The 144,179-nt window shown below is 38.9% G+C and overlaps 1 protein-coding gene across 3 annotated transcripts; it reads left to right on the forward strand.

Moving 5' to 3' along the window:
* The first annotated feature begins 233 nt into the window (after positions 1-233).
* On the forward strand, positions 234-85,875 carry ACOX3 (acyl-CoA oxidase 3, pristanoyl). Of its 3 annotated transcripts, none has more exons than XM_072620133.1 (18): positions 234-374; positions 7,264-7,438; positions 8,904-9,137; positions 10,461-10,535; positions 11,550-11,639; positions 12,256-12,399; positions 17,221-17,309; positions 36,877-36,973; positions 40,779-40,961; positions 42,049-42,171; positions 43,528-43,648; positions 52,623-52,745; positions 54,631-54,744; positions 63,303-63,418; positions 77,847-78,021; positions 79,299-79,366; positions 82,140-82,226; positions 84,623-85,875. In XM_072620133.1, the coding sequence occupies exons 2-18, from the start codon at positions 7,277-7,279 to the stop codon at positions 84,740-84,742; spliced, it is 2,121 nt and encodes a 706-aa protein (XP_072476234.1). In that variant the 5' UTR covers positions 234-374; positions 7,264-7,276; the 3' UTR covers positions 84,743-85,875. The 3 variants fall into 3 exon arrangements, with proteins under 3 accessions (XP_072476234.1, XP_072476233.1, XP_072476232.1); XM_072620132.1 differs by lacking the exon at positions 234-374 and adding an exon at positions 637-754 and having other exon boundaries at positions 42,052-42,171; XM_072620131.1 differs by lacking the exon at positions 234-374 and adding an exon at positions 639-754.
* The last annotated feature ends 58,304 nt before the right edge of the window (positions 85,876-144,179 follow it).

Genomic DNA, 144,179 nt, shown 5'->3' on the forward strand with positions numbered 1-144,179 from the left:
GGGAGGATGAGAAAGATTACATTGTATCTATGCTTTTCTCCCGAGTCAAGGTCAAAGCCGGAGGAGGTTTGCTAGGTACGCTTCCTGGGCAAGGAATTCTTGGGGCCTTTCCCAATTCAGGGGTCTGACGCCCAAGCGTTTCCTAGGTGATCGCTCGCGTCGCCTAGTGATGACGCATAAGAGCCCCCCCATGCTGGAGACAGTTCTGAGGGGAGGGAGGGGGTCCGTGGGGGCGGGGTATAACTGTTTTCTTTCCGCCCTGCCCCCACCTCCTCTGTAGCCCCGCCCACAGCCCCAGGCGCTACGCAGCCCGGAGTCTCCTCGGGACTGGCTGGACCAGGAGGTCCCGAGAGCCCGGACGGCAGCTGGAGCCGGTAAGGGGTGGGAGCTCCGGGGCCTTTGCCCTGGGGTGGAAGACTTTTAGCAGCCGTGTCAGCCTTGTCCCTCCACTTCCTCCTCCCTTGTGCCCCCGCTGCGTGGTCCCTCCGCGCCCTTTCCGTGTGTCCCGCGTCCCTCTGCCCCCCTGGGCGTGTTTCCGTGTCTCGCTGTCCTGCCGCCGTCCCTGCGCCCAGGTCCCCGTCTGTGTGTCCCCTGCTTTCTTTTCTCTGCCCGGATGCCCTTCCCCACGTTGTTTGCGTCCCTCCATAACCTTGAACTCTGCCCCATCGCTGTGGCTCCATCCCTCTCTCCTGTCTCACGGTCCGTGTGTCCCTTTGCCCTTCTCCATTCCCATGGCTCACTGTCTGCAGACCCGGTAAGTCTGTACTTCTGCATCCTGGCTTTCTGTACCTGAGTGTGCCTCCCTCTTTGCCTCCCTGCCCCTCCCATATCCATGTTGTCCCCATACCCTGCGTTCTTCTGGGGCCTCAGGTCCCTGCATTTCTCTGGGTTTCTGGCATTCTTTATCTTCCTTCCCTCTGTGTCTTCTTGTCCTTGCCCATTCCTAAATTCCACCCCTGTTTATTTCCCTTTGTATCTCCGTACCCTTTCTGAGCCTCAGTTTCCCCATTTCTAGAGTGGGGAGGTTGAACTAGGTGAGGGATTCTTATCCTTTTTCCCCCATGAACTTCTTTGACAGTCTGGTGAAGCCTATGGGCTCTAAAGAATAATGTTTTTAAACATTTGGAGGGAATGCTACATTTCGGGTAAAAATTAGTAACAATAAAAATGTATTTTTATTTTCATTTCATTCAAGTTCAAGGATCCCCTGAAATCTACCCAGGGTTAGTGGTCCCTATGTTAGGAACCCCTGGAACAGATAACTTCTTAGACACCTTTCAACTCTAAATTTGTTGGTTCTGCTGTGGTTCCTGTCCTATGTGTCCTTGTCCTCTAGTGTTCTGAACCCTTTGTGTCTCTCTGTCCCATTTCTCCCTGTGCCTCTCTGACTCTTTTCCTTATGTCCCTTTGTCTCTCTCTCTCTCTGTGCTCCAGATATCCGATGCCTCCTGGTTTTGTAATCTTCTGTCCTTTTCTGTTACTGTGGCCTTCTGGGCTCCCAATAACTGAGCCCCATCTCTCCCCCTTCTCATGAGTTCTGTCTATAGCTCTTTTCATGTGAAGAGGCAGCAGGAAGTAGTGAAATGACTATTAATCAGGAGACCTGTAACAAAATCTGAGCTTTAATTCTGTGGTCTTGGACAAGTCACTATACTTGCCTCTCAGTTTCCTCATTAGTAAAATGGAGCTAATGACACTTAAACTTCATGGGGCTGTGGGGGAAATGCTTTGTAACCCTTAAATCACTGTAGAAATTGGAGTGTCATCATCATTAATAACAATGGTAATTATTTATGAATTACTGCACCTTATATGGCTGATGTGTGGGCTAATTGCCATTACCATCCCCTGGGTTGCCTTATATTATTACTTGTTTTACCTGGATTCCCAGCTGGTAGAAAAGCATACAACTCTTGTCAAAAGAATTCAGGGTAGGTCTGTATGATTATAGAAGATTGAAAGAGACCTAACAACTGGTATATTCTTCTATTTGATAAGTAAGGCATGAAAGCTGATCATGATATAACAAAAGTTGATTAAATCATGAGAAGTATAGAAAACATGATAATAACCTAAAACCAGATAATAAGTTAAAATAATAAGCTAGAATCCTTTAAGGCTAATCTACGAGGGAGATAAAACTAAATAGTTCTTCGTTTAACTGTAGTTCCAATGACCTAGTGCTCCCTGGGGGACTTGAATGCTCAGGCAGCCAAAAACTCCATTAACTGGAGGTCATCTGTGGAAACTGGAGACGTTTAGAGTGAAAGACAAACCCTGAAGAAGTCATTTTGAAAGATTTGAGTAAAATTAGGATGTGGAACTTGTAGTAGCTGACTCACTTGGATTTGTAACTGATGTACTTATACAGTATTATGTATTAGAGTTATTTGTGTTAGTGTTGTATTCCCTTGCTAGACCACATACTTCATCAGTTTTAGGTCAGACCACATTATATCTAAATTTTGTATTTCTACTAGTTCTTGGACAGGGCTCTCTTCTCACAGCAGAACTTTTTTTAAAATAATATTTTATTTTTCCCCAATTACATGGAAAAACAACATTTAATATTCTTTTAAAAGAAAGTTTTGAGTGCCAAATTCTATCCTCTCCTTCCCTTTTCCTTGAGAAAGTAAGCAATCTGATAAAGGTTATACGTGTGCAATCATGTAAAACACTTCTATATTGGTCATTTTGTGCAAGAAAACTCGAATAAAAAAAGAGTAAAAATTCATATGCTATTTGGACAACATCAATTCTTTCTCTGGAGACAGATACCATTTTTCATCATGGGTCTTTTGGGATCATCTTGGATCACTGTATTGCTAAGAATAGCTAACTCATTCACAGTTCTTCATCTACAATATTATTGTAACTGTGTACAGTGTTGTTCTGGTTCTACTTACTCCACTCTGTATCAGTTCATGTAAGTCTCTCCAGGTTCTTTTTCTGACATCCACCTGCTCATCATTTCTTATAGCACAGTAATATTCCCTTACAATTATATTCCATAACTTGTTTAGCCATTCCCCAATTGATGGGCATCCCTCCTTTTCCAATTCTTATAAATATTTTTGTGCAAATTGGTTCTTTTCCTCAAAGTAGGTTTTTAATAAACAGATTTGTAGTTTGTAGTAGAACATGATGTCATTTGCAACACTTGTAGGCACTTTACAAATTTGGATTTACATTGTGCATGAATAACTAACCTCCATACAAATCATTCTGTAATGCCTCAGTGTGAAGAAAAGGTGACTTTGGGTTCTTGAAATCTGTACCATCAGAATGCAAATTAATAGGTTTTAAAGCAAATCTAATAGGTTTAACAAGCAGAAATGAAGGGAGGGCATTCTGCAAGAGGGAGATGACTGGAGAAAAAGCAAAGAGGGAGGAAAATGCAGGGTATGTTTAGGTAATGGTAAATTGTGCAGTATAACTGGAATATAGGATATGTTTAGTGGAGGGTTGTTATATAAAGTTAGAAAAATAGGAGAGTGCCATCTCATGGACTACCTTGAATGCCAGATGAGGGAGTTTATACATTATTCAATTGGCTTTGAGTAGTCAGTGAAAGTTTTTGGGAAATGAACTGAATGGAATATTGAAAAGCTTTTGAATGAGAAAAATATCAATGAAGTTAGAATAAGGTAAAATTTCAAATGAGGAAAAAATCTTTGCATTATAGATATCTGATAAAGATTTTACGATCAAAAGTTTATATTACATACACACATTTATATGTGATCAAAGAATAGAAATAATTCTCAAAAGAATTGCAAACTACTGATAACCACATGAAATTTTGTTCCAAATCACTAATGATAGGAGAAGTGCAAATTAAAATTATCCTTGAGTTTTACCACACTTGTCAGATTGGCAAAGATGACAAAAGAGAGAAATAGTCATCATGAAAGGGGCTTTGAAAAGATGGGCACAGGAAGAAACAATTGGTGGAGCTGTGAATTGATCCAAACATTTTGGAAAGCAATTTGGAATTATGTGATAAAAGTGACTAAAAGGTGCACACACTTTGACCTCGAGACCCCATTGTTAGGTATATGCCCTAAGAAAGTTAAAGACACAAAATAGACTCCCACATATTTTAGAATATTCATGTATAATTTTTTAATGAAAGAAGTCAAAGAAATAGAAGCAAAGTGGGTTGGGGAATGGCTAAACAAATTCTAAAAAAAAAAATGAATATAATAGAATATTATTGTATCTTGAGAAATGAAAAATATAGGGAATTGAGAAAAACAATGGAAATCTAATATGAGCTGATGAAGTGAACAGAAGCAGGAAAACAAGCTAAACAGTGCCTCCAATAATGTAAATGAATAACACCATAGACTGAAACTGAATGCTATGTAATTATAGTAATCAATATTGACCCTGGAAAAGAGGTGAGGGAATACACTGTAGTTCTTTTATTAGAGAGGCAGTAGGAGATGGGTGCCTTGTGGCATACACTGTCAGATCCTATCCATCTGCTTTAAGAAAAAGCTCATCAGATGGTAAGGTGTTTATCTGGAAATGAATAGGAATTAAAAATAAAAGGCATCAGTTACGGTTATTAAAGAAAGGAATGCCTTAGTAGAAGCAGTTCCTTATAAAGCACTTAGAAGGGGGTGCCTCAAGGCAGAGAGAGACTAGGTATACAGTTTCTGCCTATGGCTCTGTGGGAGACTTTCATTGGCAAAATGCATTTATTCTAAAGTTAAAATAATATGCCGTCATCTCTGCAAATGCGTTGAATGGCAGCTTTACGAATCTGAACCAGAGCAGAGAGCCATGAAGTAACAGAGTCTTTGAGAAGCTGGTGTAGATACAACAACAGTTTTCGAGGTTTCTTTCAAAAGAAAATCCAAAGGCAAGGTCAGCTACCCCTACTTGTAGTCGGTTTTGTGTTTTTGTACCAGACCTGTGATTTCAACTGGTGGAGGGAGCTCCATAATTCAGGTCAGCAACTGCTCCACCAACAAGTAATACTAAACAAAACCTGATCTTCCAGTTTTCATCTGTGCTCATTACATGACTGTGTGTTCTGGGAGCCAGGGAACATAATTTATCTGTTCACAATGTTTTTCTGCCTTCATGCTCATTCTGTGGGTTCCAGACAGAGGGGAGCTTTGTCTCCACCAATGTTCTCCTAAAACAAATTCCCTCCTGTGCCTCTCACTCTAATCATGACCTCTCTGGTTTGCCCTCTATTCCAAGACACATGCCAGCTCAGTGCCTAGTCCCTGACATTCCTTAAAAGTCCCCAGTCACTTTTTGCTCCCTCTTTCAGCCACCCCTCTAAGTATAACTTGTGATCAAATCAAGTTGGGGAACCACTGAAAGTCTGAGTAAACACTGACATTGTCATAACAACATTAGGAGGCTCTTTGGGCCAATGTGCAGGGGATGATGCAGAGGAGAGACAAATTAAAGGCAGGAAGGCTTTGGGGAATCATTACAATATTTCAAGGGAGAAGAGACAAGAGCCTGCATTGTGGTGGTGGCAGCAGGAGGTGGTAGAGGGGACTGCTATTGCAGCGGTCAAACTGATAGGACATGGCTGAGGGAGAAAGAGGTGCCCCCAGAGTCTGACCTGTGTAACTTGGAGGATGGTGTCACTGTTAACAGAAATGGAGCGGCTAAGGATCCTGGAGAACCATTATCTTGTCTCACTTGGACAGGTCTCCATGTTTCCGTGGTGTGTGTGTGTGTGTGTCTTCCCTTCCTATTGATGATAAATGACTCGAAGGTAGAGACTATTATGCTTACATTCACATCTTTTCCCCAGTGCTGAGCATGTAATGGTTGTTGTCCTTCATCTTCGAAAAAGACCAAAATGACATCACCATGATAAAGTGCAATTTCAGTGTGTCTGAATGTGGCTAATCAGACCAATAAGAGCTCAGAATGCTCTACCACAGGTTGGGCACAGATAGTCCGTGTGAATATTTGAATCCAAAATTTGTGCATCCTGCATTTACTTTGTGCTGTCTCAATTCTGCTTTGCTTAAGGAGCACAGAACCCTTTCTGATGTGGGCACACAATGCTGAGTGGTCCTGTGCCAGTGTCTCCCATGTTGCACAGTCAAAGCCAAAGTTCTTGAGAGAGACCTTGAGAGTGTCCTTGTGTCACTTCTTCTAACCACCATATGATCACCTGCCCCATGCAAGTTCTCCATAAAATAATCTAGATGCTCAATAAATGTTTATTCACTATTGCAGAACTTTTACAAAGCATATCATTGCTTTCTTCCCCACCCCCCACTTCTTGTATCTATCCAGATTCTTTTATACCATCAGCTATGTCTGTAGGAGCCTCAACAGAGGTGTGGGAAGGAATTCTTTCTTGGGCCAGCTATGGAAGGAAAGTCCACAGTTCTTTGCCTCCCCAGCTTCCCCAGCTAGTACATCTGATTTCCTAGCTTGAGCTTTTTTCTTTACATTCAGTGTAGTGGAGGCTACTGCTTGGCCCTTGCTGTTGCTGACTAAAGAATCAGAAAAAAAAAACAATCCACTAAAGAAACAGCCGGTTCTTAATTTAATTTTATTATTTTTTTGGAGACAATTGGGGTTAAGTGACTTGGCCAGGCTCACACAGCTTATACATATCTGAGACCAGATTTGAACTTAGATCCTCCTAATTACAGGGCCAGTGCTCCATCCACTGTACCACCCAGCTGCCTCTTATATTAGTTTTAGATATACGTAGTTATTGGAAATCCTGGTTTAATTTTTTTTAGGCCAACAAATCGTTTCTTGATGTTTATTGAAAATTCCACATCTGCCCAACTCATGCTACATTTGATGGCATCATAGTATCTCAGAGTTGGAAGCCATCTACTATGGCATCCCTGACAAGATGGTCATCCAGCCTTAGCTTGATGTCCTTTACTGAGGAGGAGGAACCTCCCTTCCAAGGGCAGCCCATTTCTCACTTGGATAACTTGGATTGAAAGGAAGTTTTTTGTTTTTTTTCTTACTTCTGAATTTGTCTGCCTCTCACTCCCATTTCTGCCAGCTGGGGCCAAACAGAACTAGTCTGGTTCCTAACAGTTGTTCACCTTTGTGACTTGCGTGTTGGCATACAGTTGAACAATAAGTGCTGACAACATGTACAATAGTACAGTGTTACCTACTGATGGGCCTTCGTGGGAGTGTTGTTTCAGGGAATGCTGGTTTTTACTGAAGTGTCTAATAAGCTTCCTTGTCAGTTATACACTATATAAATACAAACCTAACAATATTAACGGGTTTCTTTTGCAGAATAATTTCCAAAATGGCACCAAATTCTAAAGGAAATGATTACAATCAAAGTTCTCAGGATGCTTTGTTGCCAGATCTCCCTAAAGGACCATTATGTATATATAGAGCAAAATCATCCTTCAATTGGAAGGAACTGTTGTTGTTCTTAGATGGAGAAGATATGCTCATTTTAAAGGTGAGATGTTTATTTGACCTTGTGTATAATGTATTAATCACCTGATTGCCTTGTCACATTGGGGTTTATGCATTTAAGGAGTTAGACTTTTTAGAGAAAGTGAATTTATTATCCTACATTTATTTAATGCTTTTTTTCTTTACAAAAACTGTGAGGGATGAGTAGATCAAGTATTACCCCCATTTTACAGATGAGGAGACTAAGATTTAGGGAGATTAAGAAACTTGCCTAAGGTTGTCTAATGAATACGTAGTAGAACTGAGACTAAACTCAGGTCTTTTGATGTCAAACGAGAGTTGTTTCTACTGTCCCAAAGGAACATGACCTACTCCTTTACAGTGACGTACTTCAGTTTCAAGTCCCCTTCCTGATTTGCCACAATTTGTAAATGATGGAATTTGAATTACATCTTTGTGTAGCTCACTTAAAGTATGAGGAAGTATTAACTAGGCAGACTATTCAGAGATCACAAGTCTGACTTAATGACATTTAGAGATCATATGTTATGACATTTTTACAGCTTTGTTGTGACTATATTGAACAAAAGAACACTAGATTTTAAAAACTGAAGCCCTCCATTTTTATGTCATTAGAAACTATAGCAGTACATTCTGTATATCTCTCAGTGAACTAGCATAAAAATCCTGATAATTGAAAGAAGTGTCCTCAATAAATAAAGTGAAAGTCTCACTGTCCTCTGTCCTGACCAGGCCACATCTGGGGTGTCATGGAGGTTCTTGGCCTTGCATTTTTGGAAGGACATTGACAAACCTAAACGCAAACAAAGGGGACAACTCAGGACTGGAAATAGCATCAAGATTTTAGTATAAGAAGATTGAGTGAAGAAATTAAAATCATTTAGCCTAAAGGAGATAAGACATAGGGAGGACAAGACATAGTTGGCTCCTTTATTTAAAGGAGTGCTGTGTGGATGAAGGCTTAGACTTGTTCTGCTTGGCCTCCGAGAACAAAGCAAGGAGTGAGAATGGTAAAGCAGCAGATTTCAGTTCATTGTAGGGGATCCAAAAGGGGAATAGGTTGCCTTGGGAAGTAGCAGGTTTTCCTCTTGTTAATGATATTGTAGAAGAAATTCTTGATCCCGTGGATGGATGATTGCTTTTGATGTTCCTTTTGACTCTGAGATACTTTGGTTTTTATAATGCCTGGAAACCCTTCTATCAGAAAGCTCTTGTGATTCTTGCCCCCTGTCCTCATAGTGATATGCCTGAGCCCTCTAGGAATGTATCCCTTATTCAGGCTTAGCAGCACTGCCAGGACCCAGAAGCAGCCTTTATTTTCCCCACTCTAAACCAGCAGAACAAACCTAGAGAGCTAACAACCCTCCTACTATACCTGGACTTGTCAGAAACTCCAGACCTGAACAGACATGAAAGTCAGTAGTTAGACTCAGTTCCTTTGCCTGTGATTTTTTGGTCTTTAGTACTATTTCTTTTTTCTATTCAAGAAAAGAATCTTCTCAGCCTTTGAAAATGATCCGCTCTTTGCTCATTACCCTGGTGAAGAAGTGCCTATTGAGAAGTATCGAGAGCTAAACTTTCTGCGCTGTAAAAGACTTTTTGAATATGACTTTCTTAGTATACAAGAGATGATACAGAATCCACTGAAAATTTTTATGCTGATCAACTGCCTAGGGATGTATGATTGGTCCTTATCTGCCAAATACTTTTTAAATACATATGTAAGTATACTTTTTTTCTTTTTAAAGGGAAAAATAATGACATAAGCTTTTCCATTTCAAAGAATCATGAAGACCTACTGTGGTATAGGTTCTAAAATTAAATGTCTAAAAGAATTAAAAGACATTTTGACATATAAACTTTTTTCTTAAATAAAAAAGAAGCCTGTCTTGTAGAATCAAAAGCCCTACCTTTGCTTTTTTATGGCCACTTACTTAGGTTCTTATGGGAATATATTATGGAGACCTTTTGTTCAAAGGAAATTTTTTTTTAAATATGGGAAACTATAAAAGAGACTGGGAGGTAGAATTAGTAAGTATGAGCAGAGCTAGTGCTTTTGACAGGAAAGCCATTTATCCTACTCCTAATATATGCAATACTGCAATGTGCATTATTAAATTTGTATATGCAGATGCATCAGTTAATTATAGTGGGATGATGATGATGGTGATAATGGGTCTCCATGGCCACCTTCTAGTGAAAAATCTCTCTGACCTTTGTTAGAATAGTCCTTGAATGCACTAGAGCCTTTCTAGTTGGGTAGAGCCTGTCAGACTTGTCTTCCACTGACATGGCTTGTGAGAAACCAGGGCAAAAAGCAGGCTTCAGAATAGAACTTTAGCAGAGGAATTATAACAGCCATTTTACAGACAAGGAAAATTGAACTGAGAGCTTAAGGGACTTGTCCATGATCACGTAGTTAGTATACGTGGAGATTCTAACCCATGTTTCCTGATATATCCAGCGCTCTTTTCCTTCCACCTCTATGAAAGCTATGATCCTAAAATGATAGTTGTGTTTTCCACTCTTTAGGATTATTACCCGTGTTTGGCCTCTTTATATTCTAAAATTTTCACAAATGAAAGTAAGTCAAAAGTGTCTACATCTTCTTCCTGTTGTCTGATGGCATGAAAGATTTCATAGAAGTAGATGCAAGCTTTTACATTTCTGAAATAACACATTCTAGCTTTATATTGTTTTATTGGTTTTTTTCCCTTACCTACTCATGATCCTTTTCAAGTTTTAAAAATTCATTTTGGACTCTGTCTTACAAATCAGTTTCTTTGGGTCAGAGATAGTATTTTATCATTAATATGTACTCAGGTTCTTAGGTAAGTATTGTAGTTCCTAATGTAGGAATCATAGGAAAGGGATCATAGAATTTTAGAGATGGAAGAAATGCAACTCTAATCATCTGATCTAGTCTTGTCATTTACGTATGAGGAAGCTAAGGCCCAGAGAAGAGAAAGGACTTGGCAGAGGTCTGTGACAGAACTGGCATACAGTTCAACAATTGCATATTTAATTGTTAATTATATTTTCAGGTTTTTACTTCTGCTATTCAGAATTCTGGGTCTCAAAGACATATGCATTTTATTCAGAAAACCTTAAACATGGAGGTAAGTTTAAACTTAAGTTACAGCTTAAATTCATTTTCATTTGGTCTCTGTATCATTGAAAATTCTGAAAAGGGGAGGAAAATAGATGATAGTCTTCAGGCTACATGTTGCAGGAATGAATGGTTAGCACTTTCTACCATTTTGGTTCTGTCATTCTGGGTCTCAAGCTACTTAACCTATTCTCTAAAATAGTAAAATTCCAGTGTTCTCTGAGCAAGCACTTCCTCAATGACTACTCTCTGAATGTTATCATAAAGCATAGTGGAGGAGAAGCCTAAAACTATCCCTCCTTCTTCTGTTGTGCTCAGAAAGAATTGTGATATCCACATACCCACCTCCAAGGTGGATTCTAACCCATGGTCTTTCTGGCTTCAGGTGTGGTATTCTGGCCACTATGCAATGTTTTTGCTATATTCAGAACACTGCCTTTTATTTGCCAATTTATTCCAGAGAGATTGGGTATCTGTGTTTCATTAACAGCTTTAGACTGACCAACAAAGTGACTTGTAGCAATGCTCCTTAAAAGACAGTTTCATTCCCAGGAAAGAATTTAGATGGATTACAAGTTAGTTGTAATGGGATGGTTTTCTGGACTTGTGACAGATGTTCTTAGAGAAAGAAAAAGTGATGGATTTTCCTGCCAAGCTCCATCTGATCAGTTCCTGTTGTGTCCTTCAAGAACCCACTCAAATATCAATTTTGACTAATTATTGTCACCCCAAAAAACTATGAGTTTTTTCAACCCCTTTTTTGAACCGAGGAGGAGCATTCCGGATTTCTTTTGTACAGTGTTTGCGTTATATTTTATGTTGTAGTTACTTGTGTTCATGTCTTACTTCCCCTATTAGATTATAAGCTCCAGGAAGCAGAAACCCTGTCTTCCTCCTCTTTATATCTCCAGTATGGGACATAGAGACTTGAATGTAATAAGTGCTTACTACATATTTGTGGTTTTGAATTGAGATAAGAAGGAAATATGTTCATTCTTTGTTGACCTTGTGCTTGAATATTTAGATTTTTGGATGTTTTGCTCTGACTGAAGTAAGTCATGGGAGCAATACCAAGGCTATTAGGACAACTGCCCAATATGATCCCACCACTCAGGTTAGTATTACTACATGGATCTTTAGGTTCATAACGTAAAAATGTCTGGTTTGGTACTAACACTTTTAAGATCAAAATTATGTTAATAATTTACATTAACACATATGCATGCAAATAATGTATTATATGTTATATTATATTGTATATATTATAATGTATACATGTATTAGTACATCATGAAGACAAATAAGTAATTCGGAAATAGAATGTATTTGGGGATCAGAATCTGTTCACAAGTATGGATATTTTGGAGGAAATTTTTAGTAGTGGCCCATACGTGTTGGGAGAGCAAGAAAAAAGCATTATGTTGGCCAACTCAATTATCTTTTGAAGTAAACTTCCTTTAAGATTTTCCCAGTAGCCAACAGCAGTACAAAAGATTTCAGTGTTGAAGAAAGATGTTCTTTCAAGGCCAGGGCTTTATTAGCAACAAGGTAATGGCCCTAAATGTGTACTTTTATCGTAAATATGTAGTCATTTTTTAAAAAAATTGCAAAAAGTATTATTAGGTCATTTGACCTTATCAGCAAAACATTGTGAAATAGTGCATTTAAAAGGAGAAAAATCCTGGCAATATATGTTCAGTTTCCTTACTAGTCCTTTTTGTACTGTGTAGGAGTTCATCATCAATTCTCCTGATTTTGAAGCTGCCAAATTTTGGATTGGTAATATGGGAAAGAACGCCACTCATGCAGTGGTATATGCCCAGTTATATACCCCAGGAGGCCAGTGCCATGGATTGCATTCCTTTGTTGTACAGGTAAGATTGTATTATTTACATTTTTCTAATTTTTTTCAGTGAGCAAAAATCTCTCTCCCTCCTCCCTTTACCTTCTCCTCCATCTTAGGGGGAAAACCAAACAAACAGACAAACAACTTGTAACAACATGCAAAATTCAGCAGAATTATCTAGAGTTACATAACTGGTAAATGGCAAAATTATGCAAAATTAATTTCGCACACTGGCCATATCCAAAAAATACATGTCTCGGCACACACCCAGAGTCTATCATACCTCTCCCAGGAGGATGGACAGCAGGCTTCATCATCAGTCCTTTGGAATCACAGTTGATCATTACCTCAGAGTCCTTAAGTCTTTAAAAATTCATTGTGTTTATGTTGTTGTAGTTATTGTACAAATTGTTCTCCTAGTTCTCCTTGTTTCATTTTGCATCAGTTCATACAAGTCTTTCTAGGTTTCTCTGAAATTGTGCCATTCATCCCATTCCATTATGTTCATATGCATTGATTTATTTATCCATTTCCCATTTGACAGGTGCCCCTTAGTTTCCAGTTCTTTGCCACCACAGAAAGAACTGCTATAAATATTTTTATATAAATGTGTACTTTTACTCTTTCTTGATCTCTTTGGGATATAGATCTAGTAGGGGTGTCACTGGTTAAAGTGTATATGTGGAGTTTAGTAACTTTAATAAAAACAAATTTATTGCTTATTTTTAATATTCATTTAAAATTTTTTGAGTTCCAAATTCTCTTCCTCTTATCTCATATTGCTAAAAAAAAGAGCAAGAAAAATAAAGAAAGTGAAAAATTGTACTTCAATCTGCATTTAAGCTTCATCAGTTCTCTCTCTGGACATGGGGTAGATAGCATTTTTCATCATGGGTCCTTTGGAATTTTGTTAGATCATTGTATTGATCAGAGTAATTAAGTCTTTCACAGTTGATCATTGTACAGTATTGCTGTTACTATATAAAATGTTCTGGTTCTACTCACTTTACTTTGCATCAGTTCATATATGTCTTCCCAAGTTTTTCCTGAAATTGTCCTGCTCATCATTTCTTATAGCACAATAGTATTCTATCACTAGTTTAGTAACTTTTTGGGCATAGTTCAAAATTGTTTTCCACAATAGTCAGACCAATTCACAGATTCACCAGCAGTGAATCAATGTGCCTATTTCCCTACAGTCCCTCCGACATTTTTCATTTTCCATTTTTTGTCCACTTTGCCAATCTGACTGTGAGGTAGAACCTCAAAGTTGTTTAACTCGCACTTCTCTTAATTATTAATGATTGGGAACATTTTTATGTGATCTTTGAGAACTTGTATTTTTTTCTCTGAAAATTTCTTATTCATATCCTTTTACAATTTATTATTTGGGCACTTTTCTAATTTAGAAAAGCATAGACTTTCAGAACTAGAAAAAACTCTAATGCCTGAGGTGATATCTCACATTTACGTAGTCTTGTGGTTACAGAATACACATCTGTTTTCCATTTGATTTTAACTTTGAGACAGGTATGAAAGGTGTTATACTCTCCATTTTACATGTAATAAAGTTGAGGCTCAGAAAGGTCTCAAGATCATTACCTAGAGTTACATAATTGGTATGTGACAAATTCATAATTTGAACCCATTCCAACAAGAACTATCTTGTGGATTTAAGACAATATCACCCTATGATCCTGATGCCTCTCCTCTGGATACTTCAGTTAATCATTATCTTTCTGAAACTTTGGTGCTCAGAATGGAACAAAGCCCCTCAAATAAGGTCTGATGATGACCGGATATGGTGGCACTGTTACTTCCTTCTTCCTTCAAGCTAGGCCTCTCATTGCAGTTCAAGGTCTAACTAGCATTTTTGGCTGCCAGATCACCCTGCTGATTCATATTGAGCCCCCACCCCCAGATCTTTTTCAGAATAAGTACTACAAACTGTGCTTCCCTAATTTTTTTGTACTCAAGAGCAAGACTTTAAATTTGTTCCTATTGAATTTCATTATATCAGATTAAGCCCAGTGCTCAAGCCTGTCCAAAGCCTTTTGGATCCTGATTCTTTCATCTAGTGTATTAGGTATTTCTGTCAGCTTTGTGTCATCTGAAAATTTGAGCATACCATCTATGTTTCTTACTTAGTTCAATGATAGAAATGTTAAATAGCATACAATCAATCAGATACTCGGGGAAATCTGCTAGAGATCTCCCATCTTGACATTGTACCATTAACAGTTAACTATCCTTGAGTCTGGCTGTTCAACCAGTTCTGTATCCATTTGGTTGTAATATCATTTTCTTTATATCTTTTCATCTTCTCCACAAGAGTAGTATGAAATTCTTTATCGAAAGCTTTGCTAAATTTAAATAAACTACATCCACAGCATCCCCCTCCTTGCTACTCCAGTCAAAAAAGGAAATGAAGTTAATCTGATGTAACCTGTTCTTGATGAAACCATGTGGCTTCTTGGTAATCACCACTTCCTTATCTAGATGTTTACTAACCATCTCTTTGATAATCCACCCCAGACAGGCAGGAAAGAGATTCCAGGATAGAAAAGAGTATGAAGTTGGACTGTAGGGTTAAAGCTGAAGGGAGGAAAGTGAAACCGGGGGAGGTCTAGGGGATCAGGAGGAGGGACAGGTAGAAGGTCCAGAGGTTATGGTGAGGATAAAAGTGCTAGAAAGGGTGTGGTAGGGGCCACATGGAAAGGTAGGAAGCTATGATTAGAGAAAAAATTTTTAGAATTCTGGATCATGCAGGTAGTATAGCTACAGTGATTGTAATATCTAACACAGGACTGTTTCTGTGGGTGGCTGAAGTGGAGGGAGGGTATATATAGGTCAAGGGAGTTAAAGAGGTTAATGGACAGGGAGGTGAGGACTCAGATTTATGTCGATGTATGAGAGTAGGGGCAGTGGTGAAGAGGGCATGACAGAGAAGGCAGAACAATCTCATGGCCTGTAAGAAGAATCTGGACTGGGTCAATGAAGAGAAAAGCTTGTTAGTGATGATGATGAATGGTCTGGAAATGGCAGTTAGGAGCAGAGAGTAGGCCATTTTTGTCCCAGTGTGTTGGAAGCATGAGAGGAATACCCATTACCAGAGAGGGTGGCCTTCTGGAGGGGGAAAGGCTTTCATGACGGCAAGATTGAAATCAGATGGAAAGATGCTTGGAATGAAGGGAAGTTTATTCAGAATGTAGCAAGGGTATCAGAAGGCACAATAGAAGGGAGAAGATGGTGGGCTCTTTTAAGATTGAAGACTGTGATCAATGGGAATAAGAGAGCAGGAGAGTTAGTATAAAAGGGACTTTTGCCTAAGTAGATCAAGACTTAATTATAGGGATTGGTCAGACTTGTACTTCCTCACACACCAGGGAAGAAAGCACTGATCCAGCAAGGAGGTTAGGACTAGTGTCTGAGTTAGGCAAAGACTTAATGACCATAACCCCAGGGACCTAACTGAACTCATACTGTTGCTAGTTTTTTTGTCTTATCCCAACATGACTGGGGAAGCTGCTTACATAGGAGATATCCTGTATGTGGAATGTATAGTTGGCTCTGATTGGTCTTCATATCTAAGGCTTTGGTGCTCTCTGAGGTCCTTGTTGTACAAAATTTGTTGTCTAGATGTTCAGTAGTTATATCACATAAGTCAGTGAAGCAGAGAAAAGCAGGCAGGGAGTCCACATGTGGTGACTCATGTGGTGATAGGTTCCGGGTGAGGAGATCTTCAAATCTAGTTCCTAGGCACTTAGGTAGTAAAGTAAGGTTTAGATATTGTTTCTTGGTAATTGTAGTGACTTAAGGAATTTCTTCCACCAAAGGGCATTAGCTTCTTAAACAAGGAGTCCTCCAAATCCAGTCATTAAGAGAGATAATTCCCCACTTTCTCAAGCCTAGTGATGGAGAAGTGAGGATGGGAATCTTGGAGAAGAAGGCTCAGTGTTGGCAATGGACCCCACCTGTGCATGGCTCTTCAAGACTGATGGAACAGTGGTGGGAAAAGGGAGATCAATGGAGTGAATTAAAAACAGGAGAAGATGAGACTTCAGATTATCTGGTCTAACCTCTTCAATTTGCAGTAACTTGGCATTGAACTGACATTCTTCTTTCTATTGAAGCTTTTCAAGTTCCAATGAATTTTTTTCTGAGTTGCTCTCATGGTTGAAGTAAACCATCATATCTGAATTTTCTAGTTGTTAATTTGCCTCCTTACTAGAGGTATGTTTTCCCTAACTTGAGCTCCAAATAGCATTTCTTCTCTGCAATTATGTTTGAAGAGACTGATGATTTCAATATTTTTGCAGAGAGCATTAAATTCTAGCTAAACCTAAAGTTTTTATAACCAGAATTTTTAAATTCACTATATGGTAAGTTTAATTAAATCAATTACATTTTAATATTAATTTAACTAATTTTTAGTTAATTAACTAATATTAATTTTAGCTAATTAATAATTAATATTAATTAGTTGGTAGAGAGAACTGAATCTTCATACAAGCTTTTAAATGTCTTTATGTTTATCTTTTAGGTAAGTATACTTTTTGAAAGCCCATTTATCAAGAACTGTTTGTAAAATATTTGCAGAAAAAAACTGAAGACTTAAATATATACAATCCAAAATCCTTTATCCCCCCATACAAAAATAATAACCATATTTTCAAGTCATGGGAATGCTTTGTCTTTCCACTAACTACTACACCATCAGTCAACAAGTACTTCTTGCCATCCACTGGTCATACATTTGTTGTAGGCATTTATATATTTACTTTAGAATTGGGTTTTTGCATGAATATAACATTGTATTTTTCCCATTGCTTTTTATGGGCATAAATAGATACGAGATCCAAAGACACTCCTTCCAATGCCAGGAATCATGGCTGGTGACATAGGAAAGAAACTCGGACAAAATGGCTTAGACAATGGGTAAGTGAATACATCCCACTGGAGAAGTACAGTTTGGTCCTACTTGGAATCGTGTGTTTAAAATTATTTATAAACTAGATTCATACTAGAAACCTAAGGCGCTCCCACTCCCACCTCCTGGCAAACAGAACAAAACTTGAGACCCAAAGAGGAGAAGCCATTTATTCAAAGTTACCCTGAGACTTGTTTATAGAGTTAGGACTCGAACTCAGATCTTGTGATTCCTCATTTCAGCAATGTGGAAAGAGTACTGGACCTTTGGGACCTTGGATAAATCACTTTATCTTTTGTGAGACTTGATTTCCTTGTGTAATATGGATTCATTGCATTGTCTGCATTGTCATGTGGAAAGTGCTGTATAGAACTTAGTGTTCTTCTAAGTTCCATGTGAAACTAGTGGCCTGGGAGCTAATCTTTGAAGGAATCCCATGAGATTAAGACATTTGAGGTGCATTCCAGGGGTAGAGGACAGTTCATGCAAAAAACATGAAACCTGGTGATAGAATTTTGAGAAGGGGGATGCAGCTAAGAGGCTATTTCTTTTTTTTTTATTAATTAATTTACTTATTTAACTTTTAACATTCATCTTCACAGAATTTTGGGTTCCAAATTTTCTACCCCCTTGTCCCCTCCCCCCACCCCAAAACACCGAGCATTCCAATTGCCCCCATCACCAATCTGCTCTCTCCTCTATCATTCCTCTCTGCCCTTGTCTCCATCCTCTCCTCTGTCCTGTAGGGCCAAATAACTTTCCATACCCCTCTACCTGTATTTCCCATTTCCTAGCGGCAAGAACAGTACTCAACAGCCATTCCCAAAACCCTGAGTTCCAACTTCCCTTCCCCTCTTCCTTCCCACCCTCTCCCCCTTCCCACCCCCTCCTCCTGGAAGGCAAGCAATTCAATATAGGCCAAATCTGTGTAGTTTTGCAAATGACTTCCACAATAGTCGTGCTGTATAAGACTAACTATATTTCCCTCCATCCTATCCTGCCCCCAATTACTTCCATTCTCTCCTTTCATCCTGTCCCTCCCCATGAGTGTCGACCTCAAATTGCACCCTCCTCCCCATGCCCTCCCTTCCATCGTCCCCCCCACCCTGTTTATCCCCCACTTTCCCGCACTGTAAGATAGATTTTCATACCAAAATGAGTGTGCATTTTGTTCCTTCCTCCAGTGGAATGTGATGAGAGTAAACTTCATGTTTTTCTCTCACCTCCCCTCTTTTTCCCTAAACTAAAAAAGTCTTTTGCTTGCCTCCTCTATGAGAGATAATTTGCCCCATTCCATTTCTCCCTCTCTCCTCCCATATATTTCTCTCTCACTGCTTGATTTCATTTTTTTAAAGATATGATCCCATCCTCTTCAGTTCACTCTGCGCACTCTGTCTCTATGTGTGTGTGCGTGTGCATGTGTGTGTGTGTAATCCCACCCAGTACCCATATACTGAATAGTTTCAAGAGTTACAAATATTGTCTTTCCATGTAGGAATGTAAACAGTTCAACTTTTATAAGTCCCTTATGACTTCTCTTTGCTGTTTACCTTTTCATGCTTCTCTTCATTCTTGTGTTTGAAAGTCAAATTTTCTTTTTAGCTCTGGTCTTTTCATCAAGAATGCTTGAAAGTCCTCTATTTCATTGAAAGACCAATTTTTCCCTGAAGTATTATACTCAGTTTTGCTGAGTAGGTGATTCTTGGTTTTAGTCCTAGTTCCTTTGACTTCTGGAATATCCTATTCCATGCCCTTCGATCCCTTAATGTAGAAGCTGCTAGATCTTGTGTTATCCTGATTGTATTTCCACAGTACTTGAATTGTTTCTTTCTAGCTGCTTGCAATATTTTCTCCTTGATCTGGGAACTCTGGAATTTGGCCACAATGTTCCTAGGAGTTTCTCTTTTTGGATCTCTTTCAGGAGGTGATCAGTGGATTCTTTCAATATTTATTTTGCCCTCTGGTTCTAGAATATTAGGGCAGTTTTCCTTGATAATTTCATGAAAGATGATGTCTAGGCTCTTTTTTTGATCATGGCTTTCAGGTAGGCCCATAATTTTTAAATTGTCTCTCCTGGATCTATTTTCCAGGTCAGTTGTTTTTCCAGTGAGATATTTCACATTATCTTCCATTTTTTCATTCTTTTGGTTTTGTTTTGTGATTTCTTGGTTTCTCATAAAGTCATTAGCCTCCATCTGTTCCATTCTAATTTTGAAAGAACTACTTTCTTCAGTGAGCTTTTGAATCTCCTTTTGCATTTGGCTAATTCTGCTTTTGAAACCATTCTTCTCCTCATTGGCTTTTTGAACCTCTTTTGCCAACTGTTTTTCAGGGTGTTATTTTCTTCAGCATTTTTTTGGGTCTCCTTTAGCAGGGTGCTGACCTGCTGTTCATAATTTGCTTGCCTGTCTTTCATTGCTCTTCCCAGTTTTTCCTCCACCTCTCTAACATGATTTTCAAAATTTTTTGAGCTCTTTTTGAGCTCTTCCATGGTCTGAGCCCATTGAGTGGGCTGGGATACAGAAGCCTTGACTTCTGTGTCTCTCCCTGATGGTGAGCATTGTTCTTCCTCATTAGAAAGGAAGGGAGGAGAAACCTGTTCACCAAGAAAGTAACCTTCTAAGTAGTCTTGTTTTTTTTCCTTTTCTGGGCATTTTCCCAGCCAGTGACTTGACTTCTGAATATCCTCTTCACACCCACTTCGCCTCCAGATCTGCCCAGCCAGTGCTTGGGGTCTGAAATTCAAATGCTGCTCCCCAGCCTCAGGGCTTCCTCGGGGGCGGGGCTGCTATTCAGTGTGAGATCAAGTTCAGGTGCTCAGGTTGGGGCAGGGCCACCTCCCAGGCTCAGTTCCCTCAGGGGGTTTATGCAGAAACCTTCCACAATGGATCTGGGCTCCTGCCTGCTTGAGGAGCCCCGGTCTGCTCCCACCTCTGCTGCTGCCTCCCGAGGGGGCCTGAGTTATGGGGGCACCCCACTCCCCTCTCGACCCACCAAAGAGACCCTCTCACCAATCCTTGTCACCTGTGGGTGGAGGGACCCGCGGGCTGCTGGAGATTCTGTCCCTGAAGCCTGCTCTGATCTGCTCCTCTCGGCGCCGGACGGCCAACACAGGGCTGGGCTCTACTCCATGTCCGCAGCGCGAAGAACCTTTTGCTAGAGGTTTTCAGGCTCTCTGGAACAGAAATTTCGTCCGCTCCGCTGTTCTGTGGCTTCTGCTGCTCCAGAATTTATTGGCAGTTCTTTTTTACAGATATTTTATGGGCTGTGGGTTCGGAGCTAGTGTATTTGTGTGTTTCTACTCCACCATCTTGGCTCTGCCCCCTAAGAGGCTATTTCTCTACATCGTAGATAGCATAAATGGTGAGTAAGTGAAGTGAGTTTGCAAATAAAAGATGTGGGAGGTTTGACTAACAGAATACGCACAGTTTGTCCCATCAGGGATATATCAAGTCAACAAGCACTATGTAAGTACCTATCTCATACCAGGCACTATACTAAGCCCTGGAGTTACACAGAAAGAAGAAAACAGTCCTAAGTACCAAGGAGCTCACAGTCTAATGGAGCAGACAACATTCAAACAGCCATGTATAAACAAATGTATACTCAGGACTAATTGGATGTCATCTCAGAGGGAAGGCACTTGCAGAATGTAGGATTTTAACTGAGACTAGAAGGAAGCCAGAGAAGCCAGGAGGTAGAAATAAGGAGTGAGAGCATTCCAGAATCAGAGGTCAGCTAGTGACTGTGCAGACAGGAAATAAATGGTAGTGTCTTGTACAAGAGACAGCAACAGAGAGGTCCATGTCACTGAACTGTAGACTACATGGAAGGAAATGAAGTGTAGAAGACTTGGAAAGGTAGAAAAGTGCCAGGTTAGGAAGGGCTTGAAAAGCCAAATGGAGGATTTTACTTTTGATCCTGAAAGTAATAGGGAGCTATTGGAGCTTGTTGAAGGGGAGTGGGGATGTGTGTGTGAGGTGGTCAGACCTGCACTTTAGGAAGATTCATTTGACTCCGGAGTAGAAGATTGACTAAAACTTGAGGCAGGGAGACCAACTATAGGTCCATGCCTCTCTTCACGTTCTGGCTTTGTATCCAGCATATAGTCAGTTGAGGAATGACTAGTGAATTGTCTTGAACTTTCCTGGTGTCCTTAGGACTTCTGGAGAAAGTGAGATAGCCTCACAGCAAATTGAGTAGCCCTTCTATGGTGGGAACAACATCCACATTGATAAGATCACATCCATTCAAGTCTTCACATGCTACCTTTTCATCAGAATCGATATGTAAAATTCCAGTTTCACATGACAGAAAAATAAAGGAGTGATTCAGTGCTTGGAATATCAGCACATTCATGCCACAACAAGATCCTCTAAAGATCAGGTTTCCTCAATGAAGTGTGGTTAAGATTATGATAACTTTGATTTATGCTACCTTTAAGTAATATATCTCTTGTATGGTTCCCCTGAAGTCCTACAGGGCCTCATCATGGTACGTAAGTGATCACTGGGTATTGAAGACAATGTTTGGGGTGCACAGAAAGGTTCTAAACACCAGTTTGACAATGGGGAGACCAACAGAGTTCAATGGAGAGAAGGCCTTCCATAGCCAGAAGGCTCATGATCAGCTAAGGAGTGTTTTCAGTCCCAGTAACTTCAGAAGTCAGCCTGCTCAAACAGAGAGAGATTAAGATCTCCACTGAGGAAAGGAATCCCCAGGAACACCCTAGTGAGTTGCTATTGTGCAGTGATTGACCCCTTTCATTTGCTTTCCCTCTGAAGCAGACTGCCCAGGCTTGGACAGAGACCAAAGGAAGGTGATTCCTTTCCTCAGAACTCACAAGATCTTTTGTTCCATGGAGACAGGGAGGGCTTGATTCTGAGGTACAAAATACTGGGGGTTTTTTCTGAACTTTTATTTTTCCAATTAACAAGCATTTTATTTTCTCTCCCTCCCACCATCATTGGAAAAAAATAGAAGAAAAATAAAACTCTATAATAAATATGTGTAAGTGAGCAAAATAAATTCCCATATTGGCCATGTCCAAAAATGTATGTTCACTGAGTGTACCTCCTCTCTGTCAGGAGGTGGGCAGCATGCTTCATCATCAGTCTTTTGGAATCATGATTAGTCACTGCACAAAGCAGAGTTCTTAAGTCTTTCAGCTTTGGTTTTACAGTGTTTTTGTTACTGCACACATTGTTCTCTTAGTTCTGCTTACTTCATACAATACTCTTTCCATATGAGGTTTGAAGTTCTCTGACATTAACATTGTACAAATACTATTTTTCTTAAATTTAAATTTTATTTATCTCTTTTATATGGCCTTCCAGCTTTTCATTATTTCCAAGGAATGGATACCTGCTAGCTTAGAACTCTAGGCAGCTCATATAACTTCTCTGAGTCTGTTTCTTCTACTGTAAATGAGGACAATGACAGCACGTAGTTCTCTTCCAGGGTTGTTGTGAAGATCCAGTGAGAAAACATATATAAAGCACTTTGCAAACCTAAGTGCTACGTACGTGTTAGTTATTGTTATTATTGTCATTGCTACCATCATTATCATTCAGAAGTTGACACACTCATTTATAGTAAACCGCTTCAGCACTCTCGGGGTCTTTGATTCATTGTACTCCCCCTCCAGTAGCTCTCTTTACTGCCTAGTAGGTGGTCTTTTTGAGTTGCTGTGATGGAAAAAAAAAATATCATGGAGAATTCTGCCTTCTGGTGATGAGCCTGTGTGAATTTAGCTAGATTTGTTTTCAGGCAATAGACACTGAGGCTGTTGTTGGGGCTGAGCCAGGCCTTTCCAGTTGGATCATATCTGCCAAAGATAGTGCTCTGCTGAAATAGTTTTTTTTTTAACTCCAAGATTATTTCTACTCTATGATAAGCTATTGGGAGGACACTTTAGCAAAGGATAGTAAATTAACAAAATGTAATGGATTCTTATTTCTGTAATCAATATTAGCATAGAAATTATGAGGGTCAGAAGGAATCCAGTCTAAATCCCTCACTTTACAGAAGAGAAAACTGAGGCCCAGAGGTGGAGAGTGACTTGGTAATTTTGTATAGCCAATTATTGGCAAAGCCAAGATCAGAAGTTACGTTTCCTGACTATAATCTGATGCTTTTCCTATCACACTATATATTGCCTGTATTTGCTTCCCTGTTTAAAAAATCAACATCTTGTGGATTCTTCATTAAAAAACATTCGTCTTGGTTCCACCATACCAACATAAAACTGCTACATCTGGTGGATGATGGGTTTCTGTGGTTGTATTCCACAAAACCCCTAAATAAGATTACCTAAAGTAAGTTGCTTTTTTTATTTATTCAATTAGCAACAAATAATATTCATTTAACAAATAAACTCATTTACATAACAACAATTAACCCTATTGCTGTACAGCAGTAAAGTTTACAATGCTTTTCTCTCACATTTTTATCCCTGTTACATTTAAGGCAACTGTCATAGGGGTAAAGTAGCTTGCCTCTGGTCTCCAACCTAATAACCATCATAGACAAGAAGAGAAGCCAAATCCCCTGAATCCAAGGCTGTCAGTATTTCTATCATGCTACTTGATTTGTTGTCATTTGCCTCTTTTTCCTAAGAGCAGAAAGCTGGGCAAAACTCCAAGTGACTGAGGCTCCAGTTGAGGCTTTACTATATCTTGTTTAAGTTCATTATCACATCTTCAGAACTGTACTTGCTATAGATTAAAAAATCCTAATGAATACAGAATAAATGGACATGAATGTTATTGACAGAAATAACTCAGCATCATAAAATGCAGAAAGGGAGAAATATTAAAAACTTGTTCCTTAGAGGTAGCAGTGCTACAAAAATTAAAATCAGAAATGGACCTGTGAAGTCAGGTTTGACATTCTCCAAGACCATGGTGCTCCAGCAGAGGGTGCAATTGTTTCGAATATGTGCCTCGCTCCAGTGACGATAGTCTCTTATCCTTTTATTCTACCTTATTTCTTCAGCTAATGCACAGGCAAAATTTTGTGAAAAATCACTTTCATGATTTTAATAAGTTAGTGATTTTTATCATTTCTGAACCAGTTTGGTTTTAATAAGAAGCGATTGAAAAAGAAATGATTTTGTAGCCAGGCAGGGCTTTGTCTAGCAATTGAATACAGTATGATTGATTAACGGAGCAAACAGATCAACCTCTATGTCTTCCTCCTACTCTCTCACTTTTTAATGAAATCTTCCTCCAGGTTCAGGAGAAATTTAGGGACATGCAGGTCCTAGAGATAATGAGAATGGCAAAAATAGCTCACCTCCATCCTAGCCTGAGCTGAGGAACATCCCCTGTCCACTTCAGGTTGCCTTCCTCTCGTCTCAGTCCCTAAGTGCACTGACAAGCTTGGACTCAAACCCTAAGGAATGAACATATACTTTATTAAGAATTTCATATAGTGGAGGAGGGCCTCTAATAGCAAGACAGGGAGCTATACCACCCCAACCTCTTCCGTGGAGGGGAAGGTTTTCCTAGGCAGCTGTCTGGGGAAGCAAGGGGAAGGTAGGTACTGTGGATGGATTGTGCAGTTTCACCAACCCTGGGATACTGTATGGTCCAATCTCATTTCTCCCCATTTTCCCATGTTCTCAGCCATGCCATGAGATCTCAATTTTGGTTTCCCTGATATCTGTCAGATGGGCCCATGCTGCACTGCTCTCCCTCTCCCCCCCACCCCAAATTCATTTCCCCAATCTGTTGACAAAGCAGGGAAAACCAGTGCAGGTCTCAACCTCATGACATTTATTATGCCTCATGCCCGAAAAAAAGTTCCTTCCTCCAAGGTTAAAAGACTCAGAAATCTGAGTATCTCCAAGTAATACCTACATACTAACATTCCCTTTCTCCAAATCTCTGTAGCAATGTCCCTTGGGGAAGAGTTAATATTAAAAAATAATATTGCTGAAATACTGAAGTCAAAATTATTTATAATTTAAATTTATAGAATTTAAAAATTTTAAGGATCACTTACAAATTTAAAACATTTGTAATAATACCCTTATTTAAAATTAAAATAAAAATTAGTTTCTAATCTTCAGAAGGTGAGGCTTAGAGAAGTTATATGACTGGCTCCAGGTTACAGGGCTAGTTAATGCCATTTAATTAAATTAGAGGAGTATATTTTCACAGATTATTTCAATTAATTACCAATTATTGATGTTTTAATAGATTTTGTTCCCAGGATTAAAGTCCATTTCGCATAACCCTCTAATGAGGAAGGTAATAGTTATCTTGGATATTAGGTTTAAACCCACAGATTCATTCTTTAATTCAATAAGATCCTTCTAAGCAGTATGCTATATATATATTATGCTAAGGTGATAGGAGAGAAACATATAAATAAGGCACAGTTTTACAATGGAATAAGCTAGAAGTTGACTCTAAGGTAACAGCTATGTCCAAGATTATGTTTTTCAGTCACTTTTGTATACAGAACATAGATTGTCAGATTTAGAAGCTACCTTTGAACAAAAGGTGTCCTAGCTGAAGGGCCTTTTAGAACATAAAATGTTAGAAGATACCTTAGAGATTGCCTTATTTTATTAATGAAGAAAATGAGGGTTTCAGTAGGGAATAGACTTTCACAAATAATAGTCAATAATAGAGAATATTGGGTAGCTAGGTGGCACGGTGCTGGGCCTGAAGTCAGGAAGACTCATCTTCCTGAATTCAGATCTGGCCTTAGAGACTTAGTGGCTGTGTGACCCAGGGCAAGTCACTTCACCCTGTTTGCCTCAGTTTCCTCATCTGTAAAATGAGCTGGAGAAGAAAAAGGCAAGCCACACTAGTATCCTTGCTTAGAAAACCCCACATGGAATCCCAAAGAGTTGGACACAGTTCATTGACTAAACAACAGCAGTAGATCACATCATTACCGTCTCACAGATGTCGAGCAGGAGATCCCATCAGGCTCATCGTTTGTTGGTTACAAAACAAAGCTTTCAACTTGATAGAATAAAATGTTACCTTCTCAGCTCTTTTACGACAAGGTTCTCCCATCCGTAGAGCAAGATCATTCAAGCATCTCTGAAGCCAGAAATAATTCTGCTCAGTTCTGCTCTGGCAGTATATTTCAGGCAAGGCATACAAGGCGTACAAGGCGTACAAGTGTATGCCTGCCAAAAATATTTGCTGTTCTGATGGAGAAGATCCAGTGCAGGGTCCAGGGCGAGATGGCAAGAAAAAGTACTTTAGGTGCTCTCGTGTTTAGATGACTGTACTGATCACATTGATCCTCAGGACATCACAGCCTCTCATGGAAGAAATCTGTAATCACTGAAAGGAGTTTGGCCTATCCATCCACACGGAGAAGACCAAGTGGATGGAGAGTGTTTGTGGGATACCTCATAGAGCTTGTCCAGCAGTATGTCTGTCTAGCATAGACATTACAGATGGACAGTGAGCTGGGTCTGTAGTTGAAAAGGAGAGTGAGCTGCATTGATCTGAAGAACTTGCAATGCTCTTACTGACCCCAAGCTTCTCATAACAGCGAAGTTCCAGCTTTTCAATACAGATATTTTACTGGTGTTGCTATATGGCAGCAAGACCTGGAATACTGATGCCATTGAAGAACAGAGGATAAGCATCACATAGAGAGTAGTAGAGGGTCTGGACAGGCTGTAACAGATAAATAGTGAAGGACTTGGACTTTTTCAGAACAAGAGTATGATCAAAGATTTGAATGACAGAAAGAAAGGAGTTGATCATGTGCGGAGAATACATAAGAATAAATGGATAACCAGAGTGCTGCAGTGGTATCCTGGTGATGTTAGAAGAAGGCAAGGAGAACTTCCATCCATTTGAGTGATGAACTTTGGAAATGACCTACATGGATGGATTCTAATCTGTATGATTGGAGAGGCTGAGAGGAGTGCTAGGACTTTAGGCTTCAGAGAACCAAGGCTCTTCTTGGGTAAGGACCAGAGCACATGCCAAGAAAGCAGTGATTACACCTCTCCTTGGGTCATACTGTCTTGCAAGAAACAAAGAGTTACAGACCCCCAGAATTAGCTCTGAAAACAACAGCATGAAAAAGCCTGAAACTTCTCTGCCCCTTTTCCCTCCCCCAGGAGCAGAACTCAACTTTAACTTAAAGTTCAGAATTACAAAACAGGCTGAAAAAAGGGCAAAGAACTTGACCAAAAAATGTACTGTGGTGACAGGGAAGATCAAGACTCAAACTCAGAAGGAATCAACAACATGAAAGCTGCTACATGCAAAGCCTCAAAGAAATAAAATGCAAATTAGACACAGCCCCAACAAGAATTCCTTCCTGGAAGAATTAAAGAAAGAGATAAGAGTGGGGGAGGAAAAACTGGGAAAAGAAATGAGTGATACAAGAAAATTACAAGAATTAATAGCTTGGTAAAAGAGGTAAAAATACTGAAGAAAATAACACCTTAAAAAACAGAATTGGCCTCATGGTAAAAGAAGCAGAAAAATTCACTGAGAAGACTAACCTGAAAAAACAGAAGAGGCATAATAGAAAAGGAAGTACAAAAATTCACTTAAGATAAGAACTCCTTAAACAGCAGAAATGGCCAAATGGAAAAAGAGTTCACTGAAAAAATTAATTCCTTAAAACCTAGTTCGGGGCAAGTGAACACTAATGATTAGCTAAATGCTAATGATCCCATGGAACATCAATAAACAAAACAAAGGCAAAATAATTTTTTTAAAAATAGAAGAAAATGTGAAATAGCTCATTGGAAAAACAACTGACCTGGAAACTGTAGCAAAGAAAAAAACTAGATTAAAAAAATGTAAAAAAGCCATGATTAAAAAAAAAAAAAGCCTAGACATCACATTTTAAGAAATTATCAAGAAAAACTGCCCTAATATCCTAGAAGCAGTGGGTAAAATAGAAATTGAAAGAATCTACTGATCACCTCTTAAAAGAGATCCCCAAATGAAAGCTCCCAGGAATATCATAGCTAAATTCCAGGGCTCCCAGGTCAAGGGGAAAATATTATAAGCCACCAGAAAGAAACAATTCAAATATCATGGAGCCACAGTCAGGATAGTATGAGATTTAGTAGCTTGTACATTAAAGGATCAGAGGGCTTGGAATATGATCTTCTAGAAGGCAAAGGAGCTAAGATTACAACCAAAAATCACCTACCCAGCAAAACTGAGAATAATCCTTCAGGGGACGAAATGGAAAGTCAATGAAATAGAAGACAAATGAGGAAACTGAGGCAAACAGGGTTAACTAACTGCCCAGGGTCACACAGCTAGTAAGTATCTGAAGCCAGATTTGACTCAGGAAGATGAGTCTTCCTGACTCCAGGCCAATCACTGTATCCACTGTGCCACCTAGCTGTCCTATGTTGGAGTAGCATTATCTCTACTGAATTTTAGGGGAATGGAGGAAAATATTCTTGTATCCTGGGCCCAAGATAATGTCAGTTAATGAAGTTTTCCATTTGGAGCATAGCACATTTTAAGGCAAAAAGAAAAAAAGGTGCCTTTTGGAGGTTGATTTATTAAAATGAAATTTGAATTTCATACATTCAGAAGCTTTTGAACATTTGGCACATAATTTAACTTGTGTATTGCCTATATTAAAATTCTTGAGTTTTTTATTTTGAAAATTTTGCAAATATTCCTCCTACCGTCTTAGTGATTATTATAATAATATAAGTAAATTTTTGCCCATTCAGCTATGAAGCTTTTGTGCTTTGTTAAATAACTTCATGTATATATAGATATAGATATAGATATTTTAAAGTTTGATGATCATAGATCATGATCATATATATATATGTGTGTGTGTGTATATATATATATATATATGTATATGTATGAATATATGATTATCGAGTCCCAGAAGTAACATTCCTCTTCTTTTACTTGTATGCCTATGCTGTGTCTAGATTTTATACTTCTTTGGGGCAACTTTTTATCTTGGTATCTAGAGTAAGGCCTTAAGCATATATATTTGTGAATAAATTGAATTAAGTTCCCAACTTTTCCTTAACTTCTAAATAGTATTCAATGAATGGAATATAACTTTCTAATCAATAGTTTTAGAAAATATAATTGTCTTTAATATAACATAGCATGAGTATAGATAGCCCACAGGCCTCCTGTAATATCATTTTAGACCATCCCTTGAAGAAAATATAAAGGAAAAATAAAAGGAAAAACTGATTGTCGAAAAATTATATTGTGTTTTAAGACCCAAAATGATATTAAAATATAAAGACACATGAGAGTACTCAAACCAGTCAACAATAAAGGAGAAAACGTTTAGCTACTAAAATTTGGAGATAGTAGAAAATGTCATTGTCCATTGTCTGATATAAAAATGTCCATTATTAAAAGCACTAGTAAATTCAGGCTCCTGTGATTGGGCAAATTGACCAACATTTGATAACATACAGTTTCCTAGATAACTTTAATAACATAAAATGATTGTGATATTGGATTTAAGGGGCTTAAATGCATCACACATTCCAATCCTCAGGGCATCAAATTTACTAAATGCTTCCAGGGATTTAGAGATTCAATTAAGTTAAGTAAACATTTATTAAGCATCTCGTTGTTGGTCTGTTTTCAGTTGTGCCTGCCTCTCAGTGACGCCATTTGAGTTTTTCTTGGCAAAGATACTGTGATGAGGAAACTGAGGCAAACAGGGTTAAGTAACTTGCGCAGCGTCACACAGTAAATATCTGAAGCTTGAATTCACAAGGAGGAGTCTTCCGGACTTCAGATTCTGTGTTCTATCCATTGCACCACCTAATTGCCCCCTTGTTAAGTATCTATTGTATGTTTAATATAGAAAGAGGAAAAACAAAAAATTGTCTCTGCCATCAAGGAGCATACACTCTGTAGGAGAAATACAATGTGAGAGATGAGGAGAACACTGGCTGCTAAGGCAGAAAAGCCCTCCTGAAGGAGGAGGCAGTTCCTGAGTCACCATTACAAGAGGCAAGTGGCTTTCCAGACTTGGAGATCAACCCTTGCGAAGGTGTGGAATTGAACGACAGTGTCATCTGTGAGAAACAGCAGGTCAGGTAGTTTTGTCTGGAGTGAAGCATGAGGAAGGGAGTCAGAAACCATCTTGTTGGACATTTAATGTTCTTCAAAACTGGCCCCTTCCTTCCTTTCTTCCCTTCAGGACAACCTGAATTCAAATCCAGCCTCAGATATTTACTAGCTGTGTGACCCTGGGCAAATCACTTAGCCTCTCTCTGCCTCAGTTTCCTTCTCTGTAAAATGGAGATAATAACAGCACCTAACCTCCCAGGATTATTGTAAGGAGCAAATGAGATATTTGTAAAATGCTTAGCACAAAGCTTAACACATAGGTAGTACTTAATAAATCCTTGTTTCCTAGTTCTCCATCCTCATCCTCTCTTCTGTGACTTTGTACTAGCTGAGCCCATGCCTGTATTCTTTCCTTACTTCTACTTCTTAGCTTTCCTGACTTCCTTCAGCATTCATCTCAAATCTAACTTTCTACAAGAGGTCTTTTTCTGACCTCCCTAGCTGCCCACTTCTTCTTTTCAGATCACCTTTACATATGTTATAATCTTCCTTAGTCCTGATTAGTTATCTGTCTCTGCCGTTGGAGCGTGTGTTCCTTAAGGGTAGGAACTGGCTTTTACTTTTCTTTGTATCACTAGTATTTCGCACAGTGCCTGGCACTTAATAATGCTTAATAAAATGCTTCCTGAACGTTTGCTGTTTTTTTGTTGTTGTTTTTGAAGTAAGTCTGGAAATGTAGACAAGAGCCAGATTGTGAGAACTTTAAATGCCAAACAGGGAAGTTTATTGTTTAGCTCAGAGGTGACTGGTTGCTACTTGAGGGGAGTGACATGATCACCCCTGTGCTTTAATAATAGAAATTTGGCAGTTGTGTGAGGGATAGACTGGAGAGGGGGAGGCAGTGGAAGAAAATCAATTGGGGGCTCTCACAAGAATCCTGGTGAGTGAGGAGGGCCTGAATTAGGCCAGTTGTTAGTACTTGCCATAAATTACCTTATATTTTCCTATCTGTGTAAATCTTGTATTCTCCCAGTAAAATATAACACCTCAAGGATAATAGCTATTTAGTTTTTTTTTTCTTTTTATGTCCAGAGTTGAACGCAATGCCTTGTTTTTTGAAGTGAATGTTTTTATAATGTCTCTGGACTGTTTCCTCAGCTTTAAAGTGAAAACGTTGACTTGAATGGTTTCTAAGTTCCCTTTCATGGATAAATTCTTTATTCTTAATATCCTATGATTTAATGATGCCCTAATGTTAATATCATCTTTCCCTGTTAATGTTGGATTAATGTTCTGTTTACACATATACCACAAGTTTACATGATTGTTTCATACCTCTTTTTTGTTCAATGACAATGAAGGGCAAGCATTTTCCATTCCTTAAAAAGGCCATGTGTGTGGGGGAAAGCATGAACCCCCTTACTGACATTAACTGTTCAGAGGTGTCTCAAAGTAAAAACAGAAAATCTCCTTTATTCAGTTCTTGCGAGAAGTGGGCAGTCCCTTCACCAGTAAAGCTGGAGTCAGGAGGCACCTTACAGAAGCAGAATGACAATTTATAGACCCTGACTCGGAAATCCCCCTCCCACAGCTGACCATTATTCTCATTGGCTGAGAAGCAAGGTCTTACATTCTAGGCACGAAATCTAACCAATCCCCTTTGAAACCCAGTTCAAATTTCGCACTTCTGGATGTTACAAAGCCCACGAAAATACATGCCATTATATGCAAATTAGGCATTGAGGAGTTAGTGAGTCATATCCAATCATTGATCCTAAAGTAATACATAACCTTATATGGAAATCACCTGACTCTGGAGGAATGGAAACCTGGGCCCAAGGTCTTCTCCATTCCAGGGAGAAGACTTCATATTCCTGAGAAGTCTTCACTAAATCTTTTCCCGTTCAACCTTTTTTTTTTTTTTTTTCAAAAAATGAGATAGTCTTCAGATCTACTTGAAAAGACATTCTCTGGCCTGAAAAATAATTAATTGGAGTGTGATTCAGTTTATATATTGGGTCCAAAATTTTTTTATAAAAGCAAACTATTTTTAATTAGTGGAAGTATAGTGTTGTAGATTGTGGATTCAGGAAGACGTGAGTTCAAGGTTTGCCTTTTATACTACTGACTTCATGGACTTGGGCATTATTTAACTTCTCCATACTTCAGGCAACTCACTAAGACTGTAAGCTGCAAGACAATTGCTTTATTGGTGGAAGGAGTTCTCTACTTCATTGAAATAATTATTTTGGACAAACACACAGGTGATGGGGGTGGTACCTGGACCCCAAAAAGCCCTTGAGCTTCCCACAAATTTCAGCAACTAAGTCCCTGGCATTTCCCTGAGGCATCTGGCCTACCCCAGCATAATCCTTTTAACTTCCCTTTCATTGTGGCCCTCTTTGTCAGCACCTGGCACAATGGCCCACCCCAGGCTACTTGCTACTCCTTAGTCCGGTCTAGATCTTCCTACAGTCCTTCTGTATAAAATATCAGTTTTTATCCCTAATCTAAGAATGCTCAGATTCTTAGAATCTGGCCTGCTTGTATGGGCATCATAAATACCATAGACTCACTAGGAATCTCACCCACCCAACCAGTTTCTTAATAAACTTGCTACCTGGACTGAAAGAAGGCTTGAGTAATAGAATTCTTTTGAAGCAGACCCCTGCCCTGTACCCTTGCATTTTAGGATGCTAGAAACCCATCCCCATCACAGGTTCATTGGTTTTTCTCACAGTCTTGATTAACTTTTGATTAAAATAACATAATTGCAAATCGGGCAAGAACTTACCAATACTCTTCTTAACTTCTTACAGTTACATTCTGTAACATTTTGGATAGTCAGAATGCTTTACAGTTGCCAGTTAATACTATCTCCATGAAGTAGACATGACACATTGCATAGGGCATACAAGGGTGGGACCTTGGGGGCTTCAAGGTCGCAGGTTCCCCACCCCTGGATAGGACTTAGAGTCAGAAAACTGGAATTTGAGCCCTGTCTCAGACACTTAGTAGCTGTGCGACTCTGGGCAAGTAACCTTCTTTGTATCTCAGTTTCTTCCAACTGCAAAATGGGAAATAATAGCACCTACCTCCCAGGGTTATTGTGAGAATCCAATGAGATCATGTGTAAATTACTTTGGAAACCTTAAAGCTTAAATGCTAAATTTAAATTAAAGTAAATGCTAATTATTATTATTTCTGTAGTTGAATCTTTTGAATTAATAATTCTAACCTCATTCTTTTAATTGGAAAGAGAAATTTAGAGAGGGTGCCTTTCTTGTTCCAAATCAAGCACTTGACAGGCCATATCTATAAGAACAAATACTGAGAAACTTTTCAAAGAATCTGGAACTTTCCAAACATACTTACCCTTTCTACTTCAATCCCCAGTATGCATATTTCATTAGATATACCTTCAAGTGTAGCTATTAGTAACTTCTTTAGGGGATTGTTGTCAGTATGATTTAGTTTTAAGGTCTAGATAACAGTGATCTGAGTCATTTCATTTCCTGAGGGATAGTCTTCTACCTTCTACTAGTGTAGTCCCTTTCTTGGTGAAATAACCTTTCTTTGTGCCAATAAAATGTCTTCTCTGTATCTGTCCACTTCTCCAGCCTCAATGTCATTTCAAGTACATTAGTCTTGTTTTCTAAAGTTCTCTTTAATGGCTGGTTCAATAAAAGGACACTACATGAAATTGAGAATGATCATAATAGTCAGATAAGTTGCCATAGGAACTGCTGATGTTTTTAAAGTACATTTAGCATAGTTTATATAACATCTGTTAGTGTGAATAGGTACACTGTCTAGAGTACTGTGAAATAAATTTTTTTCTGAATTGGCAAACAGAATCCTTTCATTATTAATACAATTTTTCATTGCATAAATGTATATGGTTGTCCAGTATTGTAAAATCTAGGCCCACTTTGATCTTTCCATGCATACTTTTCAGTTCAGGAAAACATATTCATTTCTATGTCAAACCTATAGCTGAGAAATGTGAGTTAGAAGGGACCTTGGCGGCCACCTCGTCCAGCCCATGCCTTAAAAAAAGCCCTTATGCAGCCTTCCTGACTAAGGATCTTTCCAGCCTTTGCTTGCAGGTGTCAGAGGAGGAAGAAGAGCCTGTTGCCTTTGGAGACAGCTTGTTTACTTTCAGAGAACTCAAAAGATTAAGAGGCTTTGTCTTCTCTCAAGCCTAAATCTTTCTGCAATTTCCCCACTTTAACTAATTCTACCTTCAGCAACCAAGTTGAGAGTCTAATCCTTCTTCCATGAGACAGCCCTTAAATACTTATCAGAAGGTGTAATTCTTGCCTTAGTTTCCATAATTACTATTATTATTATTGCTTAGTGTTCATCATGCTATGTTACAAAATTTAGCAAGGTGTCAATTTTAAAAAATCAGTCATTTTCCCAGACCCTTTTAGGACTTTTGGTTCCAGTCTCCTTTTGAACAGCTGAATACTTGTAGATTTGAGTTTCTAATACTTGTCTTTAGGGTCTTTTCAACACATCTCTAATGAACTGACCTTATCATTTCATTTTGCCATAGAGAAATATCTCAGGAAGTTGAGACAAATGCTATCGGAGTTTTCCAAGGACGTAGAAGGAAGTCAGTACTTAAAAGCTGAGAACAAGATGTGTAATGGACCACTTTTCTGCCAATGTTATTGTTTCTCAGAATATTTATGAACTATCCAAGGACATTTACCCTTCTGGATTAGTCAAACTGTTAGCAAAACAGGAAATGAGACTCCTGGATCACGGGGCCTGGAAGGGAGCAAGTATGGCAGCTGTGTCAAGAGGGTGTGCCAGTGGCTCTGCTCCTGCCCAGTCTAATCCTAAGTGAGAGTGCTAGGTCTCATTTACATGTAGATAGGTAGCACTTGACAGTGTACCAAGAGCTTTACATATGTTGATTTCCACTCTTGTGAGATGGAGAGTGCCACTTTATCGCCATTTTACAAAAGAACTGAATCTCTGAGATGTTTAGATGACTGGCCTAGGCCTATCAGCATACATGGAGTAAGTGACAGGCTTGGGACTTGGCCTACTGATTTAAAATCCAGTTCACTTTCCCCTCCGTCTGCTCTCTCCCGTATTCAGTCAGCTCAGCTCAGTGAAACCATCATTATTATTTTATCACCAAGAACAGCAGTAGTGTTAGTAATAGTACTTATAACATGCAAGTAGTATGTAATACTACTATACATAGCATAGTAATAATAGCATACAAGTACATTTTCCATCTACCATTCTGTTAGCACAAGGAGGAAGGTTTAAAACGTTTCTGAAACCCGTGGTAATATTACAAATGGTTTTTATTTAAGCTTTGCAAAGCATTCATCTTGACAACAATACTGTGAGATGTAGGTAGTTCAAGTCTTAATATCTCCCATGGAGACTCATGGATGGAGGTAAAATGATTCCCTCATCCTGAAAGGCATGCTTGGTAGGTCAGGCTTAAGACCTGGCACCAAGAAATAGAAGCTCATCTTTAAATTAAGTGGCTTCCCGTTATCTCTAGTAGCAAATACAGACCCCTCTAGCATTTAAAGCCCTTCACAACTTTGACCCCAAAGACCTTTCTGTCTGGTTACACATTACACCTTTCCATGATGGTCCAAAGTGTCCCTCACTTTTCCTCCTGTACAGTATTCGACTTTTGGGCTCCGGCTGTTCCCCTTGCCTGGAATGCATTCCTTCTTTGTTTCTGTCTCTTACAGTCTCAGACCTGCTGATGGCTGCCTTTGTAACCTTAAATAACCCTTGAATTTCTTTAGGCTTCATTTTCCTTTTTGGTAGAATGAGAGGATTGAACTAGCTGGTTTCTGAGATCCTTCCAATGCAAAATCTGGGATCCTATGAATATATGGACATAGCTTTCTCGAGACTTTGCTGGAGCATCGCCTTCTATAGTATGTTCTTATTCTTCCAGCTTCTACTATCCTCTCCCTCCAAAATTACAATTTGGTCTCTATTGTTTATGTATACGAACATGTTGTCACCCCAATAGAATGTGAGTTCTTTTAAGGCAAGAGCTGTTTTAATTTCTTATCTGTATTTTTCATGCACAGCACAGTGCCTGGCACATTGTAAGTGGTTCATAAGTGATTGTTGATGGATGGATATAATTCAGTTATAACAGGCATTCTTGTAGCTCTGTTATCTCATTCTTCACTGAGCCCCATCCTTCCAATTAGACATCCCTCGGTAGCTTCTTAGCTTTTACCGTTCCTACGCTCCCTTTTTATCAATTTTCACTAAATGATGTCCTTACACACTTTAGGATGTCTTCTTTGTCCTTTAACATATCATGTGGTGGTAGTATTCTTTCTCTTACTATTTTACCAGCCTGCCTCCTTTTCTGGTCATACATAAGCAAGATTTTTTTTTTTTTGGCTAGCTCTGACATTTAATTCATTGTTGTACATCTAGCTTGTGAAATATCAAAATTAGTAGTATATAACCAAGCTTCTGTTATACCAGCTGAGGGTTTTTTACAGTTCTGAGTTTTCTTACTAATGTCTTTGAACAGATTCACCATGTTTCATAATGTTAGGATTCCCCGAGAAAACCTGCTAAACCGAACAGGTGACGTTACCCCCGAGGGAGTCTACAACACTTCCTTTAAGGTACGGTGTTCTTGTATTGAACCTGCATATGAAGTGATGACCATCAAAAGCACAGATTCACATGAATAACTGATCCATCTTTCATTATACAAAGAGTGACATTTTCCCATCAAATAAAACTTGGTCTTTTTGAGGCAATATGATGCAGTGGAAGAAGAAGCCATGGAGTGCCGGACTGGAATTTGAATCCCAGTTTTCTGCTATGTACAGTCTATGTGAAGTTGTACAAGTCATTCAACCTCTGTGTGCCTCAGTTTTCTCAGCTAGAAAATAGGGGAGGGGTTTGGCTGGAAGACCTTTAAGGGCCTTGCCATTCTAAAGGGAATATGAAATTTCCCCCATGGTTGTTTGCTGCTGCAAAGGCAGAAAAGGAATAGAATTCCAGACTCACTCATCTGTTCAAGCTGGCTCTGCTTTAAGAAAAGGCAGACAGGGTCAGGTAAGCTCCGAATGCTTGGGTGGCTCCCAAACGGGGTTAAGCATTTGGGAGTACCTAGGCCAACAAGCAAGCTTTAATATAAAGACCTGCAGTCCTTATAGTTCTAAGAGCAAGCCAAGTAGTCTAGGGCTATTTAAAAGCAAAAAAATAGGACCAAGTAAGCATTTATGTGTCAGACATGAGCATTTACAGGCTACAAAATTCATGCTTCACATATTAGCTTCACTAGTCATTGTGGGTAATACACCAGATTATTGGTACATAAGTGTTTAAATAAGCAAAATTTATAACACAGAAACTGCTCTGACTTATAAAGAAACATACTAGAAAACTTAATGTAAAATTATAATCTAAAACAAAAGAAAGAAAAAAATATTGTACATTCCCTTTAAAATAGTGGCTATTGTAAGTTAGAGTGTCCATTAACAAGAATACTGGGTTGAGAATCTCTTCAGCAGTTCTTTACAAATTCAAAGGGTGCCAAATGACCTCAAGCAAGGTCCCACATGATCCTTCTTGAAGTTCACACTAGCAGACTGGGTTTCCAGAGGTTGGCAGCCATTCCTATTCTTTTCAAGATTCTGTGATCAACACTGAAGACCTGAGGTTTCTAAAGTTATTGCACTTGTACCCCTATCCATTGAGCTCCTCTCCCCCCCTACCTACCTTTTACTAAGGAATATTTACTAGAAAGGTATGGCAAGAACAGAAGGACAAACAATATTCACCCCAAATTAAGCAGTGTACTCTTCTTTGGGGGGAGTGGGCTTAGACTGGAAGCTTAAAGGTACTTGGTCACATATGTAGGGAACATATTTGGCCAACAGATATCTCAAGAGTTGTTGCTTAGGGAATTCTATTCTCAACTTTCAGGGTCCTCACCAAGCTAGCTTCAAGGTATGGTGTCACTGATGAATGAGCTGCTCTCATGCTTAGCTAGCTTCTTGCAACACCTAATGCCCCTCTACCATGGGACTGGTTCCAGCAGCTGTCTCCTTGGTTGGCTTTTCACCAGCCTCAGCTATTGCTGCCTCTAGCTCCAGAATCTCTGCCATCACCTCCAGCTGCTGAGGGGACTTTTAATGGCTCTTCCAATCTTTGGAAGCTTACCAAGTCATAACCTGACCTGTACTACCTTTGGAGATTCATTGACCTAATAGTATGAAAGAATACATACAGAAGATCCAGGGAGGGGAGATAAGGTAGTGACTCCCACCACTCCACTCCCACTTAATGGCTCACCGTTTTTCCTCACTTGAAAGCCACCAGGGAATAGAGAAGGGTAAAAATAGGGTTAAGAGTAGGCCAAGTTTGTCATCAAATATCATTTTTCTAATGTCTAGCACAGTGCTTGGCATGTAGTAGGTATTAAATAAATTCCTGTGATTGATTGATATAATAAATTTATGCTAGTCATTTCAGTTGCTATTAAACTATACCTCGAGTATAAACTCTGTGAATCCCTGAATCATTATGGGTGTGGACCTCAGAGAATATCTAGGCCACTCTGGACCTAAATTGGAATCCCCTACATAGCATCTCTGACAAGCGCTAGGTCAGCCAGCCAGCCTCTGCATGGCATCCTGTGTGGAACTGTGGAAGTTCTGTGGTAGTACTATAGAACTCTCTTCCTCCTCCAGCAGCCCATTCCTCTTTTACAGAGCTCCGTTTGTTAGAAGTGTTTCCTTACATAGAACTGAAACCTACCTCTCTACAAATTCTGCTTTCTAGAGCCAAGCAGAACAAGTCTTATCTATCTTTTGTGCCCTCAGGAGATGTAAGTCAGCCTAACTGATGTGGCAGGGCACCCTCAAAGAAGCCATGGAGTCAGACTCCCCACCACCACCACCACCATGACTTTCACTTCCCCTTTGACTTGAATGGACACAGTTCAGAACCTTGAACACAAGCCCTCAGAATGATAGTGCCCTCCTTGTCTCCCCAGAATGCCACCCCTTTTTCCAGCCTGTCTCCTGTAGCCATCATTGAGGCTATCAACCCCTATGAAAAATCACCCACTCCCTTTGACACCACTAAAACCAATTTCCATCATAGGATATGTAAGCCCCAGAGCTTCTGGAATAGTAATGTTTTCAAGACCACCTGCTCTGCTTCTAGGATAGCCCACTCAACTACAGTGAGGGGAGCAATGCGCCTGGAGAAGGGGAGGCAAGTCAACCACTACTAACTTGACTACCCTTCCTCAGTCCATGATTGAGATAGCCCAGAACCCCAAGCCCAAGAGCCCTAGGAATAGCACTGTTTCCCTAGAGCATGGGCCCTACTTCCTGCCTCACCTCCTTCCTATGGAAATGTGACTCAGCTACTGCTGCTCCAGGTTCCACAGCCATGGCCCCTTGAGGAGCTATAGCTATTGAAGACTCAAAAAGAGAGATCCTCCCAAAGTCTGGCATGGTCATATAAGTCAAGATGAATTACCAGCTGCCTTGCTGTTGCATCCTCATGATCATTGAGCTTTTCCATTTGACTTGAAGCTCAAAGCCATAATATATGTTTCCATTATTAAAGGAACTTGAGTTTCTTAAGAGCAAAAATTGCCTTGCTTCTCTGTGTGTCCCTAGTACTAGCAGATGATAAGCACCCGAGAAGGGCTCATTCATTCATTCTGTTTGGCAGCTTTTCAGGTACTTGAAGTCAGTTATTATTTTCTTAGTATTTTCTTCTCTAGGTTGAATATCTCCAGTTCCTTCAACTAGTCTCTATATCACATAGTCCTCAGCCCTCTCCCACCATATTGTTTACTGTCTTCTGGACACACTCCAGTTTTTTAATGTTTTTCCAAAAGAATCTGTCATCCCAAACTGAACCTAGTACTCCAGAGATGATCTGAACCCAATGACACTTTTGCGTCCATCATTCTGAATACTCTGCTTCAATAATACTGCCTAAGAGTACATTATTAGAAGCTTTATGGCTTTTTTGGCTGCCAGATCACATGATTAACTTCATTTTGAACTCAGGATTCGATAAAAACCCCAGATTTCACATGCACATTTACTCTTCTCTGGCCAGCTCTTCTCCATCCTGTACCAAGGTGTACTTCTCTCAAATTTAATCTTCTTAGATTTGGCCCAGCTGTCTTTCTTGTTTTAAACTATCAGAAGTCTTTTGGATCCTGATTATGTTGTCTAGCATATTTGCTCTCACCTCTAGATTTTCAGCATCTTTGAATTTGATAAACATACGAGGAAAGGATAAAGTCTTAGCTAAACATTTATCTCCCCTACCTCTTAACCCAGTCAGGCATTTAACAAATATTTGTTGAATTAATTGAAAAGTTATTTATAAAGGCAACCAATTCTTTTTGTTGATTGCTTGAATGATTTATACCTTTTATACCAACAGGATGCCCGACAACGTTTTGGTGCCTCACTGGGTTCGCTGTCTACTGGTAGAGTTTGCATTATAGGAATGTCTGTGGTGAATTTGAAAATGGCCTTATCAATAGCAATTCGTTTCTCAGCAACTCGCCGTCAGTTTGGACCAAGTGATGATGAGGAAATTCCTGTTCTTGAATATCAAATGCAGGTATAAGCTCATGAAATGGAATTTTGTATGTATGTGTATATGTATATATGCATATATGTGGAGGGTGGTGGGATTTATTCATACATTGATTTAAATGACTATAGTTAGGTGACCGAAGATTAGGGAAACTTTTCAAGGCTGGAGATAAGCAACAGAAGCGTGGCCCCAACACAGGAAGGCGTTCTGTCATTAACCACTGACCATGACTCAATGTCTTATACCCCAAACAACTGATCCTTGCCACCACACTTTGGGTGGGAGGGTTGCTTTTATGGATTGTTTGGAGCATGTTTAAAGGGATTTTTTTTTTCATAGTAGTCAGTGTACTACTTAATATTTTGGTAACTGGAAAAAGAGGTCAGATGGTCATGTAGTAGAATTGAAGGCAATGGGTAGATGGCCTGATTAATGGATCAAGGGCCATGAAATATCAAGAGACTTCGAGGAAGGTCTCTATCAAGTTGGATGGATCCTCTGAAGAACTTATAGAACAACATGAACAATAAAATGAAAAGGCATGGAGGTGATGTGATCTGTATGAGTCAAGGGTGTACCAACATCAGTGAGATCCCAGAGCTAGCAAAATAAACAGTCGATTTGTAGATGTTAATATTGACCATATTTCTTTTTTTATGAGCCAATCATAAATGATCATTGAAATTATAAAAACAAGCCCATATTTTCAGTTGGCAGAATGGATGATGATTTATCATAGTTAGAAGAGATCTTTAGAATTCAGCTTTTCATCCTCAATATCCTCATCATCCCAGTGACTAAGAACTCACTACTTTATGAGGCAACTCTTTCTGTTGTTTGGCAGCTCTCATCATTGAGAAGTTTCCTTTTTTGTTTTCTCATTAAAAAGAAAAAAAGGAGTGTGAATGAAGTTCAGAAGTAAGACTATAACTAGTTCATCAGTAAAATATTGTTAGGCTGGTGGGATATTAAGAAGAATATGATTTTGGGACTGGGTCAGAAAAAATCATTGGAGCAATTTTAAAAATTCTACTTTAAAGTCTTATGGGACACAGAGTGAGAGCTAAGTATGAAGTGCATTATATTTATTCAAGTTATCTTTGTTTTTCAGCAGTGGCGCCTGATTCCTTACCTGGCAGCGACGTATGCCTTAGACCATTTCTCAAAAACTTTATTCATGAACTTGGTAGAACTTCAGCTAGGCCTTTTACAAAATGATAAAAGTATCAAGCAGGTAAGATAATATCAAATACCTGTTGGCATGCTTCTGTTTATTAAAGCAGCGCTAGCTAAATATCTATGTTAATGTTCATTGGAGACGCAGTGCCCTTTTAGCTCAAAACAAATTAAGCACTCTTCTTCATAAAATTAGTACTTAAGAAATATTTTGAGTTGTGGTGGATCATTGTATTGACAAGAGTAGCTGAGTCTTTCATAGTTGGTTACCCTTACAGTATTGCTATTACTGTGTACAATGTTCTCCTGGTTCTATTCACAGCATTTTGCATCAGTTCATATAAGGCTTTCCATGTTTTTCTGAAACCATGACCTTCATGATTTTTTATAGCACAGCAGTATTCCATCACACTCATATATTTCATCTTGTTAAGTCATTCTCCCAATTGACGGGTATCCTCTCAATTTCCAGTTCTTTGTAAACAAAAAAGAGATTTTATAAGTACTTTTGTACAAATGGGTGCTTTTCCTTTTTCTTTGACCTCATTGGGATATAGACCTACCAACATTGTTTTTGGGTCTAAGGGCATGCAGAGTTTTATAGCCCTTTAAAAATAGTTCCAAATTTCTCCAGAATGATTGGACTAGTTCACAACTCTACCAACAATGCGTGTGTTCCTACTTTTTCACCATCTTGGAAAAACTTTTATAATTTTGTTTAATGCTTTTACTATCACAGTTGGTTCATAGAGTTAAACATTGAGTTATCAAAATCATAAGGCTGAAGTATTGGAAAGGTATACTAGAAACAGTACTGTATTAGCAGTAAAAGACAAAAACCTAGGTTCTAGTCCTCACTCTGCCCCTGGCAGCTGTGTGCCCACTTCTCTCAGGAATTACTTCCTGTAAAATGAGGGACTAGACGGAATGATCTCTAAGGTTTCCCCTTGATTGGATATTCCTCTGACTTTTTTATTCCTGATACAAATGGTTCTGAAATTGTAACCATTATTCTTATTCCCTTCACTATAAATAATGAATACATAATAGATTCATACGAATAATAATCACAATGCCATCATCTTATATGTAGAGTGCTCCAAAAGTACAAAATTCACGGTACCCCATGAGATAGGAAATGGAGCTATTATCTTCTTTTTTCATTTGGGGAAACTGAGGCTCAAAAAAGTAATTTGTCATTAGTCATACAGATTAGTGTCAGGACAAGTACTTGACCCCAGATTTTCTTTCTAATTCCAAATTCTGCTGTCCTCTGTACATAATCTAATATACCATTAATTCCCTGTGCATAATTTTGAAATATACTTGTTGCTTGATAAGATTAGCCCCCTTTGGAATATGACTTAGTGTTTTGAGATTTTAAAAACCTTCCGTTTAATCCCTTCTTTTTGAGGCTGAACTTGGACGTGAAATTCATGCATTGGCATCCGCTGGCAAACCTCTAGCTTCCTGGACTGCTCAGCAAGGAGCTCAGGAATGTCGAGAAGCTTGTGGAGGACATGGTTATTTGGCCAGTAAGTGTGAGGATAGTCTTCTCTTTTGACCTTACGTCTCCCATTTAACTTTGACTATCTAAAGACTGTTTGCTCTAAACTGAAGATAATAATGTATTACATAGAGAGAATCTGTGAGAAGCAGAGCAGTAAAAAAATTTCAATAGAAACTCCAAGTCAACTAATTTGAATTGTGATTTCCTTTTTAACTACTTGGTAATATTCACTGACAGGATTCTTTCAGTAGGGAGAGGATGTGATATAATGAAAGGATCACTGACTTGTGGGAGTCAGGATCCCTGAGTTCTAATTTTGGTTATACATTACTGGCTATAATATGACTGTGGACTGGTTACTTAATTCCTCCACATACCCACTTCCTCATCTGTAAAATGAGGAGGCAAGATCCCTTACATGACCAGTGTTCTGTGAGTTAAAGAATTGATACAATTAGAAACATTCTTTATGTTAAAAAAAACATTTTTAAAGACTATTTTGATGACTCAAACACTGATTTTTTTTTTCTGGTAAATGTTTCAGAAATGAAAAACATATGTTTCATTCCTTTCTGTTCTTCAAGGTTTTATATCAGCAGAAGTTTTGATGAGTCAATTTCCTCTTGTATCCTTCTCACAAACCTTTTCAAATGATCAGAAAATGTTCTAGTATTCAGTAGTGAATCTCAGTGCTTGAGGATGCCCCAGTAACACAAAGCTCTCCACCCTTTCTGCCTAGGGATGTTTTGCAGTAAAGCAGTAATTCACATTTTTATAGACCTTGAAATGTGCAAAGTACTCCTCCTTATTTAATGCTGTTGTCTTTGTATCACAGTCATTACTCACACCCCTCCTAGAGAAAGAAAAGCAATTAAACAAACTCCATCAGATAAGATAGACAGTCAGCTCTCCTTAATACCATGATAAAGGAAATACCCTTGCTGTCTCTTCAGGACGTTCACTGGTTTTTCCATTTCTCTGAGCTCAGATTCGTTTTGGCACTTTAAAAAATTGACCTTCTTGTAACAATTGTGCCAGTGTTTGCTGAATTATGGAGAAAGCAAGGGAGTTCCAGGAAAATAAAAACATCTGTTTCTTCTTCATTGACTACATTAAAGCCTTTGACTGTGTGGATCACAACAAAATGTGGCAAGTTCTCAAAGAGATGGCAGTACAAGATCATTTTCTTTGTGTCCTGAGGAACCTGTATGCAGGTATGTGGGTCAAGAAGCAACAGTTAGAACTGAAGATGTAACAGCTGATTGGTTTAGGATTTGATATGAAAAGAAATACAACAAGGCTATATATTGTCACCTTATTTATTTAACTTACATGCAGAGTCATGATAAGGGTGAAAGAGGATAGTATAAAAGCTAGCTTGAAGCTCACCATTAAAAAAACTGAGATCACAGCCCCTGGGCCCATCACTTTCTGGCAAGTAGAGGAAGAAGAAATGCAAGCAGTGTCAAATTTTTAGACTTGGACTCAAAGATGGCAACTGCAGCCATGAAATGAATAGACTCTTGCTCCTTGGAGGGAAAGCTGTGACAAATTTGGACAGCATACTAAACAGCAGAAACATCACCTTGACAACAAAAGTCCATACACTCAAAGCTATGTTGTTTTTTTTCCCCTAGTAGTAATGTATAGCTGTGAAAGACTATAATAAAAACTGAGTGCTGCAGAATCGACACCTGAATTGTGGTGCTTGAGAATACCTTTGACTCAGAATCCATTGGACATCAAGGAGATGAAATCAGTCAATATTTGAAGAGATTAATTCAGGCCATCCATTGGAAGGAGAAATCCTGAAGCTAAAGCTTAAATACTTTGACCACGTAATGAGACCCTGATGCTGAGAACAATTGAAAACAAAAGAAGAGGATGACTGAGGATAGTGGAAGATGCTGTGGTCCATAGGGGCACAGAGTTGGACACAACTGAGTGACTGAACAACAAAATGATTGTGTATGTTGTTCTCTTGGTTCTGCTTATTTTATGCTGCATCAGTTCATAAATATACTTCCATGTTTGTCTGAATCTGTCATATTAATCATTCCTAATTGTACAATAACATTGCATCATATTCATCTAACATAATATGGCCTTTTTCCCACCCTGCCATTCCCTAATCTATGGGCTTTGTTTGTTTCCATTTTTTTCTACCACAAAATAATGCTATTATGGATATTTTGATATATATGTACCAGACATTTGGTTTTATCTTTGATTTCCTTCAGGTATAAAAACTTAATAATGGGATTGCCAAGTTAAAGGATATGGATAGTTCAGTCACTTTTCTTGCATAATTTCAAATTGAACTTCTGAACACTTAATAGCTCTACCAACAGTGCATCATTGTGCCTGTCTTCCCACAGCCACTTCAACATTGACTGTTCCCATCTTGTTTCCTCCTTGCCACCTTGCAAGGAGTGAAATGAAACTTCAGGATTGTTTTAATTTGTATTTTTCTTACTGTTGATCATTTGGAACATGTTTCATAGGGTCACCTGTAGTTTACAGATCTTCTTTTGGAAAGTTTACATCCTTTGATCTTTTGGGAGGAATGGCTTTTGGTATGATGTGTTTTCGTATCAATTTCCTATATATTTTGGATACTAGGTTTTCCAGTGATATTTGATAACAAATGTTTTCTCCGTTCTGCATTTTTTTCTAATTATGTCTTTATTGTTCTTGTTTGTGAAAAACTTTGTAATTTTATGCAACCAAAATGAGTTTTTTTTATCTTTTGTGATCTCTTCTATCCCATTTTGTTAAGAAATGCCCTCTTAGATAAGCTAGATGCATTTCCAATAAGATCAGGGTGAAACACGAATGTTCATTATTACCATTGTTATTCAATATGGTACTAGAAATGTTAGCTTTATCAATGAGAGAAGAAAAAGAAGTTGAAAGAATGGACAAAGAAGAAACTAAGTTATCACTTTGCAGATAATATGATGATATATTTAGAGGGTCCTAGAGAATCTAGTAAAAAACTAATTGAACTAATAGACAGTTTTGACAAAGTTGCTGGTTACAAAATAAACCCACATAAATCATCTGCATTTCTGTATATTTCTAACAAAGCCCAACAGCAAGAGATAGAAAGAGAAATCCCATTTGAAGTTATTGTAGACACTATAAAATATTTGGAAGTCCACCTGCCAAAAGAAACCCAGGGACTATATGAACACAATTACAAAACACTTTTTGTACAAATAAATTCAGATTTAAGTAACAGGAAAAACATCAGTTGCTCGTGGTTAAGCTGAACTAATATAATAAAAATGATAATTCTACCTAAATTAATTTACTTATTCAGTGCTATACCAATCAAATTACCAAAAAATTATTTTATAAAGCTAGAAAAATTATCAAAATTCATCTGTAAGAACAAAAGGTCCAAAATATCAAGGGAGGTAATGAAAAGAAATGCTAGGGAAGGTGGCCTAGCTCTAACAGAACTCAGATTGTATTATAAAGCAGCAATAATCAAAACTACTTGGTACTGGCTCAGAAATAGAGGAGTATTTTATTGGAATAGGTTAGGTACACAAGACAATGTAGTCGATGATTATAGTAGTCTACTATTTGATAAACACAAGGACCACAGCTTCTGGGATAAGAAGTCACTGACAAAAACTGCTGGGAAAACTGGCTAATAATGTGGTGGAAACTAGGCATAGACCAATGCCTGACACTATACATCAGAATAAAATCGAAATGTGTACATGATCTAGGTATAAAGGCTGATATTATCAATAAATTAGGGGAGCAAGGAGTAGTGTATTTGTCAGATTTATGGAGAATGGAGAAATTTATGACCAAACAAGAGATGGAGAGCATTATGAAATGCAAAATGGATAATTTTTATTACATTAAATTGAAAAGTTTTTGCACAAACAAAGCCAATGCAGTCAAGATTAGGAGGGAAGCAGAAAACTGGAAAAGAATTTTTATAACTAGTATCTGTCATAAAGGCCTCATTTCTAAAATATGTAGAGAATTGAGTCACATTTACAAGAATACAAGTCATTCCCCAGTTGATAAATGGTCAAAGGATATGAACAGGAAGTTTTCAGAGGAAAAAATTAAAGATATCCATAGTCACATGAAAAAATGCTTTAAAGCGCTATTGATTAGAGAGATGCAAATTAAAACAACTCTGGGGTACCACATTACACCCATCAGATTGGCTAACATGACAGAACAGGAAAATGATAAATGTTGGAGAAGATTTGGGAGAGTTGGAACATTAATTGTTGAATTGTTGGTGGAGCTGTGAGCTGAGCCAACCATTCAGGAGAGCAATTTGGAACTATACCCAAGGGGACTATAAAAATGTGCATACCTTTGACCCAGCAATATTGCTTCTAGGACTGTATCTCAAAGAAATCATAAAAATAGGAAAAAGGACCCATGTTTGCGATAACATTTATAGCAGCACTCTTTGTGGTGGCCAAGAACAGGAATTTGAGGGAATGCCCATCCACTGGGGAATGGCTGAACAAGTTGTGATATGTGAATGTAATGGAATACTATTGTGCTATAAGAAATGAGGAACAGGAGGACTTCAGTAAGGCCTGGAAGGACTTATATGAACTGATGCTGAGTGAAAGGAGCAGAACCAGGAGAACATTGTACACAGTAACAGTCACAGTGTGTGAGGACCTTCACAGCAATGCAAGGACCTAAAACATTTCCAAAGGATTCGATGCAAAATGCCATTCACATCCAGAGAAAGAACTATGGAATTGGAATGCAGAATGAAGCAGCCTGTTTTCTCTTGTGGTAAAAAAAAAGAAGTAGCCTACAATAATCAAAATCTGTCTGCATTTTTGAACACTGTCCATGCCAGACTCCAGTGCCTAGCTTGGTGCCTGGCATGTAGTAGGTACTTAATAAATGTTTGTCTTTTGAGTGAAAAAAAAGAAATGTCCCCTTAGCCATGGTTGTGAAAATATCTAATTTCTTTTCTAACTTTTCATTTTTAGTTTCCAGGGGCATATGGTGTAAGATACTGGCCTAATCCTACTTTTTGACAAACTACTTTCCTATTTTCCAAGCAGAAAAGGAAGTCTTTCTCCAGTCCCCACTACCATAATTCATTTCCTTAGGGTTATTAAACACAAAGCTAATGCTTTTGATCATTTTAGCTTCTTGCTTATTTAGCTTGTTCCATCAATGACTTTTCTGTTTTTAACCAGTAACAAATAGTTTTCATAACTATTGCTTTATAATGTATTTTGAAGTGTTATAATGCTATGTCCATTCGTTCAAAGTTTTTCTTACTTATTCCAGTAGATATAGTTATATTGTCTAGTCTCCCTCTCCTAAAAAAAAAAATCTGCCACATAATTTGATTTGATTAGCACTAAATCTATAAATTAACTTAACTAGTGGTATCTTTTTTATTATATTGGTAAGGCCCAACAGTAAACAGTAGGCATCTCTCCAGTTATTTGTCTTCTATTTCTGGAAAGAGTGTATTGTAGTGGTATTTATTTAACTTGTGTATTTTGGTAGGCTAACTCTTAGATGTTTTATGAATTTTAAAATTATTTTGAATGATGTCTCCTATTGTAATTTTTTCCTGTTTTTGTTAATACCAAAAGAGAAATACTGATGATTTTTGTGGATTTATTGTTATTATTTTTAATTCATCAACCTTGTAGCCTTAATTGTGGCACTTTCTTCACTTATTCTCTGTGGGTTTTTAACTACACCTTCATGTCATCTGCAAATAGGGGACAGTTTTTGTCTCTTCTTTGCAAATATTTACTTTTTTTGCTTGTATTATTACAGACTTTTTCTAGACTGTCAAATAAAAGTTGGAAGAGGGAATTTTCCTACTTCACAAGTGTGTCTTTACTGAGAAAACTTCTAGAGTTTCTCTGTTGTGAACAATGCTAGCTCTTAGCTTTAAATGTAAGCTTTTCAAAATATTAAAGGAGGTTCCTTCCTTGACTATGATTTTAATATTGATAAGTGCTGTATTATTTCAAAGGCTTTTCTCAACTTCTATTGAAATCATCACCTAGCTTTGTTACCTGTTGTTTATATGATTAATCATGCTAATTGCTTTCATAATGTTGAAACACCCTTGAATCCACAGAATGAACCTAACCTGGTCATAGTAAATTAATTATTTTCTGGAGATATACATATGTGTGTGCATATGTGTATGTATATATATATATACATACACATATGCACACACATATGTATATGTGTATATATACATACATATGTATGTGATATATATGCATATATATACATACATGTGTGTATGAATGTGTGTGTGTGTGTTAAGCTCCTTGCAAGGATTATATTTAAATTTTTGAGTCAGTATTTGTTCATGAGATTTATGAAGCTTTCCTTCCCTTCTCTGAACCTCCCTTGTTTGTGAATCAGGACCATATTTGTTTCCTAAATAGGTTTTGGTGGAATGCTTTCTGACTCTATTTTTTGGAACTTTTTTTTACATTTTTTTATTAATTTATTTGTTTTCAATTTTCAACAATCACTTCCATAAGTTTTAAATTTTCTCCCCCTTCTTCCCCCCCCCCCCCCGAGAAGGCATGCAATCTTATTTGGGTTCTACACATACATTCTTATTAAACACATTTTTATATTCATCATGTTGCATAGAAGAATTAAAACTAGTGGGAAAAACCTTGAGAAAAACCAAAACAAAACAAAACATAGCACAAGAGAAAGTAGTCTGCTTCATTCTGCATTCTGATGTGGATGGCATTTTGCATCAAGAGTCCCTTGGGAGTGTTTTAGGTCCCTTGCATTGCTGTGAAGATTTTTTTGGAATTTTAAAAAAGACAGAAATTAATTGTTTTTAAAATGTTTGGTTGAACTCAGTTATAAATTCATCTGGCCTTTAGTTTTTTTGTCAGTTAATTTATGACTTGATTTCTTTTTCCAACATTGAGTTATTTAAGTAGGTATTCATCAATTTTTTTTGAATTTTCATTTTTTCTGGTATATAATTTCACATAGTAACAGTTTTTGATCATTATTTTTCCTCCATTGTGAATTCACTATAATCGTTTTTGAATATTTTTTTAAATTTGATTTTCCTTTTTTTTTGACCAGACTGGTGAATGATTCATTATGTTTGTGAGTCTCCTCAGAAACAGCAACAGTTTTTCATTTTTTCACCAGTTCTATATCCTTTTTATGATAAAGTTTTTTTCTATTTCCCATCTAGTTTTCAAGATTTCTTCTTTTGCCCCCTTCCTAGGGTTCTTAATTTGTTTTTTATTCTTTTAAAGTTCAACTTAAGTCATTGATGTTTTTTCTTTTTCAAATTGTCTTAACGTTTTTAGGGAGAACTTTTTCTCTGAGCGTTGCTTTAGTTGCATCCCAAATATTTGGACATATTATTTCATTGTTACTACCACTTATATTTCCTCATTATTTCTATGATTTAGTCTTAAAAACCCAGTCATTATTTAGGATGTTATTATTTAGACTTTAGGTATATATCTTCTTTCCTTCTTTCATTACTATTTTTTATTATGGTCTGTAAAAATTATATGTATTTTATCTGCCCTTTTACATTTGTTTGTCATATCTTTATACCCTAGTTCATGATCAGTTTTTCTAATGGTAACTTGAAATCCTAAGAAATGTGCATATTTAATATTCCCCATAAGGAGTTACCATAGATCAATCCAATCTAGTTCATCCAACAATTATATTGATTCTGCATTTTCTTTCTCTTTTTTAAACCTTTTATTGAATTTATCTAGGTCTGAGAGACAAATATTAAATCCTCCTGCTATTATTGCATTACTGTTGTGTCTTCTTGCAGTTCATCTAAGTATTCTTTTAAAGAACTTAGCCATTATGATGGGTGCACAAACATTATGTGTGTATTTGTGTGTGTATGTGTATTTCATTTTGCTTTTAAGCACAATACGGTGTCCTGTTTATTTCTCTTTGCTATCAATTTTTATTGTATTCTGAGATTATGGTGACAATTTCTACATTTTTACAATCACCTAAAGCAGGGGTTCTTAATTTATATATGCTACACAAACCTTTTGGCAGTCTAATGAAGCCTGTGGAATTTGTAAAATTAATAGTTGATAAATGCATGAAATAAAATACATAGAATTAAAAGGAAACTTATTATCCTGAAATAGTTATCAGAATTTTAAAAAAATAAGTTCTTGAATATCAAGTTAAGAACCTTAGACTTAAAGCGTAATAGATTTTTCTCCATCCCTTCCTTATCTTGATATGGCTACATGTTTTAAATTTTTGTTTGTATCAGATTTTTGGGTTCTATTCCCTTATCCATATCTATGTTCTTTTTATTTTTATTGGGGCGTTTAATCCATTACATTTATTGTTGGATTTATGTTTGTGTTGTCTTCTGTTACGCATTTATTGCAATCTATCTATGTCTAAGTCTAGATTATCTTTATTTATAATCTATTTACTCTTTTAAAAGCCAACATTTTGTCCCTTCCGTTTGTTTATACAAATCTAAAACCAGTCTTTTGCCCCTACACTCCTTTTCTCCCGTTGCTTTGTCCAATCCTAAATTCTTTCTGTAGACTTTTGTTATTCACTATCTTTTTAATTTGTTTAATCCTTTACTTCCCAATCCCATTTAAGAGTCCAGGTCCTAATCTCCCCTTCTCTCTATCTCATCCATTTTTCTATTTCAGTGATATTATTTGGTTTATAATGCCCTTTTCCAGAATATGCTATTTTTCTTTTACTCCATTTCTTATTTCTTACCCCTTCTAGGAATATGTGAAATCTCTTCCCAGGAATGTTATTTCTTTATCTGTTAGTTAAGAGACTTAGGTAGGTAATTTCATAATTTCTTCTGTCTTTTGGCTATGCTTCACTAACTAGTGAAGCTGGAATTAGAATTTTGGGTCCTTAAATTATCAGTTTTAATCATCGTTCTTCTACTACATATCCGAAACACATCACAAGCCTTCAATATTGTGATTTTGTTGCAGTGAATCGTTTGGGTGATATTAGAAATGACAATGATCCGAACTGTACCTATGAAGGAGATAATAACGTCCTGCTCCAACAGACCAGCAACTATTTACTGAACTGTATTATAGACAGACATCAAGGTTAGTGTTTTTAATTGGGTAGCACATGGTGGGGTATCTTGTTTAGAGCAAAGCTTTTCATCTTTTAAGAGTGTATAAGAGCCTTGTCCTTTTTTGTTTGTTCTTTTAAAATGTTCCTTATATTTGTGGGAAGACAGTATTATATATTTAAAACAATGGTTCTCAAAATGTGGTCTCTAGACCCTGGGATTCCCTGAGGTCAAATCTATGTTTATAATGATACTAAGTGGTACAGTGGACAGAGCACTGGCCCTGGAATCATAAGGGCCTGGGTTCAAATCTGGCCTCAGACACTCAAAACTGTGGGACCTGGGCAAGTCACTTAGTCCTGAATGCAAATAATAATAATGATATTAAGATGTTATTTGCCTATTAAAGTGTTTTTCCTTTTCCCAGCTACATATCTGTGTGAGGCCAGATTTTCTCCATATACTTCAACCAGAACAGCATATTACAATGAATTGAATGCAGAAACAAATAGGAGAATACATTTATTTTTTATTTATACCTAAACTAACTGGTTTTTTTTGTTTTAGAAAGTGTAATTTATTTTTTTATAAAATTATGCTATTTTTGTTAACGTATAATGAACTTGTTACTTTGAAATGGATAAATATTTTTTACATTTTATCAGTTTTAATTTTTAAAATGGTATCAACAGCTATAACTAATGATGTGCTGGTATTTAATAATTGGCTCTCCAAAAATGAATGACATACTCTTAAGTTTAATCTGCATCATTAACATTTTCTCCATCACTTTTTCAAGTCTAGACAATCAACAAAACAATAAACAAAGGCCAGATTCATAGTCTTTGCTGATATCCAAGGCATAAGTGTTCTCACTGAAAATTTACTACTCAGCTCTCAAGAGTCAGTATGAACTGGCTCCAGCACTCTACCAGATATAACCCATATAAGTCAAAGCTTTGGGCAGTTCTAAGTAAATTAGAAGAGTGTAAAGGGGTTCTGAGACCAACAGGTTTGAGAACTGCTGCTTTAAAAGGTGTAAACTGATCAAGGCAATGTGATGCTGTGAATGTTATCCCAGTCAGAGGAGAGCAGCTGCTCAGGGGTGTTGCTGGGCAACATTTGGTTCTAAGAGCTCTAGTGAGGATGAGGACACCAGACTTTCTTCCACCCTTAAGATGTCTGCGTGCAGAAAAAGGCCACCTCTGGGCTGGTAGCACCAGCCTAGCACTGGCACTAAGTCTGGGTCTCGTGAGTGAAGCACGTTGATGAGCTTGAGCCCAGGAGCCAGTGAAGCCTCCACATGACCCAGCAGTGCAGCCCTGGAATCGGGGACGTGGGCAGTGTTTTCTACAGTTCTGCATTTGCATTGCTCTGTGTTGTTTAAGTGCCAGGAGAAAGTCTTATGTATTTTGTAATGCTGTAAATTGCTTGAGTCTTAGACAGAAAATATTTAAATCAGTAAAGAAGGCAGTTATAAGGTATCATAAGGTCACTGATTGTACCTTCTGAACCAATACTTCCTCCTTCCCTTGAATGTACCTAAGTCTTGTGGCCCTCAAAGTCAGGGGTTGCTGAATGCTGATATGGAAAGAGCACTAGGCTAGGAGCTAAGAGGCCTAGGTCCTAGTCCAGCAGTGCTGCTAGGCAAACTGCCTAGCCTCTTTGTGCCTCAGTTTCCCCATCCAGAAAGTCAGGGATTGGACTAGATGACCTTTGAGATCCTTTCTAATTCTAAAATTCTATGACTCTGTGATTTAGTATGATTATATATAACTTCTAAAGTGGTAACTCTGAATGGATACTGATTACAGAAAGAGCACAGTTTGTTAAAATCAAGATATTTATCCAGTTAAACTACATATTCTTAATTTTGGTGTTCCATTCTTTCAATAAATATGTTTAATATTCATCAGATAAAACTCGTATGGAAAGTCCACTGGAATCTGTAAATTTTCTTGAAGATTTTAAAGATATTCTTGGCCAGAAATTTGTGATATCCAGAGTTGAAGATTGTATGGATTCTTCAGGTAACTATTTTCTCTTATTTTTTAAAATTTTCTCTTATTTTTAAGAGAATTTATTAATGTTCTCTTATATTAATTATATACTTTATCTTACTTTGTCATTATATTATCGTATATTGTCATAATCACAAAATTCACTGTGCATTTTAAATACTAAGAAAATGATTGTAGATTATTTAGGGCAGGATTCAGAACATAGGGATTCATTTCATGAAAACTTTGTGTTTTATTGAAAAAAGTGCTGGATTTAGAATCAGAAGATATGAGTTTGAATTTTGTCTCAGAGTCTTACGAGCTATATAATCCTAAATGTCCCTATCCTCTTTAAGGCTTATTTTCCTACTCTGTGAAAGGGATATACTATGTGCCCCATAGAACTGCTAGAAGAATAGCACTTTGTAAACTTTAATTTGCTGTAGAAGTAGGAATTATTATTAACTTGTGTTATTTCCTTTTTGATACATCATAGGGATTCAAACTAAGCCAGTGATGAACTACCCAGCAAGTCCAGATTTAAGATACATTTAAAAACTGAAAACATTAGAATATTATATAACAAAATATACTTTATTTGGCCACAGGATTTCCCTTTGCTAACAACAGGCCGGATGCCTGTTCAAAAGCTAACTGGTTGTTTTAGAGTGAGCCATTTTAATTCCATGGGGTATTCAAGCAGCCCAAGATTATTTCACTACCAGTGCTACTCAGGCTGCGCTTCTAGTCATCTGTGTATCTCTAAATGAATTGATTAAATTATCACTAAGGATCCTGTTAACTGTGGTATGCCATTGAAAATTTTAAGAGAATCAAATTGATGGTTCAGGAAGATGAGTTTGTTGGCATGTACAGGATAGACTGGAGAAACAGGGAGGTCAGCTGAAGCTAAGATGTAGTCCAGGTGGTATGACCTGCTTTTGAGATGTATCAATGTGTCCTTCTGGGTATTATGGGGAGAATATAACACGTACTTTCTTTGCCCTCCCCTTTCATGTTTACTGAACATTTCAAAGATGTTCAAATTCACAAACTCACAGCAAACTCTGCCTCTTATGAAAAGGGAATAATGTGAAATAAGGATAGGCTGTGGAGAGCCTAGGATTAAGTTATTGAAGCAGTAAAGCCACCTGATGTTATCAGTGTATTGGCCAACATTCATTGTTTTGTGATGTTCTTGACATCTGGAAGAATACATGGTAGATAATCAACCAGATGCGAATTGTCAGTCCTGAAGGTTTGCACAGACTCAGTCATGCAGCAGTGCGCATGATTGGAAATGAAACATCTATGAGAAGAAAAGCATGCTCAAAAATAAGAAAACTTGGAGTACTTTAAAAAAAAAAAAGAACTTTTTAAAAATTTGACAGAACCTTTAAAAACCCAAAACAAAATAGCCATCTTCATTGTGAGGTCCATGATATTCCAGACAATCTTCATTTTAAGAAAATGTGAAGGTAGGAGATTATGGAATTTATTTGCACATCAGAGTCATAAGGAGGGTTGGACTTTCATCACCTAGAATTCTTCTATTGATAGAACTTTTCTGCAGACTACTATATCATTGCCTCCATTTTCTTGGCAGCTCTTTAGTCTTTAAGTTGGACTTGGCAGCAGTATCAACCTGGACTTCATTATTATTTACAAATCTTGTTAGCTCTGTGACTCTGGGAACATCACTTTGCTTCACTAAACCTTAGTTTTTCATCTGTTAAATCGTTTTGATAACATTTGTACTGCATACTTTATCGGGGGGTTGTAAGGCAAAGGGCTTCATAAGCCTTAAATCTCTATGTAAACATGACCCATCCATTGACATGTGCATGCTTTATCTGTTTGTAAAGAGAAGTGTGCTGTTATTATTGTTATTTTTATCTCTTTCCCAAAGTGCTACTATCTAAGGAAACTCGAAACTCACTAGAAGATACTACAAGTAGGTACTAATGAATATTTCCATCAGTGTTAGCATGTAGTACTTTTGGGGCAGAGGCAGTCAGGAATAAGTGACTTGCCCAGGATCACGCAGCTCGTCAATGTCTGAGGCTGAAGTTGAACTCAGGTCTTCTTGATTCCAGGGCCAGTGCTGGTCACTGGTCATCTTATAAAACAATAGAAATTTATGTAAAACAGATAGTCACATCCACATTCTTTTTAAAGAACTGTCACCTATTGTAACATTTAGGTCTGTATTATGTAGATAGGTCATGAGACAGATATGCCTTGGTGTGCTATCCTTCCCCAAATTCAGCAGTCTTTTCAGTATTGTCTATCTAGTAAACAAGTTGGCATCATCTATTTGTCCTGGGAGTTACCGTCATTTTGTAAAAAATGTTTCCAAGGGAAACATTTCAAGTAAAACTCATTTTGTAAAAATTGTTTGCTGTTGCAAAAAAAAAGACATCATCTTTCTGGATAGAGTTGGAAAGGAAGTTAACACACTGAGCCAAAACCATGGCCTCAGATGAATTTAATCGTTTAATCCTGAATCTTTGCACTGACTAAATAAGTTTTGTCTCATCTGGATTTGTAGTAAAGACTATGCTTCATGTAGCACCATGATGCTCCACAGGAACTGAGTAACCCCAATTAAAGTCAGTCTGTTTGTTAGATTAAAAAAAAAAATTTGATCAGACTCAATATATCAAGGGATAAATCTTTGTTTTGGGGGAAGCATATTTAACTTGTATGTTTTAGGCATTACTTTAGTATTTATTGCGTTGAAAACATGATTTACTTCATAGACTGTATGTGAAAGAATTTTATTTACTTTCTAAAAGTGAGTCATGTATTCCCCTTTTATATTTGAATCCCAGTCTACTCACTGCTGCCAAGGCCTATTCTCATAACCTATCAATATTCTCTCAGTGATGGTGTATCCCTGTGAATAATGGACCAACATGATCTCATAAGAATCAGAATTGTAGATGACACAAAGTACAGTAGAAAGATGAATCATGAGTGTACTATAAGTAGACTATCCTATATTACCAATGACAACTTGCCTTGAGCAAAAGATACTGCTAAAGGTACATATGACTTCTTTTGTATCCCCAGAACTTAGCACAGTGCTGGTACATAGTAGGTATTTAATATGGATTTAATTGTATGACTAGTGAAGGAAATGGGTAAGGCTGAATTAGCTATTGACATCCCCCAAATATTAAGAGACCTACAGAAAGGTCTCTAATGCCTGGGTGATTCTTAATTGAGGTAATGCTAAAGATACCATAAAATCATAACATTCCAAAGTTGTAAGACATTGAAAAGGTCATCCAGTCCCATTCCCATATACTGAACAAATCCTTTCTAACAATATCTCTGACAATTGGCCATCCAGGTTCTTCTTGAAGACCTCCACTGACTGGAGTTCACTGGCTCCTAAGGGAGCTTGATTACATTTTGAGACAGTTCTAAATGTTAGGAAATTCTTTATCCTATTATGCCAATTCTGCCTCCCTGTAACTTTGAATCATTGGTCTTAGTTCTGCTTCCTGGAGCCAAGGAAAATAAATCTACTCAGTTCTCCACAAGCCAGAACTGGAAATATCTGAAGCTTGCAATTGTCACCCCTCCCCAACTCCCCAAAAGTCTTTTTTTATACAGACAAAATATTCCAAATTTCTTTAACTGTTCTTTACATGACATGTTTTTTTAGTTCTATACTCATTCTGATTATATGCTAGCTTGTCAATATATTTACAACATTGTTTGAAACAAGTGGTGATAAAATCAAGAAAGTTTTACAAAGTAATTAGCTTAAGACCTGTTTACCAAGTTTTGAAACAAATCTTCCAAAACTCTTGCAACTGACATGTCATTCCGGGTGATTGATTTTTCTCATTTCATCCATTATTTTTCTTCATTTTTCATTTCATCCTGTATTTCATGTACAATTACAGTCGGCATCAGCTGATGCGTATCAGCTATGTGTGGGCAGGAAGGCCAGAGAAGCACTTGGCTTGTAACAGTCCTTGAGCAAAAAGAACATTAACTCACTCTTTGCCTGTGTCGCCATGTGTGTGTTCTGTGTTGGATTCCAAATGTTCCTCACTCCAACTCACGTTGATGCACGTTATTGGATCCTCTCTTGGCATTCTGCATTTATGCTTCCCTGTCCCACCCTAAGTGGAATGAATGACACTTAAGGAAACACCAAATGCTCATAGGCTAGCACTGGAAGGGACTGAAATTGTCCAGTCCAGACCCTTTATTTTACATATGAAGAAACTGTATCCTAGAGAGGTGAAGTGACTGCCCAGAAGTTATGATTCAAGCCCCTGTTATTTGAAAGGCCTGTTTCTGCTGTATTATCCTGGGGTCCTTCCTTATCCCTTCTCACTTGTGACTCCTCTGCATTTTGGATATACTCCTTAACCAGACCATGGGTCTTGTTTCTCCCCCAAACTATTCTTAGCCACGCATGCAACCCCTATGCTATTGTCTAGAAAAATGTAAGAAGAACAGTTAAAACAAAGTTACACAGTTGTCAACAAGATTACTCTCAGAGATTGTATTAATTCTTCATTATATTTGAATATGTCTATTTTTGTATCTGTATTTGAATGTGTTTTAAGCTGAATTTCAGGATCAAAATACCAAATTGGAATAGCACTCCTCAAAACTAGCATGAATTTCAATTCATCTCCACCTAAAAAATATTTATTTAGTGCCTACTATGTACAAAGTGCTATAAGAGGTCATTGGGGATGCAAAGATTTTAAGAAGTGAGACAAAACATGGATCCAGACAAGTATACAATGTAGAATGTAATAAGAACAAAAGAGAATCCAAAAGATTGTAGGAAAATTGGAGAAATGGGGCATTATTTTTAGTTTGTGGTCTGGGTGTTCAGTAAAGGCTTCACAAAGATTTCAGCCACTGGATAGCGTCAATCAGGGAACACATTCTAGGCATGAAGAAAAAAATTGCACAAATTCACAGAAGCAGGGGAAGATTGGTTAATATCAGGGAATAGCTAGTAGTTGAAGGAAAAATAAGGCTAGAAATGAAGTTTAGAATCAGATTGTTGAGGCTATTAAATGCAAGGGTAAAGACTTTGTGTTTATCCTACAGACAACAGGGTGCCATGGTAAGTTTTTAATTAGGATCTGACCCATCTATTAGGAAAATTTTGTCAGCCAGGGAAGGATGGTTTAGAGAGGGGAGGAACAAGAGATAAGAGCGGCCATTGTTACAGTAGTCTGGGTGAGAGGTGATGACCTCAGCCAGGATTATAAAAACGTGGGGACTATGTGGTAGAGAGACATTCAAGAAGTTTAGTGCTGATAAAATCCAAAGGACTTGGAAGCTGATGAAATAAGAGTGGGGATAAAGGAAAAGGAAGTCAAATGTGAATTCACGTTTTTATACCAAAAACTTGGTATAAAGTGACTTGGAGAATCTGGAGAAATAAGAAATTTGGAGGGTAGGGACAAGTTTTGGGGAAAAATATGAGGAGTTTAGTTTTGAACTTACTGAGTCTGAAGTTCTGGTAAGGTATCTAGATGGAGATCATAGTACATGGTTGGAAATATATTACTCAAGCTCAGGAGAGATTGGGACTGGATATGTAGATTTAGGAGTCATCTGTATAGAGGTGATCACTGAAGTCATAGGCATGCATGAAGTCACCAACTGCACATATAGACAGACAAGAAGATCAAGGATGCCCACATTTAGGGTTTGGGGTAAGGATGGTGAACTATTGGGAACTGAGGAGTTGGCAGACATGAAACTGAAGAAACCAGGGGAGAGCAGTGTCTTTGAAACCAAGGGGGGACGTTATCAAGAAGGACAGGGTCAAATGCTATAGAAAGGTCAAAATGTCTGAGGAAGGCAATTGAAAGGATAAAGCAATATAAGGCTAGTGTTAATATTAGAGACTCTAAGTAAAAGCTATCATATGATTTATGATAATTTTATGTTATGATAATATCATATGATATTTGAAAATTCAAATAATTCTGACCAATGGAAAGTTATTTCCTTTTGGCCTCAGTTTCCTCATCCAGAAAATGAGGAAATTGGATTTAAGTAAGATGACTTTCCATTTCCATTCAACAAGCATTTCTAAGTAGTTACTATGTGTAAAAACCCTGTGCCCATGTCTGGTGCGTAAGGGGCTGCAATGAAAGTGTGAAAAAGTACACAACTCCTGCCTTCAAGGACCTTACAGTCTATTAAGGGGACATGCACACAAGTAACCATGTTACCGTTTTCCATAGAGGAAAAGTTAAATAGTCAATAAAGACTTCAAGCCTCACATAATCTCAGAAGTTGAGGAGACTTCAGGGCTCATGTAGCGCAGCCTGTATCTAAACAGAATACCCTCAACAGTATCGCCAGTGAGTGGCCATCTGCCATATGCTCTGGAAGGGAAACGCACACAGACACACACACACACATACACACCACACCACACCACACCACACACACATGACCAGTTGCTGAATAACAAATGATGAAGGCATTGGACAAGATTCTTTTTTCCCAGCTCTAACATTCTACAATTCCAATTTTTCCAATTTAAGAATTCTGGGGCAGCATTTGAGAAACAGTACATGTTGTGGTGTGTATATGGAACAGTCTCCCACAGTTAGTGGGTCATTGTGCAGCTGTTACCTCTAATTTGTTGAGAAAAGAAATTAGCAAAAACAAGTTTTGTGCCTTTGGCAGATTCCTTAAAATTCATTGCTGCATAAATGAATCATGGAAAATATTACCATCCTCATGATGCCAATCTTTTGTTCATCTTCATGAGAACTGAACATCAGAGGAAGAATTTAAGACAAATGAAATATAAAAGGATATAAAAATAAATTTGTGGGAATGTCAGTCAATTGAATGTTCCCCAAATTACTGCTATGCAAGAAATATAGTAGGTTTTTTTTTAAAAGTTCTGATAATAAACATTCTAGTAACTTGGTAAAACTGAGTTAGTTCAAAATGAATTTTACTTAAAAGGATTTGTAATCTTTATTTCTGTACCTGAGAATATAAGACATAATTAGCATAGAATGATCTCTTAAATCTAAAGCCCTTTCCCAATCCTTTCTCCTTTTGACCTCTTAGCAGCATTTGATATGGTTGGCCAGATCTTCTTAGATGTTCTCTCTTCTCTGGCTTGTTGTGATACTACTCTTTGTGGGTCCATCTTAGTCTTCTTTAGTGGATTGTTTGTGTCAGGCCCTCTGATTACATGTGTTCCCCAAAGCTCTATTCTGGTTCCTCTTGTCTTTTTCTACACTTGGTGACTTCCTATGGGTTTAACTATCATCTTTTTGTAGATGACTCCTAGATCGATATGTCCAGCCCTACTCTATCTCGCCAACTCTAAGTACCAACTGCCTATCGGATGTTTTGAACTGTATGTCCTATAGGCATCTGAAACACAACATGTGCAAAACAGAACTTGTTTTCTTACCTCCCCTCCCTCACCTCTCCATTATCATTCCATTAACCTAGGTTTGTAACCTTAATATTATTCTCAATTTCTCATTCACTTCAATGGCCAATCAGTTGCTACCTTCATAACTCACATATGCCCAGTTTCTCTACTCATATCTCAAACTCTTATCACCTCTCATCCAGATTATTGCAGTAGACTCTTAACTGATCTCCTAGATTCAAATGTTTTCTCACTCCAATTTATTTTCTACACAGTTGTCAAAGCAATTTTCCTGAAGTGCTTAGCCAGGCAGTTCCCTTACTTGTTAATTAATAGTGGCTCTGTTACCATTAGCATCAAATATAAAGCCCCTCTGACATTTACAGCTCCTTAAGTTCTGGTCCCTTCCCACCTGTCTAGCCTGCATGCACTCTATAGTCAAGCCATTCTAGACCTCCACCACTCTATTGCTTGTCTTAGTATGTTTGCATTGGCTTTCCCCCCGTTCTTGTAATTGTAATGAGGTAATTCCTCCACTCTTGGAGACCCTTGGAGCTGAAGCTCCATCTTCTGGATTTCCTGTCGCCTCTCCTAGCCTCTCCTCTCTCTCCTTATCTTTTATGTCTTTTACATGTGCTTATATAAGTGCATGTCATTCTTCCAATGTAATCTCCTAGAGAGCAGGGACTTTCTTTTTATCCTTATATGCCTAGAACCTAGAACAGTACGTAGCACATCAGTGGATGCTTAATAATGTTTGCTGATTTCATAGACTCACTTCATCTAGTGTACTCATTCTGGTAAAAATAACATTCAACCCTTCATGCATCAGAGAGGCACCATGATGTGTTAAACATAACAGTGGCTTTGGTGTCAAAAAACCTGGCTTGTGATCATATCTCCTTCTCTTGCTGGCTTCCCAAACTTTGACAAGTCCTTTAAGGGCTCTCTGCTCAGTTTTCTCATCTGCAAAATGAAGAGGTGCTTGTGCACAGATTGTTGGGAGAATCAGATAAGATAATGCCTATGCAGTGCTGAATAGCCACGAAGTGCCCCATCACATGAGCTCCTGCTAGTTACCTGTTTTAAATTTAGAACTCCACTATGTAAGTACTTGCTACTGCCATGGACCCTCCCATGTTACAGTCATGTGATAGCTGTCATTTCTTTTGTTTTTAAGTTTCTCTGGCAGCATACAAGTGGTTGGTTTGTTACCTCCTACAAGAGAGTTATCAAAAATTAAATCATGAAAGAAAATCTGGAAGTGATGATTTTGAAGCAAGAAACAACTGCCAGGTACTAATCTGGTAACTTTTTAAGCTTTGGTTTTGTTTTGTTTTTTTTCAATTTCCTAGCTGCTTATGCCTCCTTGTAATATTACTTTAAGTTGACATAATGTACTAAGTTTTTCATTATTTTCTGTTGCAGGGAAAGTTTCATGTATGAGACTTTAGTTCTGCAGTTTGTTGGAGGGAATTAACAGTTTGTAGTCTTGTGGTTAGAGCCTTGATCTGGGAATCAGGAAATCTGTGTTCATTTCCCAGATCTGCCACTGACTCATCATGGATTAAGTGGCTTATTCCAGGTCACACATCCTCACTGTTTGTTTTTCTTTTATAAAATGGGGATCTAGTCAAACCCTGTCTGTACTAATAGAGAAGAAAATGTGGTGTGAATCATTCAGAAGTAGCTTACTTTGGTTTAAGTTGTGATTTTCTGCTATTGGGGGCTGGATGTTTCTTGAATTCTGAGAATTCGTAGTACAAAAAATTTGACTGTGAAGTATCTGTGACACAATATTTATTTCACCGTAATCAAATGTGCCCTCTCTAAATAATAATGTATACCTATAGACAAATACATACTATTATAGAAAGAATTACATATGTTTACATACTTGTAATTAACCATTCTGTAATCAAATGGCATGCCCTGCATATATAGTAATGCATTTTACATGTGTACATATTGTTCATACATACACATATAAATAATACATACACATACACCTATTATGTATATAATCACTCTTTCTGTCTTAGACACTATATTTGCGCCCTTTGGTAGCCTTGTTATGATTTAAACAAATCTGCCCATATTCTCAGAGGGCACCTAGGAGGAGCAGTAGATACAGCTTGGAATTAGGAAAACTCATCTTTATGAGTTCAAATCCATTTTCAGACACTTTCTAGCTATGTGAACCTGGACAAGTCACTTAACCCTTTTGGCTCAGTTTACTCATCTGTAAAATGAACTGGAGTAAGAAATGGCAAAGCACCCCAGCATCTTTGCCAAGAAAATCCCAAATGGGGTCACAGAGAGTGAGAATGACTGAAATGACTCAACAACAACAAACAACCTACATTCTCAAATTCTTCATTTAATTCTTCCCATTAGCTAAAATCTCACTTTCCTTTGAGGATACCATGTCCTTGGCAATCCTCTCTACTGCAGACTACATCTTCCATTTGCCTTCACATTATAAAGTCATAAAGAAGTATCAAGGGTTAATTAAACCTTTGCCACCTTTGACTCCTCCCATATGTAGTCACTTGGCAGTCTGATGATTTCTGCTTATGTCATCTCACATCTTTTTCCTTTTATCTGTTCTTACTGCCATCACCCTAATTCTGAACTTAATGGGATTATACAATTTAGAATTGGAAGATGCCTTAGAGATGACTTAATCTAATCTCCTCATTTGGCAGATAAAGACTTTCATTACTTCTTTTAAAAATCATTTATTTACTTTTAAAAATCATTTATTTATTTATTTTTAACATTCTTTTCTTTTTAAATTTTCTGTTCCAAATTCTCTCCCTCCCTTACATCCTTCCCCCACCTATTGAGAAGGCAAGCAAAATGATATCAGTTATACATGTGAAATCATGCAAAACATTTCCATATTAGCCATATTGCAAAAAAATAAAGAAAATGAAAAAATTACACTTCAATTTGCATTCAGAGTTTTATCAGTTCTCTTTGCAAAGGTAGATAAGATTTTTTCATCACGAATCCTTTGGAATTGTTTGGATCATTGTATTGATCGGAGCGGCCAAGTCTTTTACAGTTGATTGTCTTTACTACATTGTCATTGCTGTGCATAATGATCTCTCCATTCTTCTCACTCTACTTTGCATCAGTTCATATAGTTCTTGCCATGTGTTTTTGGAAACCACCCCCCCATCATTTCTTATAACACAATAGTACTCCATCACAATCATATGCCACAACTTGTTCAACCATTCCTCAGTTTATGAGCAACCCCTCAATTTCCAATTCTTTTCTACTACCAAAAAAAAAGCTACTGTAAACATTTTTTGTAAACAAAGATTTTTTTTTCTTTGATCTCTTTGAGATTCAGGCCTAATAGTGGTATTTCTGGGTCAATGGATATACACAGTTGTGTAGCCCTTTGGGCATAGTTCCGTTTTATTCTCCAGAATAGTTGGACCAGTCCACAATTTCACCAACAGTTTATTAACGTATCTGTTTTCCCTCATCCCCTCAGCATTTGTCATTTCTGATAGGTACAAAGCAATACCTCAGTGTTGTTTTAATTTTCATTTTCATTTCACTGATCAATAGTGATTTAGTGAAGTTTTTATGTGACTACAGATAGCTTTGATTTCTTCTTCTGAAAAATGTCTGTTCATACCACATTCATTTTACCACATTTTACCACATTCACATGGGGAATCAGCCCTTCCTTACTCAAATCAAAGTCATCTGCAAGTCATGTCATCATTTTCCTGATGTCATGGTCCTCTTCAAAAACGAAGGACAAACACAACAATGTGGGGAATAGCTTTTATTTTTATGTTTGATTAGGTTCCCTATATATTTGAGAAATGAAGCCTTTACCAGAGAAACTTGCTGTAAAAAATTTAATAATACTTCATTGTCTAAGGCAGTTTTTTTTAGGAAAATGTAATTTCTCTACTTAGCTCTTTTAATTGGGTCTATTTTTGCTTTGGCTTTGACATCGTGATTGCTAACCCTGCCTTTTTTACTTCAGCTAAAAAAGTACATACCTCTGTGTCTTTCTATTTTAAGTGTCTTGTGTAAATAACATATTGTTTGATTCTGATTTCTAATCTATTTTGCTATCCATTTCCATTTTGTTGGTGAGTTCATCCCATTCACATTTACAGTTATGATTACTATGCATTCCCTCTGTCCTGTTTTCTTCTGTTTCATCTTCTCTCTCTCTCCTGTTATCCTGTCCCTCCTGAAAAGTCTATTTTGCTTCTGACCCCTGCCTTTCTCTTATTACATTCACTTCCCATTTCCCTATTGGGTAAGATAGATTTCTATACTCAATTGAGAGTGTGCGTGTGTGCGTGCGTGCATGCGTGCGTGCGTGTGTGTGTGTGTGTATGTGAGATTCAAGTCTGCCAAACCCCTCCTTCTCCACCATTTCCCCCTCCATTATAAAAAAGCTCTTCATTGGGTGCTTCTTTTATGTGACAAAAATATCCCCATTCTACCTCTCCCTTTCCCTTTACCCCAGTGCATCCCTTTTTCTTATCCAATCATTTCTCCCTCTCTTTTTAAATGGGATCATCATATTTGAATTGTTTCTTTAAACTGCTCACATTATTTATAATATTCCTGGGGATTATTATTTGGGAATCTCTTTCAAGAGATGGATTCTTACGATTTCTGTTTTGCCCTCTGCTTTTAGGATATCAGGACAGTTTTACTTTGATAATTTCTTGAAATATGATGTCTAGGCTCTCTTTATGATGATAACTTTCAGGTAGACCAATAATTCTTAAATGATCTCTCCTTAATCTATTTTTCAGCTCAGTTGTTTTTCTAATGAGATATTTCACATTTTCTTCTATTTTTCATTCTTTTAAATTTGTTTTTTTGCTTCTTGATTTCTCATGAAGACACTAGCTTCCAGTTTCCCAGTTCTAATTTTTAAGAGTTTCTTTAATTACCTTTTGTACTCCTTTTCCATTAGGCCTCTTCTGCTTTTTGAATTCTTTTGAATTCAGTCAAGTTTTCTGCCTCTTTTATCATTAGGCCAATTTTGTTTGTTAAGGTGTTATTTTCATCAGTATTTCTTTGTGCCTCTTCTACTGAGCTGTTAATTCTCTTTTCATAACTTTCTTCAATTGGTCTCATTTCTTTTCTCAATTTTTTCTTCAGCATTCTTTTCCTTTTCTTTAAGGTTTCCAGAAATTCTTGTTGGGCTTCAGCCCAATTAGTATTTTCTGCTTGTAGCAGGTTTTCACATTGTTATCATCTGACTTTATATCTTGGTCTTCTTGCCACTATAGTAGCTTTTTACGTTCAATTTAATTTTGTGTTGTTGTTTGCCCACTTCTGCAGCCTTTTTCTTGACTTTGAACTTTATGTTAAAGTTGGACCGTGCTCATCTGGCTTTTTCATGCTGCTTGAAAACAGCTGCTCTGAAAATTAGCTAGTTCTGGGAGTCTGCAAGTTTTCAGTACTTCCAAGGAGATTTGATCCTGGGTAAGGCATTGTCTGTCCTGATTTTTATTCTGGTCTTTACCCACGAAGGGCCCCACAGCTGCAAGCACTGGCACTCCTTTTTATTTTAGTACTGTGACCAGGGCCCCTGCTTCCTTGTGATTGAAACCCCTCTCCCCCTCCAGGGCACCTCTTTGCTTTAGAACTGTGATCCAGAATTGCATATGGACAATGGAGTTGCCAATCCATGCCGGCTTCACTCAGTGCCTTCAGAGGATGTACTGTAATCTCTTTCTGACTAGTTGTCTGATCCCCTTACCGTCTCTGCCCTGAGAGCTCCTGAAACTGCTGCTGTTGCCACTGTTACAGCTGCCTCCAAGGCCCACCACCTGTGCTATGGCCACTTGTGCTCTGACTTGGACCCCAAACTTTTGTGTCACAGATCTTTTTTGCCAACCTCCTAAATTGTCTTAGGCTGGAAAAATGCCTCACTCTGATTTTTTTTTTTTGGTCTCTCTTGCTCCAAAATTTGATTTGAAAAGTTATTTTAAAGTAGAATACTGAGAGAGTTCAGCTGGATTGATGCCTCTATGCCACCATCTTGGCTCCACTCTACTCACTTTCATTCCTTCTTTTTGCATCTCTTGTCATAGCCCCTCATCTTGCATTGTCACAGTACTTCAAGCCATCCATCAACTAGTTCTTGCTCCCCATTGTGATTTCTAGTCTATTTTTCTTCCTTTGATCTTTAATAACCTCTTCTCCATCTGATTATACTACCTTTCCCCTTTCTTTTTAATTTCATCTGTCAATATTTTCATTTTCCTTTTTTTCTCATCCTCCATCCTCCATCTGGTCTCAGAGTTTCTCAGCCGTCCCAGCTGTGACAACAGACATGCCCATCCAACTTCATCCTCACTGGCCTTAGGCTTCATCCTCATCCAGAATTGCTTTACTTCCTGTCTTTTTCTCTTTTCCTACCTCTTGCTAAATTTGCTTTTTAGTTTCATTATGACCCATGCCATTGGAGTTTCTTTGTGTGGTGGCCAGTCTCCTGGTAATGATCTTCTTGTACTTAGCCATGCTAGTCCTCAGAGAACCCATGCAGAGTACTTTACCTGACCCCCACTAGAAGGTTTTCCAATGGGACTAATATAGCTCTGTCTTTTCTAGAACAATATTTTGCCCACATGAGTTGATTACTAAATATTTGGCAAATTTTATCTTCTTCCCTCAGAGTCATTATAATGGGATTATACTTGACTTCAAACTCAATGAAAACACACTTGGAAATTTAACTTGGAAGGAAACTAGAGCTTATTCTTTTCCTACCTTTCTGTTCACATGCTTTGCTAAGAACAAAGTGAAATAGACTTATCTTTAAAAACATTTTTGGTTCACATCTTTCTTCAATTTAAAGTGCTAGAAAGACCAACCACCTATTGGGAGCAGAGGTTGTGAGTTCTTGTCCTGGCTCTGCTGCACACATGGTGCTGGGCAATCCTTGGCAAGTCACTTAAACTCTGATCCTCAGCATTCATCTTTGTAAATAGGGATATGTATAATTGTAGTATCTGTTTCATAGGAAACTCAAGCCAAGCAGAACAGAACTCCTTGGTAAACAGTGTTTATCAACCTCTCTGGCTGTCAAAACTCTTCACCTAATGACCAGTCTTCCTGACGATGATCTTGTCTGTATTTCACCAAGCTGATCCTCCCAGGACCCAAGTACCGTCCTTCACTCTGTCTCCCCAGAGCATCTGGGAATTGTATTCATTTGACAGAGCCTTCGGAAATCCAAACCCCCATCCTCCACTGTGATTTGATATTGAAGCAAAACTTTGGAGGAGGATTCATGGCATGTTCTGGGTGAAATGACTCATTTTGTAGGCCAGACTGGGACTGAATTAGCTTTTACAATCATTTTTTTCTGTGAGAAAATGCATCCTTCAATCCTTGACTTTGAGATGACATGTAGTAGCCAACCTGTATTATAATCAACACCCATTTCATAGGACTGTTAGGAGGCTCCCATGAGAGTGTGTGCGTGAAGGAGTTTGTAAACTTTGAAGTGCCACATGTTCATCATCATCATCATTCAACAAAATTGTGCTTTTTGGGGGATTGTGAGGAAAGAACTTTGTGAATCTGGAAGTGTTAAACGTGTGTTAGCCAAGAATAAATAGCATCATGCCTTAAGATGTCAGTGAGCTTTTCCCCTTTTAAAAGATTGTACTTTTTAAATAACAAAACAGTACAACTGAAGGTTTGTTTTGTAGATTTTTTTTTTCTCCCTAAATGTTTTCAGGTGAATATTACCAGTCAGTAATTTTAAATATCCTATTTGGAATACTGGTTAAGTACTTTTTTGGAATTACTGAATCAAAAGAAAAATCACTGAGTCTTTAGGACTTTAAATGAATGTTAGCACATGGTCAAATTCCAGACCATCCTGCTTGGTAGTGGTAAAAATTCGTTTGCTCTTTTTGTGTCTTCCCTCCTCTTAAACCATGGTGTCAACTCTCCTCAGCTCCTTCAAGGTATTTTGTTCCTAATCTTAGCAAAATTGACTTCCAGGAAAGGATCTGAACTCATTCACATTAATTAAGAAGATTATTGATAGGTTAATATATTGACCCTATCAGGATTTTTTAACAAGTGACAAATCCTTAAGTGAGGGGAATGAATCTTTATGGAATTTCAGGTATCAGCCAGATGGGTTTGGAATAAATTTGGGGGGAGGGATAGACAGTCTTTCCTGGCACCCTGGCATTGTGTAATTAACTGCTTAGTCATAAAACAATTCCAATCAAAGCAATGCTTGTTAGAATTACTGTGTGATTAAAATCCCAGCGTATTGTAAGGCGCTGAGAAGGCAGTTCTTCAGCGTTTAAGCAGTAGCGTTTATATTTATTTTTAAGATACCTTTTCATTTAAGTCAGATATTTCTAAATGGAGATTCCTTCATCAGTCATTGACTATGCTGACTTTTTATTACATCTTGACTTTTAAGTTGATTAGCATTCCAGAGTGTTTGTGTTTTAATGCCTTTATATCAATGCCTATTGTTAATTCAGAGTTTATCCTTGAAGATAATTGACTCAAAAGAACCTCCAAAGGAATCAGATTCCTCTATTTACTTAGACCCATGTGATTGTATAGCTGCATAGGAACTTAGAGGGCTCCTAGTCCAGTCTTCTACCCTGTGTAGATATCCCCCCAACAACATTTCTGACAACAAGTACATCTGCTGTATTTCCTCCACCCACTGACCCCTTGCCTTTACTAGGAAGTTAGTTACTTCCAAAGTTATACTATTCTGTTGTTCGACAGGTTTGGTTGTTAGGAAGTTTTTCCTTCAGTTGAATTTAGCTCTACCTCCTTGTAAGTTCTAACAATCATCCCTAGTACTAATCTCTTGAGCCATATAGAATTAATCTCTTCCCTCCATATAGCAGCCCTTCAAATATTTGAAAATAGTGACACCTTTGTTTTCCATGTTATTTTTTTCTTTTTCTTTTATTTTTTTCTTTTTTTTGCTAATAAAAAGCTAATAGAATTTTATTAAAAGAATATAGAAGATACAGACGCACAGGTCATGGGGAGGCATCTTTAAGAAAGGACATAATTTCCCCTTCCCTTCCATTTTTGATTTTTATTTTTTTATTTTTTTTTAATTAATTTATTTAACTTTTAACATTCATTTTCACAAAATTTTGGGTTCCAAGTTTTTCCCCCATTTGTCCCCTCCCCCCACCCCGAAACACCGAGCATTCTAATTGCCCCTATCACCTATCTGCCCTCTCTTCTATCATCCCTCCCTTCCCTTGTCCCCATCTTCTCTTTTGTCCTGTAGGGCCAGATAACTTTCTATACCCCTTTACCTGTATTTCTTATTTCCTAGTAGCAAGAACAGAACTCAACAGTTGTTCCTAAAACTTTGAGCTCCAACTTCTCTTCATCCCTCCCTCCCCACCCATTCCCTTTGGGAAAGAAGCAATTCAATATAGGCCATATCTGTGTAGTTTTGCAAATGACTTCCATAATAGTCATGTTGTGTAAGACTAACTATGTTTCCCTCCATCCTATCCTGCACCCATTTCTTCTTTTCTTTCTTTTGATCTTGTGCCTCCCCAAGAGTGTTGACTTCAAATTGCTCCCTCCTCCCATTGCCCTCCCTTCCATCATCCCCCCCACCCTGCTTATTCCCTTCTCCCCCACTTTCCTGTATTGTAAGATAGGTTTTCATACCAAAATGAGTGTGCATTTTATTCCTTCCTTTAGTGGAATGTGATGAGAGTAAACTTCCTGTTTTTCTCTCACCTCCCCTCTTTTTCCCTCCACTAAAAAGTCTTTTGCTAGCCTCTTTCATGAGAGATAATTTGCCCCATTCCATCTCTCCCTTTCTTCTTCCAATATATTTCTCTCTCACCGCTTAATTTCATTTTTTTAAGATATGATCCCATCCTATTCAATTCACTCTGTGCTCTGTGTGTGTGTGTGTGTGTGTGTGTGTGTGTGTGTGTGTGTGTGTGTGTAATCCCACCCACTACCCAGATACTGAAAAGTTTCAAGAGTTACAAATGTTGTCTTTCCACATAGGAATGTAAACAGTTCAACTTTGGTAAGCCCCTTATGACTTCTCTTTGCTGTTTACCTTTTCATGCTTCTCTTGATTCTTGTGTTTGAAAGTCAAATTTTCTTTTCAGCTCTGGTCTTTTCATCAAGAATGCTTGAAAGTCCTCAATTTCATTGAAAGACCATTTTTTCCCCTGAAGTATTATACTCAGTTTTGCTGGGTAGGTGATTCTTGGTTTTAGTCCTAGTTCCTTTGACTTCTGGAATATCATATTCCATGATATTCCTTCTATCCCTTAATATAGAAGCTGCTAGATCTTGTGTTATCCTGATTGTATTTCCACAATACTTGAATTGTTTCTTTCTAGCTGCTTGCAATATTTTCTCCTTGACCAGGGAACTCTGGAATTTGGCCACAATGTTCCTAGGAGTTTCTCTTTTTGGATCTCTTTCAGGCTGTGATCGTTGGATTCCTTGAATACTTATTTTGCCCTCTGGTTCTAGAATATCAGGGCAGTTTTCCTTGATAATTTCATGCAAGATGATATCTAGGCTCTTTTTTTGATCATGGCTTTCAGGTAGTCCCATAATTTTTAAATTGTCTCTCCTGGGTCTATTTTCCAGGTCAGTTGTTTTTCCAATGAGATATTTCACATTATCGTCCATTTTTTCATTCTTTTGGTTTTGTTTTGTGATTTCTTGGTTTCTCATAAAGTCATTAGCCTCCATCTGTTCCATTTTAGTTTTGAAAGAACTATTTTCTTCAGTGAGCTTTTGAACCTCCTTTTCCATTTGGCTAATTCTGCTTTTGAAAGCATTCTTCTCCTCATTGGCTTTTTGAACCTCTTTTGCCAATTGAGTTAGCCTATTTTTCAAGGTGTTATTTTCTTCAGCATTTTTTCGGGTCTCCTTTAGCAAGGTGTTGACCTGCTTTTCATGCTTTTTTTGCATCTCTCTCATTTCTCTTCCCAGCTTTTCCTCTACCTCTCTAACTTGATTTTCAAAATCCTTTTTGAGCTCTTCCATAACCTGAGCCCGTTGAATATTTATTTTGGATGTTTGGTTATTTTTCTAATCAATATTTTTACTATTATAAAATGCTACTAAAACAAATTTGGATACCTCATTAGATCCATGATCTCATCAGTGGGCCTATTCCTACCACCTATGCACAAAATCCCAATTTTTAAAATTTTTTTTTATTATGAATTTGACAAATGAACATTTCTGTATGCAAAGAACAGAAGAGGATTGTACATGAAACTGTGAACTTCTGTTAGGTACTTTTGAAAAATGTGTATTAAATTTAGCATCAGCAAAACAGAAATGTTTTGTTTGTCCCCTTCTGAATTTCTTTCTTTTCTCTCCTATGTATTTTGAAAATATTTCATTGATGCTTTTTTATCACTGTCTCCCCCACATATCTCTTTTGTTCCCCAAGAAACCACCCTTAAAACTCAAAGGTACTTCTACCCCAACTCATTCCCAATTAACCTTCTTGCTCTCACAATTATTGTTTGAAATTTCAGCTGACAGAATCCTTAATACTCTGTCTCTCTCTTTCTTTGTCTCTTTCTGTGTGTTTGTGTCTGTCTCTGTCTCTGTCTGTGTGTCTCTGTTTCTGTCTCTCTTTCACACACATACATACATACACACTTTCTCTTTCTGTCTCTCTGTCTCTCTCTTTCTGAATAATATGCCATACTTCATAACAACCTAACATCCAAAGGATGGGGGGAAAGCTGAACTTATGTTTATATTCTCTATGTATAGAGAATTTCCAGTAAGGAAAGACCCTCTACTAATGGAGACTGTCAAATGTTCTGCCATTTATAGTCTTACGGTGTTGCCTGGGACACTTAAGAGATTATATGATGTCCAGGGACACAGCCAGTATGTATCAAAGGTGGGACTTGAACCCAGGTCTTCCTGATTCTGAGGCTACCAATTTATCTCTCACATCAGGCTGCCATAGTCTAGAAGAGTCCTAGTTCTTTTTGGCCTTGAGGCCAAATTTATGATTCCACTTGAATGTGTTCAATAAGACCTCTCAGGAGTGGGGAACTGCGGCCTTGAGGTTCCATATGGCCTTCTAGGTCCTCAAGTGTAGCCCTTTGACTGAATCTAAAATTTACAGAACAAATTCCCTTACTAAAAGAATTTGTTCTATAAAACTTGGAGTCAGTCAAAAGGTCACACCCAAGGACCTAGAGGGCCACATGTGGCCTCAGGGCCACAAATTCCCCACCCCTGCTAGGTGTTTTTCATCTGAACTAATTTCTAGTCATGATTCCCCATCTTGTGTTTGTAAACTTGATTTTGTTGGACTCAAGTATAAAGCTTCTCATTAAATTTTATCTCGTTTGATCCCATTATTCTATCCTGTCTGTATCTCTAAATATTGAGTTTGTCATCCAGGCCATGTCACTTGCAGATTTAACATGCATGACATCATTGATTGTATCAGATTAATTGTTTAGAATGTTGGACATCACAAGTGAAGGACAGATTCCTGGAACGCACTTCTGGAGACCTTTGTCCGATTTGACATTGCTCCATTAATGGATGTTATTTGGCTCTGACCATTCGAGTAATTCAATTCCAAGTCTATCTAATTATACTCTTACTCATCCATTCCTCAACCTACTTTACAATCTCAGTAATCTATATCTGTAGGATTCTACTGGTCCTGTGCTCTAAAGGAAAAAAAGTGCTCAAAAAAAGGAAATGAAAATTGTCTGGCAAGGCCTGTTCTTGATGAAGCCTTGCTATCTTTTAGTGGTTACTTTTTCCCCTTTTTAAATGCTCAGAATTCCTCTCTTTAGTAATGTATCCTAGAATTTGTCCAGGAATAAAAATCAAGCTCACTTGTTTATAAGTTGGCAGTTTTTACCCTCTTTTGCTTAAAAAAAAATGGGCTAGTTGCTCTTTTTCAAGCTTATGACGGTTTTCCCATTTTCTAAGATCTTTCAGAATTGCTGATGATAGCCCAACAGTCACATTTGCCAGTTTTTTCCATATGCTTAGGATATAATTCATCTGGGCCTCCTAACTTGAGTTCTGGGAGGGTAGAGAAATACCTTGTTACCACTTCCTCACTTATCTTACCTTCCACTCCCTCCTAATGATTTTTAATCTTCTCTTTCTTAGTCCAAGGAAGAATTTCTTTGGGAAAGTAAATACAAGTGAATCCAATGTTTCCTCTTCCACATGGTCATCCTTTAACAAGTCAGTGTATTCTTTGATCCTCTTCTTGCCCACAATATAACTCAAATAAAACAAGACAAAAACCTCTTAACATTTGTCACCAACTTCAGTTTATTTTGGACTTTAATACTCCTAATACAGTTATTACAGGGCCAGATGTCTTGTATGCATCCTTAGTTATTTGCTCTTTTCCATCATCTATACATTTTTTAAAATCTTAGTCTGTTGATCTTTTCCTTGTGTGTCTACATTGGTGTTTTCAGAGAGCTCTTCGTTTTTCTTTTTTGTCAGAATTACTTCTTTTGTCTACAGAATTGCATTTCTTTTTGGAGATTTTACTGTGCCTCTTAGGCCAACTTCCTCTGTAAAATATTAAGCCGTTGGATCTTAGTTATTCTTTCTCTGAACCCTGAAGTCTCTCTTCTTCAAATCAAGAGCACATATTATATTAGTCCATATTTGGCTTTAATTTCTCTATCTTGAACTCCATGCTGACAAAGTGATCATTTGCTCTGAAAGTTCCTATTTTTCCTACTTTGGCAATTACTTTCTTAGTTTGGTCAGAAAAAGGAACAAATAGTAATTCCTTTTGTGTCTTTCTCTGCTTTTTGAAATAGAAAATCATCATCATCATCTTTATCATTATCATCATCTGCACATCACAAATGTGTTCTCTTTCTCAGTCTGATTAATGAAATGTAAAGAACAGTGCAAAATTACCTCATTAACTATTAGGTCAGATTTGCGAAGATGGGAAATTAGGGCCAGAACAGGAACAGAATAGTAAAACAAGGAGGAAATAGAAGGGCTGGGAGCCACTGTGATGAGGACAAGGAATGTTAATAAGGAATGAGTCAGCAGGAGGAATTTAAGTGCAGATTAGGATCAGAGAGGGCAACTTCAGAATGGAAGGCTACAGAAGTGACAAGGTCGAGGCTGGTAGACAAGCAGGTGTCTGAGACATGACCACTCCTATCAATGGCTATATTGCTGTGTGTCATGGCAGTTGAGAAAATGAATGAATTTGAAGGACACCATTTTCAAGGAAACATCCAAGTAGGATGTGAAAGTCACTAAGTATCAGGACATATGTTGGGGAGGAGAGGACGAGTGTGAGCCAAGTAAAGAACTCTTTGAGAAGGAAGGCCAATGACTAGCAAACCAGAAGATGACAAGGTTTAGGTGGGGTGACACAAAAGTTGGAGAGAAGATCTTTGAATCGTGGATTTGTAGGCATCACACTTAGAAAGGACCATAGAGGTCATCCAGGCCAAGTCATTTCCCTTCTGGTGTCTTTGCAAGAATCCTTTTTTTTTTTTTTTTTGGTTCTTTTGAGTTGACTATTTATACCTGACCTGCCAATTTTAAGGGCATTCCTTGTTCCGGTGGGATCTTTCAATTAATATATGTATTTATTTGTGTGTCTGTGTGCATATGTGTATATGTGTATACATATATATATATATATATATATGTATGTGTGTGTGTGCATGCACATACATATATATGTGTGTGTATATATATGTAATTTTTTTCTACTAGGTTACCTTTTACCCATTTAGCATGCAATTAGATTACCTGGTCTTTTTGATCCTTAGTATATATTTCTGGTAAGATGTTTTCAAATATTCTCCAGGCATCCTGTGGTTCATTTCTTTTTTTAAGTACTACTCTTAGTTTTGTTCCTGATTTTTACCAGCATGATGTCATAGTTCCATTTTCTATAACTGAGTAACTGCTTAATAGGTTCTCTTGGCTTTCTGTCTCCCATGAAAGCTTTTGTCAAGTACTGGGGCTCAAAGCTGTTTCATTTCAGTTAGAAGTGCTTTTAGCATCTCTTCTAAAATACATTTCTTGGAGTATGTTTCCAAAGACTTCCTCAGTTATCACATCTGAATTTTATATCAGATCCCACAAAGCTTTATTATTGCCTATTTGCTGTTGTCTGAATCCACTCCTTTACTCACCGTATATACTCAGTTCCTGAGACATCTCCAATAGAACCTTCTTCTGGAAAGCTTGTCTCATCCTATCAGCTACTATCACTTTCCTCCCTAAGACCATCTTTTCCCCTTCTTATGTACTTACCATGTTACAATTTGTAATATGACTCCTCGTGTACATATTTCATCTGCCCAGTTGGACTGTGTGCTCTTGGAGGACAAGGATGATTTCTTTTTTATCTCTGTATCTCAAGGTCTATGAACTTACACAGAGAAAGCAGGATTTCATTGGGATAGAGAACTCCTAAAGGAGGAGGCTCCCTTCACTAACATAGGACAGCACCTTCTCTGCAATTTAGGTTCTTAAAGAATTGCCTGACTTGTCTTGAGTCACACAGCCAGGATATGTCAAAGGCAGCACTTGAACCTTGGTCCCCTACTCTCTGTCCTCTTCTCTGCCGCCTCTCACACACTGCTCATGACAGGTGCCTTATACATCTGGGGAATGAATGTTGCTGAAGCCCTTCTTATGTGTTTGTTTGTTTTTTAAGGCGTACTACTGCCATTCCCTCGCTCTTGTTTTCATTGAGCACACAGTGTTACAGAGGTATCATGAATATACACACCACTGCAGCACGCCAGCTTCTCTCCAGCCTGTCCTGAAGCGGCTCTGTGCTTTATATGGACTCTGGTCGCTAAGTCGGCACATGGCTGTGCTCTATCAAGGTGAGCTCTTCCCTTCATTGTATGACCCCAAAGCAAAAGAGAAATGTTCCCATTGAGAGGGAAACCAGAAGCAGTAGATATGACTCACACTTTGGCCTTCTCTCAGATTGATACTTAGCCCTGAAGAGAATATGGGGCATTAACTATAATAAAATTCTAATTATACTCTAAAAATAACCAAACAGCAAGAGTTGAAGACAAATCAGAGTGAGACATAAAATGTGATAGGTAAGTGAAAAATCACCTTACACCCTACACTCTTATACATTGAAATTATTAGCTTGTAGTCTGCCTGTTCAAACAGCTATATAAAATGTTCTTGTGGTCTAGCCCAATCAGCTTGGAATTTCATTACCCCAACCAGCTTACCCTGCTTTGCAGTCACAGAGATGTCCCTGTTTATCCTTCTTCAAAATCATTTATTAAAAGTTAGTTGAGATTAACTGCAGGACTGATCCTAAAGGGATTTCGTGGTTTGCAGTACTTCCAAGAAGTGCCCATTTGTTATTTTAATTTTTCTCCTTAAATCCTTTTTAGTTTGTTATTTTTTTTTGTTGCAAAAACATGTTTAAAATGTAACCCCTGAATATGTTGCATATGACATATTTAGACTACTGAACTTTTGTGTGTGTCATAGACCTCATTGGCAATCTGGTGAAGGCTAGGGACCCCTTCTCAGAATGACTTTAAATACCTAAAATAGAGTACCCAGAATTACTAAAGAAACCAATTATATGGAAATAGTGTTTTTTACAATATGTATATGTAGACATCTATATATCCATCTCTCATTCTCCCTCTCTCTCTCTCTCTCTCCATATATATATTGTTGGAAAAAAGCACTGAACTAGGAATCAGAGACCTGGATTTTAATCCAGGCATGAGACCTTAGAAACATGACTCAACCTTTTTCAGCCTATGAAAAATGGAAATACTTATATCCCTCACAGGGTTTTTGTGAGGTTCAAATGGAATACCAGATATGAAAACATAAGGCAGTGTACAAATAGAAGAAATTATCGATATGATTTCTCTAATGAAACAAAGACAAATTAAGTTATGGAAAAAAATGAAGCTGCTAACTAGGCTGGGCCAATAACATTTTACAGAATAAATAATATCTTTGTGGGCCTGATGGTTTAGAAAGCTATTTTCAAGGTCTCATGAATATTTTTAAACTATTCTTTTCATTTAGGACACAGGATAGTTTCTAAAATGTAATCCATTCTCATTTGCGTTATTATATATATATGTGTGTGTGCTATATATACTTGCAGGTGGATATTTGTCTGGTGAACAGCCAGGTAAAATGATAAAGAACGCTATTTTGGACCTGTGTGCCAAGGTGAGTCCAAGTAACTTATAATGCTGGTATTAATGTCATCATATAATAAATCTCTAGAACTTTTGGACACATTTAACTTTTAAGAGGAATCTACAACAAAACTACACAAAACAAGCTTAAATCAGTGGTTGAGTCACACAACTACTGTTCATGGTATGTTCATACAATTGTAAAATATTAGGCCCTTAGAACAAAGGCCTGAGGCCCTTACAAGGGTACTTAGAACATTAGCTACTAGAACTGGAAAGTGATCTTTGATATCATCGAGTGCATTGTTCCTCATTTACAAGTGAGGGAACTGAGACCCAGAGAGGTCAATGCATGTGCCCTGGGTCATGTGAGGTGAGAACCCAAGTCTCCCAGGTCCTAGGCAGGTAGTCTCTGGGGGATAGTGAGGGAGTCAAGACTATTTTCAGGCTAAACTCTTGCATCTTCTGAGTGAAATATCACAGAATTGGAAGAGATTTTAAGAGATTTTGTAGTCCAAGGGTGGGGAACCTCTAGCCTTGAGGCTACATGTAACTTCCTAGGTCCTTGGGTACAGCCTTTTGACTTAGTCCAAGTTTTAAAGAAATCCTTTTATTAAGGGGATTTGTTCTGTGAAATTTGGATTCAGTCACAGAGCTGCACTTGAGGACCTAGCAGGCCACATGTGGCCTCAAGGCTGTAGGTTACCCACGTCTGGGTGTAGCCCAGCCTTTTCTTGTATGGAAGCTGGAATTAGGGCTTAGAGAGAAGAGATTACTTAGCCATGGGGACCTAGCAATTTCATAGCAAAGACGCAATTTTAACTCAGGTATCCTGATTCTGTCTTCAGTGTTCTCACTATAAGATGCTTTGCCCCCTTTCTATAATCATATTTAATTTATTACTCTTTTGATGATATACTCTCAGGCAGTGCAATTTATTTAGTTTTCAAAATTAAGTTGTTTTCACTATACTTTGTACTGAGGCAGAAAAAATGTATTAAATTATGTTAAGAGAATTTCAACACAGTTTTTGAAACAAGGGTCTCAATTAGCTTCAAAATTCAATTAACCAAAGTATCCAATTTCCAGAACAAGTTTTTACTGTGTTATTGTTTTAGTCTGATGAGTAAAAATGAAAATAAACAGCTACCAACACTATTTAATGCCATTCTAAAGCTTCCTTGGCAAGACAGCCAACAAGTTTTTCATTTCTTTAAAGTAGTCATGAAAATAAAGGGTAATTTCTTTCTGCTTTTGATCTGATTTATGCCCAGGTCCATACATGAATAAAATATACATGTACTACTCATGCTTGTAAAGAATTTGTCATTTGGCCAGATACAGACTTTGCTTCTTTCTCAAATTGTTAAAAAAAAAAACAAAACACCTTAGTGTAGCCTATATTTAGTAAAAAAAGTCTATGAAAAAATCTTTGAATTGAAGGAAAAGTCAAAACACAATTTTTATGATAAACATACAATTTTATATATCTTATGAAATTACTTTTTGGTTAATGCTTATGTTTTTGTTTTCCTTAAAAAAAAGATTTGATTTTAGAATCCCAACCTATATTTGTAGTAACGTAATATCCCGATTTATATCCTGTACTGATTTTGTTTACCTAAAACTTAAAATGGGAAGCAAATTTTCACTTTTCATGTTATATACTTGAGAATAATTCTTCAAAAAAGAAATATATAGGCAAGGCAAATACAGTTTTGAGCTTTCTGTTAGAATTTTTTAAAAGCTCTTTTGTATCGATAGTTCATTAGTTCGTTCCATTACTAATTAGGCCATGGTCTTAGATTCTGTTTTTATGTAGACCAGTTAGCTTTATTATATTTTATAGTCTCAGAATGTTCCTCTTAACTCCCAGCCTCCTATCTTGAAAACCTCTGCTGTTGTGAGTGGTAAAGGAGACAAAGCAAGGTGCTATGTGTGATTCAGTAAAAATTCATCCCCACTGCTAGAAAAACAGACGAGAGGGAGCTCAGTTGTACCTCTTTATAATGAAAAAGACAACATCTATTTGTTATTTTTAGTTTAGATGTGTCCATCAAAAATAAAATGTGAACATCTTAAATATTACTATAAAAATAAACTATATGAATGTCTAATTTTATTCCATTTATTCCATTATACCTTATGTAATTTGTTGAATCTTTTGAATTATTATGTACTAAGTTAGCAGTTACAATCTAGACCTAAAAACTTATTCATGACCCCACTTTTCTATTAGAGTAATTCATTTTACTCTATATAAATAATAAAATATTTTTAATTTTGCATTTAAAGGGAATTCTTAGGGGACTTCCTCATATAGATTTTATTTGTCATCTTGAGTAATAGTGTATATAATGACTGAGTAATAAAACACTACTGAGTATCATGGGACATTTATTTTGATTACTTTACCAGTTGATCATAAACATCTTTTCTTTCATTTTTCTTGATATATTTTTCTAACTAAAACAGAGAGTGACCTGGCAAAATAAAGGCTAATAAAGAGACAAGATGAGGAAGACAGTTTTTTTTAAATAATGAGTTGCAAAGAAATCATTTTTATGAGTATACCTAGCCTAATTTAAAATAAGTAAAGGACAACATGGTAAAAATATTAAAATGCAAACTAAAGGAATCTGTTATCCAGGCCAACAAAAAGATAATGTGTTAGTAATAGATCTGTGTGTGACTGCTTCAATTGCTGGTAGGTTGTGGCAACAATCAGCTGCAACTCTTTGACTCCCTGGTAACCATAGAGACCCTAAAGAGCTGCCAAGTTTATGAACTTTGTTTTCAAACAGCTGAAAGATGATGCAGTTGCCCTGGTAGATGTCATCGCTCCTCCAGACTTCATTCTGAACTCACCAATTGGCAGGGCCGATGGCGAGGTAAAGAGGAAACTTTTCTTTGTTTTGGAAAAATAACTTATGGAAATGGGAGGATGAGGAAATTGAGAACCTACAAGAGAGTTCTCCAAGAGAATCTAAGTGATGTGATCAGCATTAGTGGAGAGAACGTTCACACCAGTGTAGTCATGGGTGGTTAAAGGCTTGGTGCCCATGAGAACCTGTTCTTAGAGTCCTCCAGAATCCCTTGCAGCTCTCAAATTCTGCAATTCCAAAAAGAGGTAACAAAAAGCACAGCCTAACAACCAGTGACCAAATCATTACTGGATGTAGTTTAAAAAAAAAACAACTTATGGTGAGATTGATGATTTAACCATGTGCTCTTGGGTGAAGAGTTCATATTAAATACAAATCCAGCTCTATTTGATTTTCTGGAGAATCATTAAATCAAGAGTAGTGCTTCAAATTGTGAAGTAAATTATTGAATTTGTGACATGTGAAGAAAGTAAAAACTTAAGTTCATATGTACAAGGAAATGAAAAACAAAACTGGGGAGGCAGGAAGCGTACCAAGAGGAAAGGTCAATGAATACATATTTGGGGTGGAAAGAACTCTAGATAATATTGAAGGTAGATAACAGTAGGGGCCTGCATATGCATAGTAGTCTCTTATAAGTAAGTTGTCTAGACCAGGGCTTCTTAAACTTTTTCCACTCCTGACCCCTTTTTGTGTTTCAGCAGCATTAGTTGTTACGGGACCTGAGGGTGTGTGCATTGCAAAATACAAATGCTTTGTGTTCAGAACCAAGGCTGCAGTGAAGATTCACGATGCACCACGGGCAAGTCCTGCCAGAAACACCTCAGATTTATTACACTTTTGATTTTTAATTAATTTTTGATCATTGCGCACTCAGAAACCTTTTGCTGTTGCCAAATTTTTCATAACCCTATATGGGTTGTGACCCACACTTTAAGAAGCATTGGTCTAGACCAGCCAGATGCCTAACATACTGTTAAATTGATATTTTCGGGAGGGAGGGAGGGAGGGAGGGAGAGGGGGAGAGAGAGAGAGAGAGAGAGAGAGAGAGAGAGAGAGAGAGAGAGAGAGAGAGAGAGAGAGAGAGATGGGCTTCCTTTAGAAAATTTGTTAGTAGCAAATGGAGTAACTCTTATAATATGTAAGTCCCAGTTTTCACAAGAAGCTTGTTTTACATGTCAGAGTAGCCTGATAGCTGTCCCTGGGGAATGATGTGCAATGAGTAAAATACAAACTGAAGATCCAGTATAGATCCATCCTCTCCTTGGGTCTTAGTTCCTTCATTTGTAAAATGAGGCATGTGGAATGATTTCCCAGGTTCCTTCCAGCCCCAGAGTCTCTGATCCTGTGATTCCAGGAAGAATGGACCCAAGCCATGCTTGAGTTTGTAGCCACACTGTCTTACACAGTCTGTGCTGTATTGAGAAAACATGCATGAGACCTGAAAACCATATAATTAGGACTAGATAAAGGATACCTTTTTCAGGTGGACATAACCAGAATCTGGTGATGCATACACTTCTATTAAAAAAATTAATGTGTTGAACTTCAGTGAGAGTCTGTATGAAAAGGAGTTGCTATCATACAGTCTCAAAATCACAGATTCTCCATGCTGGAAAGGACTCCACAGGCCATCTGGTCCAACTTATAACTAACCAAGAATCTCCTCTGCAGTATCCCCAGGAAATAGTTATCCAAATTGTGCAAAAAATCTGGAAGTGGCCCACTCTACTATGGGGTAGTTGTAATTATTAGGAAGTTTTTTTCCTGACATCAAACCTAAATATGTTTCTCTGTTATTTCCACCCATTGCTGCAAGTTCTGTCTTGTGGAGCCAAACAGTACAAATTGAGTCCCTCTCTCACATGGTGCCCCCTCAGATACTTGAAGACAATTAGCATATATTCCCTTAAGTCTTCACTTGTCAATGTCAAGCTTGATTCTCACTTGGCATCATCTCAGGTCTTGTTGGCCTGGTTGTGTTCTTTGGCTGGTCACTCTTCACTCCCCAGACTGAATATAGTATTTCAGATAAGTCCCACCCAGGGTAGTATAGAGTGGGATTTATTGCCTCCCTCTTTCTGAACATTATAAGGAAGATCACAAGATTGACTAACATCATACTGTTGACATCTTCAGTTTGTAAAAATTACCCCAGATGTTTTTTCTAGTAAAATGTTACACCTTTCCTATCTTATATTTATTATTGTCTTCATATACTATATTTTGAAATTTCATTTCAATCTTTGTTTTTATTAAGGTCAAAGATGGTTTTTATTAATAACGTTTAAATTCTCCTAATAAGCTCTTAGTACACAATTGTGTGTATTTTCAACAAAAATTTGAGTTGGGAGTTCCTTATACATTCAACCATCTGAACAATTTTTGTTCTGTTTTTGCAGCTGTATAAAAACCTTTGGACCACTGTCCTTCAGGGAAACAAAGTCCTAGAGAGGGCATCATGGTGGACAGAATTTTCTACTTCTAAACCCACCATAGGAAGTTTAAAATCAAAGCTGTAGGCCCAGTATGAATGCCAAGGCACCACTTGGATATTTATCCTTGAGCATCTGCCTCATTTCTACCTACAAAGATCTTGGGCACAGAAGGCTATCACTGTGGCATCCCATTTTACTACTTCCAGAAGACTTTGAACAGCACCGCCATTTTCTGGGACAGCACATCTACTCTTACCAATCAAATCCAGATATAGAGGCACTGATCTTGTTTAACAGTATTTATTTTCCTTGCATGGTCAAGGGGTAATGTATAATTTATCATTATAATTTTCATGCTTATCATGATTTGCTACATGAAATGAAAACAAGGTAAGGTATATCAACATTAATGATGGAATAGATTAGGTAATTTGAATTTCATATTTAAATCTGGAGCATAGTCACTCATTAAGTGCTTTCTTTATGAAATTTATTGTATCAATTGTTGAGGGAGATAACAAATTTAAAGAAGATAAAGTCCTTCAAGGGGCTTACAGTTAATAGAGTCTGATAAAATATTCAAATAAATATAATTCATATTGGAATATGGTAAAAGGAAAAGAAGAATTCAAAATACTATAAAATAAAATTAAGGAGACAGCACTTCCAAGTAGAGGAAATCAGTGAAGACTTAATGGAGGAGGAAGCATTTGAAGAATATAAACAGTTAGAGGTGGCAAAGGAGGACATTCCATGTGAGCTAAGATTTGGAAGGTGGAAAGCACAGGCTGTGTGCCTTGCCCATAGTTGGTGCTCAGCAAACATTCATTCCTCATCCAGGTCTTCTGCACTGGTATCTCTTGAATCAACCTGGGAATGTTTGCTTCACAAAGGACTTCATTGTGCCATTTGATATCAGCTCTAAATCCAGATGAGCTTCTTTTACATAATCATCACAATTCAATTTCATTAATGTGGACTAAATAAGGGAACACAAAGTCTGAATTATGGATTTGGGGGAGCACTGTGGTTTCATTACTTTTAAGCATTTAATTGGAACTAATTGTCAGGGAAGCATTTTTAGGAGGAGAGAAGAAATCCAGACCACAGTTGCTGTGTCATTGCTGATTTGAGACAGTCATTATGTCCATGTGTTGTCTTTGATGATTAAACCTGTTTCTCCTCTTCATCAGGCGAAATAAATTTACTGCAGTTTTGTTTGTGGTGTTCATTTGTTTAGTAACCTGTTTTCCATAAGTAACACAAGGGTAATTCCAGGCCAGGTTCGTTTTCTATAAATCCTGAACAAATAGAATTGGAATCTGATTGTACATAACTCTAATTCAATCTGATCAGAATTGAACAATGATAAAGCCAAGTGTAAAATGTTAATTGGATAAAAGACATCTTTAATTTTTTAGTCCCTGCAATTTTATTCATTTTTGTATTTATTTTGAATGTCTCTTGGATATCATTGGATCTGCAATAAATAATATTAAGTTCCTAGCTAGAACTAGGGCCAAACTGGTCCTTCTTGGATACAGGTTAAACTCAGTCTTCTAGTCAAATGGCAGTTGCAATTTTTGTTCCTTTGTTTCTTGGTTTTTCAAAGTTTGCTTTTTCAAAAACCCACAGATTTTGGATGAAAAGTGTTAAATTACAAACCACTTCCCTAATTGTATGGAAGAGGAAACTGAAACCTAGAGAGCGCAAAGGAGTTGTCCAAGATGGATATAGCAAGGGAAAGCCAGAGCTGGGACTTAGCATTTAGGACTTGCTTGGTAGACAGAAACACAGTCATTTCATTTTTAAGCTCTTTGAAAATCAATCTCCTACTTTTAGCAAAATTACAAACCATCCCCAAGTTTAGATTTCTCTGACCTAATAAGACCGAGGAATATCTAGTGAAAGGTAACCAAGATAGTGAGAGGGCTCAAAACCATGCGAGGATCTGTTGCAGGAACTAGGGACATCCCCTGGGCTCCAGGAGGTGTGAGCTAGGATCTGAAGGGCCATAGTGTGGGATAGGAATTACATTTGTTATATATGACCCCAGAGGGAAGAACTAGGACCCATAAATAGTCAGAGAGGAGAAGGATAATGTTTAATTTGTGAATTCAAGGCAGAGAGAGACTCATGTTCAGAGAACTCGCCTGACTATGATTTACTAATATCAAAATAAAGACTAACGGAAGGTTCTATGTGCTAGTTTGTGACATAGCCACCCAAGTCTCATTTGTTTTGGTTCTGGGGCATGGGGCCAGCTCTACAGTGACGACTGCACACTGGGCTTGAGTGATGCAGTGCTCCTCAGTAGAGGCATCCTTTGACATTCAAGTGTAAACAAGCTGCTCGGGTGTAGTTTACAGATGCACCAAAGAAGGGAAAGAAAACCCAATGCATCTGGGAATGTAGCAGGCAAAAATAAATCAGATGAGAATGTTTGACTGGGATGCTACAGTTTTTTTGGTGCCTTGTAGTCACCCCTATTGGATTTGTCATCAAATCTACTGTTTTCTTTAGATATATTCTGTCCCACTCCCCTTGAGGAAATGACTAAGACACCAATAGTGGGAAGACTTTGTCTTCACATAAGGGAGAACTTCCTAAGTTGTCCAAAAATAGGATGGATTGCCTCACTATGTAGTAAATTCCCCTAGTAGTGATAAGGAAAACAGTTTGGATGGCACCTTATAAGATATGGAATGGAGGAGACACCTGCCCCTGTGTGGGGTGCATTTGATGACTTCTGAAGTTCTTTCTGTCTCTGGGATTTGATGGATCAGTAGGCTGCCTCTGAAGGAAGTGGATCCTCCATCACTGAACATCTTTGTCATGGTAAGGATTTTGTAGAGGAGCTTAATGTTTCCAGCAGGGGTTGGACTTAATTCCTTCTGAAATCCCTTCCAACTCTGAGATTTAGTGATTCTCGAGTGATTTTTAAGACATTTTTTTTTCTTTATGCTTTCTTGCTTTCAGCTAAAATGGGAAACCAAGAAAACCTGCTCATTGTTTAGCACCTTATGTAGATTAACCATTGAATATGCACACAAAAATGAAGTCAACAATGGTTATTTTAAATGAATAGATTCCTCCATTGTAGGAGACTTTTCTGATTCAAGAGAATATGGGATATTTCCTATAATTTTCTATAGTGGTGCCTTTATTGAGATTTAGCTATGACATCATGGCTAAAGCTATTTTGTATAACCCCACAGACATCGATGAACTTTGAGCATAGGTTTCCATTCACTTTTCTCCCTCAGCTAGGGTATTACAAAGCCTACAGAGTTCAGCAGTGGGTAGGGCTTCATCAACTCCAAACTAAGATCTACATGATTTCCCTCTAGTTCCAGAAGCAATCGTTAAAACAAACAGAAAGTGACATAAATCCAATTGACGTTATTGACTAATTTTTTATTACTCCCTGCATTAATTATTTCCAAAGATCTGTCATTTCATCAGTGTGAAATACTTCTTCCACTTGAGAGTTTCCTTTACACCATTGCAGATGGTCTTCCTGAGTTATTGGCAAAAATGGGTATCACCTGGTGGCTAGCCTCCTGGTGATAAGCCTCTAAGATATATAATTCAGTCACTGGACTATATTTTCTTTCCAGCTCTGCAGGTCTAACCTGAGCTTTCACATTGCTGATATTCTATTAAAGTATCAAGAGGTACCTGATGCCATGATGACTCATCAGAGGAGACTTTTAGGAGAGATAACCTATCTAAAATGTAATTAGAAAATGTCATCCTGTTTCTGGCCTCAGACACTAGCTGCAAGACCCTGAGCAAATCACCTAATCTCTGACTCAGTTTCTCATTTGTTAAATGGGAATTTTACCACCTACCTCCCAAGATTGTTGTGAGGTTAAAATTAGATAATATTTAAAAGTGCAGTGTGAACCCTAAAGCACTATAAAAATGGTAGATGGTTGTGGTTTATACTGCCATTCAAAGCCCTTCACAATCTAGTTCTGATCTCCCTTTTTAGCATTATACTACTTCCCTTTTAATGCCCAATACTCCAGACAAACTGGACTACTCACTCTTTTCTAAACACAACACATTATGTCAGTTTTCTCACTTTGGCCAATATTTTAAAATGAGCATCAGACATAACTTGATTATGGTCATGATGTGGAGAGTGCAAACACTATCTTCCTAGCCACCCAGTCTTATATCCTCTGGGTCAGCTCAAATCCGCTGTCTCACACCCTTTCTTCCATGTTCCTATCTGCTCTCATAACATCTCTCTTTTAGACCCCTTTCTCTCCTCTGATACTGCCATCATCCTATGGCAGGTCCCCATCACTGCACACCTGGATTATTGAAATTGACACCCGGTTGGTGTCCCTGCCTCAAGTTTTTCTCCACTCAGAGAGCCACACTCTCAATTCCAGTGGCTCCCTATCACCTCCAGGATCAAGCATAAAATCCTCCCTTCGGATTCTTAAAGCCCTTTATTACCTGGTCCTTTCCTACCTTTCCGATCTTCTTATACTTTATTTACACTGTGGGTCATGACCCCATGGGGTCACAAAAAATTCGGCAACAGTATAAGGTTTCTGAATGTGCAACAACCAAAAATTAATTCAAAAATCAAACTCACAATGAATCTGAGGTATTTCTGGCAGCACCTGCCCATGTTGAGTCACACAACTTCACTGGACTCTTGAATCTGAATATAAAACCTGCACTTTCCATTTCACATGCCCTCAGGCTGTGCAACACCAATGAATGCTATAGAAACTCCAAAAGAGGCCATGAGTGGAAAAAAGTTGAAGAAGCCCTGGTCTAGGACAGCACCTAATATATATAAGGAAAGAGAGAGAAGACTGGTCATGTAGCAAGTATGTATTTGATGTGTGTGTATGTATATACATATATATATATGCTCTCTGTGTGTATGTCACATATACATATAGATATCTAAATATATCTATATATTTCTATCTATATCTAATTTATCTATCCATCTGTATTCATGCTCCTTATATGTGTATCATCACCTCCCAGGACCTTTGGTCCAGGTTTTTCCTGAAAAGCTTATAGTATAGTCCACTGCATGAGACTTTCCCTAGGAACACACACACACACAACCCAGGGAAATGTACCATAATCATACAGAGAGACCACCAAAATTATACCATACCATAATGCTTCGCCCACAATGGGGTGCCACTCCAGCCTTCTTCTTGGTCTCCTCCCTGATGGCTCAGCTCTGTAGTCTCAGGATCAATCTAGTAACACCCTCCTAACCACCTGATAATATTAAGCTTGTATAAGGTGACTGTAGGCAACTTAAGAGGGAAATAGAGGTTACTGCCCTTGATGATGGGTAGAAGTGGGGTGTGAGACCCCCAGAAAGACCGGGGTACCAGGGACAGGTCACCTGGGGAAGAATTCATGGACTCAAGCATTGTTGGCTTCAAGGTAAAGATCTATTATGCTTTTCAGTGGGCAAGAGTTCTTAGGGAACCTGCAACCTTGGAGTGGTACAGGCAAAGTTTACATAGGATATTCTATAGTGAAGCATGTGCCAAATATGCTAATTGTGTTTTTTGAGGTGGGATTAGGGAGTAGTTAAGGGGTGCTTAGTTCTTGAAGGAACATGCACTTTTGGTATCTACTGCACAAGTGTTTTACCCACAGTTTATTGGGAAATAGCTCAAGGAAGGGGCTACCTAGAGGTGTGGTTTTAGTCCTGAACCATCACTTAGTCGACTAGTGGTCAGGGCTGGCCCAGAAATACCAGGCTGCTCTCATCAATGTCTTGTTAGACAAGATAAATGTAAGGGAGTTTATGTCTAAGTCTAGGATACATATGATTGGTCAGTGAGCAGTAAATGTTGTTGCGACCTAGTACACTGCCCGTTCGGCCACTACACAGCTGGTTCAGACTAATAAGTTCTATAGGTACAACTGACTACTGTAAGAGGAAGGGAGATAACGGTTGTTGCTAGGGCAGGCTATGTCCTTCAGCTGGGGAGAAACTGCCTGGGATAGCATTTTGAGGCTAGGGAGAAATGTGATTTTAGAATTGGGGCCCAGCTACATGCACCCAAGCACCCCATCACCCCCCTCATAGAACTGGCAGTCAACTACCACCTTCCTGATTATGGTAACACCATTGAAACAATGGTTCATGTTCACACAACCCATTCCTTCCTGCTCTTTCAAACACAGCCACATTCTAGGTTTTTTCTCCTCTTTGGGGAAAAATTAAGCACTAGTATAGTCTTATAAGGGCAAGATTCTTAAGCGATAAAAATAGGACTTGAGAAATATTGTTCCATTTATTCCCCATGTGTTTTTGTTTGAAGATCTGTTCAGTCATTTTGCTAGAATCTTTGTCAGTTCTTAAGATCTACCTAAATTTCATATCTCCTCATTAACAAGCTTATGCAAACAAAATGAATGCTTAGAAATATATTCCTTTATTATGATCCTGAGGGTAAGTTTGTGGGTTGGGATTTTTCAAAAACACATTAACCACAGATTGAACAAGTGAGCTGGACTAAATGAATGAAGTTGGAATTAATTCAACAAACATTTATGAAAGTCCTTAACAGGCAGGAGCCCCTATATTTGGTGCTTTAAATACAAAGATGCAAAATGCATGACACCATTTCTTGTCTTTGTGGAGTTTGTAATATACCTGGATTTGTATGTAGATAAATTGTGTGTGTAGAAGCACAGAGTAGCAGCTAAGTGGTGCAGGAGATAGAGTGCCGGGCTTGGAATCAGGAAGATCTGAGTTCAAATTTGGTCTTAAACACTTATTAGCTGGGTGACCCTGGGCAAGTCACTTAACCCTGTTTGCTTCAGTTCCTCATCTATATAATGAGCTGGAGAAGGAAATGGCAAACCATTCCAGCATCTCTGCCAAGGAAACCTCAAATGGGGTCACAGAGTTAGACACAACTGACATGATTGAGCAACAAAAGAAACAGAAGTCCAAGGATTTATGTATGATTACTGGTTCTGGAGAGCATTACCAAGTTTTGATAAATGAGTCTGAGATTTAAGGGAATAACTGGTAAATTATTCTGAGGTCCATCAGTCAATCAATCAATAAACAGTTACCATTGACCACATGCCAGGCACTGTGCTAAGAACTGGGTTTACAAAAAAAAGCAAAAAATAGTCTCTGTCCTCAAGAGGCTTCCAATCTAATGGAGGTCAAAGGCAGAAGTCCACAAAAGCAACAGCTCTGGAGTGAAAGCTGCTAGAGATGTCAGCAAGACAAGGAGGACATGAACTATGTCTGGGAGTAGAGGCCAGAAAACCAGTTTAGAACTAGGGCTGAGAGAAGGAGAAATATTTCATCTAGAATGAGAAAGGAAAAGCACCTTGATCAAGGAGAGTTTGTATGTTGGAGACTGACTGTCTCAAAGAAGGAATTATCTCAAGAAAGCATCTCTATAAGTATAGTCTGCTAGTAATAATGATAGAAGATATTGTCCTATTTGATTCTTGCAACAACCTCTGAGGTTGCTGTACAATGATTATCCCTACTTTACAGATAAGGAAACTAATGGTCAAAAAGGTTCAAGTCGCTTAACTTGACCTTATGGACTTCTGACTTTTTGGTGCCAGGGAAATGATAAAAATGGTGGTACTGTCAACAGGAGAAAAAGTTCACCAAAAATATTTATAGTGGTGGCAAAAAATGGGAAATTGAGGGGCTGCCCATCAATTTGGGAATGACTAAACAAGATGTGGTATATGAATATAAGAAAATACTATTGTGCTATGAGAAGCTGGAAAGACTTCTATGAACTGATGCATGGTGAAATGAGCAAAACCAGGAGAACAGTGTACACAGACACAGCAAGGCTGTGTGATGATCAGCTATGAATAACTTAACTGTTCTCAGTAGTACAGTGATCCAAGACAATTATAAAGGACACATGATGGAAAATGCTGTCCATATCCAGAAGAAGAACTGATGGACTCTGAATGCAGATTGAAGCATACTATCTTCCTTCACTTTTGTGCGTGTCTGTGTGTGTGTGTGTCTCTGTGTGTGTTTTCCTTTTGGCCTGTTTCTTTTGCAACATGACTAATATGGAAATATGTTTTGTATGACTGCACATATGTAACCTATATTAAATTTTCTACCATTTTAGGGAGAGGGGAGGAGAGAGAGGGAGAAAAATTTGGAACTCAAAATTCTGCAAAAATGAATGTTAAAAATTATCTTTACCTATAATGGGAAAAATAAAACACTATTTAAAAAGACGAAAAAGAAAAGAATTAAGAGGAGGCCGATGTGACCAAATCATGATAATTCACAGTCATTTACAAAAGGCTTTACAAATTTCAAAACATTTACATGCTTTATGGCTCACAAAACCTCATGAGGTAGGTTGTGTGAGCTATTTCAGGAGCAGAGGACTTGCAGCTAGAAGGGGTCTTAGAGGTCATCTAGACTAATCACCTCCTTTATCAGAGAGAGAAACAGGCCCAGATAGGATAAAGAAATTGCCCATGATCCCATGGTGAGTGACTTAGGTTTCAAACTCAGGTCTTCCTCATAAGCAAAGGCTTATCACTTGGCCCACATAGGTAACTCTATTCCCCCCCCTCCATTTTGTATTCTGTATATTGCCAGGTACATGGTGAATACTCAGTAGATGTTTCTTAAATAAACAGATGGGTGAATGAAAATTATCCTCTCTGACTCGAGAAGTATGTTAGTATTGCTGTACTGTGGGTCGTCCTGTCAATAATGTCAATGAGCTCATATTTTGATGACGGTGGTGATAATAGCTAACGTTTGTACTGTTCCATGTTTACGTACAGGATCCCATTTCATCCTCATTGCCTTGGAATGTAGAGAGTGTGAAAGGGATTGATAGGAGACAAGACAAAAAGGTGGCTTTCCAAAAGCTTTCTCCCCAAAAGCTCCATCCATATGTACATTTAAATGTACTTCACTGGATTAATAATCTCCTCATGTTAGTGTGATTGTGCCCATTTTACAGATGAGGAAGGGAGATGATGTGTCCCTGATCCTACAGCTTATAAGCATCAGAGCCAAGACATAATCAATTTCTTCTGACTCATTTCACTAAAGCATTAGATTTGGATGCAAGAATTGATGCTCAAAAAATTATTTAGGAAATGTATAATCAGAAAAGTAGGCAAGGAATAACAATAGATGCACTGCCCAAGTGATCTCCTAGTACCCAGAATACATGAAAAGATACAGGGGGAGGCCTTTAGCTCAGCAGTCCAGTCCTTTAGTTGATGAGATGTGTGTTCTGGTTCTAAAAAAAGGAGGAGACAACCAGTTTCTCACATCTATTGCTGCTCCTACATTTGCCAGGAAAGGTCTCTCCAAATGCATGATTATGTGGCAAATCTGCCAATGTACCAAGTAAGGTGAAAAGAAGTGAACCTCAAGACCATTCTAGACAGCTGGTGGAGGGTGGGGATGGGGGTGTTATAGGTGCCCAAGGCTGGGTCCAGTTTGGAGTGGTGTGGCAGCTTCCAAGACACTTTCTAAGCTCTCTCTTCTTCTGTACTAAACGAGTCTTACCTCTGACATGTGTCAGGAATGCTTTCTTATTGGGGGGAGTTCTAAGCAGTTGCTTGGTGGGGGAAGTCAGGAGTTATGTGTTAAATCTGCTACCCCTGCTCTCAGTCCTGTGCGTTGGGATTTTTGAGCATTGTCACTGACTGAGGGGGATGAGTTGCATAAAATGGAATCTGGACCCCCCCTTCCATCCCACCCTTTCCCCAATCTACTTGAGGGCTGCCAGCAATGACTCCATGCGTCATGGGACGTTTAGGTCCAGTGGAAGTTTTATCTGTAAATGTTAAGTTAGGGAAAAGAGAAAGGACAGAAGGCAGAAGAGAATAAATGCAATAAATACACATGGCAAACGGGACAGTAACCAATTAGTAGGAGCATTACTGTTTCCATGGCCGTCTGTCTCTAAAGTGCCAGACCATAACCAGGAAGGTGGCCGTAGGATGTTTTCAATGGAGAGATCAAAGGTCCTTTGGAAGTGCTTATAGCTTTTCCCTAGGGATTCTACCTAGGACTATTAACTCATCCCATAAGGGAGGGGAAATAAGCATCCATGTAAAGATCCCAAGGATGTTGGTTGGGAGAGGGAGTGAGGAAGACTTCATTTATACTTACATAGCTGTGCAGAAATATTTATATATGCATCCCTCAGCAAACAATATCAATTCACTTGTATTCTTTTATTACACAAACCATAAAAAGCAAACATATCCTTCTATAAATCCTGAAGAGGGCCATAGAAACCACAAACCAGAAACAATCAATCAATCCATCTACAAACATTGATTATGCAGTCTAGCACCATGCAAGGCACTGCAGACTCTAAGACAAAGGATAACAATTTCCACGCTATATTTTAATGATGGCAGCAATGTGCATCTCACACACACACGCACACACACACAAGCATATTTACATATATACACAACAGCTGTGTGGTGCAGTGGATAGAGGCAGGCCTAGAATCAGGAAGACTCATCTCACTGAGTTCAAATCTGGCCTCAGACACTTCCTAGCTGTGTGACAGTGACCCTGATCAAGTCAATTAACCCTATTTGCCTCAGTCTCCTCATCTGTAAAATGAGTTGGAGAAGGAAATGGCGAACCACTCCAGTGTCTCTGCCAAGAAAACCTCAAATAGGGTCATTAAGAGTCAGACACAACTAAAAGACAATGGAACAGCAGCAGAAAATGGTAATATATGCAGGTTGTTATATGTCTACACATGTAACGGTATATACAGAATTTAGCCGGCCCCTATAACAAACCATTGACTCCTCTCTGCTTTTCTTGAACGTAGCTCACTATATAACTTAAGCCTGCAACTATGTGTAGGAGACTCTAAATCCAGTTAGCAGATAACTGCATGGACTTCTCTATGTTTGGCCCTTCCCTTCCCCATTCTGCCGCTCAGTTTGCAGGCAGCTGAGATGCCCTGGGAGTCAGTGAGCCTGGGTTCAGGTCCTGACTTCGTCACTTGTTTGCCTAGGCAGGTAGATAAGATTGTAGCTTTAGAGATGAAAGAAAATAGTTCTTTAGCTATGCCCCTCATTCTGCAGATGAGGAAATGGAGGCCCAGAAAGGCACAGGCCTGTCTAACCTCAAGAGGTCATCTAACCTTTTTCATTACAAGATATAACCTGGACCTCAGGTTCCTCATTGGGAAAGTCAGGGGGCTGGGTTTAGATGAACTTGAAGGTCTCTTCCAGACCTAAAATACAATGTTAACATATAAACTTTAGGGGCCCCAGTGGAAAGATTCTGGATTGGCTTGAAGTCCCATCTGTATTCCTTGTATTAGCTATACTATCTTAGACAAGTCATTTCCTTGTGGGGTCTCAGTTTCCTCATCTATAAAATGAAGATATTGGCTTAGATTATCTCTACAGTACTATCCAATTCTAAATCTATGTCCCTATGCTTCTGTGATATCAATAGAGATGGAGAACCAGGACAGAAGGAAAGATTTGGGGAGCCCAAGGGATTGATATAGTCCTTATTTTTTATTTTTTATTTTTGCTGAAAAGCAAACCAGACCATTCTAACAAGACCAGAAAGTGATATACTGTGGCTGAAACATACTTGGCACCAAATTTAGGCCTTGCGACAGGTAAGAGACTTGGCTTTTGAAGCTGTGAAACCACTAACTTGTTTAGGAGTGTGGGGGGGAAGAGGGGAGGAGGGGATCTTAACAAAGGCTCTTTATGGGGCAGAAAAAAGAACCGTGTGTTCTTCAGTGGGCAGCCACTTCTCCATGGACGGCCCAGTGACTTTTTGCCCAAATTGTTTGCATCTCATTTGCAGTCTGGTTTGTGTTTATTCAATGTCTTCCCACAGCGTGACTCTGGCAAAATGCTGTACAATCAAACTCAAGTGTGGGGGAATTTTTCCACTGTAGCTTTCCAAATGAAGACTTCAAAGAAAATAGCAGGCCCAGCCCCAGGGTTTTGGTTAGAATAATTTCCAGTGGTTTCCTTAAGTGACCTTGTAAACTTTAGATTTCTTCAAGGAGTATGTGACTCGAAAACCCAGAAAAAGGCCAATTTCTAGGATAATGAATCATAGAACGTTAGTGGTGCAGAGAACATTAAAGAACCATCTAGTCTAATGCTCTCATTTTAAAGGGCAAGAAAGTGAGTCCGGGTGAGAGAATATGGCATGAAATGGGGGGGAGAGGGAAGGGGAAGAACCCAGTTTGGATTTTGAGGTGCTAATATTAATCATGGCTCTAGAACTTGTTACCTGTCCAACTTTAATCAAATCATCCCCTCTGTAGGACTCAGTTTTCTCACCTGTAAGATGAACTGATTGGACTATGTATTCTTTAAGGTACCTTTCGGCTCTAAATCCTAGGATACATCTTGGGGGAAATGACTCACCCAAGGTCATGTTTATAGTTGACACATTGCAAAATAACAATGCCACCTAAATAGTAGTAACAAGCATGAGTCCACTTTAGAATAACACTGAAAAGTGGTATCTACATGGAGTTTCTGCTTATAATAAGACTCATATCCCTGACATGTGTCTACTTACCCTCTGCTCAAACATCTCCAGTGCTGGAAAATTCACTACTTTCTCATTAGAAGTAGAATTATACCATCAGAGACTTTTAGGACCTGAAGAGATCTCAGAGGTAATCTAGTTGGGTGCCCTCAATCTACAGATGAAGAAACCAAGGCAGTTGCCTGTGTTCCTGTGTTATCACATATTAACTGCCTCAGTTTAATTCGGTATTGGTTCCAAATTCCACCTCAAAGCTGATGATTTTCAACTCTTTTCAATATAACACAATATCCATTTTTAACAGTTCTGCTTGCTTGCTTTTCAGCACTAAGGATTGTAGAAATCTCTTGGACTCCACAAAGCCATCCATAGCTTTTTTACTTCTGTTGATAGTACCAACCTTAGGAACAGAGGACCATAGGACCAGTCAGTCAGTAAATAAGTATTTATAGTGCACTTAGTTTGTGTTAGGTAAAGTGCTAACATTGTGGATACAAACACAAGCAAAAAGAAAGATGGAGGTAAAGTTAAGAGTATAAAGAATGACTAACCTGGATCCCTCCCCAAAGTGGAGGTTCCAGGAAGAACTCAGCAATAGGAGAAGGGGGCTGCAAGGGGAGAAGGCAGGGGAGAAGGCAGTTGAGTCATGGGGGAGGGGTCTTACACATAGATCATCAAACCCAACGCTTTCATTTTGTAGATGATGAAAATGAAGCCAACAGAGGTTCAGTGACTTGTCCAAGGTAATCCAGTGAGTAACAGAGGTAGGATGGAGTTATGAGTTACTTGTTACAAAGTTATATAATCAAGAGGACAATTAATTGTGAATTCACTGGCATGGCATAGTAGAGAGAACATTCTACCTGAAATTAGGGGGCCTGGGTTCAAATTCTGGCTCCAATCTTGACTAACTACATGATACTTGGCAAGTATCTAGAACTTAGTTTCTTCTTCTATAAGATGGGGGTAATGCTTACACTCCCCACCTTGCAGATTGTTCTCAGGAAATGTTTTGTGAACAATAAGTCCTATAGGAGAAATAAGAGCACTGGGAGGATCTTAACTGCCATATGTTGACATATCCAATGCATCTCACATGTCTGTTTCTCAAAGTTCCCTAGTCCATGAAAGGCCTTTCCAGCAGTCTCCAGATGGGTCTCTTCTATTGTTAACTTCTAGCATCTGCACTTCCAGTTTTGGCAGAAGTGAATAACTGTATGGAATAAAAGTCAGATTTTGCTGAAATTGTATAAAAATAACATCTGGAGCCCTGTTTATTCTGGGTAAGTTTTAATCACAGAGATAATGGGTAGAAGCAGGTGGACTCACCAGTGCTCAAATTCCTCTGGTCTATGTGAAGACTGTTATGGGAATGGTCAGAAGAAAGAAGGAAACTGCTTCTATCCAGGCATATCAGGCTGTAAGCAAAAACCCAAGTGAAAAACTGGATTTGTCCAAACATAGTCAATTAGTGTTAACTGGGCACCTGTTGTATGCCTAGAACTATACCAGTACCAAGGGAGGGGGCAGCCAGGTGGTGCAGTGGATAGAGCACCAACAGGAGTCAGGAAGACCTAAGTTCAAATCCCACCTCAGATACTTGACACTCACTAGCTGTGTGACCTCGGGAAAGTCACTTAACCCCAATTGCCTCATCCTGGGTCATCTCCAGTCATCCTGATGACTATCTGGTCACTGGATTCAAATGGCTCTGGAGGAGAAGTGAGGCTGGTGACCTGCACAGCCCTCCCTCACTCAAAACAAAGTCAAGTGCAAGTCATGTGATTATTTCTCTGATGGCCTGGTCTTCTTCAGCAGTGAAGGACAAACGCACACCAAGGGAGGACACCAATGAAGAAGAGATGATCACCGTCTTTCTATAACAAGCCAACTTGTGGGGGGACAATACAATATGGTGAATATTTCCAATGTGCCTTTTGGGTTCAGAGTGAGACGTACAAAACAATGAGAAAGGACTCACATTTATAAATATTTGCATTTATGCATTAATACTTTAGGATTCATAGTACTAAAATTTGTATAATATAATGGTGTTTAAAATTATATTATAATGGGATCATAATAGATAGAGCTGGAAGAGTGCTTAGAGATTATCCAGTCTAACCCTTTCTTTATATATGGGAAAATTGAGGCTCAGAGGAGAGAAGTGAATTTTAGAGATCACTCAACTAATAAGAATAATTGCTGTGATTTGAACCCAGGCCTTCTGACTCTAAATCTATTGCATCCTTCACTACACCTTATTTCCCCTCATCACAGCTGATCTCCTTACATATGCTGTGTAGTAAATGATTTCAGTAGTAGGGAGGGGAAGGAAAGAAGGAGAGGATATGTATTCATATAGCACTACTATGTGCCGAACACTGTACTAGTGCTTTAAAAATATTATCTCATTTGATCCATTATCCCCATTTTATAGCTGATAAAACCGAGGCAAGTAGAGGTGACTTAATTAGGGTCACACAGCTAGTATATGAGGCTGGATTTCAAAAAAAGTCAGAAATTTCTGACTCCAGGTACAGCATTTCATCCAGGGTGCCACCTAGCTGCTCACCTAGCAGAACCTTCATGTTGCAGACAGGAAAGTATAGATTCAGACAGGTTGTCAGGCCATGTAGCTATCTTTCAAATGAACCCATATCTTCGGACTACATGTCCACACTACATCAAGATAGGATAGGAAAGAATTGCGTGCTAATATGTTTGGGACAAACAGACAAGAGGGATGTGTGTGTGTGCCTGACATACATGTATCTCAACAGTCATTGAGTCAATCAATAAATAAAAATTTATCAGATACCTACTACAGGCATACTATGAGATTTGATCAGTGGGAAAAACTTTCATGGAGGAGGCAGGGATTTGAGCTAAGCCAGAGAAGATAAATAGAAGAACTGGGAAAAGCAGAAAGAAGACAAATAAACATTCCAGATTGAAGAGGCAGATATAAAAGTGATGTTAGGAATCAGGTGGTTATTTGGCATCATGACAACAACATTAACTTAGGACCTGAGAACTGTGGGAAATGATGAGGTCCATGACCACGGTGAGAACGGCAGAAAAGGATAGCATAAGGATAGCACCTGTGATTTCAATGGTATAGGGAACTCCCACGAGTGGAAAGTCCCTCTCCCTGTGCAGATCGGTACCTTCACTTCAGACTCTAGTTCTCTGGGTCACAAAAAAGTGAAGTGGGACTTGCCTAAGTTCCCAGGACTAGTTAGTGGCAAACTGGGACCAGAATTCAGGTTCAGGACTTCCTCTTCCTAACTCCTTTCAGAATCTTGGACTGTATAGGCCAGTTACTTCACCCTCTTTCCATCCTAAGGTCATTAACCTTATATGTTCATAGATTCAGAGTCGCAAGAGTACATGGGAACATACATTTAGAGAGAAGGAATCTCAGCGATCATCTGGTCCAATCTGTACATTTTACAGATGAGAAAATGGAAGGCTAGGGAAATTAGGTGATTTACTCAGTGTAACCACACTGTATCTCTTTCCCCTAACCCCAAATCAGCACTTTTCCCACCATACCTTAGAATTCATCTTGGCTATCTTTCATTTTATTGGAGAAGAAACTGAGACCCAGAAAAGAAGAGGATAATTTGCCCAAGGTTACATATATAGGAAGGAGCAGAGCCAGAATTTGAACCCATATCTGCTAAATCCAAATCCAATGTGTGTGTGGGTGGGGAGATGTTGGCGGGGGTGGGGGGGGCATTATTTTCCCCTGAGGTTGCCTGTAACCTCAATGTGTAATTCTTTAAAAAAAATCCTGAAGCTATGGAAAAATTTAGCAGTTACCTCTAATGTCCCTTTCAACTCTGAGATGCTGTCATTTTTAGATTCCATGAAACTAAGATCCCATGAGGGGAGGAAACCTCAAAGTATTTGGTTTTTTGGAGAGTGCTGGGCTGACAGTGGAACTGTCTGAGGGTCAAAAGCTAAGAGATGATGATGGATTATGGAGGAAGGGTGGGGCCAAGGAAAGGATGACTCCCGTTTGCACATCTGTGGTTAAACATATAAGAAGCTCACTTCCTTTCCCCCTTTTTTGGGTCATCTTGAAATCTTTAGATTTCAAACCTTCAGAAGAATTATTCCTCAGTTTACAACAGTCTTTCACATTTTTATTCCTCATGTGGTGTTTAGTGCACAGAGCACTCTCCAAACATAGCCCCCAAGTGGTTGGATTATTCTACTGACATATACTTGATCTAAGAGACAGTTTGGTATAGTGAAGAAAAGGCTGGATTTGGAGTCAGGAAAACCTGGGTTTCACATCCCTCCTCTGGTATTTACTAGCTGTGGGGCCATGGACAATCTTCTTAACCTCTCTGAGCCTTAGGCAACTTTCTACAATGTATCTCCCAAGTCATGGATAGGGTGCAATCATCTTTGATGTTCTCCTGAAATATGCTACGTTGCAAAGGATGCTAAATGTGGGACTAAAGGGCTCTGGGTTCAATTCTTGGCTCACCACCAAAATAGTGAGACCCTGAAATATCTATGAGTCATTTTCCCTTTCACTGCCTTGGTTTACTCTTTAAAATAAGGGGTGAGGGTGGGTAGCATGACCTCTAAGATTTTTTTGCACTCTAATGCTTTATGATTACTTAACAATGAAATAAAATAAACCTTTGGCATCACCACCAAACCTCCCATTCTATATTTGTCTATAGCTAGGCATTTCTGCATTTATGCCAGGATATTTTTATATTTGTGCTAGAGTATGAGGCATTTTAGAAGTCAGAAACCAAGTCTTTTTTATTCATAGCCTGAACAGCTTTTGGCCCAGTGATGTACAGATAAACTCTGAGTCTTCATCTCATACCATATAAAAGGTGTCATAACAGAGCAGAAAGGGCTGGATTTGAAGTCAGGAGTTTTTGAGTTCAAGGTCACTTGGTTCTGTCACTTGCTATGTGAGTTAGGGCCAATTGGATGACTACTCTGGTGTCATTTTCTCACCTCTAAGACCTCAAGATTTTGCACTCTATCTTTTCTCCTTTTCAATACCAAGTTCTTAGGAAGTTATCCAACATTTCCTACCTTTATTTCATCCTGACACACTTAACCATTTGTAACCCGTCTCTACCACTTTACTGAGATTAGCAATTATTACTTAACTGCCAAATCCAATAGGCCTTCTCCTGCTTAGTGTTCATCTTCCTTGGTCTCTTTGTAGCTCTTGGCACCATTGACCAACACTTCCTTCTGGGTGATCTCTCTTGTCTTCTAGGCACTGCATGCTATGGACTTTCTTCTTTGGCCTCATTTGTTGAATCATCATCCATCTCCCCATGTTCCCCCACTCCAACTAGCACAGTGTCTAGCACTTGTAGAACTTTAAGAAATGCTTGTTGATTGATTGACTGATTGATTTCATCTGCTCCTCTGGGGGGTCAATATATAAGTTACTCTTAAATTGATATATTGAGTCCTAGTCTCTCTTGAACATCTCACATCACTAGTTGCTTTGTTGAGTATCTCTGCATGGATGGTTTGTCAGCTTCTCAAACTCAGGACCAAAATGGAATGCATCATTTCTACTCTTCAACTTGTCCCTCCTCCAAAGTTCCTCTTTCTATTGAAGGTGCTGCTGTCTTCCCAATTACCTAGGTTCTTCACTTTGTGGTCATTCTCCACTATTGTCTCCATCTTTCTTAAGTTAATCATTTTCCAGGTCTAGTAGGTCATTGCTTCCTCTGTGACATGTCTCACAACTATGCCATTCTCTCCATTCACAGAGCCACCAACTTAGTTTCAAGTCCTCATTACCTCTCTCCTGAACAATTGAAATTGTTTCCTAACTGGTTTGCCCAGTTCCATGTTCATACTTTTCCAACCTCAACCTCCATACTGCTGCCCCAATAATTTTCCTAAGACACTGACCTGATCACACCACTCTCCTGTTTAAGAGTCTTCATTGACTCCCTATCATCTCTAAGATAAATGACAAATTTCTCAGGCTGTTATTGACCTAGACTGTTATCTTTTTTCAATCCAGCTCTAACCTATTTTTTTCTTATTTCATATTATTCCTCTTTATATAGTCTACATGATAGTAAAACTGGACTACTTTTCAGTAAACTCTACACATTATCTCAAGGTTCTGTGCCTTAATCTAGGCCATCCTTCCTGCCTGAAATGCACATTCTCCCTCCTCAGTCGCACCTCGTAGAATCCCCTTCCTCCAAGGCTCAACTGTCTCAAGTGCTTAGTACGTTCTTCTTCCCTAAATTATCATACATTTCCTGACCTGCATGTTTAATTTATTTAGTTTTATCTAGTCTGTGATTTCATTGGTGTAGGGAACTCATAGGTGAGGAAAAACTCTCTCTACCAATGTGGGTCACCACCTGCCCTGTAGTTTATAATCTCAGAGAGTCATGTATGGTACTTAGTGGTGAAAAGACTTGCCCAGGGTCACATAATCAATATGTCCCAGAGGTGAGATTCAAACCCAGATCTTCTTGACCCTAAAGTCAGTTCTCTATCCACTACATCCAATGAGACAATACATGCTTAAGCTTTGCAAACCTTAGTGTATTATAAACGTCAGCTCTCCTCCAGTAGGCAGCTAGGTGGCAACAGAGTGCTGGGCATCAGGAAAATCAGAGTTCAAGTTTGACACTTAATGGCTGTGTAACCCTGGGCAAGTCACTTACTTAGCCTCTCTGTGCCTCAGTTTTCTCATCTATAAAATGAGGATAATAATAGCACCTGCCTCCCAGGGTTGTTGTGAGGATCAAATGAGATATTAATTGTACAATGCTCAGCACAGTACTTTGCACAAAATAAGTGCTATATAAATGCTTATTCCTTTTTCCTCTCACCCCCCCCCCCCCAAGTACAACAAAAGCTCCTTGAGGACAATTGTTACTTTTGTTTTGTAGCCCCAGCACTGAGTATGGTGCCTTGTACATAGGTGGTACTTAAAAATGTTTTTCAAAATAAATTGATTTTACATAGAAAATCGTAATTGATTATGTGTTCTCTGCACATAAAGGATTTTTATTGAGACAAATCCAGATGAATTAGGGATGCTTGGTGGAGTAATGGATAATGCTGGACTCATAAAGACCTGCTTGTGAATCCTGCCTCAGACAAAATTTCTAGCTCTGTGACCCTAGGCAAATCACTTATCCTTTCTCAGTTTCATTCCCTAAAGAACAAAAGCATGTGTATACGTACACACACGCACACGTGTGTGTGTGTGCGTGTGTGTATGTATATGTACATACCTATGTGTGTGTGTATTTACATATGTATATATGTGTACATATATATGTATCTGTCTATCTATCAATCTGTCCATCTAAAATCCTGGCTCCAGGTTGAAAACTCCAGTAATAGGAGGATAAGAAAGTCATAGAACCTTCATCCATAATATTCTAAAAGGGTAAACACAGTTGGAATTGGGCAGCACAAGATGGGGTTCGAGGTGGGAACACCACTAGCCAGAGCATGAAGTGGGATAATGTAAGGTGCACCCGGGGGCAGAAATCTTTTGGGTTTGGCTGGAGTGCAGAACGTGTTGAGGACTGCCATGGCAGGCTATGGCAGGAAACGTAGACCACGTTGCAGAGAAACACAGATCCATGAAGTTTGAATCTGGTCCTGAGGAAGAGTTTATCTGCTTTCTACAGTGTGTATTTGATGAAAAAAGAAGCCAGCTAGGTCATCCCACAGAAATGCTCATGATGTCAGTGGGCCATCCGCTGGAGCTGGTCTGATTTTAATTAACTGAAGGCTCTGAGCTGCAAAGTATCTCAACACTTCTTTCAAAGCCTGGCTTTATCCTCCATTGCCCCTGGCACTCTGACTTTGTTGCTGGGGTGGGATTTGGGGTCAGGTTTTTATTCTGTTTCGTGGGGTCAAGGTTAGAAACTTGCTTCATGGATAGCTCCTAATTTCTAATTTCCAAAGGTTACTCCCAAAGACCTTCTGTGGGGGCAAATGTGAGGACTATTATCCCCATTTTCCAGATGAGGAAACTGAGATGATGTTTCATTCCCTTTTGGGTTAATGGTAAAACTGACTCTTTTATTTGCTTCTCCAAGAAGAAACTCTGAGTTGTATTTCTGTTTGGCTACAACGTCTTTATGACTACTTGTGGTTTCCCAAGTGGGGAGAAACTTAACAGATGTAATTTAATTCTTTCATTACTAGATCAACTCACTGGTCGTTGGACAAAGATCTCACATTTATACAGTTTTTTTCCTTAATAATGTTTGGAATGCTTTTAAAAAACATAAAATCATATTCTGACATGCTCTTGCATCGAATCCTCCTTATAACAAAGAAAAGTAGTTAAGTGAAACCAGCATACAGATTGACGATGTCTGACAAACAAACGTTCCATACCCACAGCCCCCCACTTCTCTACTGAGGAGATATCACATTTATCTTCAAGGTTAGTTTTTAAAATAACTTTTGATGGATTTTCTTTTGCTATATCTACATTTCTCCCTCTTTCCCTTCCCCTTTCCCCTCCCAAACATGTAAAGTGGTTTGTCCAGGGTGACATGATTAGTAAATGCCTAAAGTGGGATTTGAATTTGGGCTTTCTTGACTCTGTGTCCCTTGGCTATTTAGTGTGCTGGTAAATGTTTAACAACTGACTCTGGGGGAAAATGTAGACATGACACGCTTTTAAGGTGAATGACCATTATTAATATTTTCTCCATCTCTTTCTTTTCCGTAAAACAAGACAATGAAATCAGTTCCCTGAGCCAGTAAACCCCTGCCTACATGACACGAAGGACCTGGGTCCATTTGGTTGATTTCTCACCTCTTTGTCTTATGTTTCAGCCCTATCTCCATTAACAAAATATGGAAACTTTACAATCTGACACCACCCAGGGTGGATGTTATCATCATTTCCCCTTAAAAGCAAATAGTTCACTAACTCAAGAAACAAAACATTTATTTGTAGGTCAATGAAAACAAAACAAAGTCATGAACAAAATAATAGTCATGCACTGGGTAGGTGGCATTGCTTCTCCTGTTTTCTTCCATCCTACTGCCGTCTCTTGCCATAGCCCTTTACATTTGATCATTGGTCCTCATTGTCACCTCTCCTGTCATTAACTCTCCCCTCATGTCGCTACTAACCTCCTTTTCCTGAGAACAGCCTTTCTTGTCTGGGGCTCTCTATTCTTATTCTTGGGTTCCTGTTGTTGAGGGGAGCCCTTAAGAGTTTCCCTGCATGCCAGGATACTAAGGCTCTCTCTCTCTCTCTCTCTCTCTCTCTCTCTCTCTCTCTCTCTCTCTCTGTCTCTCTCTGTGTATGTGTATGTATGTATGTGTGCATGTATATGTATGTATGAATGTGGGTGTATATGCATGTGTATATAATATGTATGTATGTGTGTGTATATATATATGTGTACATATATATGTGTATATAAACTTTTGCATGAGGGCAGAAATCAGGGTATAAGGAAAAACTGATTTCTGTCCTCATGCAAAAGCTCATCCAGGAGTCAGGAGTCAGGAACACATCTTAATCTTCTTATCTCTAAGTTGCTTTCCTTAGTTGACACCAGGTGAAAAGAGAGTAACTTCCTAGTCTAATATATTCTTTCCCCCATTTCCCATCTGTATCAATCCTTCCTATGAGCATAAAATCACCCCAATTTCTCTCCAATTGTGTCTCAAACATCTGAGACCTTCTGGGAGCAACTGAGTGAGGGGACTAGTCATACTGCTTAGGGGCTGCTTTTTTCCATTGCTTGAGTAGGGTATGAGACACAAACATTCACATTACTGTGCGCTAAGATGATAGAAGAATGTAGGGGGAAGTCACCTCTATCACATATACAGCAGGCAAGAACAAGAGCGGCCAGAAATAAAAGTGAATTGGGCATTGGGACACCTGAATGTGAATCTCATTTCTACTACTTAGAAGCTGTGGGATCTCAGGGAAATAATTTCCCCTAGCTAAGGCTGAGTTTCTTCATCTGTAAAATGGATGGAGGAGGGGTTCAGGTTTGACCCAGAGAATGCTGTGAGTCCCTTTCAGCTGTAATGTTTTCTGACGCTTTAAGGACCAAATTTGATAATTGTGTTTCAATTTACGCATCTCTTTCATTCTTGTTTCTTCAATGAAGCTAATAGTTTGATTACATATCTACCTTTAATAAAAGAAATTCCTTTAAGTTTCATACATCTTTGATTATCATAGGGCCTAAATGTGTCCCAGGAAGCACATTTAATCATCATAGGCTAACTTACATTTTAACATCTCAGTGGATTCAAGATGTCTTCAACACGAGTACTTTATTCCATGAGGCAGACTGTGACCCATCACCTGCCAAAACTCCCAGTCAAAGCAGACCTGGATTAAAAAATAATATTTGTTTAGAACAGAGATGCATGCAAGAGGACATTTAAGGAATTAGCTTTGTATCCACTATGAGGTGATGAGTCTTTCCTTTAAAAAAGAAAGTATGAGTAGATTGTATGTGTGCAGGTATAATGGTATAACTATATAATTGTATGTATGTGTGTATATATATGTATATGTGCATGTGTGTGCATGTGGTTGTGTTCATATATATATCCATATTATCTTAGTATACTATACTGTAATTTTATGTAGTATGATGGCATATTATAATATAAAATGGAAAATGTTATTAGACTCCATATATAACATAATATAATAAAGCAAAATAATTCAGCACTATATGTGTGTGTGTGTGTGTGTGTGTGTGTGTGTGTGTGTGTGTACACATGAATTTTTTTTTTCTTTTGCTACTCAACACAGTAGAGTGGAAAGACTCGGTCCCAGGAATCAAAGGACCTGCCTTCTAGTCTTACTTTGTCACTAACTCTCTGGGAGTGACCTGTGGGACTCTCAGTCCCTTTCCCCTTCTAAACGATGGTGCTGTCCTTCTTCTGTGCTGGGTGTGCCAACAATACAGAGTGTCTAGCCAGCTTTGGGGTCAAGTACCTCATACTCTTCTAGGGGCTCAATTTTGCTAAACAGTGTTAAGTACCAGGCATACAAAGACAAAATTAAAAAATAGTCTTTTCTTTAAGGAATCTACATAATATTGGAGGCAAACTATACTTGATTGTCTGAATGGAAAAGACAGGAAGAGAGAAGCAACAAAAGGAAGCAGATAGATTTCCTACAGGAGATGGAGCCAATCCCTGCCAAGTACATATTTACTGTTTGAAGGTCTAAAAACCAAACTGAATATGTAATATCATTATTCCATCTGGTATAGCAAAATAAATAAATAAATAAATCCTGGACTCAGAGTAAGCAGGGTTGGGTTTGAACCCTGATACTAGTTGTGTGATATATGGTAAGTCACTGAGCCTGAGTCTCAGTTTCCTTCTCTGCAAATGAGGCTTTGGACTAGGAATTGCTAAGATCTTTTCCAGGTCTAAGAATCCATTCTTTTCAGGATAAGAACAACTTACATAGTGCTTTCTAAATAGTATCTCATTTTATCTTCGCAAATGTGGGATGTAAGTGTTATTATTATTTCCATTCTACACATGAGGAAACTGAAGCAGAAAGCCAAGTGACTTGTTCAGGGTCACACAACTAAAGTGCCTGAGGTAGGATTTGAACTCTTATCTTCTTGACTCCAGACGCAGCTCTTTATCTACTTTACCACTGAGCTGCCATTATTCTGAGTCTAAGTATTTTAAGGCATAAGACTCAGAAAAAAACCATCCTAATCAACATGAGCAAGTGTCTTTCTGCTTCCCTTTAATTGTTAACTGCTGTCTTCTTCTCCCACTCAAACCATCAAGTAGAGAACAGAATCTCCTAATTTGTTGTTTATTTCAAGTATTATGTAGACTCCTTAAGGAAAAGACTATTTTTATTCTGTCTTTGTATCCCCAGTACTTAGTACAAAGACTTACACATAATAACTGCTTGATGAATGTTTGTTGGACTGGATTGGATGGGATGGAACTGGATCCATTGCAAATCACATGTTGCCCATTAGGAGATTTTGCTACAAGATATGGTGCGTGGGTATAACTTTGTTGACCATTGGTTTCTATGGGAGACTGCAGAAGAATGACTTGTTAAATAGACCACTAAAGAATTGACTCCTTAAAATGTTCCTCACAAGGAGGATGAATTGAATTGGGGCTTTTTAAAGTAGTCAGTTAGAGTATCAGTCAGGAAATATTAAGCACCTGAATTCATAGTAGGAAGTATGATAGTTGCATCATAAGAGAGAAGAAGAATTTGGAGTCACAGAGGCCACAAAGACAGTAATTAACGGTTAGAACAAAGGAAGTTAAGGATATACCCTAGCTAATACTAGATATAGAATGGGAGGGCCTTCCTGGAGGTCTTCAGGCAGAGTCTGAGCCAGCATCTGCCAGGGTTGCTATGAAAAGAATCCCTGCAGTAAGCAGTTGTGGGAGTCACTGCTGTCAGAGGAATCTTCCAATTATGTTATCCTATGAGTCCTGAGCCAGAGAAAAAAATAGTTCTTCAATCAGATTTCTATTTTTTGTTAATTTTAACTTAAATACCAAAACTTAAATATACAATAAAAAAGAAAAAGCTTTATAAACTTAAATATTAAAACAAATACAAAATAAGAAAAGGGAAAACAAAACATTGCCACATACACAGCAGAGCATGAGAGGATTTAAAATATGTAGCAATATATGTCCATGTCAGGAAAACCTACATAATAAATACTAAACATTGTGTTCAGAGTTGTCCATCTTTTCTTGGCAATCAGATTTCTAATGACCTTTGCATGTCATTCTGAGTTCAGATTCAACTTTCTTGAATAGGCAACATAAAATATTCTAGTCCTCTCCCTTAGACTTTTCCAAGGCATCTTGGCATAGTGGATAGAGAATTGGTATCAGGAAGACCTTAGCTGGAATCTTGCCACAGATATTAGCTGTGTGACCCTGGACAAGTCATTTAACCTCTCTAAGCCTGAGTTTCCTCATCTGTAAAATGGGGATAGTAATAGCATTTTACCTCCTAGGGTTGTGGTGATGATCAAATGAGGTAATAATGTTTGCAAATCCTTTTGCACACCTTAAAATGCTAGCATACATATGTTCATCCAGCTATCCAGGCTCATTTTCTTTGTCCCTCAACAGCAGATAGGATTTGGACTTGCTTCTCCCTTCAAGTCATCATCCACCATGCCTCCCTCTGTCACGGAATCTTTAAACGTATATTCAGAGGAAAGGACTTCACTGCTGTGACCATAATCTCAGCACTTTACAAGATCTGGGATGTCAATGGTATGAAGACTCCACTGAAGACTTCCCACAGCTTAGATGTCATCTTACTGAGTAGTTAAGGTAAAAAAAGTCATTCTCTTCTGGCTGAGTGTCTGATGATAGAAGGGCTTTTCCAACCTTAGTGAGATTGGTCCTTGGATGATGCACATTGTTAGGATCTGTCTAAGCTTAAGAATCCACTGCATAGTTCTCAAGGTCCCAAGATCATTTCCCTGGTGCTTAGCACAGTGCCTGGTACGTAGTAGACATCTAATATATATATATGTATATTGACTGACTGACACAAGTTTGTGAATATTAAGGGACTGTCCATATAAATGCTGCATATTAAGAAGTCAAAGACTACTACACAGCTGCTAGATGAAAATATCTATCAACCTTCCCACCCCCATCATCTTCCTTTTAAAAAACAATTTTTTAAAAAAAAAAGTAGATGCCTGAACTTTGTGTCCATAAAACAGGAGTCTCTATGGCAATGTGTTTCTTATCCAAGATAAAGGTCAAACACATCTGGAAGCCATAACAGTTTTGTCTTCTATGGAGAGCCTTAGCTTCCTCCCTGCAAAGCCCTACTATAAACAGACCCCTCCCACCCATCTCCCAGCCCCCCTCAGTCCAAATTCATCTGTTCTCTTTCCTGTCTGTCAGTGGCTTCCAAAACTTCAGTGTCCGTTTTCAATTATAGTTTGCTGAACAAGGGAGACATGTAATACACAAGCATGAAGACACATTAGCATGGCTCATAGTTGAGCAATCATTTGGGTTCTGCTCCTTTCCCCATATTTCATGGATGGAAGAAAGGGTTTTGGTAATTTTCCTTTTTTGGAGGAGAGAAGTTGGTTCAATTACTTCCCAGGCCCTTCATCTCTTTAAATTGCCAATTGATTTGGAATAATAATGACCATAAATGACATCTCAGGGAATTATAAAACCACAGATATTAAAACATGGAAAGGACCTTAGAAAAACAGAGCTAGAATGGATCCGGGAACAGGGAATGTTGAAGTTGAGAGAGTTTAGAGTGCAGAAGGTTGGCTCTGAAAGGAACCTTAGGTCAGAGAATGTTTGAGCTGGAAGGAACTTTAGAGCATAGAATGCCAACACTAGAAAAGATTTTAAAACACAGATTGTTAGAGCTGGAGAGGACCTTTGAACAGAGAAGGCCAAAGCTAGAAGTGGGTTTAGAACTTAGAACGTTCACCCTAGAAGAATCCTCAGGAAATACAATATTAGAGCTAGAAGAACCTCAGAGACCCTATGTTCGAGCCATCTGATTTTATAAACAAGGAAATGGAGATCCAGGGAAAAGAAACAAATGACCCAAAGATGCACAGGTGTATGACAGACCTGTGGGCTCCTTCTGACTCTCATCTCTTTTTGATACACTATGCTACCCCTCTAAGGTGGCAAAATACTTTTGTACATATGATTTTACTGGGGCTCCACATCATTCCACAACACTACAATTACGCAATAATATACAATATGAAGGGAGGTGGTAGGGCAGAGATGGCTGTCTTCATTTTCCAGGTGAGTTAATTTAAGTCCTCAGAAAAGTCACTCATCCAAAGTCGCAAAGTTAATGAGTGGTTTTAAGTCCAACGCTCTAATGCCATTGCCCCACAAAACCTCATGTTCCAGCTTATAGAAAGACAAGACAGAGAACTCTTTTTTCGCTTGATTTGTAGATTTGTACATTTAAATTGCTTAAACGCTATTTTTAAAACATGAGAACATAACAATAGCTAGCATTTATAAAGTTTTAAGGCTAGAAAGGTACTAATATCCTAACAAGCATGCTGGGAGGTTAGTTTTATTATTTTACTCATTTTATAGATGAAGGTACTGAACAACAGAAAGGGCAAGTGTCTTGCCCCAGGACGCACAGCTGAAGTATCTGAGGCAGGATATGAACACAGGTCTTCCTAACCTCAAGTCCAGAACTCTATGCACTGTGTCAGACCCTTAGGCAATAAACATTTATTAAGCGCTTACTATGTGCCAGGCACTGTGCTAAGTGCTGGGGGTACAAAAAGAGGCAAAAGACAGTCCCTGCCCCCAAAGAACTTATAGTCCAATGGAAGAGACAACACGGAAACAGATAATTACAAAGCAGTATATGGACAGGACAAACATAAAATAATTAACATAGGGGAGACACTAGAATGAAGAAGGGTTTTGGAAGACTTCCTGTAAAAGATGGAATTTTGGTTGAGACTTAAGGGAAACCAGTGAAGTGGATAGGTATGGCTGAGGAGGAAGAGGAGAGATGGCGTATCTTGTTCATGGAGTAGCCAGGAGGCCATTGTCATTGGAGCAAAGAGTATGTGGTGGGGATGAAGGGGTAAAAAGGCTGGAAAGGTAAGAGTGGCAAGACTGTGTCGAGCTTTGGATGCCAAAAAGAACATTTTATATTTGATCCTGGAGGCCATAGGCAACCACTGGAGTTTATTGGGTAGTGGGAGTAACATAATTAGATTTGTGCTTCAGGAAAATCACTTTGGCAACTGAACAGAATTTAGTTTGGAGGGGTGAGAGACTTGAGGATGGCAGACCTATCCTCAGGAAATCACTTTCTTAACAAAACCATCAACTAGTTAATTAATCAATGTACACTTATCAATAGCCAGCTACAGGTCCGGCACTGCACTAGGTGCTGGTGATACAAGACAAAAACAAACCATCAAGTGAAGACAATGCTGCACATAAATAGGGGTTACAAAATACAGACAAAGTGATTTTTGATGTGGGGCTGGGGAGGAATTACCAGCTAAGATGATCAAGAGAGGTCTCCTATAGGAGGTGGCATTTGATCTGAGCTTTGCAGGAAACTAGGCATTCTAAGAAGTAAAGGTGAGGAAGACATCAATAACAGGTACAGGGGACATCCTGGGCAAAGGCATCGATATGGGACCTGGAGATGGTAGCTGGTAGAAGGCCAGTAGTCTGTAGAGAATCTGAAGAGAAATCTTGGAAACAGCAAAACAAAGAATACTTTATCACAGTTAGCTCCTTCTTTGGCTACTTTAGTCCATACTGATTTCTGTTTTAAACAGTGCCTATTTGACTGTGGACAAGGTCTTGAGACCCTTCAAGGACTTACCTATCAATGACTTACCAATAGGTCTCTGATACCAGATCTGCTGAATTCATTCATTCATTCATTCATTCATTCATTCATTCATTTATGGAGTGCCTATTATATGATGAGTTCTGTGCTTGATTCTAGGAGCAAATTAAAAAAAAAAAAAAGCTATATATCTCCTTGTTCTCTAGACTTTACCACATGGTGTGTTTTTTGGTTCAGAAATGAGAGGGTGTCTCATTTAAAGTCAGTGGATCTGGCATCAAACTTAGAGCCCTGCTCCTCCTGTCCATGTGATCCTGACCTACTTCCCTTCCCTGAACTTCAGTTTCCTCTTTTGTAAAATGGGATTTAATAATCCTTGCCTTTCCAGCTTCCCAGTACTGTTGTGATATTTGAATGAGGTAATTTGCTTAAGAGCTGTATAAATGCTATGTCAGTATAAACTGTTGTCATTATTTGGATCTTGGGGCCTTCATCTGGAGTTAACACAAAAAGGTATGTTGCTGATTTCTTGGAAGTGACCCCAGGACTCTGCACTCAATGACTGGAACAAACAGGGACAGCATTGAAGGCCCCGCTTTGAGAGCCAGAGCCAATAAAGCTCATTAAGGATGACAGACCTTATACATCTGACTTTTCTCAAGGGGCTAATTTTTTTTAATGTATTTGGCAGTGATGGTGGCTTGCCTCAGTCCCAGCTTTGGTCATAAATCTGGAGCTGGTGGAATGGAGCACCAGCATAAAATACCAAGTCAGCACATTTCTCCTACCAGCAAAGGCCTTTCTCAGCAGCAAGGCAGGCAGAGTCAAAGACACCCACACAGGCCTAACCCCACTTTTAGCTGCTGCAGCTCAGTTAGAGGCCACAGAATGGAAAGAGACTGGAAGTCAGATGGCTCAGGCCTGAGCATTGGTTCCACCACTAATTCACTGCCCTGGCTCAGTTGTTAGTGCTCCTTCTCCCCCATTTACCGTAGAGTTATTTTGTGTATATTTCACACAGTAGATGCTTAATAAATGCTTACTAGTTGATTGACTGATTGACTGAAAGAACTGAGTCACTTCATTCGTTTGGGTCTCAGTTTTCACTAATGTAAAATGAGGGAGTTGATCAGGATCAGAAATTCTTAACCTGGTAGATTTCAAAAATGAACTTGGATGGGGGTGGGGATGTTAATTATATCTGCATATTTTTACTGACCTCTAACCAAAATTTAGCATTTCCTTCATTGATGAATGTGGGCAAGAAATCGAATTCTGAGGAGTTCCCTGGTCTTCATCAGACTCCAATGAAGTCCATGACACATGGCCTAGAATCATTTCTCAGGCTTTTCTGATGTTATATTTTTAATGTCCTGAGGTCCCTTTGAGTTCTGACATTTTCTTGTTCTCTTGATCTCTGGACTCAGAAGAGTACATCTCTCTAGTTCACTCATTCCATGATGAATTCTAATTTCTTTGGGGCCAAAAAACTGAAAGGGGCCTAGACAGAGGGCCTCTTCATTAATCATCAGTGTATCTTCAGAACCTTACCCAGGGTCACACAGCTAGTGTCTGAGCCTGGATTTGAACTCATGAAGATAAATATTCCTGATTTCAAGCCCAGTACTCTATCTGTGCCTTCCCAGTCACCAGTGGAGTGAAACAGGGCTGTGTGCTTGCTCCTATGCTTTTTAGCATGATGTATTCAGCCATGTTGTCAAATGGTTTCAGTGAGGATGAACATGGCATCAAGGTCAACTACCATAGTGATGGTAAGTTCTTCAATTTGAAAAGGCTACAAGTCAAGGCCAAAGTGGAGGGAGTGTTGGTGCATGATTTTCTATTTGCAGATGATTGTGCACTCAATGCAGCTTCTGAAGCTGAGATGCAACAAAGTATGGGTCAATTCTCTGCTGCCTCTGCTAATTTTGGCCTAATAATTAACACCAAGAAAACACAGGTGCTCCATCAGCCACCACTACATCATCCATACGTGGAACCATCAGTTACAACAAAAGGAGAAGTTTGGAATGCTGTGGATAAGTTCACTTACCTTGGTAGTGCGCTTTCCAGGGATGTACACATTGACAATGAGGTTGATGCACATGCTGCCAGAGCTAGCTCAGTGTCTGGGAGGCTCCGAAGAAAAGTTTGGGAGAGAAGAGGTATTAGACTGACTACCATACTGAAGGTCTACAGAGCTGTTGTGCTGACCTCTTTGTTGTATGCTGGTGAAACATGGACAGTCTATCAGCATCATGCCAGGAAACTGAATTGCTTCCATTTGAACTGTCTGAGGAAGATTCTGAGGATCACTTGGCAGCATAAGGTACCAGACACTGAAGTCTTTCCTCGAGCTGAGCTGCCAAGTATTCAAACTAGGCTTCAGAGAGCGCAACTCCGATGGGCTGGTCACGTTGTTCGAATATAAAATGTGCACTTGCCAAAAAAGCTGTTTTATGGAGAACTCTCATGGGGCAGACAATTGATCAGATGGTGGCCAGAAGAAACAATGCAAGGACGCTCTCAAGGTCTCTCTCAAGAACTTTAGATTTGACTGTGCAACATGGGAGACACTGGCACAGGACTGCTCAGCATGGTGTGCCCACATCAGAAAGGGTGCTGTGCTCTATGAGCAAAACAGAATTGAGAAAGCACAAAATAAATGTAGGAAGCATAAATTTGGGATATCCACCCCAAATATTCATACAGACTGTCTGTGCCCAACCTATGGTAGAGCATTCCAAGCTGGTATTGGTCTGATCAGCCACAGCTGGACACACTGAAATTTCACTTTATCATGGTGATGTTATTTTGGTCCTCTCTGAAGACAAAGGACAACAACCATCTTCACAACCATTTAAGGTACCACAATAATTACAAACCTAGGTTCAAATCCTTCTTCTGACATTTGCTACTTATATGACTTTAAATGAGTCATTAATTTCTCTGGGCCTCAGTTTTCTTACATGTAAAAGAAGGGAGTTTGGTTAAGAAGTCTCTGCGGTACCTTCCAACTCTGTATCAAATACAGTTCATATTTATGGGTGTTTTACAGTTAAAGATGCTTCCTCATTTGTTTGATTTTCCCCCAATGGAGGGAGTACTTGGTGTGGGATCTTGCATGAGAAACTGACATGTGCCAGCGATTAAGACAAGCACCGGAAAAGGGGAAATAGTCCTTTCTTGGAGGAGAAAATTATGATCTGGTGTGGGGTACCATGAGAACAGAACTCAATACTGAGGTTTCTTCAGAATATTTGAATATTACTTTGGATCTCATGGGATGAAATGAGAGCAAGAAATCACTCCCAGGAGCCAAGATTCAGGTTGGATGGCCAGTTCTGGTTCAGGAAACAAGCTAATGGACATGTTGGGAAAGTAACTGACTCAGCCTGTCTCCCCAAAGCTTCAGACTTGTACGGTGGTTGTTTGTATCACCCATCTATACTCTGTGCTGAAATACTGATACAGTTACAGGCTTGGTCCACTAAGCCCTGTGTGCTTATTCCCTCTCCTATAAACCCCTATGCTCCTCCATAGTCAGTCATACTTAAAGACTATTGACTTCAGTAGTAGGCAACTTTGGACTTTGGGGAGGTCTTGTCAGGAAGAAGAGAAAAGGATACAACAAGATTTAGAATTTAGGGACTAAGGAAAATGGAAAGTGAAAGACAGAGGCAAGAAGATTTATGGGAGCCAGACTGATGTAGTAGAGACAGCACTGGTGTCCTAGATGCCTAGTGTCTCAAGAATTGAGTTCTTTTCCTGGCTCTGATACTTACTTGGCACATGACCCTGAGATTGATTTGTCTGAATCTCACTTTTCTCCTTCATAGAATGGGAATAATCATACATATCCTCCCTTACTCACAAAGTTTCAGGAATGTTAAGATGAGATACAAAGTATAAACTTTTTTTGGTAGACAACAAAGTGCTGTGGAGATGTGTCATATTTATTTTAAAAGAAAGATGAAGAAAGTAGAGTTCAAATACCATAAAGGACTGCAAAGTCACTCCTCCTTATTCTTTTCTCTCTGTGGAACCCACTTCTAACACTATTCTGAGCCAATTCATCCTCTACCATGATGGGAAGAAACATTCTCATGACCTTCCTCCTTCCTTAGAGACAGTCTACATTGTGTGACTAAGATCCTTGAAAAGATTCATCTGGGAATCAAAAGACATAAACTGTGCTCCCCTTTATGGTGCACAGAAATTTCCTTTCTATAAGGTACAGATGGTGTCATGGAGTTCAAGTCTGTGTAAACAGGAAGAGAACTCGACTTCCACCAGCAGACATAGAGAACATGAGAACTTCATCACATTATGAACTAGAACATGAACTTTAAGATGACACTTGAATTTAAACTGGTTGAACGGGATAGAAGAAAAAAATAAGATAGACATAGTGAACTAAGAGATTGGTAGTATTTAAATACTAATCATAGATTTATGGACACAGATTCCCAGAGCTGGACAGAATCTCAGCATGATATATACCTCATCCTCTAACTGAAACATAGATTCCTTTCACAACATCTCCAAGTGATCATTCATCTTCTATTTGAATAATTCTTTTTTAAATTTATTCATTTAAATTTTAACATTCATTTTCACAAAATTTTGGGTTTCAAATTTTTCCCCCATTTGTCCCCTCCCCCCACCCCAAAACACCGAGCATTCTAATTGCCCCTATTACCAATCTGCCCTCTCTTCTATCATCCCACCCTTCCCTTGGCCCCATCTTCTCTTTTGTCCTGTAGGACCAGATAACTTTCTATACTCCATTACCTGTATTTTTTATTTCCTAGTAGCAAGAACAGTATTCGACAGTTCTTCCTAAAACTTTGAGATCCAACTACTCTTCATCCCTCCCTCCCCACCCATTCCCTTTGGGAAGGCAAGCAATTCAATATAGGCCATATCTGTGTAGTTTTGAAAATGACTTCCATAATAGTCATGTTGTGTAAGACTAACTATATTTCCCTCCATCCTATCCTGCCCCCCATTGCTTCTAATCTCTTGTTGGATCCTGTCCCTCCCCAAGAGTGTTGACTTCAAATTGCTCCCTCCTCCCATTGCCCTCCCTTCCATCATCCCCCCCACCCTGCTTATTCCCTTCTCCCCCACTTTCCTGAATTGCAAGATAGGTTTTCATACCAAAATGAGTGTGCATTTTATTCCTTCCTTTAGTTGAATGTGTTGAGTAAACTTCATATTTTTCTCTCACCTTCACTCTTTTTCCCTCCACTAAAAAGTCTTTTGCTTGCCTCTTTTATGAGAAATAATTTGCCCCATTCCATTTCTCCCTTTCTCCTCCCAATATATTCCTCTCTCACTGCTTAATTTCATTTTTAAGATATGATCCCATCCTATTCAATTTACTCTGTGCTGTCTCTGTGTGTGTGTGCATGTGTGCGTGCGTGTGTATGTGTGCATGTGTGTGTGTGTGTGTGTGTGTGTGTGTAATCCCACCAACTACCCAGATACTGAAAAGTTTCAAGAGTTACAAATATTGTCTTTCCATGTAGGAATGTACACAGTTCAACTTTAGTAAGTCCCTTATGACTTCTCTTTGCTATTTACCTTTTCATACTTCTCTTCATTCTTGTGTTTGAAAGTCAAATTTCCTTTTCAGCTCTGGTCTTTTCATCAAGAATGCTTGAAAGTCCTCAATTTCATTGAAAGACCATTTTTTCTCCTGAAGTATTATACTCAGTTTTACTGGGTAGGTGATTCTTGGTTTTAGTCCTAGTTCCTTTGACTTCTGGAATGTCATATTCCATGCCCTTCTATCCCTTAATGTAGAAGCTGCTAGATCTTGTGTTATCCTGATTGTATTTCCACAGTACTTGAATTGTTTCTTTCTAGCAGCTTTCAATATTTTCTCCTTGACCAGGGAACTCTGGAATTTGGCCACAATGTTCCTAGGAGTTTCTCTTTTTGGATCTCTTTCAGGTGGTGATCGGTGGATTCCTTGAATACTTATTTTGCCCTCTGGTTCTAGAATATCAGGGCAGTTTTCCTTGATAACTTCATGAAAGATGATGTCTAGGCTCTTTTTCTGATCATGACTTTCAGGTAGTCTCATAATTTTTAAATTGTTTCTCCTGGATCTATTTTCCAGGTCAGTTGTTTTTCCAATGAGATATTTCACATTATCTTCCATTTTTTCATTTTTCTGGTTTTGTTTTGTGGTTTCTTGGTTTCTCATAAAGTCATTAGCCTCCATCTGTTCCATTCTAATTTTGAAAGAACCATTTTCTTCAGTGAGCTTTTGAACCTCCTTTTCCATTTGGCTAATTCTGCTTTTGAAAGCATTCTTTTCCTCATTGGCTTTTTGAACCTCTTTTGCCAATTGAGTTAACCTATTTTTCAAGGTGTTATTTTCTTCAGCATTTTTTGGATCTCCTTTAGCAGGGTGTTGACCTGCTTTTCATGCTTTTCTTGCATCTCTCTCATTTCTCTTCCCGGTTTTTCCTGCACCTCTCTAACTTGATTTTCATAATCCTTTTTGAGCTATTCCATGGCCTGAGCCCATTGAACATTAATTATGGATGTTTGGGATACAGAAGCCTTGACGTTTATGTCTTTCCCTGATGGTAAGCATTGTTCTTCCTCATCCAAAAGGAAGGGAGGAAATATCTGTTCACCAAGAAAGTAACCTTCTATGGTCTTATTTTTTTTCCCTTTTCTGGGCATTTTCCCAGCCAGTTGCTTGACTTCTGAGTTTCCTTTCCAATGCACCTGGCGTCCAGATCCACCTAGCTAGTGCTTGAGGTCTGAGATTCAAATGCTGCTTCCCAGCCTCAGGGCTTTCGGCAGGGGCGGGGCTGCTATTCAGTGTGACATTAAGTTCAGGTGCTCAGGTGGGGGCAGGGCTGGTGCACAGGGCTCAGTTCCCTCAGGGGGTTTATGTGGAGATCTTCAACAATGGATCCTGGCTCCTGCCTGCTTTGGGAGCCCCTGTCTGCTGCTGCCTCAGCTGCTGCCTCTCAAGGGGGCCTGAGTTATGGGAACACCCTGCTCCCCTCTTGGAGATCCAAAAAGACTCTCTCACTGACCTTTGGCTCCTGTGGGTGGAGGGACCTGCGTGGCTGCTGGAGATTCCGTCCATGAAGCTTGCTTGGATCGGCTCCTCTCGGTGCTGAGCAGCCAAGGCAAGGCTGGGCTCTGCTCCGGGTCTGGTGTGCGGTGGACCTTTCCTGTTGGTTTTTTAGGTCTCTCTGTAACAGAAATCTCCTCCACTCAGTTGTTCTGTGGCTTCTGCTGCTCCAGAATTTTTGAGAGTTCTTCTTTACAGATATTTTATGGGCTATGGGTTCCGAGCTAGCATATGTGTATCTTTCTATTCTGCCATCTTGGCTCCTCCCAATTTGAATAATTCTACTGATGGAGAGTTTGTTATATTTTTTCCAATGGCAAAAACATTTAATTAAGACATGAAAACAAGGTAGATAACTAGAGAGAATCAAGATGAATGACAAAGCTCTGTCAAGCAAAGGCTTGTTTTGGTTACAAAAACTCTGAAAAGGGTTTAGTAAGTCATGGAGTGACTAGACTCAGTAGAGGAAGTAGTCATATCAATGAAATTGCATTGAACTATTCCCTCTATATAATTATATTTGAAGAGGGAATGATGTCACACTCATATTTACATGAATAAGTCATATTGTACAATAGCTAGAATATGGAACAGAATATACCAGGAGAAGGAGAGGTACAAAGTAATATCCTAGACCAGAAGAAGAAAAGTTCATTTCTCACTGAGGAATGGGACTTCAGAGAAGGCTTCCTGAGGAACTGGCATTTGAGACATGAGGTTAGAATTTGTTTTCTGAGGCTCCATTCATTTCTGAGAAGGGATTTCAGTTCAAAAGGCAAAGATGAGGCGCAAAGGTACTCTTGGTTTAGGGAATGGTACAAGCAATTACACATAGGTGGGAAAGGATGGGATGTGTAAAAGGACCAGTGATTTGTTTGTTTTGGTTGGAATATAACAACACCAGTAGAGAAGGATTATTTGGGATAAGACTAGAATTATGAAAACAAAGCCAGATAAAGAGACAGAGACAGAGAGACAGACAGAGAGACAGACAGAGACAGACAGAGAGACAGACAGAGAGACAGACAGATAGATAGACAGATAGATAGATAGATAGATAGATAGATAGATAGATAGATAGATAGATAGTTAAAGAATTTATGAAGAGTTTACTATATGCCAGACATTGTACTAAACACCAGGGATACAAATAGTAGCAGAAAGAAAGACAATTCCTTCCCTCAAAGACTTTACATTTTAATTGCAGAAAATAATACATAAAAAGGAACTGATGGGGTGTGGGAGGGGGTACTTATAGGGCAAGGTGAAGAAATTCTGAGAATCAGGAGGAGAGCAGAGAGAGGAGAGGAGAAAACATGATAGGCTTGGGAATTCCCTCAAATGGAGGAACTGAGGAAGGACTCACTAATGGAAGCAGAGGGTCACAGAGGCTGAAGAATCTTCCAGGATGAGAAGGCTTCTGGGACATGATGAAGTCCAGGGAGTCAGAAGTGGAGGAGAAGACAGAAGGAGTGAGCTCAATTCATCAATCATTCATTAAGGTCCTAATACAAGGTCCTAATACATACAGTAATACATGTAATACTGCACTAGTCAGTGCCACTCTGAAGATGAAAAAAGACACAGTCATTGCCTCTAAGGACCTTACAATCTAATAGAGAAGATTGGTTGTTGTTCAGTTGTGTCCTACTCTTTGTGACCAAATTTGAGGTTTTCTTGGCAAAGATACTGGAGTGCTTTGGCATTTCCTTTTCCAGGTAATTTTACAGATGAGAAAAGTGAGGCAAACAGAGTTAAATGACTTGCCCAGGGTCACACAGCTAGGATGTATCTGAGGCTAAATTTGAACTCAGGTGTTCCTGACTCCAAGCCCAGCATGTTATCTACTGTGCCACCTATCTGTCCCAAGAGAGAAGATATACCAAAACAGGCACAAAACTTGGTTCTCTCAAGGAGAGTTGTGATAGCAGTGAAAAAAGAGATTGGGACAAAGTACTTGGGAAATTCTGAGGAGAGTAATGCTTTATTCACCTAGAGACATCAAGGAAGAACTAATACCCCAATTGAGTCTTACAGGAAGAGAAGAATTTTAACAGGCGGAAATTTGGAAGTAGTTTATTCCAGGCTTGGCAGGTAGAGCAGCAAACTATGTATATTCTTAGAGTCAAGAGAGGGCAGGATGAGATCAACTAGAATACAGAGTGTGTGAAAAGTAAAGATGGTAAAATACAGGTCAGAGTGGTGCCAGACTGTGGAAGGGATTCAATACAAGGCTAAGGGGAGTATATCAATAGGCAATAGGCAACAGGGATGGTCTGAAGTTTTCTGAGCCAGAGAGTAATGTGATCAGACAGGTACATTATGAACATTATTTTTACAGCTGTGTCCAGGATGAATTGGAGACAGGAAAGACAGGAGGCTGAAAAACTAATTAGATGGCCCTTGCAAGCTCGCATAAGAGAAAATGAGGTCCTGAACTGGTGTCATGGCTGTGGGAGAAGAGAGTAGACGATGAATTCAAGAGAAGTTTTGGAGGTAAGATGGATAAAACTTGGTAATAGGTAGGCTTTAGGGACTGAGGAAGAGGAAGAATTAGGGATTGAGGAAGAACCCAAGGGTTGCAAACCTGAGGAACTCGGAGATTGGTGGAGCCCTCAATAGAATTATGGAAGTCTGGAGGAGAGATTGGTTTGGGAGAGGAGAGGGACGAGAGAGTGAGTTCTGATTGAGAGGCATTGAGTTTGAGATACCTGTGAGACATCCAGGTAGAGATGTCCAGCAGGAAGAAAGAACTTTGTAAACATTCAAAAAACCTTGAGAAATGTGAATCATCCTTATTATATAAGCCTTTTTCCAGGTTCTTAAGACAGAAGAAAAGCTCTGGGCAAATACTTAAACCCTGAGCTCAGTGGTCTGAGGTACAGCCACAAGTTGAGAAGCAGATGGAACAGAGGACCCGTAAAGGAAGCTGATGGTTCCATATGGTCTAGAGGAAGCTGGTGCTCTAGAGTTGCTTCTCTTCCCCAGGAAATCAGGAATCCAGCAGCAAAACCCTCCAAGATGCATACTTAGCAATAATTGTCCTGGAAAATATTAATATGTGGGGGAGGGAACTTTCCCACCAGGAGGGAGGGTAGGCTTAAATAACCACATGCCAGTGGTTGTAGCAACGGACCCGACTGTAGCCATGTTACTCATTGGGTCACCATGGAGATGTCCACAGGTTGCCAAGTTTATATCCTTTGTTTTCCAGTAGTTGAAAGCTGATGCAGACCCTCTGGCTGCTGCCATCATTCCCTGCTCCTCTCCCTCCCTCTCGCCTCCCTTCTGCATGACCTCATAAGCTGGCAGAGGCTTTAAGAGTGCTTTGCTAGGTATTTCTAGTAGAATGACCTTGTGACCTGGAGGTAAAGGATTATGATAGGATCTCTGATTTAAAGCTGGAAAGAATCTTTAAGATTAGCTAGTCCAACCTTATAATTTTGTATTCTAGGAAACTGAGGCCCAGTGGGAAGGTTAAGTGATTTACCAAAGGTCACACAGTAAGGAGTCAAACCAGGGTTTAAACACAGGATCTTTGACTCTAGGGCTGGCACTGTTTTCTCTATAATAGAGACCAGGGATCACACCGTATCTGTCACTAACTTATTGTGTGACTGGATAAAAAACAGAATCATTTATTCATTCAACAAACAAAGATTCCACTATGATCTGAGCATACTGCTAGGGGATGAGTTTGATGTACAGTTTGGATTAAATGAAGTCCTTTCTCCTTGCACAATATATAGTTGAGTGGTAGAATAAGAAACAAGCACAGATGGGGCAAGTTCATCTAATCTGATTCAGAAAAGCAACTTAAGAATCCATATAACCTGAGAGCTCTTAACACTGCTCATACTGGTACAGCAAAAATCACATCTGATTTCACACACTGGTGGATGGCTTTACTCTGCCCACCACCACAATGATCTTATAAGGGAGGGAGACCTAAGGTAAATGCAGCTCAGTGTGGTGGACAGTGCATTGGATTTGGACACAGGAAGACCTGGATTCCAATCTCACCTCAGAAATTTACTAGCTGAGCATATCATTTAACTGCTCTGTGTCTCAGCTTCTCCCTATGTAAAATGATGGGATTATATTCAATAGCCCCTTCTCGTTCTAAATCTGTGATTTTTCTACTCTTCCCCACTATTCATTCTGGTGTCTCATACTAGGTAACATGCAGTTTATCTCCAAATGCTGATGATCGTACAGAAAGCATGATTTAGTGGAATGCAGGGCTATGACTTGGAATCAATAAAGACCTCAGTTCTCAGCCCACCTCAGTCATGAAAACTGTAATTGATTGTATTAAACTTCTTGAGTCTCAGTTCCTTCATCTGTCAAATCTGTATTATCATCTAATAACACTCTCCACATTGAAGTTAGTAACCACAAACAACAACCAACTTCCTTCCTACCATCCTTAAGCCAAATAAAGTATTCTAAATTGTTCCCATGTCCCTTGTCAGCTATATCCACAAAGGTAGTATTGGGGAAGGAAGTTTCCTGTGGGAATGGCAGTACATGTCTGTCTCTCTCCTTCCCACACTCATAGTTTCTCAAAATTCTCACATGTAGGCTTTATCAGTATTGTTGACCCAGGAAAAAGAAAACAGACAGACATATATACCCCACCACTTGTGGAGATCGAGCATTAACTATGTTGCAGGGGATAATATTAGAACATATCATTTGAAGAAAAACACAAAACAAAACAAAAAAGATTGGCACACCATAGGAAAGATAGCCATCTTGACTTTCTACGATGTTTTAGATTGAATGAATAGCCTTAAATCTTAAATCACAAAACTTCAGGATCCTAGAATGTTAGAATCCAAAGATCATCAAACCATTGGGCGGAGGGACTATCACAGAATCGTAGACTTGGAGAATTTGGAAATCATAAAACCTTAGAGACATAGAATCATGAAACTGAAGATCTCTGAATCATAGAAAGCTAGAGGCATAGAATCATAAAACTGGAGAATCTCACAATCTTGGAATCTTAGAGCCTTGGAATCGTAGGCTCATAGAACCTTAGAATCATAGCACTTTCTAGATAAGTCCTTCCAGGCCATCTTTAAACAGGGATCACTTCTACTCCTTCTTCACCTGAAAAGTGGACTCCATCCTTGGAACCTCCCGGAGCTTTGACACATTAGCTGTGGCATTATCTTCTGGATTCCAGGTCACCTGGATATCTTAAGGACATCTCCTAGACATCTAGAGCTTCCCTTTATATGTTAACATCCCGCCCCCATTAGAATGTAAGGTCCTTGAGGCCAGGAACTCTCTACCATATTTTTATTTGTATCTTGGCACATAATAAGCATTTAATAAATTATCTATAGATTTATCTTAGAACCTTACAGTATAGGATCATAACACCTCAGATTCTTAGAATCACCAGAATCTTAGATTCATAGAATCACAGAATGTGGGACTTTTCAAATCATAGAACCTTAGAATCCTTGAACCAAGATCTAGAATCTTCGCTAACCAAGAAGGTTATTCATGGTTTCTGATGGGTTACCATACAGTTTTACAGAGATCTAATCCAGCTTGGTGCTGAAGCAACATTTCCCAAACATATTTAAGAGTAGATTTTTAACATGTGCAAAGTAAAACCCTTTCCTTTCTTGTTTTAACTGATGTACATCAACCAGGAGGTTAGGAAAGATTCATGAGTTAACATCTAAAGTGATAGGCTGCTCTCTAAGGAGTTTGGTGTATTAATTTTTTAAATCATTAATAGCTGTCCTAGGAATTATGTTACTTTCCAAACAGTTATAGAAATTAAAGCGACAAGCTGAAATGTAATGGTGGTCTCTGAGAACAACAATAATATAAATTGCCTACATGTTCTCTTAAACAGAGATTTGATTGTTTTATCTCCAGGTAGCATAGCTGAGGAAACATGACTGGTGAGTTTTGACATGAGCAAAGCTCCAGCACCTTAGTTGTAGATGCTAATAGATCAGGGTTTCAAGGCTCTCCATAGTCTGTCTCCAAGATGCTTTTTCCAGCTTAACACACACTACTCCACTTCAGATAGTCTACCTTCTGCCTTCTTATCCAGTGCTCTCCCATCTCTATGCCTCTTTTATCATACAATTTTTCAGGCATTAAATGGAATCTCATCACTTTCTTCCCTATTGAAATCTTCACCAACCCATCTTTCAAGGCTCATTTCATGTGGTACTTTCCCCAAACAGCCATCTCAGTGAGAGGGAGGACTATGGCACCTGAAGTTAAAAAACAGAAATAAAAAACAAACCAAAGCACGTGCATCGTGGGAAAAATCAGCATCATACATTGTGATACCACAGTTAAGTCTATGTCCCAAAAAGATCAAGGCAAGAGGAAAAAGATTGTACTTCGATAATATTTGTAGGTGTGTGTGTGTGTGTGTGTGTGTGTGTGTGTGTGTGTATGTGTGTGTGTGTGTTGGCAAAGAAATAGAAACTAAGCAGAGGTCAGTCAAGTGGAGAATGGTTAAACAAGTATACGATTGTATATTGTTGTGTTCTAAATGTGATGAAGGGGATGGTTTTAGAGATGTCTGGGAAGACTTGTATGAACTGATACAGAGTGAAATAATCATAATCAGGGGAACAATGTATATTCTAACTCCAACATTGTAAAACCAAATAACTTTCATAGACTCAACAACTCCGGTCAATCACAATTCCAGAGGCCTGATGAGGAAGAATGCTATTCACCTCCTGGAAGAGAGGCAACGGAGTTAAGATGCAGAATTAGACGGACATTTTTGGACATGGCCAATCTAGGAATCTGTTTGCTTGTCTATGCACCGTTAACAGTGACTACGCTGGACCTCATTGCCTGAAGGTCTGGTATATTCCATTTCACCCATCTTGCAGGGTTCTCCAGTGCCTTTAAGGGAGTTGGGGTGTCTCTCATCTCTGCCATTGGCTAGGTCCCCCTCTGTGTTTCCTCAGTTTTAGGAGATTCCCCAGTACCCCAGTTCTTTCAACTACTTAACATATTGTTTTTTTACCAAGAAACATTTACTTCAAAGATATAACAAACACAAACACTCAAAACAATGTGGGGGAGGAATAATACTCCTTATACCACTTTGGTCTCTGGGGAAGGTAAGGGGATCAAGTTCACAGCTTAACTCTGTCCCTATATAGTGTAGTCTTGAGTTCCAAGTCCAAAGCTGCCTTGGGCTTGTATCTCTAGAACCCTGACTTCTCAGGGCTTCCTTGTTGGGCTAGCAGAAACATCTGGTCTGGAATACTGGCTCTGAGACTGCTATGCTCAGATGCCTGGTTCCAGGATTTGGTTTCCTCTACCCAAAACTAGAAAAGACAAACAGGACAGACCAAAACTCCAAATCTGCTTCCCAGGGCCACAGAGCCTAAAGGAAGATGAAGGAGGATGACCTTTCTTTCTACCAAGTGTCCATACTGCAGACAAACAGGGCCTTCACCCCTGGATGCCACCAGAAAGGGAGAGAGAGAGAGATTTGGTCTTAACTGGTTTCATTAATTGTGTATATATCTTGAATGCCAGATTTGACAAAAACATTTTCCCCACTCAATCATTTCTTTTCCGATCTTAGTTAGATTAATTTTGTTCCTGAAAAGCTTTCAATTTCATGCAATCAAAATGATCTATTTTATCTTTTATAATCACTCCAATCCCTTATTTGGCTGAGTAGTCATCGCCTGAGGCAGAACGTTCAGTCAAGGTCAGCTTTAATCAAAGCTTTTCCTTTTCTTAAGCCAAAATCACTTATCTTCAATTTGCCGCCATTGATCCTTGTTCTGACCAAGTTGAATCCTTCTTTCAGCATGACAATCTTAAAAAAAATATGGAATCCAGTGAACACATGCCCCCCGAGACTTCTCTTCTCTCAGTTCTATGAATTCATCTCCTCATGACCCGATTAGACTGTTAGTCCCCATAATACATTCCTGTGACTGTATTCAGTGGTGGTGAATCTTCATACTTTCATTTTTGTAATGAGCAAAATTTCATTTGTAGACACATAGTTGAATTTAGTTGAACAAGTCTTTATTAAGCACCTACTACATCCCAGACATTCATTCTCCTAGGTGCTGAGGATACAAGGATGAAAATGAAACAGTCTGTCCCAAAGAAATTGGGACTAAACATGCTGATTCTCTCAAAAGCAACAAGTAACCAGCCCTCTTCAGGGCAGCTAGGTGGTGTGGTGGATAGAGTGCTGGGTTTGGAGTCAGGAAGACCTAAATTCAAATCCAGCCTCAGAAACATCCTAGCTATGTGATCTTGAGTAAGTCACTCAGCCTGTATTTGCCACTGGAGAAGGAAATGGCAAATCACTCCTGTGTCTTTGTCATCAGACCTCACTGACTGAGATCCACAGGATCCTGAAGACTCAGATATGACCAAACAACCACTGCAACAAAAATCAATCCTACTCATCCAAATTACCAGGATCAAGAAAAACTGAAGTGTTCGTGCGATTCTTAATGGTTTTTTAAATCATTATCGGAGTAGAATGCTACATGGGAGCAGGGGAGAAAGGGGGATGGCTATCCATGTGTCTGCCATACCCCTGGGGGTGAAGGAATGTATATCAAACCTCATTCAGACTTGGAACAAGGAAAGAAAGCCATGATCACTGCTCATTTCAGCTGGAGCTGGTTCAGAGATCTTAACAGGCAGCATAAATGGTTGGATATTTAATTCTGATGCACTTCCAGAGCCTGAATCTACTCCACCTGCACAAAGTTCACCCTGCCCACTTCTACTGCTTCTTCTCTTTTCCTTTGGAAGAATTTCCTTTCTGAAGACCCTGCTCCCTTCTCTTTGGAAGGAAGGCAGGATGCTTGGTCAGGGGAATCATCTTTGTCTGGGGAGCCTGTTCATGGAGATGAACTTTCATACTAAGAGCATCTGTCTCAATGAGGTTTCCCCTTCAAATGCAGTAGGAATAGCTGGTAAAAACAGAAGTGAATCCAAATGCTTTAAAAATAATAATAACAAAACCCACAGGTACTGCCTGACCTTGGGTTGTGGTCCTGTTTAATCCTCCTCAGTCATTCAGATTATATGGGATAGGAGGCTTCCAAAGGATGACTGAGAAAGTTGGAATTATAGAATCACAGAATTTGAGAGTTGGAAGGGACCTTAGTGGCCAGGCTAGTCCAACTCATATGTGAAAGGAATCTCCACTATAACATACCTGACCAGTGCCCACCCAACCTCTGTTTGAGGACTTCCAAGGAGAGGAAACCTATTGCCTCCTGAAACAGACCACTCTGATGCCAAACTTAAATTTGCTGATTGATTCTGGTTTTGCCTATTGGGACCAAACAAAACAAGTTTGATCTGCCTTCAAATAACTGAAGATCACTAACATCCCTTTGCACTCCCACCCTTCTCTTTTTCAGGCTAAACATTATCTAGTTCCTTCAAGTTCCTTATAGTTTACTCCTGCCTCTTACCATCCATGAGGCCTCAGGCAATTCATATCAGCTCTATGAGACTACATTTCTTTGTTTGTTAGATGGGGGAAGGACAGAACTATAACTAGTATTGGACTGATGGGGTTTTGTCACAGGGCACTAATTTTCAAGGGGTGTTTCTTCTCTGGGGAAACACTTTCTTCCCACTTTACTTCCATACTTTCTTCTTAAGGCAACCACTCTTCCTGTAATCTTCTTGCAATCTGGAAATGCACCTACCCTTGCAGGGCTATCTGGGGTATAATCCTTTTTAGTGTGACTGCATCCATGGTGGTACTATCTTCTGTAATGCTGTGTGCTTCCTCCCATAGGTCCATCCTCTGTAACAATGATCCTCCTCCAAACCCCCTTCATGGAAGGGGAAAAAAGAATATGCCAGAGGTTTCAAGGTATAGTGGATAGAGTACTGGACTTGGAATCAGGAAGAGATTTGTTCAAGTCTTTCCTGTGACATTTTCTAGTTGTGTGGCCACAGAAAAGCTAATTGACTTTTTATGCCTCATTTTCCTTATTTTTAAAACAAATTTTTGGATCAGATAACCTCTAAAGCCTTCTTCCAACTCCAAACCTATGATCTTGTGAATTTGTCTCTGGCACAGTTCAATCTAGTTATAATTTTGGATAAGAAACTATGCACTCCTTACCTTACAGGACTGTTTTGGAGAGAATGCTTTGTAAATTCAAGTGCTCCAGAATGAAAGGGCTGGTTACAGACCTCCTTCTTCCCTATAGTCCCAGATGGCAAGCAGTGAAAGTATTAGATTACTTCTCCTCCTTCCACCACTGTGAACCTATATTTAGAGAGTGCCAAAGTTTTACAAAGCACTTTCTGTCCCTATACATCCATCAATCCACAACTCCCATTTACAGAGAGCTTTACAATCTGTAGTTTTCTTTGTCTGAATCTCTCCTTTGCCCCTATCACATTATATTTTCATTATGTTTCCTTATTCACATGATCCATCCTCTTGAGTAGGTTGTAAGCCCCATGAGAGAAAGAACTGCCTATTTTTACCTGCAAGAAGTATAGGAATACATAGCACACAATAGGCACTAATAAATGCTCATTAGATTGAATTAAACTGAGTTGACAAATCACTTTTACATCCATTATCTAATCTGCTTCTCAATACACTGTTATCCTCAGGGAAATATACATGCTAGATCTATTCAGGAGACTATCAATTTCAGTTCAGTCAGAGGCTGAGTAACCAACTCTGAGGGGTGAGATGGGATGGATATGGACTGTAAAACCTCTAAGATCCCTTCCAGCTCTGAGATTGTCTGATCCCAAGGTTGTCTGTTTGAAATCTCAAGAAGAAAACTAGGAATGATAGGTGTAAACAGTGGTTGGGATGGGGCAGTTTTCTGTTCAGCATAAGGAAAATTTTCCAACAATTACAGTTAACCAAAATTGAGATGGGCTGTCTCATAAGGTAGTGAGATCCCCATCACTAGAAATCTTCAAAGGAAGCTTGTTGGGGATGTTTCACAAAAGATTTTTGGTGAGTGTAGAGTTGGACAAGATAAACTTTGAAGCCCCTTCCAACTCTGAAATTTGGTGACTCTGAAATTGGATTTAGAGTCAGGACACTAGAGTTTGAGTCTCAGATCCTTCACTAATTAGCTGTGTGATCTTGGACAAGTCATTTTCCTTTCCTGACCCTTAGTTTTCTCATTTGTAAAATGAGATAGAATACTTGTTCTGCCTACCTGATAGTTGTTGTAAAAAACAAAAGAATCATATATGCACAGTAGTAAATAAGTACAAGTGGTGGTTATTATCACTACTATTATAGAAACAAAGTGATCCAGATAGATATATTCTCCATTCCCTGCTCTCCTTCTAGAATACTTTGGTCCCATCGGTGCCATTAATGACAAACCTTCCCTCTCTGGGGTTTGGACCCCATCTCCTCCCATCAGGACTCTGTGTAATGGATAGAAAAGTACATGCTCAGCTAGAAACAAAGCCAGGACCAATAAGCTTTTGGACAGCAGAGGTAGGGTGAAAGGAATCAGCAACATGAATGGAGGGTCAGCCAAGGGTATACAGCACTAAGATGGCCCAGATTAGCTGGGTTACGTTCTCTGGAGGCTTCCCTTTGCCAAAGCTGGCTCCATTTCCTCCAGTGGGGTCAGCAGGAAGGGAGTGGGGGTGGGGAAGGGCAGCAAAGAGCTCAGTAAGAAGGAAGAAGCATTGAGAAAGCAGAGAGAAGTCTGAAACCTTGAGTTTTAATCCTTGCTCTTTCATTTTCTATCTGTGTGACCTTGGGCAAGTTCCTTCCCCAGAATGAACCTCTTCTTCTTCATCTGTAAGATAAGGACAGATCAGTTCTGCTACCCAGGGCTGCTGAGAAGATCAAATGAGACAATGCCTACGAAATTCAATTCTACTTAAAAACATTTGTTAAGAACTTACTGCATGCAGAGCACTGCGCTTGTTATTGGAGATAAAACAGATTAGATAAGTCAACAAATATGTATTAAGCACCTACTATGTGCCAGGTACTATGCTAGACACTGATATTCCAAGAAAGGTGAACACATTCCCTGCCTTCTGGGCACTGATAATCTAATAGAGCGAGACAAAATAAAAGTTATTAAGTATGAGTAGGATATATACAGGACAAACTGGAGATGATGATCTCAGAGAGAAAATGCTAAGATTAAGAGAAAACTGGGGAAGGCTTCTTGTAGAAAGTAGAAACTTCACTGAAATTTGAAGGAAGACAGAGAATCCAAGAGGCAGAGATGATAGAGGAGGGAGCTCTGGGCATGAGGGACAGCCAGGGACAATGCACAGAGTTGGAAAATGGAGTGTCCTGTTTGGCCAGGACCACCATACTGGGGAGAGGTGGAAGGCATAAGAATATGTGGAGTGGTACAAGGTGTAAGTAGAGTGGCAAAGTGGAGGACACTCAGGTTTTAAGGGGCTTGAAAAGCCAAAGGATGTTATATTCTGTCCTGGAGGTAATAGGGATCTACTAAAGCTTAATGAAGTTTATGGAGTGGAAAGACAGGTGTGTAGCAAGAGATAAAATATAGACCCTATTCTATTCTCATAAAGCTCAGAGATTTGTAAAGAATCAGATGGGAAGTATGGAAGAATGAATGAATGAAACATTTCTTAAGGATTTACTATGTTCCAACATTTATTTAGGTCTAACTGTGTGCAAAGCACTGTACTAAGAGAGATACTCCTCCATCTCAAATAGCTCACATTCTATGGAGGAGACAATAGTCAGAAGGGGCTACAAGTCAGATGGAAAAGTCCAGTGGTCCTTAGGGGGCAGGGCAAAACAGATGCTGATGTATTTTCCCTAATATCATTTTCATTAATAAAACCTTATCAACTTCTGATACTGAACTTTTTTATAGTGCCAAGGACTTTGGTGGTAAACTTTCTTTTCCAGATATTTAGTAGTTGTAAATGCAAAGAAGGCAGAGGCTTTAGAGATAGCTGACAGCTCATATCTGTCAAGAGCTGTGGGGTCAGGCAGGTAGCAGAGTTGATGGTCTGGGGGACACTGCTATTCTAAAGGTTTTGGAGTTTACCTGCTCCTCAGTGGTAGTAGTTTTGTAATCTATGTTGGTGGTAGGGATGATGATGGACCCTTTTCCCCAAGGATGGTTCCTCTCATTGATGATTATGGGCATGAGGCTGGAAGCAGAACTTTTCTAGAGGTGGTTCTGCAATCTCTAGGGCTGTTGGGTTTTAGGGTCCTGGCCTGTCTTGACAAGCATGGCAATGAGTCTTCCTGCCTCTCTCTCAGGATGCCTTGCCTGCCCAATCTGTGGTAATAAAAAAGAGGAAAAAGCAAAGGATTTCGTATCAAGGGACGTGCTCTAAAGCCTACTTTCTGGGAGTATGTGCAAATTATCTGAATTTTCCTGAGTCTATTTCCTCATCTGTTGTAATGGGGGCAATAGTATTCTTCCCCTCTCTGCTTCACAGGGTTGTGTTGCAGAAAACGTTTTATCAGCTATAGAGTTCTCTAAAAATGTGAGAAATGTGAACTTTTACACTTCAGTATGGGGAAGATTAGTGATGTCAATTTCAAATAGAAATTGAGGGTCCTAAACTGTGCATATGGCTCCCTGTGGACTGCATATTGACTTAGAAAAATACATATTGACATTATCTATGTTTTAGGCTAATGGAGAGTATTGTGGGCTACAGGTGGCTGGCCCTGTGTTTGGAGTCTCTGAAGTAGGTGGTATTTATGAGGCTAATCAATACTCTTGTATAAAGCAATTTTTGTAGTTGTTGTTCAGTTGTTTCAGTCATATTGAATTCTTCATGACCCCATTTGGGGTTTTCTTGGCAGAGATACTAGAGAAGTTTGCCATTCCTTCTCCAGCTCATTTTCAGGAAACTGAGGCAAACTGGGTTAAGTGACTTCCCCAAGGTCTGATGTAAACTCAGATCTTCTTGACTTCGGGCCTGGTGCTCTATCCACTGTGCCACCTAGCTGCTCTAATGTAGGGCACACATTACATTCATTGAACAGACTTTTACTAAAACCCCTTCTGTTTCCAAAACCCTGTGTTGGACTCAGGGTGGAGCAAAGGACAAAAAAACAAGACCTCATCCCTACCTTCCCAGAACTTCTCATCTTATAGAAGAGATAAAAAAATCTCCAAATACTTACCCAGGGATTAGAATTCTAGTTGCCTCCAATTCTCTCTCTAGAATTGGCAGGAAGAGGCCCCACAATTCCTGGTAACCTTCCTTCTGCTTTTTGGGGGGGAGCCTCAGTCTTTTCTCCTGCCTTTTGTTCCCACAAGTCCACAAGAAAGAGAGAAGGCCAGTCCATTCTGCCTTCAGAGCAGGCACTCTTCCCAAGTATCTTGAAATTCTGTCCCCAGTGTGGATGGACAAAAGCCTGTAATATGAGAAAATGGCATGCTTGAATTAATTCCATTCTTTGTTTTTGTTTCCCAGATACCTAAGCATGATGTAGTGGCTAATACAGTAGGAGGCACTTAATAGAAGCATGTTGATTGATTTGTCAGAAGCAGTCTTAGGAATCATGTAATACAATTCCCATATCTTACATATGCGGAAACTGAGGATCAGTTTGGAGCAGTGAAAGATCACACATCAGTTAGAGGTAGAGATAGTGTCCTGAACTGCAGGTGGTTGCTGGCTGGCTGATTCTCTACCTCTTCCTGCATTCTCATTGGATGACCTGACCTCTCCCTGTTACTGCTTATTAGTATTCTGGGTGGTCCTTTTAAAACCAGGCTTGTTGAAGCCAATCTAACCCTACCAGATGATTCAGGAACATTATCTTAGCAAGTTGATCTCCAGAAAGAATCAAGAGAGAAACAAAGTGAGGAAGCTCTGCTGGCTGAGAGTGTTTTATTTGCTATTATAGATCATTAGATTCAGAGGAAGAAGTGCTGGGTTCAAGTCTTGGCTCTTCTGTCTTAATTATTATAATATAAATAATTATCATAATTATTAATTTTTAAAGGATGCATGGTACAATGGAGTCTTTGAGTCTGAGGACCTTGGCTCAAATCCTACCTTTCCTATTTACTGAAGAAAACAGCAGAAAGAAGACTGACTAGCTTTGGAGTCAGATCCTAATGCTTTCTCTTAGTGCCTGTGTTACCTTGAGTCAGTCACATTATTCTGAGCCTCAGTTTCCTCCTCTGTAAAATGAGTGGGTTGGACTTTCAATAACCAGTTATGACACTGCATGCTCTAAGCCCACTTCCAGCCCTGATTCTGTATATTTAGAGTTTGTTTTGAGTTCTAAATAGTGTGATTCCTCTGATCCTTGACAACATTTGGATTTTAGCCTTGGAGTAAGGATGCTGGGGGAGCTAAGCTGTGCTCCCCTCCATTTCTGCCTCCCCTTGTTAGCTCCTTCTCCCTGACATGCTCCAGATCCAGTAACCCTGACAGATGGATTAAGAGCCAATTAGAGCTCTTGGTAGCCTGCAGTTCTCTAACCCAGGACCTGGAGGGAGAGGAGAAGCCCTCCTGGAGAGCAGAAAGGCTAATGATCAAGCTAATGATCCTCAATCTATGGGGATCAGCCAGGGGTCTCAAAGTCATCATTTCTGCTCAGAAGCTGGATTGAGTCCAAACTGAGACTGGGTTGGCCTCGACCTTAGAATCCTCTTGTGTTTTGTTAAAGGAGCAGCTGCTAGAAAGCTAAACAATCTCCGCGGGGGACAGCTCTGGTTTTCATTATGACCTGTCAACTCACCTCCCACTCTCCAGTATTGCCTCAGAGAATGCTAGGCCCCTGGTACAGGCTTCTCTGCCAGCTACTGGAGATGTGGGAGGGCCAAGGACTACTTCTCAGAGAGACAGTGTGGTGTAGTGGAAAGAGCATTAGAATTAGATGAGCTTTAAGATTTGTCCCTTTCTGACTCCCAAGAGAATACCCTTCCAGCTGGGGTTAGACTGAAGAGCCTCTAATGTTACTTTTATCTCTGAATAAGCATGGCATATAGCAGTCCCATTTTATCAATGAAGCAACTGACACTGAGAACCATCATGGTGCAGTGGAATGAATGATAGTCTTGAAGTCAAGAGAACCTGGCTTCAATCCTAACTTTTTACGTAGGTGGTCCGTCATAGAGTGACTGGACTTAGAATGAGCAACAGCTGAGAGATCAAATCCTCCCTCAGGGACTTATTTACTCGTTATGGGACCCCAGGCAAATCACTTCACTTCTCTCAGTCTCCGTTTTCTGTCTCATCTGCAAAATGGAAATGATAATCTGGCATCTGCCTCATAGAGTGGTTGTGAAGATCAGATGAAATACGGTATAAAGTGTTTTGTGAATCTTAAACAATAATAATAATATCTAGCATTTTCATAGTGCATTAAGGTTTACAAAGCACTTTTACAAGTGTTATCCTATGTGATTTTCACAACAACCCTAAAGCCTTCTATAAACACTAGTAATCATCACTGTGATTATTATAAACATGGTTATATCGCTGAAGCTTTCTGGGCTTTAGTTTCTTCATCTATAAAATGAAGCCGTTGGATTAGAAATCTGAGGAGTCTCTGCCATCTTGAAATCTGTGGTTTTAAATTGTGACTTGCTAAGCTATAAATCAAAGAGCCAGTGGTGTAGGAGACCATGAGCTCCTTAAGATAAGTGTAGGGATAATTGTTGGCCTTTCTTTGCCTCCCCATTGCCTAGCACTGTGCCCCACACATAGTAGGTGTTTAATAAATAAATGTTGATTGACTGACTAGTGGATAGAACTTTTTGTGCTGTATCTGCTAGGTGGTACAATGGAAAGGGGCAGCTAGGGGGTGCAGTGGATAGAGCACCAGTTCAGGAGTCAGGAGGAACTGAGTCCAAATCTCACCTCAGACACTTGACACTCACTAGTTGTGTGACCTTGGACAAGTCACTTAACCCCAATTGCCTCATCCTGGGTCTTCTCCAATCACGTGGATGAATATCTGTTCATTGGATTCAGATGGCTCTGGAGGAGAAGCGAGGCTGGTGACCTGCGCAGCCCTCCCTCACTCTGATGGCATGGTCTTCCTTGGCAACGAAGGACAAACACATTGCAGACAGAGTAGTGGACTCAGAATCAGGAAGACCTGAGTTCAAATCCTGTCTAAATATTTGCTAGCTGTGTGACCCAGGATAAGTTCTTTGACTACTATTTGCCTCATTTGTACAATAGGGATAAAATAGTACCTACCTCTCCGGATCAAATGAGATCACATAAAGTGCTTTGCAAACTTTAACATGCTGCATGTGTAGCTAGTCCTGATGAATGAATAATGAATCCCATGAAATAGGAGGTTACAATTACATAAATATGGTCAACAGTCCTAGTTCAGTTGAAATATGCACTATGAATTGAAATGCAATAGATTCATTAATCTCATTAATTCACTAATCTAGACCTAGCTGTAAATGTTAACTTTCAGCTATTATTTATGTGATTAGTTAACAAGCATTTTTAAGCACTTAATATGAGCTGAGATACAGGTAAAAATGAAATAGTCACTGTCTTCAAGGAACTTATTGTTCATCAAGGGAGATGACATATACATAAGTAGAAAGTATAGAAATATATTAGAAAATATAGAAAAATAGAAAAGATAGAAAATGTGTCCATGGTAAATATAAAGTAAATTTATAGATAAGGAAGGTACTGTCAGCTAGGGGATCAGGCAGTTTTATATATAGAAGGTAATACTTGAGCAGAGTGTTGAAGGAAATAAGCCATTCTGTAATGTAAGGGGAGAGCACATTCCAGATGGCAGACATTTGTACAGAGATGGGAAATGGAGTATCTTGTAAGGAACAGATAGAAAGTCAGTTTGTCTGGATTATGGAGTGTAAGAAGGGGAAATAAAGCATAATAAGGTTGGAAAAGTTGGTTTGGGCCAAGTTGTGAAAGTCTCTAAAAGTCAAAGGGGTTATATTTGGTCTTAAAGATATAGAAAGGCAATGCAATGTAAATCAGAGGGGGGTCTCATATGTAGTGAGGCTCATGTATAGAAAGGGTCCCACCAGTGTTGAGGGCTGTCATTATGCATCTCTAGCCCCTTCCCCCCCATCTTTCTCCAAGAGAGACTTTCATTGCTTCCAGTAGGGTAAGTAGAAGGTTGGGGTCCAGATCACTCTGCTTTCCTCAGAAAGAGAAGGGGTACCAGACTAGAACTACTCTTCTCTCTTAAATATTGTTAGTCTAGGAGATACAGTTGAGTTGACTTCTTATCATTGTCATTATCAGTGGGAGAAGGAGGGCCCAAAATTCTATATCCAAGGCTTAATTCCTTTCCCACTACATACCAGCTATACAATGAACACACATAGTAAATACTAAAGAAACTATTTATCCAATGATGGATAGCCAAACAGAAATCAGAGAAGGTATACACTGGAGAATGCATACCAGACAAAACAGAGTGTAGGAGCTCTGCTGTTGAGATTGATATAACTCAACTCAACCAAGAGAGATTGTCCTTGGTCTCACCCAAGGGGAAACTTCCCAGAGTCTCTAGAGTAGAAAGCTAGATATAGAGACATGATTACTTCCAGTTCCACTTATGTCTTCCCAGAGTCTTTTCTTTCAGCATCTTAAAGTGCGAGTGGCCTCTTTGAACTAACCTTTCAAATCTGGCATCCAAAAGCACCCAAAGTGACTCAAAGTTTGTTAAGTGTTGAAGCTCTTCTACCTCTCATCAGTTCTGCCCCACCTCTCATGCAGGGCAGGGTATTCATCTCTACCAGTAAGGGACCTTGGGAAGGGGTTATATGAGTTTGTTGAGCAGGGAGATAATGTAGACGACCTAGACTTGAGGAAAATCACTCAGGCAGCTCTGGATGTAGAAAGAACTGAAGAGGGGAAAGATAGGAGCAGAAAAACACCAATGTAGCAGTCTTTTGTAATAGTCCTGGCCAAATGTGATAAGGATTTGAAAGTGGATGGTGGAGGGAATAGAGCACCGGACTTGGAATCCAGAAGACTGAGATAATGATCACCATTCTTAAAGTTAAGAAATTTAACCTTTCACCACTTAAAAAAACTCTGTGCCTCAGTTTCCTCACCTGTAAAATAGGGGAGTTGAGTTCAAGGTCCTTGAAAGCCCCTTTTAACTCTAAATATCCCATTGCTTATGCAAGTTTAAGGGGCTGATAGAACATTTAGGAGGTGGTGCCCAGCAGGCAGGTGAAGTTATGGGGCTGGGGCTTAGGGGAGAGTTTGGGCCTCCATGTTTTTCTTCCAATAGCCCTCCCCTGATTGAGAAGTCAAATTCTTGGGTCAGAGGCATGTTCTCTACAAAGGAGTTTTTTTAATGTTCTTCCCCTGCCTTCTGTTTTTCTGCCTGGCTCTTTGGCATGAGAGTGCTTTTAGGTGGTCTCCTAAGCCAGGATGGGGCAAGATGTCCTGATGAAATGGACATAATGTTCTCATTTCATTCCACTTGATTTTTAAGACGGACACATTGCATTTTCCAAAGCAGGTTCCAGTTGGGTGATGGGCCAGAGCCTCCCTCTGTGAGCAGGCACAGAAAGTAGACACCTCCCTGTTGTTGGCTTCATATAGGGAAGGCAAGCCCATTTTAATGAAAAGCCCAAGCTGTGAAAGTGTGAGACACAAGTTTGAATCTTGGTTCTGACACATACCAGCCATCCTCCCTGAGGCCCATCACAGAGCCTCAATTTCCTCATTTAGAAGAAATTCCCATTAGATTATAAGCTTCTTGGGGGCTTGTTACTTTTTGTATCCCCAGTGCTTAGCATAGTCCCTGGCACATAGTAGGTATTTGATAAATGTTTATTGATTGATTTATAAAATGAGGTTGATAATTCCTGTACTATGTATCTAACAAAGTTGTTTTGCCAAAAGGGCTATGAAAAATCTGTTACATACGGCAATTTTCAGATTTTTTCACCTTGTCCATTATAACACCTCTTCTGAGCTGCTTAACTTACTCTTACACTTGAGAGTTGGGTCTTCAGAGAGAGGAAGCTACCTCAGGTTCTGGGGCTAACCCAGTAGGTGTGCTTTCCCAATACTGGACAGCTCAAGAGCTGCTAACAATCATGCCAGTGACCTGATTGCTCTTGGCCAAAGAATTATGGCAGAGTAAGAACAAAAGCGGAAAACCTTTGCCCTCTCCCCCCATAAATCTGGATTACAGTCTCCCACAAATGCACATGATGTCCACAAGAAGAGTGGGCTCAACTTTAGAGCACCAGGAATTCAGTCGCGAAGATAATGCGTCTTTGGCAAAAGCAACTGATAACTCCTGGTGTCACCAAGTAACACTTGCTCTCTTCACCGAGTCCCTGGATAGCACCTCTTGGGGACAGAGTTATCTGCTGGGCAGATTGCTCGCCTGGGCTCCCAGGTTCTGCCCCTCTCGTGCCACAGCGTAATTTTGGATGATCAGGGCTAGCTCCTTGAAGCTACTTCCTCCTTTGGGAGACAATCTCTGTATCCCTAAAGTAGAGGTTTTTACATTTTTGTATGTCACAGCCCTCTGTGGAGTCAATGTGTCTTAGAATAAGTTTTTAAGTATGTAAAACAAAAATATATAGGATTAAAAAGGAAGCCAATTATATGGAAATACAGTTACATTTTGGAGAAGAAAATGACAAACCATTCCAGTATCTTTGCCAAGAAAACCCCAAATGGGTCTTCATAAAGAGTCAGACAAAACTGAAATAACTGGACAACAACATTTTGATATGTATATGTATGTGTGCATATGTATATATGTGTATATATGTTGCATAGGTATGTATATTTATATGTGTCTGTTCCATGCTTACTGGACTATAGGATTTAAATCCCTTGATTTTTCAAAGAAAGAACCTGTAGTCAAGAGACTTGTCCAGGGTCAAATGGGTCTTTAATAATAGAGCTAGGATCCAAACCAAAGTCCTAAAATCTCCCTTCCAGTGCTCTTTACACTGCCTCTTCTCTCTCTCTCTCTCTCTCTTTCTATTTTTCTTTCTCTCTCTTTCTCTCTCTCTCTCCTCCTCCTCCTCCTCCTCTTCCCCTCCCCTCTCTTTCTTCTTCTCCCCCTCTTTTTTCCTCTCCTCCTCCTCCTCCTCCTCCTCCTCCTCCTCCTCCTCCTCCTCCTCCTCCTCCTCCTCCTCCTCCTCCTCCTCCTCCTCCTCCTCCTCCTCCTCCTCCTCCTCCTCCTCCTCCTCCTCCTCCTCCTCCTCCTCTTCTTCTTCTTCTTCTTCTTCTTCTTCTTCTTCTTCTTCTTCTTCTTCTTCTTCTTCTTCTTCTTCTTCTTCTTCCTTCTCCTCCTCTTTCTGCTTTTCCTTCTCCTTCCTTCTCCTCTCTCTCAGATTTTCTAGGTGAACTCTGCAAAAAAGAAAATCCTCTTGAGAGAGCTCAGGGGAAAAGATTTGGGTCTGGGAATCAGCTCCAAAAGAACAGCACTGTTCATCCATGCAGGGGAGGATGGAAGAGCCCTCAGTGGATACCGCGCCCCCCCCCCCAAGATGATTTCCCCAGGGCCTGTGTGTTTCGAGCCTGCATTTTTGTCTTTGCCTGCTTCCCTTCCCCCACCCCTACACTGCTCCAGTTGATGGCCTCAGGCTTCTGAACACAGACGCTACCTCACCCTGGCTGACCTTGGCCAAGGCAATGGGCAAGAGAGAGGCACACCGAGAATAAAGAAAGCTGATCTTGACCAAAGGAGGTCTGTCAGTTTTTCCACTCCATTTCCCCATCTGTATTCAGCTTGCCCAGCGCATGTATGCGTATGTTCATGTGCATGCGTGAATGCGTGTGTGTGTGTGTGTGTGTGTGTATGTTTGGGGCATTTAATGCCCAGCCCTCTCTGCAAAGGGCCTTATGTGTTACCTTAAGTGTGAATGACAGAGTCAAATAGTGCAGGACAGTTCAAATATGGCCCCTTGGGACCAAGCAACCTAAATCTTCTTTAAAACAGCACCCCTCGGATCTTTGAAAACAACAATGCTTTCCTCTTCTCTGCAGTTAAACAACCTCAGTTTCTAACTCAGCTGATACAGGCATGGCAATTGTTTGCAATTGTTTTCAGTCTCTCTCTAGCCCTATTAATCTCCTCTTTGACCAGCTCCACTTATTTACTACTCTTGGGCTGGTATTCTAGCCAGGATGCTCAGGGTCGCTGAGATTGTTTCCTCAACAGTAAAATACCTGTACAACCAACCTAATAAGATATATAGGGAAAGTGCTTTGTAAACCTTAATAATAATAAATGTTATTACTATTAGTATAATTATAATTTATTACAAAAATAAATTGTGTCCATGCATGTGCATGGACACACATACACACACACGCACAGAAAAAAAAAAAACAGTTGTTCAAGAATACCACCTCCTATGTCTAGAAACAAGATTTCAGTCATGTCGTCTAGGATTACATGAGATTTTTTGATGACATACTTCAATTGATCACTTATATGAGTACACCCTCCATTAGTATAGATCATAACTCTGCTGTTTGTTGTTTGTCCTTTGATATCTTTTGATAGCAAGGCAGTTGCACAAAGCTGTCAGACTCACTCTGTCTTCCAGAGTTATTGAAGTCCAATGGCAAGACAGAAGTCAGGGCAACTGGTGATGGCCCAGGATAAAGTGGATGACCTTGGCCACTTTGATATCTGACCAAGCTCTAAGAGCTCCACAGCGATTATTTCAAGTTTATAACCAACCTATATTTTCTCATCTTATTCTAATTCATATTCTTCCAAAATCCTTCTTAGGCTTAGCATTCCTTACAAATTAGTGGAACAGTAGGATAGTTCATTTATTACCCCCTTTTTCTACTCTATGATTGGACTACCTCCTTTCCCACTACCATTCTTTTCTTCTGTGATGTCTATGACACCATTTTTTATGTAAAAGTTGCAATTAGGAACATGATAGCCTATTTATGCACACCATGGGTTTCTCAATTTTGATTCTTTGCTGATTGTGGCATTCCACAATCCAAAACCACATAGTTTCACTTATAAAATACTGGAGTTAAAAATGGGTTTTGTGTCAAGAAGCACAGTATCCTTAAAAGTGCTATGTAATCTTCTAAATATATTCCAGTCTGGTCTCTTCCTCCTTTTTAATACTGCACCTAGCTCACTACCCACCTGTAAGACCCACTACATGTATACGGATAAACAACCAATGCTAATCCAATCGTGTCATGATCCAGAAAATACATTTTTGTCCATTTCTTCTTTCCTACATCAGTTGTTAAGGCATTCTTTTTTGAATGGTTAAGGTTCTCATTGAATACTCAGCAAAAAGTTGATAACCAAAGATCTTCAACATCTATGGGGAGTTCTGTTTGGACTCTGCCCAGAACATCCTTCACAATGATTGTGAACAAGTCTGATGAAGTGTTTGATGCCTTGTTTGATACTAAAAGACAGAGACTCATTGAATGAAGTTATCTCCATGGTAGCATCTGTCAAACAATCTTGTATGATCCAAGCATATATGTGAGAAATATTATCTTGAAGAACAACCTTTAAGATTACATTTTGTCTCACCGA

The sequence above is a fragment of the Notamacropus eugenii genome, chromosome 6, assembly GCF_028372415.1.
Source record: "Notamacropus eugenii isolate mMacEug1 chromosome 6, mMacEug1.pri_v2, whole genome shotgun sequence".
Taxonomy (NCBI): Eukaryota; Metazoa; Chordata; class Mammalia; order Diprotodontia; family Macropodidae; genus Notamacropus; species Notamacropus eugenii.

Bases quoted from the DNA above. Each gene is read 5' to 3' on its own strand.
- ACOX3 (XM_072620131.1), top strand. From the start codon at position 732: ATGGCTCACTGTCTGCAGACCCG. The intron at 7,439-8,903 runs GTGAGATGTTTA...TTTCTATTCAAG, and splicing joins AAGATATGCTCATTTTAAAG to AAAAGAATCTTCTCAGCCTT. The intron at 40,962-42,048 runs GTATAAGCTCAT...TTTGTTTTTCAG, and splicing joins TTCTTGAATATCAAATGCAG to CAGTGGCGCCTGATTCCTTA.